At 38.5% G+C, this 113,196-nt stretch overlaps 2 protein-coding genes across 4 annotated transcripts; one reads left to right on the top strand and one right to left on the bottom strand.

The window, feature by feature from the left end:
- Nucleotides 1-6,358: 6,358 nt before the first annotated feature.
- LOC132328777 (vitamin D 25-hydroxylase) lies at nucleotides 6,359-11,928 on the top strand. 2 transcript variants are annotated; one of them, XM_059848925.1, is made up of 5 exons: nucleotides 6,359-6,635; nucleotides 8,238-8,379; nucleotides 8,668-9,300; nucleotides 10,327-10,656; nucleotides 11,263-11,928. In XM_059848925.1, the coding sequence occupies exons 1-5, from the start codon at nucleotides 6,375-6,377 to the stop codon at nucleotides 11,436-11,438; spliced, it is 1,542 nt and encodes a 513-aa protein (XP_059704908.1). In that variant the 5' UTR covers nucleotides 6,359-6,374; the 3' UTR covers nucleotides 11,439-11,928. The 2 variants fall into 2 exon arrangements, with proteins under 2 accessions (XP_059704908.1, XP_059704909.1); XM_059848926.1 differs by lacking the exon at nucleotides 6,359-6,635 and having other exon boundaries at nucleotides 8,241-8,379; nucleotides 9,104-9,300.
- Nucleotides 11,929-20,799: 8,871 nt separating this feature from the next.
- PDE3B (phosphodiesterase 3B) lies at nucleotides 20,800-103,274 on the bottom strand. 2 transcript variants are annotated; one of them, XM_059848922.1, is made up of 16 exons: nucleotides 102,034-103,274; nucleotides 39,051-39,101; nucleotides 38,167-38,430; nucleotides 35,568-35,713; nucleotides 33,033-33,139; nucleotides 32,655-32,865; nucleotides 32,034-32,107; nucleotides 31,423-31,526; nucleotides 30,551-30,685; nucleotides 28,919-29,030; nucleotides 28,082-28,195; nucleotides 26,269-26,468; nucleotides 24,725-24,928; nucleotides 24,328-24,489; nucleotides 22,776-23,025; nucleotides 20,800-22,435 (listed from the first exon to the last, which is right to left on the bottom strand). In XM_059848922.1, the coding sequence occupies exons 1-16, from the start codon at nucleotides 103,027-103,029 to the stop codon at nucleotides 22,209-22,211; spliced, it is 3,357 nt and encodes a 1,118-aa protein (XP_059704905.1). In that variant the 5' UTR covers nucleotides 103,030-103,274; the 3' UTR covers nucleotides 20,800-22,208. The 2 variants fall into 2 exon arrangements, with proteins under 2 accessions (XP_059704905.1, XP_059704907.1); XM_059848924.1 differs by having other exon boundaries at nucleotides 38,167-38,412; nucleotides 102,034-103,273.
- Between the last annotated feature and the right edge of the window lie 9,922 nt (nucleotides 103,275-113,196).

The following is a 113,196-nucleotide window of genomic DNA, read 5'->3' as shown; positions in this document are numbered from 1 at the left end:
TGTCATCTGGTCTCCCCAAACATATTTTCTTTTTGCGAATTTCTCTTGTGCATGAGATGGAGAAGAAGGGCAGTTGCCCAGTTAGTTTGGCTATTTTTGAAGCTGTAAAAAAAGAGACAGGATTTTCACAGGATGACGTTCTTCTGTTGCTTGATAAATCCAAAACTAGAGGTTAAAATGTTCATGGTAAATCTAGCAGAGAGGGGTACTTTGCAGCACTGCACTGAGAAAGTGAGACATTTACTGAAACAATCTATTCCAAGTGACTTGTTCTGCCTTTCTCAGTGCTTCAAAGCAGATTAAATAAAAAGCCACAGAATGATGGGAGATGTATGTATGTATGTATTTATTTATTTATTTATTTATTTATAGAAATCAGATTATCCAGTGCAACCCCCAGCTCCAAGTAAAAGGAATTTCATTTTCAAATAAATTTGTTTTAATTTGTAGATAATAAGAAAAAATCTGGGCTATTTTATAGTGACTTCCTCTACACTAAATGCAACTTCTTACAAAATTATACTCGTTGATATAATTTAACCAATACATTTAAAAGAGTGACCACTTTTTCTACTGTAAATATTGCCATTATATTGAGAAGCCACAGATACTGAAGTGAAGGTCTGAAATGGTAGCAGATGGGATGCTGGTAAACAAAATTACCACATTTATATATTATGGTGCACTTTTTGTTCAATACTAAAATGTAATTCCTCAAGAAAGATAAGACTGTGAGCTGCACAGGTAAAATTTTCATTTCCATGATTGGTTCATATCAGAGAAAAGTGGACCCCACAAAAATGAAAAGGGAGACAGTGATGATGCCATGATCCACAAACACAGTCAGCTCTGCAAGAGGGAGGTGAGTGTGATTCAGATCTCTGCTCTCTCTAAGTTTGTTCTTTATAACAACAAATGAAGATTTTTCAGTAAGGACAAGTTATGATAAAGCCAGCTGTAAAAATCACTGCTCTTTTCTTACAAGGAGAACCTGGGGAGTTGCTTCTCTGAGTTTTTGGTGGATGCCTGGCCTTTCTGATCCAGGATCCTGTCTTCTGAACAGCCAGCAAACACTGCTTCTTAAGAAGATTCTACAAGCCATGTGGGGCAAGGTGAGCAGAGCTAATGTTCTAACATCTCATTGTAACCCATTCTGCAGAAAATGAAATAAGCTAAGCCAGAGTTAATGGGGTTGTGCTGCTGTAAAAGCAAGCTGAGTGCCAGCAAGAGTGTCTTGTTTGAGGCCTTACTTTTTGCTGATAAGATCTAAACCAAAAAGATTTGGGCAAGTTGGAGAAAGTCCAGAAAAATGCCAGTAGGGGTTATCAGAGATCCCATATAAGGATTCAGGGAAACAAGCTCAAAGACCAGGGAAACATAACACAAGGAAAGACTATGGAGAAAGCTGATAACAAAATATAAATACTTGTCCTTAAACAATAACAATCTGCAATCTGTTACTCTATAATATATATATATATATATATATATAGTCTTGAAGGGCAACAAAGGAGACATTACACTTGAGAAAAGCTTTCTACAGCTGAGATTAATGACAGGCAAGAATAAGTTGCATTTCAGTTATGGCACTGAAACCTCTTTCAGTGGAGGATTTCATGGCATGTTACTCCAACATCTGTCAGGAGTGACATATATAGGTGAGATGCTCTGGGAAAGGAACATAATCCATTACATTTGTTCTCTTCATATCTTTCTCCTCCAATTTCTGTGACACCGTAATTTGAAAAGCTGGAGAATGGCTTAAACTCTGAAACCAGAACTGTAACTTTTGTAGGCATTTGGTTTTGCACAACTTCCATCCCTAATTGGTCAAATTATTTCCTCAATCCCACTCCCATAGTCTCTGAAAAACCATATTCAGATTTAGCATAAGCTCACATCAAGCTTATCCACATAAAAAATATTGTGCCAATCTATCTTGTGGTTTGGTTTGAATTTGGCCCCAAAAAAAAAGAGCTTCTTTTTTATAAAATTGCAGTACTTTCCTGAGAATCAGAACACTGATATAAATCCCAACACTAAAGCATTTCCTTTTTAATGGACATTAAATCTGGATTTAGGCTGCTTCAGTGCCTGCTTTTGAGAAAGTGGAACTGCTGTTGAGCTAATTAGTGAAAAATCTATGAATCACTCTGAAAGCAAATTTTCCTCCAAAATGCCTTAGAAAAGCTCCAAGACTGATTTATGAAAGACATTTAAACAGAAGATCAGGGTTGCATTGGTTTAATCTCCTTGAAATCTTCTTATCGCACAAAAACCCCAAAAGATTCTGTAGCTTCTGTGGCACTTTTCCTGGATATATTCAAAATCCAGTTTGGAATAATCCTTTAAACCAGACTGGGCCACACTGTCCTGCCCTGAGGCTTGCTTGGCCAGGCAGCAGGGGCAGAGCACAGGGACGTTTGCTGTGGCTTTGTCACCTTCTGTCCTCCCTTAGCACATCTCAGCCTCCGAGCAGCTTACTCCAGCCCTCTCCTGCCACCTGCAAACACGTTCCCTCCCTCTGACAACTGGCACAATCCCAGTTCTGTCCCAAGCTACACCTCCAGCAGGCTGACAAGGAGAGCCCCTCATGCTCAGCAGAGGCAGGGTCAGACTTGCAGCATCACCAGGGCAGCACTGAGAGGATGCACCACGGAGGAAAACCTCACCCCGAAAATGTTTCAAAGTCAGCACCTACTTGCACACCATTTTTTTGCATTCTGCATTTAAAATGAGAGTTGAAAAAGCAACCTCAGAACAGAAAACTAATCCTCTTAAACAACAGCATGGTTATAAAACCTGGATTTCATTGCTTGCACAAGTACTGTGATACTATCTTATATATTGTCAGAGCATGTCAGGGAAAATAATGTGAGAAACTGTTTCTCAAGCCCTCAAGTTAATCCTTGCTTGTTCTTTACAGAATGCTAGAAAAAAAAAGTGGAACTCCTCCTGTCATCATTTCATCCTTTGTCTTGCCAGTACTGAGGTCTGATGAAGCCACAGGGTAACTTAGAGTTTTCCTCAGTCCCTCCCAGAGCTATGCAGGAGTCCTGACATTGTTAAGTCCTACAGCACTGATTTTTCCTCTGCCTTCAGTGAAATTCGGGGCTGAAAAAGATCTCCCTCCTTTCAGTGCTGGTAAATAGCATGTGAAGGCAAAGGCTGTAACAACATAATATTTGCTCATCTGCTCTCAGCAGAGTTTCTCAGAACCCATAGTCATACGAGACCATCAATTAAAAAGATGAATTTCTAAATTTATGCATAGAATTGACCTAAGTATACTCTGAAAGAACCAGAAAATAAAACATGCCAAAGCTATTTCTCAAGTTAAGCCAGTCTCCAGCCTTCTGAGTCTGCTTGACAGACATGAAATGTTTAGGCAGAGCAGGACTGTGATGAAAGAAAAGGATGTGACTGAAGGAAAAGGTGGGGATTTTCTCAACAGCTAATCACCAAATTCACAAGGGAAAACATCAGGTGTGTTTTTCTGTTTGAGATAATCTGTAAAGCACCAGCATCATTACAGGCTTGGTTCAGGAGATAATTGTGACATGGAAGTTGATCATTCTCTGTGATGACATAGGTTAAAAAGAACTTTGTGAGTGTAACAGATAACATCTGCACATTAGTCTAAACTTGTCAGTGGACTTGTGAAATGAATTTTTTCATGACAAGCATGCCTGTGTCACATACATCTGTAAAGATCTCTCCCTTTTCCCCAGTCCACCACCAAAGGCAAGGAGCAAAATCTTTACACATCTGTCTATAAAGAAGTTGTTTTCCTGCACTTTATAAATCACTCGTGATTTCACTGAACAAGAGACATTACTGTAGGAATGGAAAACACTTTAACCTGATCAAGAGTTATCTTGGTTTCCAGCTACAATGTCAACTCTGAAGAATAAGAAAACCAGAGCCTGTTTCAAAGTTGCAGCTAAGTACAAGTTTGTGAGATTTTTAATGGAACTTGGAAAAAACTTAATTTTTCTCCCCAGAGTTATTGTCAAGATCCTAACATTGTTACTCAGAGAGCAGCCACACCTGGCAGTACATTTCTTCAAAAGTCAAAGCTATATATAAGTATGTGTAATCAAAGAATACAAAGCCAAATCATTGCTTTCTGATTTTCCTGAGAAGACAGGAACACAATCATTTCCTGTTACTCCAACTTCTGCTTACAGAATTTCCAGTGCAAAGTAATTGTAAAACTTGATGACTAGAATGTTTTAGAATTTAATAAAGATACATGCTTTAATGGGTTTCTTTACTCAGCCATCATTTTTATAATTGAAATAAAAAAACCTTTATTCATCCTGTAAGTTTTCTCATTTGATCATCCATGATTAAGATGAGTAAAACGTTCCCAAAGAAGCAATTCAGCATAAGCTGCCCACACACTTCTGAAGAAATGAATGAATGAAAAAAAAATTTAAAAATAAAAAGATCAATCAGAAACTGGCAAGGAATCCTGTGCTTGGACAGCAACTGGAGTCTTGCATCCCTAAACCTGCATCCTTAAGTGATTTCATCTGTCTACAAGGGTTTATTTATCACTTACTTTTGACAAGTTTCAGTCATCTTTGTCCATGCTGCTGCTTCTTACCTCCACTTAATCACATGTCTTTTAGAGGTTCTCAGACCTTGAATCTTGGTTGACTCACTATCTTTTAGCATTTGGCTTGACCAAAATGGATTTTATTTTTCTGCCATCACACTCTGTTACAGTGGTGAACATCACTGTCTCTTCTCCATCCCCACGGTTCAAATACTCTGGTAAGGTCAGGTTTGACTGTTCTCTCCTCTGCTTGAGGATAATTGTCAAATATTGTTGGCTTTCCCCCCACTACAAATCTATTCCTTCCTTTTTAGTCAAATATTTGGACTTTTCTTCTGTATCTTTTTTCCCTTCTTCTTGGGTCCTTCCTATACTATTTTTTCCCTTTTTCCCCCCTTAAAAATGCTTGCTGCCAAAACTGGTAATTACCTTTCTTTTCTTACATAGATGCAGTGGAAATCATGATCATCAAAAACTTTGGGTATTTGATACTTAAATAACAGAGCATTGAAGATAAGCTGCAAAAATAAATCAAAGCAATAGGTTTGAGCAATACCTCTTCCTATGTTTTCTCAGATACTTAAGCATGTGCACATCTTACTTAACCCCTTGGCAATTTTCTCTTCATTCTTCCTCTGATTGGAGCCAAGCTGAGGTCCTGAGTCTTGGGTGAGAATTCTTTAGGCACTGACATTGAAAATACTGGTATTTTCTGCAGATATGGCCCAAATAAATAAGACACCAGACAGTATCACACTTGAAGAAATAACTTGGAAGAAGAATGAAAAAAAAAAATCTCCAGCAGGGCTGAAGCCACTTTTTTATTATTACTTGTTCTGTATTCTGACAAACTTGGTAAGATTTTGAAACAGGATGCTGGCATTGACACAGGTTATTCATGAGCTCCATCAGCATAAATTCCTCCTCTGTTTAGATCTCATCAATGTTCTTAAAAATCTGTGTGCAGCTATTAAGATGAATTCAACAAGAAAGACAGCTCAAGTTAGAAGCATGTGACACAGAAATTGTAATGGGCCAGGAACGCTTCTGATATTCCTAAAACTGCTCGTAAAATAGTAGTAACAAAACCAGCGTGAATGGAAACAAATCTGGGTTTGTTTATGAAGCGTCTTGCCAAGAATGCCACATGGCACAGCAACACTGCTCTCTGACCTCTCCCTTACCGATCTTGTCCTCTTCTGCAGCTCAAGCCCTCGTTCCTGAGCCAGCATCCCACTAGGTAACAGCAACCTTTGCACATTAAATGTGTGATTCCCGTGCTGCTTGGTCACACGGGCCGGGGACATTCACACACCCTGCCGTGCTGCCGGCGAGGGCAGGGACCCTTTCCTGCTGCTGTCCGGCCGGGCCGTGGCCGGGTCAGGGATCCCGGGCCAGGCTGCGCAGCACGGGAATCCCGGGCATCGCACCCGGAGCTGCCGCAAATCCGCACGGTACACACCTGCCAGAGGGAATCCCTGCGGGCTTCACCGGCCCGAGGTGTCTCTGGGAAAAACATCTCCAAACCGTGCGTCTGAGATTCTACAGAGACGTGACAAGGAGCAGAGAACTGCCGGTGTCTCCCCGCAGCTGCCACGGTCGGCGTGCGGAGCGCGCAGCCAGCGCCGCGTTCCGACACCGCACAGACCCCGAGGGACCAACCCTGCCTTGTTCCAAAAAAAAAAAAAAAAAAAAAAGAAAAAAAGAAAAAAAAAGAAGCGCTCCTGACGCGGCGGGCGGAGCCTCCGCGGGCCAATGCTCGGCGACGGGACCGGGACGAGAGGAGGAAGCGGCGGCGGCGGCGGGGCCGATGCGGGTGGCGGCGGAGCCGGGGGCGCGCCCGGGAGCGGCGACAGCGACAGCCCCAGCGGGCAGCGGCACCTGGCTGCTGCCGCTGGCGGCGGTGCTGGCACTGCTGCTGGCGCTGGTGGTGCGGCAGCTGCTGAAGCAGCGGCGGCCGCCCGGCTTCCCGCCCGGCCCCGCGGGGTTGCCGCTGCTCGGCAACATCCCCGCGCTGGGCGCCGAGCAGCCGCACGTCTACCTGCGGCGGCAGAGCCAGATCCACGGGCAGGTACCGCCGCCCCGGGGCCCGCGGGAGCGGGGAGGGCCGGCCCGGGCACGGGGAAGCGGGGAGCTGCCCCGGCGCGGGGAACCCGGGAGCTGCCGCCCTGCCCTGCCCTCCCCTGCCCTGCCCGGCCCGGCCCGGCGGATGCGGCGGGCGGAGCGCCCCGCCGGGAGCGGGAGCGCAGGGCTCTGGCAGAACCGTGCCTCAAAGGACCTTCAGCGCGATTTTTGAGAGACTTACAGCCCTTCAGCCTAACTATTTAAAAACGAATCTTTTTCTTTTTCCTTTTTCCCCCCTTTTTTACTTTCTTCTATATCGGGCGTTTCTTTCCATCAGACAGCTTTAAGCGGCCAATCTCCTCTTGACGAGCTTAGAAAAACTGAACTCCCAACGAGATCTAACATGTATTTTGGTAATTAGAGGGGAAAAAAAAGGTAAATATTCTTCAAGCAAATTACTGGGACAAGTGGAATGGAAATAGGAAGGAAATGTGCTGTTGAATAAAGCAAGCTTTCTACTTGCCTGGAATGCTGTATGGAGTTTCAGTCACCTGCTCTCGGAAAGAATCCTGCAGAATTTGAGAGAAACAGCATATTAGGATTTGGGGGACTCGGAAAAATACAATCAAAGGGTGTTTTTTTTAAAAAATCATGTATGCTATAGGAATAAAGATCAATGTTAGACCAAAGTATACAAAACTCACAGATGGTTTGCAGAAATATACCAGGAGTGTCTTCCTGACACATAAAAAAGAAGAGCCATTATAACAGTGAAAGTATCTGAATAGACTCATAGAATCATTTAGGTTGGAAAAGGCCCCTAAGATCATCGAGTCCAACTGTTAACCCAGCATTGCCAAGTCTGCCCCTGAACCATGTCCCCAAATGCCACATCTACACAGCTTTTAAATGCCTCCAGGGATGACAACTCCACCACTTCCCTGGGCAGCCTGTTCCAGTGCCTGGCAACCCTTTGGGTGACAACCCAGTTGTCACAGAATGTATAATTAGGCTAACATAATTTCATATTGTGGAGGTCACCAGCTTTGACATGGAGAAAAATCTAAAGAGTTGTACTGGTAAAAACACAGAATGTATGGAAGGGGATCTAAGGATTCAATCTTAAGTTTAGGCTCAGTTTTAATTTTCAAAATGTAGATTCAGATTTGAAATTTTTTTATTCTCTATGTGCCTTCTGCAGGCTGTATTGTACCTTTCTCCAAAGCACCTTGTGCTAACCACTTGTGGAAAAGGAAGCTGGGCCTAGCTGGGCTCTGCTCTCAGTTGTTGGCTGTCACCTTGGCTCTCACTCCTCTCCAGGGACTACATGAAGGTGTCCCCAGTCCTTAGTTTGGAGGGCTGGTTTCTTTAGCAGAGCACAGGATGTAGTGTGGGCTAATTAATTTTATCTTTTAACAAAGCAAATGAGCTTACCACAGACTCTCCTGTGTAATGCCACAGCTGTCCCACCTCTGGCCACCTGTGTGCCAGGTTATCCAACTCTGCACTTCCCACTGACGTTTAGCATCGTTTCACTTTTTCATTCCCTGTTCCAGATTGGGTTGTAATGGCATTTGACACTTTTTAATGCTTTTTTTTCCCCCCAAAGATCTTCAGCCTTGACCTCGGGGGAATATCTGCCGTTGTGCTGAATGGCTACGATGCAGTGAAGGAGTGCCTTGTCCATCAAAGTGAAATTTTTGCAGACAGGCCTTCTCTTCCCTTGTTCAAGAAGCTGACAAACATGGGAGGTGAGTGCTAATGTCTTTTGTATAAAAATGTAATTTTTGTCCCATAGATGAACAAACCACGTGAAGCATCTGCTATACTCATTTTCTCTACTTGATGTCCTTTCATAAAACACTTGATGCTTCTTTAAAGATATTATTTGGAAAGGAATGTCACTCGTGGACTATGCTCCATAGCAAGACATCCAAAATAATTTGTCTCATTTTTTGTCTTGTTGAATAATTTTATAATCTTATGGGGGAAGAAAAATAAAGCATTGCATAAAATACTGTGTCAAAATATTTTTTCAGGCTTACTGAACAGTAAATATGGCAGAGGATGGACAGAACACCGCAAATTAGCTGTAAATTCCTTTCGAGTTTTTGGATATGGTCAAAAGTCCTTTGAACACAAAATTTCAGAAGAATCTCTGTTTTTTCTTGATGCCATTGATACATACAAAGGCAGGCCCTTTGACCTTAAGCACTTGATAACAAATGCTGTTTCAAACATTACTAACTTGATTATTTTTGGAGAACGTTTCACATACGAAGATACAGAATTTCAGCACATGATTGACATTTTTAGTGAAAACGTTGAATTAGCTGCTAGTGCTTCTGTATTTTTATATAATGCTTTTCCTTGGATTGGTATCTTGCCATTTGGGAAACACCAGCAGCTGTTCAAAAATGCAGCTGAAGTCTATGAGTTTCTTCATGAGCTTATTGAACGTGTCTCTGAAAATAGGAAGCCTCAGTCACCTCGACATTTCGTAGATGCATATTTAGATGAGATGGATTGCAATGGAAACGACCCAGAATCTACATATTCAAGAGAAAATTTAATTTTCTCCGTTGGAGAACTCATCATAGCTGGGACAGAAACCACAACAAATGTTTTAAGATGGGCAGTGTTATTTATGGCTCTTTATCCAAACATTCAAGGTAAGAATTTTGACATTTTGAGGAACTGATTCACTTTCCTATTGCAAATTTAAAATACTTTTTCAAAGTGGTGCATTGATCCATAATCACCACCAAAAAAAAGCTTTGTATATATTATTCTATTGTGTCATTTACTAAATATATTATGGACAGAGGTGGAAAGCTTGTTTTAAATGCAGATAGAGAGGATATCAAAAGTCAAGTGTCATGATAAAATTTTAACATATTATTTTGTGAAGACATTTTTATGAAAGCTTTGAAGCTTTTTTATGAAGTACTTTTAAGTATTTCTAATATATTTAGGTTTAGCATTGTGATGCATGATCTGTTGTTGGCAGATATACTAATCTATGTAGTTAATAAATAATAAGAAAGTGTAATTAAATATGAAAGTAATAAACTAAATTAAAAATGTACAGGTGTCAGCAAAAATGTAAATCAGGTTGTGGTAACAATTTAGGTAGAATTCTTTTTATCTTACATTCCCCAGTTCACAACAGATTTACATATGATAGACAGGAATACTTACACTTTGGGAAGAACAGAAATGCATTTAAAAATAAAAAGATGTGGTACAGTCATTGTGAAATAAGACAACAATAGATGTCTGAGTGTTAGCCCACACACCCTGAGGAGAAGTTTGGATTCCAGAAGTGAAGAGTCACATTCTGGTTTCACTGCCTCCACTTCAGTTTTCCTGCCAAACCCTTAGCAGTGCTTGGTACAGGTGGGGCTTCCAGGATTTGCAGGAAGAGAGGCCCAGATAACTTGGAAAGTTACTGCTGGTACTTAGACCAAGAAAAATCACTCTAATATCAATTTCACCATTGTTTCAGAATGGAGATAATAGCACTAACCACAGATAGGAATACAGAGTCTAAATTTAAAAGCTTGTAAACTACTGGTTTTTGTATAAGGTATATCATGTTTCAGTATCCTTTTATGTATGTATATACACAAACACTTCAGCTTAAATTAAAATGTAAAAGCTATTACAAAATAAACCTCAGCTTTTATTCCTAACAGGGCAAGTTCAGAAAGAAATTGATCTTGTCATTGGCCCAAACAAAATGCCCACCTTGGAAGAGAAGTGCAAGATGCCCTACACTGAGGCTGTTCTGCACGAGGTGCTGAGGTTCTGTAACATAGTCCCACTGGGGATTTTCCATGCGACTTCCAAAGACACTGTTGTGCGTGGCTACACCATTCCTGGAGGCACCACAGTCATCACCAACCTCTACTCTGTCCACTTTGATGAAAAATACTGGAGCAATCCAGAAGTGTTTTTTCCTGAGAGGTTTTTGGACAGTAGTGGGCAGTTTGTCAAGAAAGATGCGTTTATTCCTTTTTCCCTAGGTAAGAGCAATTCCTTCCACTGTTCCTTTTCACAAATCCAGGGATGTGTAAAGTGTAAGGGGTGGCAATAAATGGACAGAAGGATACCCTCAGTTCTGATTTAAAGATATCCAAAATAGTTAAATTTAAAGATATGCAATATAATGCACTCTGGAGATAACAAATTTTAGCATAACCTCTTTTATATAGACAAGCTCAGTTTTATATATAAACTAATAAAAATCCTCCTTACAAAGTTCTAATAATTGCCAGTAAATAATGACCGGCAGGAGATGTAATTAAGAAAATTGTAGGGGAAAAAGGCTAAAATTCACAATGTCATTTTTTAAAGCATTTTCCATCTAGATTGGCACTTCAAGACCAGATACAGTAAGTAACAAGTGTATCTAAATCAGTTTGACAGAATTGGTTTCAATGGCATTTGTGAGCAACAAATTCTCTAGAATCAGTTTCTTAGTGTAAATATCACCTATCCTTCTTACAGAATACTGCCACCAGGTTCACACATCACTCCTAGAACACAGAAATGACCATTCCTTTTCATCTTAAAGGCAAAATGTGACTGAAGATATCTTAAACCTTTTTGAAACCTTTTTTCCAATTCAGGAAGAAGACATTGCCTTGGAGAACAGCTGGCTCGAATGGAAATGTTTATTTTTTTCACCTCGTTGCTACAAAGATTTCACCTGCATTTCCCCCATGGAGTGATCCCAGAGCTGAAGCCCAGGCTGGGGATGACCCTGCAGCCACAGCCGTACCTGGTCTGCGCCGAAAGGCGCTGAAGGGCAGGGCTGGGCTGGCCAGGTGCAGCACAGTGCTCCAAGCTGCAGCTCAGGACCCACTTTGCTTTCAATTCCTAAACTTGTTCAAGCCAGAAAAACAAAAATTTAAAGGACTGATAGTTTTTTTTTAACTTGGTTTTCACAGGAAAAAAAAAAAAAAAAACGGAACCAAAGGTGTATAACACATCCTGATGTTTTCACTCCAAAAGACTGTGTTGACTCTAACTTCTGATACAGTTTTTAAATATTTCATTACTTAGCAAGCCATTTTACTTTGAGAGGGTATTTTCATAAGCATGGAGAATATGGATCAAAATGTTCATGCTTGAATTCATCCATGAAAATATCATTTACTTTATTCCAGCTAAGCCATTCTTTATAATTATCCATTAAATTTTCATAGCTAAAGGGACATTAAAAGGTATCTATTTAAATATCTGTAACCAATAAACTATATTTTCTATAAACTATATTTTCCAGCCCTGAAAAACAGATTGTGTCTTAAAGCATTTTATCCTTCTTTTTCCTTGCCCTATCATCCCAGTTGGTCACAAGTTTCTAGTGAATCAGATAACCATGATTCACTTTCAGGACTTTTTATGGCTTACTTCTCACTTAGCATCATACACAAAGTGTTTAGTTATTGCCATACTCCTGAGAATCACAGGGCTTTTTTTTTCCAGTACATTGCATTTCCAGACCCCTGTCCTCTACTGCCTCCCAATACAAAGTACAATGTAATGATTAATCTCTGCTTAAATAGTCTGGAAAAGCCAGTATTTGTGTTACCAGTATGTTTACTCATAGTATAGTTGCATGTGTCACATGCAACTATACTATGAGTAAAGAAAATAAACTGCTCACCCTTCTGAGCAGAGGAGAGACTTTCTGGGGAGGGCAAGTGCAATAGGATGGGGAGAAACAGATTTTAAATGAATTTTAAGCACAAATTTTAGGTGTAAGGGCTACACTTGACTTCTGCCAGCTTCATTTATTATTCTTGCCAGCTCTTGCCTTGTAGCTATTGGTAGATAAAGATTGGTGTCTGCAGACCTTGCAGGAGCAGCTGAAACTTCAAACACAGAATTTAGTCCCCTCTGTGTGGGGAGAGAGGGCCTCAGGACGGGGTTCAGAACAAAACAAGCAAGCAGCTATTGAAGGCCAGGGCTGAGTGTTTGACCTGGCTTTTTACACAGATAGTGCTGCAACCTGGAGCTGCAGAAAAGCTGAAAGGCAGGAATTGGTGTTTGCCTGCTGACCTGATGTTTTCAGCTCATGCTGAGGAGAAATGCTTCCTTTCTTTTGAAAGAGCAAAAGAGAAAAAGCAAAGAGAGCTAATGCCAGCCCACTCACATAACAGCCTGTTGACTTCAGGTGCAGCAGGTCCAGATTATTTTACCCACAGAGAACAGATCCAACACAAGTTCCTGTTCCTCTGAAGGGGCTGGGCAGGGTACTCCACTTCCTGAAAAAGTGCCTTTTATAGAGAAGATTTAAAACTCAGAAAAGAGAGGTAGGAGGCAAAGCTGATTGTTGTGCATTGGGCACACCATGAAAACTGAATAAACAGCTCCTAAGGCATTGGCAAGCAGTGGGGTCAGGAGTCATGATGAAGGTTTTTCTGGATGCCAGGTAGATGTTGTGTGCTTGTGGAATGCCTGAGGAGAAATTGTGGAATCCACTGAACTTGGGTGCCTTCAGCAGGAAACAGCCCTGAGGAGTTCAGCTCCAGTTTTGGACTCATGGCAATTCTTCCTGCTCCCAACCCTGTGCTCCCAGAGTTTGTTCAGTACCTAGTCCTGCTTCCTGGGTGGCAAAGGACTCCAGGCCATCCTTTGTTACAACATGGCTCAAATAATGCTAATTGAAGTGGGGGGAGGAGGATTAAAAACCATCAGGAACCAGTTCTTGCAGGGACCCATGCTCAAAATGCAGCTGACCAGTTCTAATTCCCTTTTGCTGAGGTATTTTGAGATCTAACTCCTGGCTAGTCTTTAATCCATTTAATGAGAACCACATTGATTATATGTCATTCTGGTTTCTAAATCAAAATGCCTCATAAAAGCCTCAGAATATCAATCCAAACTTTTACCATTATCTGCCAACTTATGGTCTCATTTAAGCAATCAAATACGTTTGACAAACTGTCTTTTCTCTAAATCTGTATCAGTATTAGTCATATTTACATGTTTCATTCTATATCAGCTTTTTTATTATTTTCCCTCTGACTTCAAATTATCCTAATGATCCAATTTAAGAATTTGAAATATTGACATAATAGTAGTTTTTTTCTAGTCCTCCAGAATTCCTCCACTGTATCAGCACTGATTACAGTAGCCAGCCAGACGTTCAGAATTTCCTGGTGGGATGTCCAGATAATTCCAGCTGAAATATCTAGGACAGATAGCAGCTGGCTGCTATTTAACATTGTTTTGGTTTAAAGGTTGATATATTAACCAGTGTATCTTCATAATACTGCTGCAAGAGCTGCAGTCAGAACAACCATCGTGTCTGAAATCCTCCTTTCCAAATCTCTGTCCTCACATTTAAGTTTTGGGGTTGTTTTTGGCCATGTCAGCATCCCTAAAAAAGGGAATACTGCAAGCATGTCATATATGACCCTGGAAAAATGCTGAAAAAATTCTCACTCACTGGCACTTAATTTCCTGAACTTCCAGCAGTTTCAGTGGTACTGATGAAGGCATCCTTAGTATGAACCTAATAAATGCAGGAAGGTTCATTAATTAATTCATTCAGAAATTAACTATACAAAGGAAGATTCCATAAAAGTTCGAGGAACATTACTGCTTCTCTGAAAGTAAGTAGTATAAACTTGCTGTGATTTATTTTTATATGTATCCAGAATGTGTTTAGCCTGAATTGAGCTTAAGGGTTTGTGCAAGCACTAGAGAGTAGATGAGGCAGATTATGTTGTCATTGAGAGAGCAAGTTCATGAGAAAAACAGCAAGCTCAGATAAAAACACAGTAAAAAATAGTGAAATCCCTTTGAGAAATGAGTGAAAATCAGACTGTGCAAATTTCATACTAATGCATTGGATATGAAAACATAAAGATTTGGGATAAAGAGGTGGGGGAGGGGGAAATCATAATGGGGAGGATGCCAGATCAGAATTTGTCTTTGAGAGAGATGGACTGATGAAAACACAAGATAACATGGCCAAGATCAGAGGATCAGTAAGAATTTGAGAAGAATTCAATATTTCCAGTATAAATTGCTCAGTGAAGGTACACATAGAAGGTTGGTATGTGTTTTCATACCAATAAGTTTTTTCCCAAGAGTTTTTTTGGCACTGGCCCTGATAATTCAAACCCTCTGTCTAATCAAGACTATATTAAACTACAGCTCTGGAAATCTTCTGCCTTCTTCTGTCCTTTCACAACAATGTAAATTGGGCATCAGCAGATTCTCCCTATTCTAGATTATCCTTTCAGGCATTTTTGAAGGCTGTCAACTCTGTCCATGTCATTAGAATGAGGCAGAACCCACACTCAGAGTGGTTATTCCTTAGGAAGACTGCCAGGCTTCAGGAGATGCTACATTTGTTACATTCTTCCCAATAAGTAACATCCCAAATAGATTAAACCCATTAAAATAATGGGAGCACATCAGGAATGTGCAATCTAATCCAATATCTTGCTATTACTGCAGCAGATGGCTGCTTGCCAAAAATGTTACATGTGATGTAGACTGGCCTGTAGCAATATTCCAGAAAACAGAATAAAGTTACTGAGTATTCTGCTGCTGTTTTCAAGCAGTGACTTCCTTTTCTACACTCATGTCAAAAAAAAAAAAAGGAAATATTTTTAATTTCCGTAAACTACGATTTATGAGAAGCATGAAAAAAATATTATGTACTAAAAATATTTTTGCATTACAGTTAATTTGTTCAGATGCTTACCCACATCAGGCCCACCAGCATCCAGACAACAGGATCCACCCATCCACACCTCATGGACATTTATACCTTCACCAAAACAAGGGGATGAAGGATGTCTCATTGCTCAGGTCCCTTACTCATGTGGGTAATACAGGTACAGCTTCATACCAGCAAGGAATTAAAGCTAGGGAACAGAATCACTATGGATCAAACATCTGAAAGAATTCCAGTTATTCTCAGGTAATCAAGTTTCCTTTCTCCACAGGCATGCTCGTTTAAGGAGTCAAAATGCCCCTTTGGTTCTCTTCAACTTACACAATAAGCTTAATAATAATAATAATAATAATAATAATAATAATAGTGCTGAACATGCACCACAGCAGAATAAGCCTATTTTTTCCAGGAAAAACATTGGTACTTACAACCCCTCTTTATCTGATATAGATTAGGAAGTTAATTTAATGTCTTTTCTTTTTTTGGAAGCATAAAAATTGCTTTATAAAGCCACTTAAGGGCATTTTCAGATCTTCTTCCATTTTATTTTGCATTCTGTAAAGACACACCATTTCTCTCTCAAGGAATGTGACAGTCTAAACTGGCACACTATGGAGAGAAATGCAACACAGCTTAATATTGCATTTACTTCACCACAAACTGTAGGTGTAATCTATGAAATGCTCAAGCTCTTTGTGCCATAATGAACTTCATGATTATATAAAGACAGTAAGAATAATTCATTGTTGATGGGAGTAAAATTTAGTGCTAAGAGCTAAAACTTGTCTAAAAATCCCTACTCACTGATACTAATTCTTTTGCTAAGTGTATGAATTACATCATCTTCTGAAGCATCCAACACCTCCCAATGTCTCAAGTATGCACTTTCTTAAGATCTAGAAAGGCCCACATAGCTTGAAAAATATTTAAAATACAAGTAGCTTTAGCAAACTAACTTAAGATAATCAGATTTTTAAAAAACTTTTTGGCTACTGCCTCTCCATTTATTCACCATCTGACAATTAGACAGATTCTTATCTCTGGCTAAGGTTCAAATCTCATCTATTTTTTCAGAAGGGTTTTAGCTCTCTCAACAAATAAAAAGACTCTTTCTGGTGGGAGATGAATTATGGGTGAAACACATTTAAAATAAAAAGCTTTTAATATTTACTGAAATAAAGGAGTTGATGCCTCCAGTTCTTGCTGTTTGAATGTTATTGTTTCTATAACTGTGCACATTTTCTTCTTGGTATTGAAAGTTTCCATATCAGACCACTACTCTAGTCCTGATGTTTAAAAAATAGCTTCAGAAAGGATCTCAGAAAATTCTGCAGGTCCCTCATCTGGTCCACTAACAGTTTTACTAAAAGCTGCTTTTCAGACTTTTTTTTTTTTTTTTCCCCAGAGACTTTCTTAATAGCCCAAGACAATCTATTTCAGTGAGTCAGAGCCCTCTCAATCCTTAGACAATCAGTCATGTTTGAGCCTTGCCACCTAAAGGTGTTACTTCTTGTCCTAAACACTATAAACACTGAAAGCATTATTCTGATTACTCTTTGAAACAGTCTCATAAGGTAACCTTAGAATATCTCACTAGAGTCTCATTTTCTCTAGACTAGGAAAAAAAATATTTTTAATTAATTTTATCTTTCTCCTTCTCTTCAGGCCACATCATCAGCCCCACTGGTCTGTACTATAATTCTGTAAATCTGTCTAAAGGGCAGGTGTTCTTCCTGGGGTGTGGCATCTGAAATTAGAAACAGTATTTTGGTAGTGACTTAGTTAGGATGCATTGAATTAAATGACTGCAAACCCATTCTCAAAGACAGAGGGCCTTACTTATCCCCTTGTTTTACTGAAAGCAAGCTTAGTTAATATGAGTCAGATAAACTGGCAGTACTACAGATTAATAAATTCTACTAGGATGAATGTCATGAATAAAGAAAGGGCATGCTAAGCCCATTTGAATGACTATTTATAGGAGCAAGTTTTCACATCTGACTGGCACAGGGGACAGGATCTGCACTCTGCTCCTCATGTGCAATAATTAATGTCAACCCCATCCTCAGTATTTTTGGTATGATACCTGCATTTTAGGCTAAGCATTACCTTTTGTTTTATATGCAATTAAAATGAAGACATTTTGATCTCACTCAAGGTGCAAAGGGTTCTGCTGATCCAGAGAGATGAGTCAGAAGTGACTCATCACCTGTTTTTTGGCAGGATGTTTAGAACATGGACAAATCACAAGGTGAATGGGAGGGATCATTTGAAACACCGTGGTCTCTCACCAGTACTTAAAGGCTGGTTTGGTTAAACATCACCTTTGGTTTTATTTTCCTTCTGAAACCTCACAGATAAACCAGCAGACAGAAGGTTTCACCTCACCAGAAGATTTTTACTCTATCAGATTCCACAGATGACAACATTCTGCCAGGGAGCACAGCCTGTGTAGCAGAACCTTCCACAGGCACCAGTAGCTACCTCCCGTGATCTCTTCAAGTCCAGAAATCAGAGGATGACTCATGGTGTACAGATTCCAAAAGAAACCTTCCTGTCAAACATTTCTGGTTGTGTTGTGCCCTTTTCAGAGGGTGTCTGAAGTGTCACACAGAACCAAGTAAGTGCAAATCACTTACACACCTAAAGCCAAGTGCTTATCCTGTAGCAGCTTGGTCCATCAGCTTTCTTTCCTTTAAAAATGTGTTATTCCTTCTCATTAAGCAGAGGACAAATAAACCAACTGCTTATAGCCCTTTTAAACTAAGATCAGATAGAGAGCAGTTAAAAATTGTGTTCTTTTGTCAGCTTCATTCCTGAGAATCCACAGTATAATTTTATAGTAAGTTAAAGACTTACTTCAGAAGATTTTGCAAAGTAATTCCTCATTGGAAAAGTGAAAGTAATTCATCACCTCATTTGCCTTAACATAGACATGACTGAAGCAGCACATTGTCCAGAGACACAATTCTGAAGAGAGCTGGAAGAAATAAAACAAAATAAATACTGCCTTGATCATACTTCTTGTACCTCATTTAATCAACATTTTATATTGGTTTTCGCTCATTTAATCTTTATTGGCCACTGAAGGATCAATTTCCTAAAACTTCTATCACAGCTGAAGTTGTGATGGCTGCATCATTATTTCCATTACCATTTTCATTTCATTTCTAAAAATCCAACTATTCTGACTTGATAAAGACATACTGTTTCTATAATATTTGAAACACAAACTGGCCTGAGACAATAAACAGTGTCTCTCTTCTGAGCATCTTTAGTAGATTTGTGTCTGTGCCATCCTTACCTCTTCTCTCTAGTTCTCATCACCCAAGCTAATTCCATCCTTTTAGTCCAAAACATCTCTCAGGCTGGGATTCCTGCTCTCACACTCACCAGTGCAGGGGACACAGTTCTGCACATCTCAAATGGTCTTTTGGACAAAAGGGGGAGTGCTGCCATGTGAATGTCAGTGCCACAGAGAATCACAGGATGGGTCAGGCTGGGAGGGACCACAGGAGTCATCTGGTCCAACCCCCCCTGCTCCAGCAGGGCCTCCCAGAGCACATGGCACAGGATTGTGTCCAGATGGTTCTGGAGTATCTCCAGTGAGGGGGACCCCACACCCTCTCTGGGCAGTAACACGCTCTGGATTACCTCAGACTCTGTCTGTGCTCTCAAAGGATCCAGAAGCCAAGATTCAACTGCATCTACACCAGGAGCAAGCACCAAAGCTACAACTTTGAGCTCTTGAATTCTGCTAACTCCTTTTTTTGATTCACCTGCCCCTGGTTGTGGTTAAAACTGGATTAAATACCAAGAAGTGGTTCTGTGCACAGAGCAAATGAAGTCTTACACAAACTTTTTTAGTCTGGACTTACCTTAAGCAACCCCAAACCATTCCTTTCATTTTGAACCTTACACTCACCATTTAACTTTGTCATGGAGGAAGAACTCACAGGAAGAGGTTCCAAGTTATTCATTCTGACTGGTTGAGCACCTCCTTCACATCCAGAGGACTCCAGGAAGCACAGAGAGAATTCTGTCCTTGTAGAAAACTTGGTAGGTCTAGTTCTGTGTGAATGGGTGCAAGTAATCCAACACATGTTGGAAAAAAAAGCAATGAGAAGATGGGAGACTCAAACCTGAGAATATTATACTTAAAAGTTGTATTTCTGCGTGGCATAAACTTCAGTGTAGGCTAGTTTGGTCCACCTCTTGGCGGGGGGGGAAGACAAATAACTAAGAGGTAGTGTTGCATTCGAAAGGGTTTTGAATATGTTCCTTTGTATGGATTTCAGCAGTACTCAGCATCCCCTGGCAGCTGTGAATGACTGAAGTGTGATCACAGATTTAAGAGTGACATGCCCTATATGGAGAGATGATATTTTGGACAACAGCTCAATCAACATTCAAAGGACCTTCCATTACCAATTTTGAAAGATTTAAAAAACCTTCAGTTACAGCCACATAAACTTCTTCAAACATCCCCTGAACCAGCCTTTGTTAATTTTTTCCCAGTCTTTTCCCTTTGCTCTTAAAGTAACAATTAGTCACATACTGTGCACACATTTAAAAAAAGGCACTTTAAAGCTGATTTAGAACACATTCATAATTAAATGTATCCTTGAAGCAATCTATTGTAAATATCTAATTGGAAATACATATTAGCATTACAGTTTATTAAACACTGAGGCTTGCTGCTTGTCACTGGATTTTAAAATTGCTTCAGTATTCCTAAAGAATTTAAGAGAAACCTGAGATAAGAAAGTTGCTGGCAAAGATGTCACCACATGTAAGTCCTGCCAATGCTCTAGTAAAACATAAAATCTTAATTTTTAACCTTATTATACTTTTGTTAATTTTTAAATAATGACATTTTAAGGGAAACTTAAAAATGGAAATTTGTAAAATAATAGAACAAAATAATTAGTATCATTTCTCAGACAAAGCAAAATGATATTAAACAATATTAAAATGATATTTGATGTACACAAACACAGTATTTAAACACAAAATGCTGAGAATACAGCATAATGAAAGAATCAGAATTTTTCTAGTCTTCACATGAACTGTAAGAATATATGACCAAAGAAATGTCAAATACCAGGTGTATGATCAGTAAGTGCCAGCTTCAATAGTGCAACATTTTATTAATGACAGAAATATCTGGTTTAACACTGCTCATGTTACAAAAAAACTGCAGTGACAGTGATAATGGCAGCAAGGGGGAATTTGGCACTGAAGATATAGCAAAAGCACATTTCAGTGGTCTTTTAAGTGCATCAACAAAAGGCTTATTAGTGAAAAGAGCAAAAAGAAAAAAAAGCCCAAACCTTTCAGTTATTTAAACTGGCCAATGAAACAGCAGAAGGAAAATCTGAGTAAAATAGTGTAATACAGTTCACACAAGGTTATCTTTTCTTTTTTTTTAAGTCAATTGATGCAAACACAAATATGCTGAGACACATTTAGAAATAGCACACGTGCATTTGGGTTTTATTCAGTTCAACTACACAGCATCTAAAGGTTCAGTACTAAAAGGAGCACTTTTAAAACCAGGCTTATACCTCTGGCTTGCTTACCTGTAGCCTAATTTTCAACTTGCTTGTTTGTTTGTTTACAAATTAGACCTACAATGGGAGTGTTTCTAAAAATACATTGGGGTGGAATGTGTAAGTTTGTTATTTTAAAACTCAGCAATCTAAAATGTGGTACAGTACAGTGATTTTTATCTTGTATCAGGCTTTACACAAAGTTTCCACCTTCTGGTTTCCATATGTGTACTTCAGGATGTACATCGAACTTGAAGGCAATAAAAGCTGTGTCTGTGATGGAAAAAATGTGTGGGGCAAATTAAAATAGCCATTTTGCAACAGTAGTTTATGTCTTTTAAAAAAAAAATCTTTAATCCTCCTAAAGCTTTACATACAAAGAATAAATGAGATACCATCTTATTTCCTTAAAATTTAATATGGGAAATGGGTGCAAGATAAAAATCTGTGATGTGGTTGACTTGTTTTCAAAGCGAACCTGAGTAAGGGCAGGAAATACAACATTACTTATGAGTAAAAGAATAAAATTCCTTCATAATTTAAGTAGCTGAACAGGTTTTTAATGTTCTACCACAAAACAGCAAGGCAACAGATGAGAATGGCCTTGTATTCAATGAATTATCATGAACATCCACTGCAAACCTGAATATTTTCTGCAAAAATAAAACATCAGATTATGCACAATAATAAAAAGCATCAGAAATAGATGCACCTGGATTTTCTTTCCTCTTTTTAAACCACAAATATCAGAATTCAGCACTTATGTCACAGTCCTTGAACAGTTGCTCTGAGATGACTACATGAAGCACACTACTGCACTAAGTAGACACCCCACAACAGGCTTGCACTGCAGCAGTAACATAGTTTTCATGTAGGCACAGACTTTTTTTCTCATTCATGTTCAAAAACAACATGAAAGAAGCAACTCAAGACAACATTAGGATTCATCCCGCGGTTCCTTGTTAGCGAAAAGTTCTTGCCACTTTGGTAATCAAAGTCACTGAATGTTTTTTTTTTTTAAAAACTGCAGGTACCTCAAGGAAAAGAAGAGTTCCATACTCAGCAAGGCAGCATTATATCAGGATATTTTATACCAACTAAGGCATAAAGAACTTTGCATCAGGGTATACAATACTCAATCTCTGAATAAAGTTCCGTATTCTGCGTGTGGCGAAAGTGCATAGGAGTGGGATTCCACCAGGGCAAAGAGAATCCTCTCACAGTATTAAGGCCTTTCGATTTTATGTGAGCTGTGTCATGAGCTGAAGTCAGCACAGTGGAAAGAACAGAGGCTGTCATCACACTGGGCACCACTGGAGCTCCCTTAGCACGTCTTCTCTTCTCCCAGCTGTCGTTCATCATCTTCATCAGCTTCCTCAATCACCTGAATGTCATCTGCTTGAGGTAAAGATGAGATTTCAGTCAGCAGTTTGGCTCCTTCTGTTTTGTTTTTCTCTTCCTCTTCGATCACTTTCTTCCATATTTTGTGATTTTCACTGAGGTGGTGTATTAGCTGGCAAAATATTCGTCTACCTTTTTTCCTTTGAGCTTCTGCAAAAGTATAAGCATATTGGATTGTTTGACATTCTGAGTAATTGCATTCTACACAAACAAAACCAATGGCACATTGCAAGCAAGATGTAAATTTCAGCAAGGCACATGGATGATTATTCTGAATATTTAAACAATGGCACTGCAAAAGATATCAAAAAGTCTCTGTTTTAAATTGCAAGTCTCCTGGTAGCAACAAATTTTTTGTTAAGAGAGGAAAATTTATGAAGCAGCATAAGAGCAAAATCGACAAGCTTTGTACTGCACAATTTCAGCTGTCACTGCTACGTCTGAAGCTACTGAAGGACAGCTAAGCACCAACTGGAACACAGAAACTTACTTAAAATAAGATCATCCTCCATTTCTTCATCATCACTCTCTAACTGTGCACCATCATCATCTTCAGTGCTTTCTGCATCCTCCTCTTCTTCATCAACCCACTGCCCTGGAAGCAACCCAGCTGCGTTGTAGGAATTACAAAGGGGGCCCACTATGTGAGTGATGAAAGATTCCTGCAGTTTTGCCAGCTGGGGGGAAGAACGATCCATGAAGGGGCTTATAGGTAATCCAAGACTTGCTTCCTCATCACCCTGAAAAAGAAATGAAAAAACTTATCAGAATTTCTCACGAAATTAACTTTAAATTCTTATTTAAAAAATTACTTTTAATGAACCGAGCAATCTCCAGCTTCCCCAGGAGGGGAAGCACATGGAAAGGCACCCATCTCTTCTCTCCAGTGAGCAGTGACAGGGCTCGAGGGAATGGCATGAAACTCTGTCAGGGGAGGTTTAGGCTGGATATCAGGAGAAGGTTCTTCACCCAGAGAGTGGCTGGGCACTGAACAGCTCCCCAGGGCTGTGCTCACAGCACCAGCCTGACAGAGCTCAAGAAGCTTTTGGACAATGCTCTGAGGCACATGAAGTGATTTTTGGGATGTCCTGTGAAGGGACAGAGGTTAGGCTTTGATGAGCCCTGTGGTCCCTTCCAACTCAGGATATTCTGTGGTTCCATGAACCACCACATGGCTTGTATGTTTTTCCTGGGGAGAATAACTGTACAGACTAAGTGAATGAAAATGTAATTAGGCCAGTTTAAGATAAAGACACATTATGGCTCAGACTTGCACAGTCCATAATCCTCTCTCCAGCTTTGCTTGTGTCTGGATGGAGAACTAGTTCTACTGGAGCTGCTGTTCCTCTGCCTTTACAGGATGGCTTCAGAGCAGGCAGAGACTCAACTTCAATTGCTGAGCTGATGAACAGAGAAAGTGGCAGAGTAATCAGCCATAGCAAGGCATGCTGGTAATGGCATCCCCTGCAAAGCCACAGGAGAATGAAATGAGCTGTAACATCCAAAGTAAAGTGGTTTGTTTTGCTGTTTTGTTGGGGATTTTCTTTCCCACCATTTTATAAATTGGAGAAGAAAAACATTTAGCAGCTGCTCATTGAAAAATCTGAGCTATAATTACTTATCTCAGCACTTCCATGGACATGAGAGCTTTAGAGCTGAACATACACTTTCAGTCTTGTGAATTTTGAACTTATTCTTTCACCTAGAAACACATCTGTGAACTCAGCTTATGAAAGTGGAAGAAGTTATTTTGATTTTTTAGCACCATCCTAAAGAAAGAAGCTCTCCCTGTCAAAAATCCCCTGATATCTGAAAAATGGAGAATACTGGCTGGGAGCTTGTTTTCTAACACAATTGTTAGAAACTAAAAGATCACATTAGCAAGCTACCTGTGAAAATAAATTTTGGGATTCAAAATGAGAAGATGGAAATACCTCACTTAAAGATTTAAAACAAAGAATAAAGCTTAATTTAGTTAAACTACTAAAGCTGATAAAACCTGCCCATCATTAAAAAGAGAAACTTGCTCTTTCCATACCCACCTGCTCATAAAATTCATTGACAATGCCTTCAGTCCACTTCAGATGCAGGTCTCTGATTTTGGCTGGGCCATTGATGTCAGCCAGTTTGATGCATATTTGACAGGCCAGCAGGCGATCGTTCTCATTGCTCCATTCTATGCCACTGCTGTTCATGTCATTGACCTGGGGCAGGCACAGACACCCAGTTCAAACTATTCAGCCATGGGTTTATTAGGCAACCTACAGACCATCTACAGCTGCTTTGTACAAAGGAAATACTCTACTTGCATTTTAATAGCTTAAACTTAAATAATATAAAACTTTCAATGCAAGTAATTAAAACTAACAATTACTGAGAAGCAGCGATAAAATCTGGATATCAAGACCAGGTCAGTGCAGACACTAAAGTGGAACAAACCTTGGCATTAAATTCTGCAAGGAAATCAAAATGCTTCTTGAGGTCTGTGGCAAGGATTGCTTCAATCACTAAGAAACGAAAGCGCTTGAACTCCACGTGATCAAGGTTCGATAAAAAGTTGTATTCTGGTCGTGATAAGAAAAGATTCCAGGCAGATGCAGCATGGTGATTTTCTAGGACTGATCTGTCATTGTAGAGAACAGCCTACAGGGAGAAAAAAACAAGGGAAGAATTGTAAATTACACAGGGAAGTTTTAAAGTTGTCACTAAATATTCTGGAGTTTCAGGGCTAGCCAGAAACAACACTAGGTAAAAATAATTTAAAAAAAAAAAAAAAAAAAGAGTTTTGTCATAGTTTTGGGGTTAAACTGACACAAAAATTACAGATGAGGGAAACCCCCCCCCCCCCAAACTTAACAATTAGCAATGTTCTTTTTTTCTTTAAAAGTCCTTAATGATGCCTTAGTGACAGCTACATTGAGACTGTAGGCACACATATAAAAACCATTTAAGACTTTGCACAGTGTATGTGTGGAGCAGCGTGTGTTTTATGTCACACAGTGATGTAAAAAAGAAAACAAGAAAAAAAAATAAATCTAAGTATTTGCTTTTAATTCCTCTTAATTGTATTGGAAAAGGAAAAACAACAAAAACCCCAACCCAACAAAAACAAAGAAATAAACAAAAAACCCATAACAAATAAAAAACCCAGTAGAAAAAACCTCCAAAATACATAAGAACTGTCATAATGGAAAATGGTGAAAATTATCATTAGTTTTCAAAGAGCTATGTTTAATTCTAATGCAGAAATTTTAAATGTAAATGAGCTTACTAAAATATAAAATCAGTAGCAGATTTTACTCACAGCTTCCATGTTTATAAAAAACACCCTATAAAATAATTAATTCAATATAGATTAAACAGAACCTGATAAAAACTTCATTTTGCCAATGCTTTTTTGCAATTTTTCAAAGAATGCTTGCATTTTTGAGACTTGGTGATGGATGTCTGTGTAGTTTGGTGCTGTTCCTCCTTGTATGCTGCTTTCAGCAGAAACACATAAGTGCCTACATCCTAAACTCCCTTTGTAATAAGGAGTTGTTGAAAACTGATTAGAAATCTCATTTTCAAAGTCTTAATCTCCTAACAACCTGTACCATTAGTTGTTGTTACTATTATTTAAGTTTCTTGTCTGTAGCTTACTCAGAGATGGAAGTAGCCATCATAGTTGATTAGGCAGACCTAGGGCCAGCTCTCTATGAAATAATCCTTTATCCTGCACTGGTTTGTGTGGTTATTTTCAATTTTGCAAACTGAAAGTTGTTTCTGCATTCATACACAACCAGTACATACAAAACACATCAGAATTTAACAGGAAAGAAAAATAAAAATATTACACAAGTATAGTGGACATTAATTTTCTTAAATCAGGCCTTAAATCCTTCAATCCTAAACAACTTACTTTAGAGATATAGAATAGAAAAAAATTCCTTATACTGATTTCAGACAGAAAGAAGTGATTTTCTGTGTGAAGAGGTTCCTACCTGAGGTGCATTTGTGGCCACCAGAAAAGCATTTGTCCGTCCAGGATGATCATAGTCGTGCATGGCAGCTGCTACATACAAAGCCATCAATTCCAAAGCAGGAATGTTTGATGCCAGGCAGCCATAACTGTCATCAGTAATAGGACAGCTTTTTGAAGAAGTGTAGCTGACTTGAACTGGGGCAATACCACTGGCTTCATCTAAAAAAATAATTCAAAGTACAAAACCAGAATATTTTTTAGAACAGTATTTCATTCATATTTGTAATACATTATCAATGTGTATAACAACCAGACACTGTTGCAAACACAGTATAGTTATCCTTGCTGTCATGAAACTGAATAATTGTTGAAGACTAATTTTCTTTTTTAAACTATTAAGGATAATTTTTATAGATTAACAATTTTGAAGAAAACTTGAAGTGCCATTGAGTTGCAAATTTGTAGCACTAACAGAGCATTCTGTTGTTGGTCTCCAACCTGAATTTGTCCAAGAAAAAATTAATCAGCACTTTCCTTAGTATTTCTATAATTTTCCCATTTCTTGAACTTGCAAACCTACAGGAAAACTTGGAGGAGGGCAGTGGAAACTACTGCAAAAGGAATTAACCCCATTAATTCAGAAATATTTGCATGATAAGAAGATTCACAGTTTTATTATCATCTTTCCCATGGACAAAGTCACAACTAAAAAACAAAAAGGAAAAGAAATAGCACTTATTTTATCAATGCATAATATCAAAGGAACTCCCTTGCCTTAATAGAATAAGCAAGGATTAAAAGCCTGAAAATATTTATACTGGAAGAGTTTCCAAGCAATGTGATTATAATTTCTTATTTTAATTTTTCTTTTTTTTGTAGAGGAGAATAAAATTATTGTTCTCACTTTTCTCCAGTTAAGTCTCCAGTCCCAACCCATTTAATACTTGGAGAAAGTAAAGGCAGTAGGGTGCAATCAATAGATAGGGACAAACTTGGATAAAAAGAGAAAATCCCAGCCTTTTAAAAGCCACATGACTTGTGTCTTGTCTTTTTCTACTACACATATAAAACAGAGTTCTTGGGGAATGCTTGATTTTCATTTTTCTGAAATACAAAACACTTAGCATCTAAGTCTATGTTTACAATCTCATTTTTATCCTTTACTTATAGGATACAATTAGGTAAAAAAATTACAAATTCTTAAATTTAAAAGTTTGTTCTATGAAGTCACAGACCACAAAAGCAAGCTTCACTGGAGGTACCCTCACCCAACATTTGAATTTGGAGATATTATTTCCTTTTCAGGGATGCTCTTATGCAGTTTTTTTTGGGCTGGTCACTTCAGAGTTTGAAAGTCTGCATGTGATACCTAACTGAAAATTCTAAAATATTAATTTTTATACTAAAGCCATTAAGGAGAACTTCAATTAAGTTAAATACTTTGGTATTTTTTCTTTGGTCAATTTAACTTTCCAATAAAGTAAAGAAATATTAGCCTAATGTATTTCAAATGCTAAAAATACCCTGACTGTGGCAGAATACAGAGGTTTCATTCAGCACAGAAAATTTATTAAGTGAACCAGTTTTCTTGGCTAACAAACTAACCATTACTCATCTACTAATTTTTCTAAAAGTCAATTGCATGATGTTTCTGAACGGTGTGTGCTTTGTGATTTTTTTTTTCCTACTGCCTTATATTAAAGTACAAAAAAAAAGAAATAGTGAGTCATAAGAATCACTCGATATTTTCTTCCAGAGCAATCTGGTTTACCTGCTGTAGGCTCATTCTAACATTCTTCAGCAAAACAAAAACAGCCTGTGTGAATACACACCTATGTCACTCTCCATGATGTGCTCGTTGCGGATTTGCTGGAATCCAGGAATGGGCCGTGTGGTCAGGTACCACACTGCATGGAGAACATCCGTGGCATGGATACGATTGTGATCTGAAAATCAGCAAGATACAGTTCAAAAACTGCTATCTGAAATGGCATCACATGGAATAATAAAAACAACAACGAAAAAGAAATGTACAAAATGTATTATAAGGGAGATTTTGGTTAAATCTAAAAGGAAACATTGAATTTAAAATGTTAGTGGTAGATAGATGTATCAGTGAACATTTTTAAGAAGGCAGTTAGATAAACAAACAGTGTCTATGTACACTTCATCCTACCTGGGCCTCAGGAAGGGATTAAATGGCCTTTTAAATCAATAATGGTGAGAAACAAGCGTGGCCTGCAATCTGATACCTACAAGCACCCGGGCTGGGCAAACATCTGTGGAGTGGGGAAGGGTGGCTTTTTGTTTTCCAACAAATTTTGCTGCCCTGCACAGCAAGGTGAATAACTACCATCCAAATTTGCTATTTTTTTTCATTTTATTAAGGACCTCACCCAAATTTCTGTTAAATCAGCAACTACTCTCCCATTGACTTCAGTGTGTTTGATTCAACCACTAATTCAAATTCCCTAAGATTACCTTCAAACTCCAAATTAACAAATTCAGTTTTAGACTCCACCCACTTTGTCCTGCAATTCTCTAGACCAGTTCTAATCTCTGTCAAGTGCATTCACCAAAAACACACTAAGAGGCCCAGAAATACAAACTCCCACACCAAAGGAGAGCCACTGATATCAAAATTCCCTGTGAAACCAGGGAGCACTTACAGGGAATATCCCGGTAGCCGTTTTCCAGCGCACAGAAGTAATTCATAAATTCTTGAGTGGGGATTTTGAAAATTTCAAACAAGCCAGTGTCTTGAAACAAGGTATATGTAACCTAAACAAAGATTAAGATGAATTTAAATCGGAGAGATTTAAATACTGTTGCATGTTCTGCTTTTTCAGCTTTAAAAATATTCTTGTTTTTAAAATTGTACTTGCCAACAGACATGGAAATCACTGAAATTCCACTAAAGAATTATTGGAATGCTATTGTCATAGAGATGTATTTAATACATTTTTACCAAAAAAATGTGGATTTTTATGATCCTCTCAATAAATAATAATAAAAGCTAATATTTCATTGCTGATAATTCCATGCACAACTGATTTCTAATAATATACCCCAACATTTTTCAGAAGGCTAAATAAGCCATGCTTTATTCCATTAGTGACCTAAAAAGAAGAAATTCTTATTCAGACTTATTATTCAAAACTTCAAATTATGTAATTATAACAGCAAACTCATTAATAATAAAACAAAACAAAGAGAAACAGACAACACCAGCCCCCCCAATACATTCAAAAATTGTGTTTGTTTTTGAGACTTTGGCAAAAAGAGCCTATTTCCTGCATTTATTATGATTTCTCTTGAGTGTTTTTAACAAAACTAGCTGGTAAATGAAGAAGTATTTCAAAAAGGTACTCAGAACTTCCATATATGTATACAGACCATATATCATTATTTACATGTAGAACTTAGTGTACGTCAAAGGCTAATTCCCCCCTCCACCCAAGGCTGCAAATACTTTTAAAAAGTTTAAAACAAGTCACTGCCACTCATTTTTATAACTTTTTTTTCCTAGACACAGGAGAGGAACAAGAAGTTCTGAAGTGTGGGAGGTGCTCAGAGGAACAGGAGCTGCAAAATTAGGGGACATCACTCCAGGGTGGAAAACTAAGATACTGGAAATAAAACTGTTTAGCGGTCAGATCAGAAGCTCCATGGTTGCTAAATCCACTCTAAATAAAGAGGCAGAAGCCTCCAGATGACCTTGATGAATGGGAGAAGCTGGGGAAGAGCAAACAGGATCTTATTCTTGCAGCTGCCAGCAGGATTGGCTTCAGCAAACATGAAAATGCACAGAAATAAATCAGAAAGAGATAAAAGGGATACTACGAGCAGAAAGCAGGATGGAAAAAAACCTCCATTGTTTATAGGATCAAGAGGAAAAAGGCTGCTGAAAAGATCACTTTTCTTCCCCCACAGGTGGGGCAGAAATATTTTACTGAAACAGAGAAAAAAGCAGTGGTTGCCAAACAGAGTAGTAATTCTGAAAGCAGGAGATAATTCTGCACAGGAAATGGCAGACTATGGCAAAACCTAGTCAGTGTGAGTCTAACCTATTTACATTGAGAATAAAATTCAGAAAATCTGGAGCATGTTCTCTAGAGATAAACCATTCTTTATGGTTTACAATGACATGGAGTACATGAGAAGTCATATTTCTGCTTTTGAAGATATTCACATAAATGTAATTTTAAGTATTCACATGAATGTTGACTGCAAAACTTCTTCATGGTTTAAATAAAGGACAGCTTTACCTACCCTCCCTCATATAATAAAGGACAACAAACCTGGCTGAGGATCCTTCCAGACTGATCTCCCATTTCTTTTACAAGGTCAAAAACTTGGAAATTCCAATTGCTCATCTTCTCCATTAGTGAATCATGGTCTAATAACATTGTTTCTAATGTAGAACTCTGTTCCACCTGTATGAGATTAAGATACTTTATCATCTCTAAAATAACAATGAAAACTAATTTATCAGTTGTGTTGGCAAAAAAAGCCTTGAAAAGGATAAATCATTAGGGAATTTATTGAATGGAGCTGCAACTATGGCTATGAGAAACTCATAAATCAATATCACAAATAGCACACTTAAAGGCTTGAGTTTTCCTCTTTTGGGCAGCAGATTCTGGGGCTGTCTGAGATGGTGTTATATTTTTCTTCTTATTTATTTTTAGACAAGATGAGTTAATAAAGAAAGCAAAAATATGCATGCGCTAAAACCAAAGATTTACTGAGCTTTAAGAATAGGTCAATTGGACCTATTTTAAAGTTATAAAAACACTTAACCCAAAATGTTAATAGCACTGTATTGGACATTCATTTGGGTGTCTCACTGCCACTGCTGCATCTTTCATGAAGTTCCAAAAGAAAATATTAGCCAGTGTTTGAGCACACTCTCTCAACATTAAATCTACACAAATCAATATTGATCAACAAAATCAATACAACCACAAGCTTTCCTGTCATTTGCTAGTGACATTTATGCAAGATAAACAATTGTTAAACGAAAATTTGAATTCCGACCATGCACCATAACCCTTTAGAAATTACTATTTTAGCAACATAAAGGCCTCTTCACAGCAAGTTAGAAATGCTAAAGAAATAGTGAATTGAGAAAAGTTATGGCAGGGGGGTTTTTTGGCAATTACATGCTTACAAGCAGTGTATTTTGTGTTTGATCGATCATTTCCTTCCTTTCATCTTTCCTCTTCTCTGTATGGTGGAAAGATTCTTTGGAGACATGAGCACTTGCAATTTCACCTTAAAGAAAACACACAGGGAAATAGTTTATCAGTAACTGATTTGTAAATTTTTAAACTGATTTTAACTGATTTTTTATGGATTTGTCACAGAAATATAAGTAATAGCTTGGTTCTAAACCATTTTATTTAGGAAATATGCAAAAAAGTCATCGAGGACAAAATTTATTAGACAAAACCTATCTGAAGGTTAAGAAAAGCTATAAGCATAACTTTTATTAAAAAAAAATGTGGTTAGTTTAGCTTAGTTAGTAAAGCACTTGTTTGATACATGGAGTACAGAGCTATAAAGGTATTAGTGGAAGCCTCTTTTAAAATCTTTATTATGAAGCAGGCAATATTTCATCTTATTTTGATTTTTCTAAAACACAAAACAAAGTAAAATGCATACATAGGCTAAAATAAAGGAAAAATTATGTAGAAATAGTAAAATTTTAATTTAACTGCTTGGGAAAAAAAAAAAAAGCAGCGAGTTGATATCAAGTATTTGTCTATTTTGAAATCCCACCTGATTTTCTGTCTCTGTATTCCACAAAGTCTGGTTCTGGTATTGGAACAGGCTTGAGTATCTGACGTCCACAGCTTACAGAATACATGAAAAATATTTACAACATTCAGTAACTTTCTTCTTTTGCTACTGCTGTCTTCTACTGAAAAATATCTGCAGATTACTTTTTTTAAGAAGGCTTGTAAAGGTTCCTTCAACAACTGACCTGAGTATTTTCTCCTAAATTTGGCACACATAGATTTAGTCTGTCCTTGGATAATAATCAACCATCACCTCCCCCAGACTTAGACCCCTGAATTATTAAAGTAGAGCTCATAACTAAGAAAGTCTTCAGAAACACAGAATCCAATTCCCAGGTAAGAAACCATCCTTTTCTAAAATTCCACAGAATATTGTTTCTCTACAATAACAGCTGCTGAGAAGGATGGGCCATGTCAAAGCAGTAACATACATCCAGCATTCTTTATTCTCCCCTGGATAACACAGTTACAGATTATTATGATATTTATGCCCTTTTTTAATCCTAGTAGGGGCACAGGTCTTGATTTTTTTGTTTTTATTTTAATTGCATTCTTTTCAACCCATACGAAGCGACTGAAATGATAACAGAGTTTACAGTACCTGCTACACATATAACCTACAGGTGTTTTAACTGGCTGCTGAAAATCTGGAGAGCTGGGTGTGTGTCCTGGGGGCTTGTGGATATTAATGCTTGGTTTTGTGAGGAAATCAGCAGTGTCAGGGAACTCCACAGGTGACCAGTTGCTGAATGCCCCGCCGGAGACAGATCCATGGCTCGGTGAGCCCACGGGACTCAGGCCAGGAGAAGCACCTTCCAAAACAAACATGACATGGGGTCCAGATGACAACAAAGTCATTGCTGTTTACAAAGAGAGGGTTTAAACAACCAGGGACATGCTTAAGTTATTTTGGTGCTTTGTTTATGTGAAAAACCCTGTGATGTGCCATGCTGTTTCTGTATAAACGGCATGATCCTACCTGCTCGTCTGGGAGCCATGTGGTGAGCCAAGGTCACAGAGGATGATCTTTGCTTTGGTATTGTCAGCAAGTTTGCACCAAAAGACCCATTTGAGTGAGATCCTTGGCTGAAAAGAAAACAGTAAGGATTGGTTTTTTGCTTTGTTTCTTATTTTCTCTTCCGCTTTTATTAAATAAAATTATTCTAAAACAGCTATACTGCCCTGTGACAGGTCCCCCACCATTAAGAACAATACCACAAAGCTGTCAAATTCAAAACCAGCTAGAAAATATATGTCAATTACATGAAATAAAAACTGCTGTGTACTGATTGAAAGCAACAAAAAACTTCACACATCTTAAAATGATGCAGTAAATATACTCAGATTGTGTGTGACAGGTTTTAGTTTCTAACATGCACTTTCCTTGAGCATTTGAAGCAGGCTATTTCCTAACAGATCTGAAGATTGATCACTTTGGAAATACAATTAAAACATTCCACAGCCACATAAATTTTGCATATACAATCAGGTGTTTTATTTATTATAAACTTAAAACTGAAGCTGTTTTTGACATCAAAGTGTGTTTGGCTTCACTGGCCAAGTCCTTAAACTCGATTGCTCAACCCTGCCATCTGCTGTTCCATACAGAAACTTCACTCCGTGATTTAAAATTTCATTTCCTTCAGGGAACAAAAATGTAATATGCAATTAAAAATAACTGCATGTGTTTACTTCAGAACGAAAATAGTTAATGTAAACTATTTTTCTTCAGGAGGGGAATATAGTATTTACCAAAATAGATTTAATCTTTCTTAAGCCGATGGCAAAAAAAGTCCAATACAGAAATAATACTTGATCTCCCACCACTAGTTTAAATACATGAATATGAAAAATGAGTGCCAGAATAAACATAGATTTATTTCTGTGTATCTCCAACTACTGGAAAAGGGTCCAGTGGAGGCCATAAGATAATGAGGGATCTGGAGCATCTCCCATATAAGGAGAGGCTGCAGGAGCTGAGCCTGGTTAGTTGAGAGAAGGCTGAGAGGGGATTTCATTAATGTATATAAATATCTCACAGGAGGGCTAAGAGGATGGTGCCAGACACTTCTCAGTGCTGCCCAACAAGAGGGGGATGAGCAATGGCCATAAACTAAAACATGAGAAGTTTCACCTCAACATGAGGAAGAACTTTACATTTTGAGCTTGTGTTTGAACAAGAAACCAAGCCAAAAATCTGTATACAAATAAAAGAGAAGAGCTGCTTTTGAATAGTAAGGAAAGTGAGGAAGCCCTCTGTAAACATACACTGAGACTGCAGCAGGAGGGCTGAGCCTCAAATTGAAACCCCATGGTTGCTAAGGTTAAAGGAATTTCTCTGGTCCCTGGTTATTTCCAGTGGATACAACTGGGGAGGTTCATCTGGACACCAGCAACCAGGTCAGCATGAAAATTCAATCTTTTAATGACCACTACTGCCACTATTGGAATCTTCAATTGTACTTCATACACAAACCACAATTAAGTTTAACAATGTAAAAACTTGAAGATCATCTTTTATTCAAGGGGGGAAAAACACTGAAAGGGACAAATTATTCAAGAGGTTCACTTGAATATTAAATATAATGCTGATAAGTAAATTCTTGGACATGTGTATATAAATTCCCATCTACTACTAAAAATTACCAGTTATCAGCATAATTCACATTTTCTTTTTTAAAAATACATGTTATACTTTCCTTATGACCTGTGTAAAACCCTTTAAAGGAAAAAAATAAACAAAAAACCAAACCAAGTAAAAAACCCAAATAAACAGCCAAACAAAAAAAACCAAACAAACAAAAAAACCAACCCAGAAAACAAGAAAAGCAAAACCACACACATTTTTACAGATTTCAGAAGCAAAGGCATACTCATTTATACATTTAAATAAAATTAAATGTGTGAATTTTGACTAATATACAACATTATACAAAAAGGAAAAAAACCCATTCATCTTAATCCTAATTCAGAATGTTATCTTAATTCTGGAAATAAAAGCTCTATTTGCAGCATATTTACTAACAAGCAGAGAAGAGATTACTACCTTAATGTATCTTACACCTTGTTTGATGACTGGAGGAATAATAAACATTATAATGCCCACAACAGCGGTCACCAACCACAAGAAAATTGTCTCACCTTTCTAATTCTGCATGGGTATATGGAAGCTGTCAAGTGATACAAATATTAAACAAAAAGAAGGAGGCAGAGACCAGTTAGAGACTAGTTAGAGACTACTTTGTTTTGCAATCATGTATGCTGGACTTTTTTTTTCATTTCCTACTGAAGCTTATATCAAGGCCTACTTACTATGACAGAGCACACTATTTAACCTCAGAACAATCTGGTTTCTACTTAAGATCAACCTGAGTTACACAGCATAGTACATCATTAACTTTTCCAGTTTATGCTGGCAGAATTTGGAGGCTAAATTCACAAGACTTTACATCCAGTACTTCTTCTGCCAAGTTCCAGCATTATTATTGCCCTGGAAATGCTGTTCAGTGCTTACCTGGGTGTGTTATATTCCTGATGGGATCTCTTGCTGATGCTACTCCTTTCCCATCTGGATGATGTTGATTCCATAGATGACAAGCCAGAAACTCCTGAGGATCGTCTCAGCTGTGGGGTTGGCAGGCTGCTCCTGCTACTTAATCCCTGTTGAGTAATTTGACCGTGGTTAAAATCCATGGAAGTAAAAGCAGATGTTAAAATTTTATTTATGGTTTGTAAGGGCTATTTATTGCTAATTTTTATAGCCAAACAGCTGATGTGGTACCTTACCACAGGTATGTTCTCTTACTCCAGGTGGGGTAAGCAAGGGCAGCGAGGCCAGGAGATAAGAGATGTGCACACTCAGGGGTTTGCCTAGACAACTTTTACTTGCCTTGCCTGTGAAATCTGTTAAAATCATGACTGCTAATAACAGCAGAAACCCACCCATCTGGAAAACATTCTACTGTCATACACTGGGAGATCTGGGGACAGTTCTAGGGACAGTCCTGATGGAAGTGGAAACAGTTTCTGTTGCAGAGTAGCCTTGCAATGTTTTTTGTCTCTTTTTTTTTTTTTTTTTTTCTGAATACTGGGCAGTTCACACTTCCAAGGAACCCAAGGGGAAGGGTTAGCATTAGCTAAGCAGTTATGACTAGCCCAAGATCTGAAGCCCAGTTACACTCTTTTCCCTGTTTTTAATTCCTTTCCTATAGAGGAGAACAGACAGCTCACCACTGAATCACGGACTGGTCTGTGTTGGAAGGGACCTTAAAGATCCTGAAGTTCCAACCCACCATGCCATGGACAGGGACACCTTTCCCTAGACCAGATTGCTGACAGCCCCACCCAGCCTGGCCTAATATCCAACCTAACCCTGCCCTCTTTCAGTTTGAAGCCACTCTCCCTGTCCTGTCACTGCATGCTTGTGAAAATTCTCTCTCCACCTTTCCTACAGGCTCCCTTCAGGTACTGGAAGACAACAATTAGGTCACCCCAAAGCCTTCTCTTCTCCAGGCTGAACAATCACAGTTCTCTCAAACATTCCTTGGAGGAGAGGTGCTTCAACCCTCTAATCAACTTGATGACCCCCCAATCAACTTGAAAATTGTAACTGAACACACTTTGGAAGCCACTCAGGGAAGAGAAATAAAGATGTGCATAATCCACAGCAAAAAAATATGGAGGAGACCTTTTATATTCCAAGTCAGGGAAAGAGAGAGTGGGAACCTTTCAAAATCATCCATTTTGAAGAAATACTTTCATAATATTTTCTTAGCTGTGTTTTAACCTGTAATTTTTCCTCATATATCTGTTTTTTAAAAGCAAAAGGAATCCTTCTCTTGCAGTAACATACATAGCCAAATATTTGGGCTTACTCTTAAAGATACCAAAGCCAAAGAATTATTGAATGATTGTGGCAAGCACTAGGCAAATTTCTATACAGAAAATCCCCAGAACTTGAAGGAAAAGTTCCTTTTTAGGAAGGAGAAAAAGAGAGCAGCTGCAAAAAACCATAAAATTTCAATCTCACATACTCTTTATAACTGGTCTCCAGAAATGAATATTTTTCATTTCACACTATTTTGACTAGCTACAAAGAAATTTTAAAAATCAAAATGAATGCCAATTCTTAGCAGCTTTTAAAGAAATCCACAAAGAAAAACATGCTGAATGACTGAGATCCCTGCCCAACTGATTTCTGCAGGTATCCATGTGACAATACAAGGAATTTCATACTGCAGTGGTTCTGCAGGATCTTCCACAGAGTAACCTGTAGACACTGAGATTTTTCCCCCAAAAATATGGTTCCCAGCAGATACTTCACAGGCTGAATCAGGCTCCAAAACACTAAGCCAACCAGATGATCAGTTTGGACCAAGTTTCCCCACTTCCTGGAAATGTAAACAACGACAGGGCATGTCCCAGAGCAGCCTCCACAACAAAGAGCCTCAAGCTGTCAATCCTGGGCTGGAAATATTAGCTCTGGTGCTCTGCAGCTGAGTTTCTATATCATAATTTTTTTTCCCACCACATTCTTTAGCATTTCATGTAGTAACTACACCCTTGCTTTCACTTATTAACCCTGAGTAATGGAGAAGTGACGGTAGATTTTACACTGGTCTCATAAAGTGATTTGCTGAAGAAAAGGAAGGGATACTTTTCATCTTACATAGCTGATTTGCTTCTGTGTGATGGCTGGCTGGCTGTCCACAAGAGTAAATTTCTCGGGGAAAAAAGGTCAATGAAAAAGCCACAGTGACAGTAATGGTTAGATAAAGAATGCAGAAGAATAGAGAACAGCCCTGTTTGTCCCATATCATGAGACTATAACACCTTCAGTTTATATTTGCTGTTATTCTGAGGAATGTTGTGGTCAGGGTGCAGACCAGTGCTTGTACTGTCTGCCCATCAGCCACTTGAATTTGCATTTTAGTACTTATCTCCATTCAATGTGTTTTCACAGCTGCTCCCTTTTGACTTTAAACATTGTCCCCAGGTACTCACTAGAGAACCTGCTGTGCATACAGGAGCATTCCCTCTAGAAAAATTTTCCTTTGTCTATTTTTTTTTTTTAATTGCAACACACACGTGAATGAAAATAAAAGCCATCAGACCTTGAGGAGCTTCCGGTCTTTTTCAGCAGGATCTTCTATTTCAGGACAGGGGAAGAAACCAGGGAAGGGGGTGAATGGGCTGGCCTTTGGCCTGCATGCTCCTGAGAAAGCACCAATGAGGCTGTGAATGCTTCGAAGGGAAGAGATGACATGTGGGGGGAGGCATGGGTCACTCAGGAGCTCCGCGAGCAGGTTCCGAGCCTCGTTCAGCACTGAGAGATCAGCTCCACTCCCACTGCCAGCACTCTGGAATAGATGGAAATGCTGCAAACTGTTAACATGCCAAAACATGGTATTCTTTGTTTAAAAGAATTTTTTTTTTTTTGCAAATTTAGCAAAAATAAATTTTTAAAAAATCCGTGCAACATAATTTCTTTTAAGGAAAATAGACATTCAGACAGCAATGTCTGCAGGTTTGTGTCACACACTAGAAAGTAATTCACAATTCAGCATTAGCTTCCAGCTTTCTTTTGTCTATTTGAAATTTGTTGGCAATTTTTAAATCTCTATTTTCATTACTTTGTCTCAGCATTAAGCTTACTATTCTTTCTCTTCCAACAATATCAACAAATTTTGGCAGTCAAACTGTTAGAGCCCCTTACAGAGGTACAATTTCCACAACCTCATAATTTTTATTAACCCTGATTCGACCGAAAGAAGTTATAAAAAATTTATCCAAACTAAAGTGATTTGTTTTAATTTTGCATAATTCTCTGAACAGGAACAAGAAGAGCTTACTACAGTATAAGAGACAGAGGGAAAAAATAGGCAAATCCAGCATCAACAGAAGAACTGAAATTTGGCAGTTTGAACTGTTTTGAAATCTGTACTCAATCACATTTCACAAAAAAAAAAAAAAAAAGACAAATTGATAATATACTGACCTGGTAATAGGGCTTGTACCATTGCTTCAAATCCCAATCCCAAAGTATCATCTGTAAAGATATAAAAAGAAGAAAATATTAATAAAAAGGTAATGTGTTAATGGTAATTAATGGTTAAAGGTAATTAATAAAACATGATGTGTTAATGTTGAGAAAAAACAGTGGCATAAATTTTGGTTGTGTGATGCAATGGGAAATGTTTCTTCCCTTGTTTTTTCATATGGAATTGGGGGCCATATCCTCAGTTAATGCTACCCAGCAAGAGCCCTAAAGAAGAGTTTAAAGAAATTACATGCAACAGATATCGTGATGACGGAATAATATGGCCTTATTTCAATTTTTTTTGATTGCTTATAAATCATTCAACCTAAACATTAAATTCGATGGTGATGCTGCTCTCCTGCTCCTATTCACTTCAACATACAAAAGCAAATCTAGCCTAAAACCTCCAAAATATTTTTTCTTTCAGAATCATTCAAACAGAAGCAATTTTTTGTAAATACAGTGAAGAAAGCATTACATTAAATCATGTACTTTTAAAGAGGGCAAAAATCTCTCCAAAGAGAGGTTAAAAATTGGTATTTTTAAAAAGATTGTCTTGCAGGAGGTTTTCTTAGGCTTTGCTTGAACATGGCTACAAAGCCCCATGCTCTGAACAATCTCACTAAACCCACCAAACCCACAAAAGAACGTCAGCAACATAATCTGAAGATGCTATCAGCTTCAAGTACGTCAACAGCACTCACTTAATTTGTCTTTTATACTGACAAAAAATGAAAACAACATACAAGAAATGAAATTCAGATGTCTGTTCTCTTTCAAAAGCTTTCAGTCTTCATGACTTCTCGACAGATTCTAATTATTCTTTGATAAATTAATCCATTTGCTAAATGTGTATTCACAAATTAAACATATCTTTTCACTCTTTTACATTGCTGCAGAGCACAAATAACATGCCAGTACCCCACTTGGTAATTAACATTTTGCAATCCTGGGAGCTCTTCTGCTTATTTTTATAGGCGAGAACTAGGTATGTTTCTGTTCCTCTGGCACTAACAGCACTTCCACGGAGAAAGCACAATGTTCCAGTCTGGTGCTTGGCCAGAGGAAGGTGCAGAAAGTGTCAAAAAAAACCCCACAGGTGGGGACGTGGCAGCAGTGCCCAGGCAAGGGAGGCACTTAAAGGCTCTTCTCCTCTTCAGCTGTCTTCACAGAGATGCCACTGAACTGTGTTTAAAGTTAATAGTTAAATAGTTATGACATCTGATTGCTAGGAAAACTGAAGAGATCTACCATGAAGCATGTGCTTGAACTGGGAGTAAGTTGTGCTCCATCAGAAAATCATACTGGGTAATACTGGGTAAAGCAAGCAGATCAAAATCAAGAATTAAGAATTTAGGTATTTGAGAGTTTGGGGGATTTTTTTAAGTGAGTAATCTAGCTACCATGTATTTTTCTTTTTTTTTTTTTTTAAACTGTCACTGACAAACAGTAAGATAATGACCAACATTCTGTGGCCATACCCATTTTGCCATGATGCTTTTGGTTTTGGCAACATCTCGTCAGGCTGAGTTGCTTCTTTTCATTTGTTTGTTTGTTTGAGTGGTTTTATTCAATTTTCTTCATCGCGAAGCGTCTCTTTCTAGATGGACGTTTCCTTGCTGTATTGAACATCAGTAAATCTTTTGGTTTCATTCTGTCCCCGCACACAGAGACTGCATTAATCTGCTTCATTAACTTTTGCCTCAATCAGCAGCAGAGATCAGCTGTCCACATGGGTTTTGTTAGTTGTATTAGTAACCTTTGATACTAATGGGCCACCGAGTTGCGTCAGCTCGCTCGTAATCGTGCAGCCTCCATTAGGGGACACAAAAGAGGTTTTCCTCTCAGAGTATTTTATTTTTCTTTTGAATACATGGTATGTTAGCTAATTTTATTTGTTTGCTACAAATGAGCTCACAATAATAATAAAAAAAGCCCCTAACTAACAAACAAAATACCTAACAATAAACATCTTGCTTACTCCAGAATTTTTCTGAACCAAACTGCAACTCCTTTATTCATCCTTTAAACAACATGTACTCATACACTGTTCACAGAAGCTATAATTTTTGGGGTCAATCTTTGTGACTAAAAAGGTTCAAAGCCTTCCTTTTGGTTTAAGCCCTGCTATAGTAAATAAATAGGTTCTAATGACCCACGCTCACCCAGTAAACACAAGGCAGAAAAATCTTCCAATCTACTTTCAATGCAAATAACTGTTTGATATTTTAAATGGTGGGGCATCATTTTATGCAGAGTTTTATTTAAATGAAAAATTTCACAGCTTGGATTCATCACTGAAAAATTTTCTTTTGTCATTTAAACCAGAAGACTTAAGCTTCTTCACTGACACCAATTTTACAGCAAAGAAACTGAAACAGATTTGAAATTAATACAACTTCAGTTTACATGTACTTTTCTATCAGATTTTTCTTTAATTCATTATATATCACCATTAACTTGAAGCCATATCTCCTGAGAGAAGACAAGGCAGAATATTAACACAGCCAGCAAGCTGCCACAGCCTGTCACATTTTCAGGGGTCATTCCACATGCTACACATCAAAGTAATTAAAATTAAACTGATGAGAAGTTGAGGTACCAAGTAGCCATCTCTGCTGCTAAACACGACTGGAAAAAAAATGCAGATCTCTATAAATAATGAATATTTTTCCATGGTAAATCCAACCGGGTACATCTCTGCACTAAGCAAATCCTCCCAGGATAGCAATGAAAGGGGGGTTACCTTTCCTTAGGTGCTTAGAAGGCACCACAAGATGGCACTCAAAATCCAGAAAGCCTCCCCCACAAAAACAATTTCTGGAGAAAGTAGCAGAAAGCAGCAGGATACTCCTTAACACACCTCCTGCAGAATTGCCAGGGTTTGAAAGACAAGGAGGGTGACGATTTTAAAGGCTAACAGCTGATAAATTCTATTTCTCCGTTTAAAGAAGAATTTTCTCCTTTGCACTAAGAAAATTTTATTCCTTCTCTCACTACCTACCAGACTTAGTTTAAGTAGCCTAACTCCTTGCATTGCAAGCTAAGTCTGGAAAACTAAACAAGCAGTATTTCTGGCATTATTTTTTCTTGAGAGCTTAGCAGTCAAAGTCTAATTTCATTACTTGCATCAACAAAAGTTAAAAAGTATTCCCAGAGTCACACTAATCTTACAAAGGAGTGAAAAGACACCCTTTATTTTGACCTACAGTGAGCAGACCAAGAGACCTTAAAATAGGTCTTAGGCAGAGCCTCAGCAATTTCTGATTTTGCAACCATGAGACTTGTTGCAGAAAGATCTGTACTCTGTAATACTAAGATTTTGTAATCCATTGCACATAACGTTCTTCCCTCACCTCCTCCATCAAGAAACACCTTATCTAGGATGGACTTGAGTCATAAAAGTTCCAAGCTGCAACTTAGACCTCTGCTTAGTAACTCACACACTTCAGCTTTGAGCTTCCACCGTCAGTGGCAACAGCACAGCAATTGCAGGCATGGGAGCCCCTCTGACAATCCAACTCCAGTGGGCTCTGATCCTGCAGATGAACTTCTCAAAGGTGGCAAATCTACAGCCATTCCCCCCAGAAATGGGGATAGGACATGCCCAGTCAGATTGGAAGAGAAGTTCTCACTGAACACTCTTTCCTGGCTTTGTAGAATTGCCTGACAAGCTGATCAGGGCTTTGAAGGACAGCTTCAATTGAAAATAGCTTCAAATAGAAAAAAAAAAAACTAACCAAAACAAAAACCCACACATACACCACACCTTGTAACAGTCAGGGTCTGTATTACTTTCAACTATAATAATTGAATCTATTTAGTCTCTGAAATAAATTTCAATGTGGTTAAAAGAAGACAAGCCAGCTTAGAGAACTCCTTTAGGTACAAGTGACTTTTCCCTATTTGGCCATCATCAGCCAGTGTAGGTCAAACTGAAACCTGTCACTCAAAACAGCCTAAGAGCCTCAAGAGAATGAATTTGCATCTCTGAAAATAAGTTTTTAAAGGCTAAAAATGTTCTTAAAGCTAAATAAATTCTCCCCAAAGTTGCTGTTCTGAACAATGAACACTGTATTCAGTACTATGGGTGCTCAGTCAGATCTCAGGAGATTTGAAATACCTGTCACTGAGTGGATATAAACAGTAAAAAAAAAAAAAAATAATTACAGAAGGCATCAGACCTATGTTTTCTCAAACAATAAAAACAGTATTTCCATGTGCTTCAGAAGAGATCCCATGCTAGTTGAACATAAGAGTATCAACCTAGCCATCACCAAAGCTAAAGGACAGCACTTTGGCAAAGCACACATCATTAGCAACATCAGAATCTTGTTAAAAAAATAACAAGGTAAGGGTAACAGAGGCCTTCCCTAAACCAGCTTCCAGCTCCAACAGCAGCAGCAAGGCAAGGCTGTTTTTCACAAAATAAAAGGCACTAAGTGCTCCTCTGAGAAGTTTATAGCCTAAGCAAACTAAAAACAGATGAGAAATGGGAGAAGACAATCAAGGCAAACCAGCAGGGCTTCAGGGGGTTTGTTTGGTTTTTAATTCCTGTTCCATAGGAAAGGTTATCTTTCCTGTGGCAGTGTACCCGTGGTTCCAGGGCCAGGAACAGATGTGTCTTTCAGAAGAGTTGATGCCATGGAGGGTGGAGGCTTTTTAGATCTTCTTTATACGAATACCACAACTCCATTTTGTCTAAAGATCTGTTTGAGGAGCATTTTCAACTTCCAAAGGCTTAGCATGATAAAACAGTAACGATTTTAATTTTGTCAAGCTATAAACGACTGAAATTACTATAAAAGTACACTAAGCATCTTTAAACCTTTTTAAAAAAATTAATCTTAAAATATATTTGACTAGACAACAGTGCAATGATGTTTTCTTAATAATTTAACTTATAAAATACAAAATCATATCAGCTTACTTACCCTAGGATTATTTGTTTGTGACAAGTTATATTAAGAGCAATACTAATGCTTATGCAGAGATTCAAAATACACAGCTACCAAAAAAAAAAATATTTCAGAGCTTTAGAAATCTAAAAATCAATTTTGAAAGCTGAATAAAACCAATACTATTCTCCTTTTCCCAAGCTGAAACGTGCACACTGTCTAAGGCCACACACAATGTTAAAACTTGTATCATTGCTGTATGGTTCCCTACACCTAAAATAGGATTTCATTTCACTGATGATACTTTTTAGGAGATTCAATGTGTGCTTTAATGTTTATAACAAAAAGAAAACTTGTCCTATTTGAGAACATCCATTCCATTCCATGTTCCAAAATTTTAACGGAGAAAAACGAGCACAAAATTGAGTTTCTACTTCTGACTGAGTCTTTCATTGATCAAATATAAAGGATTCCTAGTTGCCAGTAGCATCTGTTTGACACCATTAGGCATTAGCTCCGTAAATAAGTATTTCCATAGCAACCAAGCATAGAATTAACTAAACAATGAAACCAACACCACAGCAACTTGATTCAGAAATCAACTCTGCGAAAAATCACCTCATTCAAAAGCCAAATTCTACAACTAGATAAGAAATAAATTTATTGTAAAATATGAAAAAGGTTGTGTTACATACCCATTTCTTTTCATGACTGCCTTTCAAACAAGATTGATCCATTGCTTTTATTTCCAGATTAGTCTTTTGTAGCAGCTTACAATCAATTACCGTTTCTTATCCATGTAATTTAATAATGCAAAAAAAACCCCAGAGCACTGTACAATCTTGAAGTCTTAGGGGTCTTATTTATTATTAGAGGTCTTTTCCCTCTCTGTAGAAAAGGTAGATGTTGAAAAAAAGTATGTTAATAAGTAGTTAAATTTTATAAAGTATGAACTAAAGGTGATGCAACCAAAGAATGAGTCTCAAAGTAGAGGCAGCATCATTTAGATAACAAAGACAACGTTCTGTTGTGAAATCTTGCAGGCCAAAACAGCAGCCACTTGTGTAGATTGCTGTGATCAAGACAGAATACAGCCCTCAGTATCATACCCTGGGCATTTAGAATCATCATGGTATTTCTCCACTCCCTAAACCTTCCCATGAAAATAAACGGAAGAGGCAAAAAAAAAACCCTATGGTATTTTTGGAACCCTAATACTTATCACTTCCTGACTCTATACACAATTTATTTATCCAAGGGTGTAAAATGGCCAATGGGTTGTGAAGTCTGCAGATAGCCACAATCTTTGAACAGAAGCTGTGTGTGCTTTCATGGTTCTGAGGTTTGGACACATATCCTGACGGAAACAGTCACATCCCCTGTCCAACGACTCAGTTGTTGACTCTGCTGCACTCTTTTATGAAAGACATTACTTTTGCTTTTTTAAGAGCCCTAAAATCTTCCTTCAATGAAAAGAGATTCACTTCTTCTTAATTGCTTTAATTAACACTCTTCTCTACTAAGTAGTACCTGCAATATATTTGGCTGGACACGTAAGAACAACACAGGATCATGCAGGTGTCTCGCCACCACAATGTTTCCAGCAGACTCCAAGTATCCTGATCTCCCTTACAAATACAAATCTTTGAGGAGAGCTGCACCTAAGTAAGCTTTAATAAGTCACTTTAGAGTTTTCACAAGCTTAGTTACTATTTTCAGTAACTTTGCCCTCAGCACAGATACAAAAACAGAGCAAAAATGCTCCAGTGTATGCTAAAGTTTCAAAGAAGCCTTCAGCAAGCTCATTCTTACAGCTAATACTACTCCCTGCAAGCAGAATTTTATTTTTTTTCTGTTTGGCTGGGGTTTTGTTTCTTTTTTTACATGTTTGTTTCATTTGGTTGTTTTTAAAAAGACATGCTACTTCTGCTTTTGTACCCAGGAGTATCAGCAGGGCAGCATCTACTTTGTCTGCTGTAGAAAGTTGTCAGTTCCTGACAACTGTTGTTCTCTGTTTTATTTGATCTGATCTTCTTTTTTAGATATATTTTTTAAGATCTTTAAATGTTTCCAAAAGGTTCTAAAAGGTAGAAAGTAGAGGGTTTTTTTCTTATTATGTAGGTAATGAAAAAAAAAACTGTCTAAAACCACACTTAGATCATTTCCTGTTCCTTCTAGGTTTTGTCAGACTTGCACGTCAGAGTAAAGGCCAACCAGTAATTTATGACAACTGGGGGAGGGAGGGCAGAGGGGGGAAAAAAAGCCTGCTATGTGCAGATCCTTTAATTGCCCATTATAAGCATTTTCCTTTGGAGCATGTGGTTCTAATCACCATCAAAGGAAAGCAATAGTGCTAGGTGGATTACTGCTCTGCTCCGGTGCAGTTGCTTTGGTGTTCTGGCATTCTGCACCACTTTTACTGTCATCCAAAACCCAAAGCCCTTTTTTTTTTTTTTTTTTTTTTTTAAGTGGTGTTTATTTTGCAGAAAGCAAGATCTAGAAATTGCTCCCCAAACATCCTTTTCCCATTTACCTATTGGCATTATTTTACAATTATACACAGTAAAAGCCTTTACTGCTGTGTTGACACACTGTTAATGCATCATGTTGGAACAGACAGAGGGAACAACCTCTCATTTTATCTTCCTTCAATAGAAATATGTGCAAAAATCTTATGCTGAAATATTTCACTTCATGCAGATGTATTCTTAATGCAGTAACTAAAAACAGTTAGAGATGAACCAATTCTCCTTTTTATGACTTACATTTTTCAACCAATTGGTGTTTTTCCACCTATTACCCTGAAATACAGGTATGGATCTTGGATTTTTTCTTATGAAAAAAGAGAAACTATTCCATATGAACACAAGTGGGTTTTTCAGAAATGAGCTGAAAAGGGGGATACCGAATTTTTCACCCAGAGTTTTCTCACAAATTTTCTCTTTAAAATCTCACACATATGTATAAAACTACTTATATTTTCCTCTCTCCCCATTCCCTCTCTAAAACAAGAAGCATAAAATTAAACTGTACCAGTCTCTTAGTGAAAAATTACCATGAATCTGAGAATGCTTAGCATCAAATGAGTTAGACCAAATGATCATCTAGTTCAGCATCTTGTCATTAGCAAGGGCAGCCACCTCAAGATAAGGATATCTTTAAGTAAAACAGCAACAAAGCCCAAGAAGCTGTATGTTAGAACATATATTTCATGTATATTACAGAACTCAGTGGATTTTTCACCTTTGTCTTTCTCAGATCCAACATAATGTTCCAAGATCACACACAAAGGCATTTCAGAAGTTAAATGCAGATTTTGCAAAGTTCCCTTTCATTGTGGATCCGTTGCACAGTGAGGAAGCAAACAACCAGCAGCGCTTTCATGCAGTTCACCCACTGAACAATTTGTTTTTGCAAAAGCTCCGAGTTGTTCTCCAGCTGACTTCAGGCACAAGACAAATTTTTTCAGACTATGAGGCTGCATTTTCATATCCCTCAGGCTACTTCAGAGACACAACACCTTCAGCAGAAGAAACCTCTAAATCACTGAACACCGACACTTTTCATTCTATTCTGTTAATTGCCATCTTAGGGTTTGTTTTTTTTTTTTTGGCAAAATTGCCATAGGGTACAGGCTTTACACAAATGAGTGTTGTTTTCTTTCAATGACTTGAGGATGACCCAAAAAGAAATATTACAGGGATTAGAGTTAGAGAAGTAAGCTGAAAGAAGCTGGTCAAGGTGCCAAAGAAGATATTATGTCATAAAGGAAAGCAAATATTGCTGCAGTGCTTTGGTTGGAAGCTATACACTGGGGCTGTACTGACTCCATCCTCAGTTGCTGAAGCTAAAGACTTAAAAGCAATAATTTAAAGCCAGATGAGAATATAATTATGAGGCTGATTACAAGAGCAAATACGTTAGTGAAAGTTAAATCAGTATTAAGAAAATTTATCTTAATGGACAAGTTTCTGGTTGAAGTGCCAGGAAATACAAGATGATATCTCTTAGGGGGAGAAAAATATTGAAACTCTGAAGAATGTAATACAGATTGCTCTCAGTAAGAGAGGGGAATGCAAATTGCTGCATTCTACAGAAAGTGCCAATTTACTTTTCTCTAATGTATTCATGGTAAGTAGTACTTTAGTTGGCAGCTTCGTAAGCAGCTGAGAAAAGAATCAAATGACAGCAGATTTGAAAGAAAGCAGATTCCTTTTCCCCACATAGTAACACTGTGATACTGCTCTAAATGAAAAAAAACCCCAACAATGATGCCTTCCCACTTGTTCTAGCATTAAGTGATGACTAACTTAAACAAAATTACTTGGGAAGATCCACTTTGGGCCCAAAATGCAAGTTTTGCATGGATATTTGTTTATCTTGCATGTGCAAAGTGAACAAAGGAATTACCACCACCAGTATGGGAGGATCATCATTGCACCTTGCCTCATGATCAATTCATCAAAGAAATTATGCAGTCAGACAGCTCTGGCAGTGGCTGCCATTTACTAATATGGTGAAAGAGTTCTCTGTGAAAATACTGAGGGATGGATGGGTTCAGATTTCAGCTAAAAGAGGGAAAAAGAATCCCAACCAGCCTCAAACTCCACAAGTCATTGTGCAATATTGTGGGTTCAATAAGGTTTAGGAGCACATCCTTCTAAATGTGATCCCCTTTATGTAGGTGTAAACTGAATTTCACTTTCTGCTAATGTGGTAACTAAAGGTGCCTTCACAATCATCATTTCCTAAATCACATTTCTTTTTTTCGCTGCCTTTCCACATATTATGTTCCATTCTGCTGTTTCAACTATGACAGGACTCTCAGACACTTAAAGACACAACTGTGCAACCTACTAAACACAAAGGTGGTGGAAAATTGCATCCAAAAGCCCATTTCCATTCCAGTGTTTTTACTCTCTAAGCTACTTTGCTGCCCTATTTGTAGAGCACAAGTTACAGTTACCTACAGCATTCTTATTGCAAAAGTTTCTAAATACCATCGAATCAAAGCCTGACACAAAAAAAAAAAAAAAAAAAAGAAAAAAAATGGTGCTGACTTGTTCCCTAGTTTTGTTTCTATGTTTTCCCACAATTTTGATGAGTGAAATCCTAATCCAACCTCCCCCTGCACCAAAAGAAAATATTTCTTTTTAAAAAAATCAATCTTTGTTTCTATAATATATCTTACTTCGGATTTTGATGAGTAAAATCATTACCCAAACCTCCCACTCCCCTCCAAAAGAATAAACATCTTATAAATGCCCAGACTCAACAAAATCTCTTTTTTTCCCTTTCATTTTGGTAGCATGACTCAGATGGAGAAACTAATAGGAGAGAAAGAGGTCAAGATGGGTCAAGTGTCTTCCAGTGACTGTAAGATAATAAGGATAGCTTGCCAGTTTTTCCTATACAAGCAGAAAAGCATTGGAATCTTCTTCTGAACTGCAAGACAATTTTAGCAAAATCATCACAATAGTGAAAGTTACATAAACATCTACAGAGAACAACATTGGCAGTGAAAATATAATTTGCCATTTGGGACAAGTATAACTTACAATAAAGTTGCAGTGTAGCATGCCCAATAAATCCATCAAATTTTATAAATGCATGCAAAGGAACTTTTCCTTGGGGAACAACATTAATTTTTTAGTTTCTCAGCCTTTTTTTAACAGTGTTTAATGCGTTTGCTATGAAATCTCTTTCAGTCTGTGTTTTCAAAATAGTTACTAATAAGATGAACCTAAAAGAAAGAAGCTTACACTCATCTGTGACTAATTCTATGTTCTTATCAACAAATTCATCTCTCAACCAGCATCTCATAGAACTTGCATATGTTTTGATTTATTTTCTGTAAAGCAGAAAAGGGGAAATTACCAAGAATTTTTACCATAGAAAAACAATGGGATGCCAAGACTCCCAGCAATATCTGACTAGAAAAATACTGTCCCAGTGAGAAAAGCAGGAAAGCTTTGCAAAACTTATCAGACCATTTCAATTTGCCATTCCACAAAAAAATCCCCAAAACCTCATAATCTTTATTAAAAAGGCAAATATTTATTTAGCTTGGGGGTTTTTAATGGAAAGCTATGCACCTCATTATTTATAAACAAATGTTTTTTCCAATTCAGGAATTATAATTTTGCTCTCAAATTAATGCATAAAAGAAATATCATCTATAACATTTCATTACTAAATTTAAACTGATATGAAGCAATTAGAATTTTTTCTCTATTTGAGTGTTTTTAACATATGAGTTAACTTATGATGATGTCCAAAATAAGTATATTAATCAAATACTTTGCAAAGAAGATACAAATTAACGTTGGAGAATATCTGGACAAAACAAATAACCAGGTATTTAGTCATTCATGTAAGATAAGATTTTATTCTAGGAACCTTCAAAGGAATAAAATCTGTACATTGTGTTAAATTCAATCACATACTATGTCTTGTACCATAGGACCAGAAAATGACAGCTACACTATCAGCTTTTAAACTGATCCAGAAAAAAGTGAGGAAAACATCAGAAAAATTGGATAGAAATTGGGGGGATGAGATAGGGACAGAACCCTACAAAATTAATTTATAGCTACACCATGTAAATGTAATATTGACAAAAGTCAGTAGGATTTTCTACACTAATACCTTGCCAAACAAATCTACTGGACTTTCTGAAACAGACTGCACACACCAATAAAAGGGGATCAGCCAGTCAGTGTGCTTTGATTTAAAAACCAAACACAAGCAGAACACAATGAACAATTTTTATACGGTCTGCCTTTAATGATGCTGAAGAAATTACATTTATATGGGACGAAAGGAATGGCTTTCCTCAGGATGAGCGATTTGTTAACACATAAAAAATAAAGAATGAGAGTAGAATGTTCACAAAAAACAAACAAAAAAAAATTCCAATAGGTACTTCCTCAAAGATTCAAGCTGAGATCTATCCTAATCAGCCCACTCAAAACGAATTTAAAGAGCAATAGATGTCTAAAGTGTCAACATGGATTGACAACACAAAATTCCTGAGGATATTCAGAAACAGTGTTGTGAAAAAACAGCAACAGGCCTTAATATAGTGATTAAATAGAAATAAAACATTGCTGAAATTCTGCACTAACGAGTAAATTCTGAGAAAAAAAAAATTTTAAAATATTTATATAGAAAGCTGGGCTTCTATTACAGCAATAACAACCAGAAAAGAGATCTTGGAGTCAATTGCTTCAGCCCAATTCTCAAAGATGCTAAATGAAATATTAGAAAAGGAACATCAAACAATACAGACCAAACAACGTCACTGCATAGATCTGAGCAACACCCACAGTCCAAACTGCAGAGAGACAGAAGTACTGAAGAAATAAAAAAGGGCAGGCTAATGAGAGAAATCAAAGGGATGGAGCAGTTTCTGCTGTGAGGAGCTGCACAGGCTGTGAGGCTGGGATCCCTCGAGCGTGAGGAAAACAGGGATTATTACAGTGCTCTGTAGTCACCAGTGTCATGGAATGGTTGGTCTGTGCTGTTCACAGGCACTAGAATGGGGGCCATGTAATTAGACCATCTGGCAGCAGGTTTAAAACAAGCCTAAGGAGGTATTTCTCACACACTGCATAAATAAATTATCGCAGTAATTGCTGCTGGTTTTTACAGGAAAAAACAAAATGTAACCAAAGATGTTTAAAAACTTCACACAGACTCATCAATCCATGGCTACCCAGCACAGCCCAGATGCATCCTCTAGCTAAGGATGACAAAACATGGCAGAGAACCCCAGAAAGGAAAGAGCCACTTCTGAAAGAAATGCCACTACTGACTATTGCTAAAGATAAAAAGCCTGGGCTGAGTAGGCCAGTTTGAGATTATCTCCAATTAATGTAAAGAACTTAATTACAAAAATGGGCCCATCTTAGAAATCTTCCTAGTTGCATGAAACCATCCTGCTCTTTATATCCTCCTGTAAAGCTCACAGAACTGTTCAGGTTGGAAGGGACCTCTGGAGATGGTCCAGTCCAGACCTCCTACCAAGGCAGGGTGGCTGGAGCAGTGACACAGGAACACATTCAGGTGGGCTTGATTGGCTCCAGAGAGGGAGACTCCATGGCCTCCCTGGAACAGCTATTCCAGTGCTCTCCCCCCTCTCTGTAAAGTTCTTCATTTTGAGGTGCAACTACTTGTGTTTCAGTTTATGGCCATTGCTCCTTGTTCTGTCCCTGGGCACCACTAAAGAGTCTGGCACCATTCTCTTGACATCCCCCTCAGAGATATTTGGATGCATTGATGTGATCCCCTCTCAGTATTCCCTTCTACTGACTTAAACAGGCACAGCATTCTTCCTCCACTCTTGTAGTTTGGAATATTCTTCCCTTCTCCCTGCCCAATACACTGCTAAGGGCAGCAGCAGCCTCCTACTCCACCCAAAGAGTTCCACATGACCCAGTCATCCAGTTTAAAAGAAATATACTTTTATAAAACATATATTATCCATTTGATTTGTTTATATTATGGCTAAGATATTACTTCATCGATTGGCTCCTTTTGCAGAATAAGTGACATTAAATGATCTAGCCCTCCTCCAGTAATAACTAAGTTTGTGGCTTCTTCAAAACTTAAATGCAAAACAGATCAAGCTTGGGAAAGCCTAATTACATTCCTTTTCAGGCTGTCTAAATTTTTATATACGTATATGCATATACATCTGTATATGTACACATGTATATACACACAAAACTACAGAAAAGGGTATATAAAGTATCTAATCAAATTATAAAAGCACTTTAAAACATCTCATTGCACTATTATCACCTCTGTCATGCTAGAGCATCAGCAAACTAAGGAACACAAATGAAGAAACATTAAAACATTACCTTGCATAATGGTCAGAAAGTGCATGGGAAAAGTAAACTACAGAACTTTTGCTTTTCATGCAATGCATCTCATCTCTTTTATTTTTCATTACACATCAAAATGTGAACATCTGGCAGGCAAGTAAAAATAATCAGGAAGGTCCAATAGAGACAAAGAGGGGGAAGAGCAGCACTTGGAGCAGCAGAGATCTCAAGTAACAAAATGCAGCCCCAGATATTAAACACAACACTGAAGCAAGTGCAGACAGCAAGAGAATAGAGCTGAGAACTTGCTCACAATGATACTGAACTAATCCAAGACATTGATCAATCTGTTATCACACATCCAATTAGAATCCAATTTTGGAGATCAGAGGAAATTGCAAGTCTAATCCGAAGATGACAGGCACTGTCATAACTGTAACTCTAACTGCTGTAAAAGGCACAGGGTACACATCTCTGAACATCATCACTGAACAGCTTAAAAGAACCTAAATTCAGAAAAGATGTGTAAGAATTCTTGAGGAGATTAGCATTTTCCTTAAACTAGCTAGACACCTTTGGAAGCTGCATTTGAAATTTGAATGTGTTCTTTATAATTACATTTCTAAATGAGAAGAAGTTTAGTTCTTTCCTCATTCTTCATCCTCTAATAATTTTGCTATTACTGATTGGAAATAAATTAGATGAGCAGCAGCAAAAGGAGAAAAGGAGGGCAAAAGAGAAATAAGGAAAATACTATTGTGAGAACCTAAATTACTATTCCTCAACTCGCTATTTTCTTTCAGAAGGATTATTTAATATTTTAAAAGTAATTTACAGACTTCTCAGATTCTCATACAAAGATCTGCTATATCTTCACCAGTGCTTATTTTTAATATGATGATGGTGGCTGATGATCACATGATCCATAAGAAAGAAGAAAGAAATAAACAAACTGTATATAGAAAAAGTTCTATTTATGCTAATGAAATTGGAAAGAAAAATCACAAAAATCACTGACATATAACATTATACACCATAGATACCATTAAATAAAGATATTTTGCAGACAAAAGGTTAAAACTAGGCTGCCATAAACTCAGAAAAGTAAAAACAGATGGACAAAACATTATCTGAAATACATGGAAACACAGAATTATTTATTCTATGCTATCTTTTTTCCTTTACATTTTTTTTAATCCTTTCTTTTCAATCTGCCTTTTTGTGCTGCCTAACTTTTTGTATTTGCTTCTGCCAAGGACAGTCAGCTGGCCAATAAGGGCAATTAGATCAGCAAGACATCACATAATTGCCATGCATATTGCCAGGGATTTTGACCCAAATATCATTCAGGAGGAAGTTAATGGGAAAAACAAAACAAAACAAAACAAACAACCAAAAAGCTCTCAAATTTTGAGGAAGACAGACTTCATAAAAAAGAAACAAAAAATAAACAAACAAACAAAAACCCCTAAACCAAATTCACCTGAAAATTACCCACTTCATTTGCTGCTTCTTCTTTTTTTTTTTTTTTTTTTTTTTTTGGTTCTTGTTTTCATAGTTTTACAATAAAACCCCATTAGAGTTTGCCCTTATTTCAACCCCTTCTCGCCATCAGGTCATTAAGACCCTCAATCTTTCCAGGCCCACATGGGCAGTGATACTTTCTTGGTCAGAGAAGACAGTTATCATGGCATCACAGAACACCCTAAATTGGAAGGACCCACAAGGATTAAAGTCCAGCTGTGGCCCTGCACAGGACACCCCAGGAGTCACACCCTGTGCCTGAGAGCATTGTCCAAAAGCTTCTTGAGCTCTGTCAGGCTGGTGCTGTGCGCTGTTCCAGTGCCCAGCCACCCTCTGGGTGAAATCCAAACCTTTTCCAGATATCCAGCCTAAATGTCCCCTGGCAGAGCTTCATGTCATTCCCTGGGTCCTGTCACTGGTCACCCCAGAGGAGAGGTCAGTGCCTGCTCCTGCACTTGCCCTCGTGACGAAGCTGCAGATTTCAACAAGGTCTGCCCTGTTTCCTCTTCTCTGTTACACAGCTATCAGCCAGAAATGCTCATTAAAGACCCATTACTAATTCCAGGTTAAATTGGACAGGGAGGACACCCTTCTTCCTTTGGAGCTCTGTGCTGGCAGTTGCCTCTGCTCCCTTGTGCTTCAATTATGCCATTGATTGCTGAAAGTATCTTTTAACACTGAGGAAAAGCAGCCACGGCAGCTTTAACAGCAGATGACAAAGCAGGATACACAAACAGTGATGAAATATTAAGCCCAGAGGGACTAATTTTATTCTTTAATGACCTAAAACAGAGCAGAACATAGTAATTTCTGCACCCATCCCATAAGTACCAACTGGTTTGCTCTAGAACCTATTTTTAATGGTAATGTCTGGCTCTTATCTCAGAAGTTAATTTTAGTTGAAAGAGAGAATGTGTGAATGAACGCTTTAAATATTTACTCTAGATTATGTCATATGCAGCATTATGGCACTAAATCACCTCACCTCTCCAGATTACATGGGAGCACAGAAAAATCATCCTCCAAAAATTAATGTGATTTTAAAAACTAATTCTGTGTTGAACAATTACAGCAAGAGGGAGTTTATATCTCTCTTCAGATTCCGACCTCCTACAGTATCTTTTGCATGCCCAAGGAGGAGTCCTATGACAAGTTCAGCAGAGCAGTTTGATCACTGTTACACTTCAGCTTTTCCTCTCAGGAGTAAAACAAACAAATCTTGCATTTCAAGACCATCACAAGTACTGGGGGGCTGAGGGATCAACATCTACCATAACCACAAAAATGAAACTATTGAAATGCTTTAAAAACTAAGAAGCAATTTATAAAAAGCATCATGATAAAGACAGACAGACTTTGGTTCTGTGGGCAGTTTGCAATCAGAACTGCTCCCAAGTGCTCCACAGTCAGGCAGTAAAGCACAGATTTAACAGCAGTCCATGCACAAAGGCAGACTGGACCAATATCACAGATCAAAAGCTCTGACACAGCTCAACTTAAAGAGAATTGCTTCCTCAAGGAAGAAGCAAGCACTATTTTCTCCAAGATAAATTTGGTTAGAGACCAATTCTTTCTCAGAAAGTACTTCCCTCACATTTATAGCAGGTCCTAACTGAGCCTGAAGAAGATTTAGAAACCTTTCCAACTTGCCACCAGAGCATGAAAGTTTAGGATTTCACTGGAGGAAATTATTGGTGTTTCCCAAAAAAATCCTTTCATTCCTGGGGATGAGTTCAGATCAAATATCACATTTCTCAAACACAAGCCTAATTGCAAAGGTCTACTCAGAGACATCCAACTCTGAAGCAGCCTCCATAATAAATGTGGTTCTAAGGCATGGTTAAGTGTAAATGAGAATCTTTGAGGCACAAACTAAAAAAGACCAGAAGCAATTTGTTTTAACAGATGTTACAGAATGGGAACAAAAGACTAATCAAACAGCAAAAGGAGTAAGTTGCTCAAAGATAAAATTGGTGTGTAGTTTTAAGAAACGGTGATTCTAGGATTACATTTTTAGGATTAGCATGGTTTATGGCAGTGAGAAGACACCTAGAAAGGCAAGGTTTGTGTGACTGCCCATGGGTCCTGACAGGGGAAGAATTTTTGCAGTCTCCAAAGCAGTAGTATGTGTACACCTATGGAATGGAATTTAACTATGGATGAAGAAGCACGATAACAGAATTCTTAACTAGAAAGAAGCTGCACAAGTCTCATACTACTCTTTAGAAGGAGTTTTCTAGGATTCTGGCTATTAAAATTCTACCTGTGAGCATGAACTCCAGAAGAAAAATGTTACAAAAATGTCTAAAACACTTGAGTAGACCACTGAAGTCTTCCCATTGTATGCTATTCCATTTCTTCTGCTACAGCCCTTAAAAGTGCTCTTACTCTCATTATATAAAGGATATCTCCTCTTTCTGACATAACTTTTTTTTTCACCACCTTCTTTCACCTAGACAGCATCACCAATGGTCTTTAAATATAATTTAACATTTTCATGCTGCTTATATTGTAGTGCCTGCACTGTCCTATGATTCTTTTTAAAAAACAGAGACCACTGTAAAACGTGCTATTTAGATACTTCCAAAGAAATTTAGCAGGGGGTGGAAATCCCACTTTGAAAAATCATCTCATCAGGTTTGCTCTCACAGAATAGCTTGAAAAAAAGTAGCAATGCCCTAATTTATGGGTGCTTCTCTCACAAGCCATCTGCCTCAAGGAAAACAGCTGCCAGTGATGCAAGCTGGGAAAGTGGCCAACCTGGCTCACGTGCAACTACATACCCCATAGAGCAATTAATAAGTCACAAAACAGTGCCCAATTCTGCAAGAATTTCTGAATCTTGGGGCTCAAAACAGGGTTGAGAGAGCATGAGACAGCCTGAAGGAACTCTCAGCATTCAACTCCACTGTATGGATGCTCCAGCACCACCTGATCTTGCCTTCCTAGTGGGTTTCTTCAAAAAAATGAACCCAGATGCCAATATTTAAATTGCAGGAAATATCTTAAATAATTGCTTAAGCCCCAAGACTCGCATAATGCTACTTTTCATTCAAAAAGCACAGGGTACTTATTCATGAAAAATGAGTCAATAATGATTTAGACAAGTGACATTATTTTACCCTACTCATGTGAGCAAATTAGAACATTATTTCTATTGTCTTCTTCCAAATATCACCATCTGAGTTTTGTATAATTTGTTTTTTAAAAGAATTAATAATTTAAAATTTAATAAAGAACTCCTCTCCAGACACGAACTGAAATGCAGCCAGGGTTATTTTTTGGCAGGTAGAAAGCAGGATTCAAGCTGAGCACATCTGAGTAAGTTTTGACAGTTGTGTCACTTCAAATTAATTTTTCAATGCTCTTTTGTTCACAGCAAGTTTCACTAATTGTAAAAATATAAGAAAATTAAGGTCTACACATGTTTCAGTCTCTTGGGCCTTCATCAGGAAGAAGTCAGGCTATGTTAGAGCTAAAAAGATTAGTCTACACTTTCTGTTTTGTCAGATTAACTGGAGGAGCTGTGTATTATGAGACTGTCTCCAGGTTTATTAAAAAGAACACAGACTGATCTATATGCAAAATATAAAAATCAAACCAGAAACGTGATTAAACATGTAAATACACCTTGTTTGGTAGCAGTTCCCTGTTTTGTTTCCTCACACAGGAGGGATACTTTTTTGTCAAAATATTGTTACAGTACCACTGTTTGGCCACCATCATTACAAAAGGAGATAGGCTAAAATGAAGAATACAACAATACCTCTGTTACAAGCCCTATGCCAACATTACTTCCCCAAATAAAAGTATAAAGTATTTTAGTTTCAAATGTAGACAAACTGAGAGGATGCCTGAATCAGCCACCTCTCTTACTTTCTCTCTCCCCCCTGCAAAACATGTTAAATTAATCATAAAACATAGCAAATTGTTCACACTTGTGCAAAAATAAAAAATTATCCATCATATTCAATTAAATAGCACATTAGAAATTCATAAGGTCAAAATCAAGTTGGCAAATTTTAACTCCAAAATTGTAAGCATCTTCTAAGAGGTACATAACAGTCAGATGCTTCCTCAACCAAGCTACTTGGCTCAACAAGACACTTTTAGAGTAGACAGGGAGCAGCTGGAGGAAGACAGAACCTTAAAGAACTTCACCTCTTTAGAAACCCCAGGATAACAACAACAGGGAAACTCCTGCTTGATTACTTGACACCTGCAATGTAGTTAAAGATTCACTGAAAGGAACTCTGTTCCTTGTAGTTTGAGCAAATCTCTTGGAAAGGTTTCACTTCAAGGGAGAAAATCAAGAATCAAAAATTCAAGACTGATGTCTCAAAATTCATGTAATGAAATACTGCATGGAAAAAGAGCAAAAGGGGACAGTCAAAAACAAAAGAGCAAAATATTGAAATGAAATTAAGACTGCCATGCATTCACAATGTTTGTGAGGTCTTTATTCCACAGCAATCTCTATCTAGTAGAGCACAGACAGGATCTTGCCATGAAATAATTAATACCTGCAACCCCAAAACTGAAAGGAACTGGTTTATCAGTCAAATATCTACCCCTTCATCAGGTTCTTTAAATGATGCAACATGTCCAAAAACTAGCAAGCAAAAGGGGACAGATGTACAGGTAAGAACAGCACAGACACTGTCCTGCCTGCCAGGCAGAATCACATGAGCTTCACTTCCTTTGGGAACTGAGCTAAAATACATATTATACCCCCAATACTATTTCCTGAATAAACATACCTCTTACTCCAAAGGAATTGTTCTTTCTGCTCTACTAACTTCTAAAAAAGGAAATATAATAGCTCAAATCTATCTGTTGCACAAAACTAGAATGACAGAATTGTGAAGGGCATGAAAAAATGCAAGGCAACTTCCCCAGAACATTGAAGGGATGCAAAGGAGCTGTGTCTCTCTCCTGCCACTGTACAGTCTCTCTATTCCCACATCACACAGAAATGCTGGGGCCATGGGGTTGCCCCTCAGACTCAGAGAAGGTCAATATTTATCTCTGACCTCAGCCCTGGCACAGTTTTGCTTCTTGCACCACCCTAAATTTAGCTTTCTAAGCCTCGATACAAAGTGCACTGTCAATACTCACAAATGCCTTTGACACCTTTAAGGAGTGAAACAAAACCAATCAAAACCCTTACAAAAATATTTAGATAGATAATAACTCCACAAACTTTTATGACACAGCATTTACCCAACTAATAACTGGCTTTAGAAAAAAAGGCTTCCTATTACCTCACTATTTATGCAGAGAGGATAAAGCTGACAGGACAGAAATGCCTATTTGGGGCCTGCCATTTACTTAATAAAGTCATGGCATGAGGTACAAGCCAAGGATTGACCACTGCTGAAAACCAGGAGCCATCTGTCACACACCAACATCCTGCAAGTGCTCCAAGGGCCTTACGAGCATCTCTAGTCAGCCACACCAGGGCACAGTTGTGAAATTTTCCATTCCCCTTCACAATACTCCTGATTTTATGGGAAGTTTAAACCCATAAATAATCATTTTGCAGAGTGAGTAAAGAAAAGAAAATGCATCTTTATGCAATATAAATGTGGTTTGTGTAATCTGTAAAAAGAGTTAAGATTTCAGTTTTTGTAATGCAGCCCTTTTGAGCATGGATCAAGTTTAACTTGAAAAGTGAAACAAATGTTACATGATTCCCACATAACAATAAGGCTAAAATATATAACATGGCCAAAGAATTGTTTCCTTAATTTTTTTATCCATAACAATACCAAACAATTCTTTTTTTTTTCCTTTACTCCCCCTCCTCTGCCATAAGCTCTTGTGTGTTTAAAGTTAAAACAACGACAAAGATATTTGCAGGAAAATCAAAGTGCTACAAACCAAGGAAGGTCAAAAGTGTGAGGTCAGAACTGAACTTTACTCTACAATGACACCTTTTACACCTCACTATCACATTTCAACACACAGGTGGTTGAATATATTTTACCAGTTCCTTTTTCAGTGTAATACCTGATAGCTTTTAAAAACCTACAGATCTCCAGGGTCCTCTTCAACCTCAACCACTGTGATGGGCCCACAGCAAGTCTAGAGTCCCAAATGAGAACAATCAGATTTCTAACATTTCAAGAAAATTCTAATATTTTTTCCTATTATCATATCACTTTGTGAAAGAAAATGTAAAAATTTGCTTGTATGCCCATATCTAGACACACTCAATAACTTTAGAATTGGGATATAAGTTGATTTCTTAATTATACTCAAACTGGAGCTTTTTGCCTTGTTTGCTTTTCTATACTAGTTATTACTTTTTGAAACAAAAAATGAGAGTATATTAATATTCACTGTCAAAACACAAACCAAATACAATCACTAGATATTTCCAGGGGTATGAAAGTAAACAGAAAATTCCTCCAGGTTGATTTCTGCATCATCAATTTCCTAGTTTTAGTTTAAAATTCTAATACCTCCTGCCACCACCCCTCTTCCTTTGTGACATTGATCAAAAATAAGAGGGATTTTAAAAACTACTTGATGGCTTATAGTTATTAGATCTACATGGTTTTCTCATCCTTGAGTGAAACTTTCTGGAAGCAGGCTAATAAATGTCTTTCCCAAAAAAGCTCCTGAAAAACTTTCCTATTTCAAAACAGAGCTTCTGATAATACCACAGATAACACCATGCTGGTCATAATTTTATACACAACTACCGTGAATTCAAACAGTGTCATTTGAAACTTTGAAAGGTCTAAGGATGCAGCTTTTTTTCAAGTGGCCATTCTGAAAAACTACATCAGACACCATAAATCAAATAACTCAAGAGGCTTAATGGTCTCTCTGGGCTCCCCAGCAGGGTGCTGGGGCACTGGGCAGAAGATGCTGAAGCAGCTCAGGTAACAGCCCTGCTGCAGCAGAGAGGACTAAACTCATTTAAAACCTTTTAGCACAGCTCTGTCATTCCAGACACACGTCATCATGGCCATTAGGGAATTTCAGAGTGCTTCAAGTTGCCCAAATCCACAGGGTGCCATAGTCTTGTGCTGAGCTGTGGCATAAAAGGCCCTGAATTTGAAAGCAGCAAGCCCCAGACCAACACAACCTGTGCAGATGTTTCAGGGGGTATGACAACATGAGGACAACATGCTTGGGTTATTGAGCACCTGATAACCAAGGGCTGATGATCTCATTTCTCAAGCATGTGTTCAGTGATTCCTCTTTATGGCATCACTGCAGGCTGTTTATGTACAATGACTGTCAAACACAAAATATGTGCTCAGTGAAACTACAGGATTGGTCAGTAATTACAGAAAAAGTTTATGCACTCCATCAGGCTGGCACATTGCATACAGAAGAAAAAATTTTTAAAAGGAGACTATTTTGTCTGGAAGATACTTTCTATGACGTACCACCCACTATGTCCCTTGACTGTAGTGGTTTTTGTGGGATTAATATAAATTTATGGTCATCTTGATTTGCTAATTTTTTTTTTTTTTTTTAAGACAACCTGTGCTGCCTTCCCCTGAAGAGCTTAAATTCCCAAAATATCTTCCTTAAAATCCAGGATTAAACTGAGAAAGTGCAAAAAGAATCACATAAGCACCATCCTTTCTGGAACTTTAAGACAGGCTTTTTTTTTTTTTTTCCACTCAGAGACAACTTGTGAGTTGCATTTTATAATATTATGATAGCAAAGGCTACTTAAGTGGACAGATTGACAGATAAGAGAAAACAAAAATATTTTTCATTTGAGAAGACACCAGTCTGCACTTGGACAATAGCAAAAGCCTCTGCCAAGCAGAAACAAGTTTAGAGGTCAAAACCTAGTGCCAGTATTGCTATCCTGAACAATAATCACTGTATCCAAAGAATGCCTTTGCTGCTGTATTGATATTTCTTCTGTGATGAAGGAAAAATGCAGACTGAACCTCACAGGATTGCCAGATGTCCTGTATAATTAAGTTGTGTTCTAGTGGCCAAATCTATAGCCTTATGAAAAGCCTTTATGGTATGGCTTTTCCTGCATTTCTGAAGTAACTGTTGTTTTTCCAAGCACACAAGAACCAAGGCATCCAGAAGACGTGCTTATTATGCAGATAAATTGTACTTTCCATGCACAGTTAATCTACATATGCACACTTTAGTTCTCTGACATAGTCCAAGATTTTAGCATCTAAACTCTGGCAACCCTAAGACATTGCCAAATTTCTACAGACAAAGAAAGAGTCTGTTTCAGCTCCAGATGTGATTGTGACTAAGGAGCTACTTCTGACCCCCCTCCTCTCTCCCACTGACCTTGGCAAAATACTTGTAAAATGGGACTATTTATATTCATGAGCTGCCCTCTCAGAACTGGTTCATCACTGCATCCTCAGTCTGTACACAAAACAATTACTGGGGGCAAAAGATGCAAATTTGACTTTTCTGATATTATTAACACACAAATGTTGAACCAAATTGCTACGGGCTGGTAGGAAAGGAAAAGAAGTCAAACTGCTGAGAAATCAGAATCTTACATAGTGAGCAGACACAAACTTCCATTCTGAAGTGCAGAGTTTGCACTGATGTAGGCAGGAAAAGCTGTGAGATGGTTTCTCACAGTTTTAAAATTTAAGAGGACAGTGGAGTAAATGACAGAAATTGTCTGCCACAGAAGAGACATCTTTTCAACTAGATATTCATTGGACTTCATTGGTTTAAACTAAATCTTCAGAATATATGTCAAATTATGAAATCTTAAAAAAAATATACATATCTCAAGAGACTTTTATCATCTCTGTAAAACTGTCAGTTGCCTGTGACACTGTGAAACTATTGGATAGAAATTGTTAACTCAACCTTTAATCAAAACAAAGAGAAATGCTGAGATTCCTCACATTAATGCTGTAATAAATTCAATCAACCTATTTAACTTTCTTATATATGCTGTGCAAGCAGTAGTCCAATTTTTTTTGGAGTATTGTAAAGAAAGTGCAAATTAAACACTTAGAAGTTATGAATAAAGTAATAAAAGCTCTAAAATTAAAATCAACTTTTGAAGCAACAGGATGAATCCCAAACCCTCAATATATATCCCTCTTAACTCTAGGAAATGTGAGTTACTAGGTTTCTCAAATGGTAGAAGCAGAGTAACAGAGCCTGACTCAAGATTGCTGCAGTTTCACATGGAGGTGACTGCCCCAGCTCTCTGGGACATTTTCCTAAGCATTAGGGCCCCTCAGACACAACCATTAGACAATGAGAGTAGCTGGAGCTGCTGCTTTACAAATGCTCCAGCAGAAGCATCTTAGTCTTTTTAAAAACCAAAATACTTCAAGTGATCACCCCTCAGAGAGAATACACAGGGAATGTCTAACTGCACTGGAAATAAAAGCAAATCCACGGGCAATTACTGCAGAACAGCTGATGTACCATAAACCAGCCAAGCCATGGCAACACACCCACCCACACAGCTACATGATCATGGGATAAAAGGTTAACTTAGACCATTTTAGAGTAAGGAAACAATTTAGTATTTCTTTCTATTCCACACTTTCAGTGTGATCTCATATGTTCCTTACTGTAAACCTTCCAGGCTGTGATGCAGATTAATTTTCTAATCTGTTTTTTATGATGATGTTTAAAACAACATCTTCTCCAAGACAGATGAAAGCATTATGATAAATACTTTAAAGACAAATTCAGAAAGACAATTGACATAGACTGTTTAGCAGCATAACAATGCTGTATGAGGCAAAGATTCTTTGTCATTCAGTTCTTACAAGCACAAAATGACCCTCTGTCATCATATTTTCAACTCTGAAACAAAACAAGGCATAGTTCTAAAGTCTCATCAACTATAGAATTTATTGCTTGTCTCTAATTACCAACACTGACTATTTTCACTGAACACATCCAGGTTGTACCTGGAAAAAAGGATAGCTAGAAAAGGAAAGGTTTTATGACAATCCTTTGCAATGGAAAACATTTCAGGGCTGTTAGTTTGGTAACATTTCAGGCAGAGCTGCAAAGCATAAATGCATGTTTCTCACTCAAATGCATCACCAGCTTTACTGCACTTAAAACTCCAATATTTGAATTGAAATATATAAAAATCCCCTATAAAGTATAATCTAGATTGCATAAAACACATGTATATATATATATATGTATATTCAATTAAATTTTATAGTATATAAGCAGCACTCACATTGCTCTAGACACTAAAAATATTACAGTTAGCATTTTAGAACCACAGTACCACTGCCACATGCTGCTGTGTTATTAACAAAGATTTTGATTCATGACTGGCAGAACTGGTTCTATTGCAGCAGAACAACTGATGAGCTGTCACATTCCTTTTGGGTGATGTGTTCGAGCAGCTCGTCATCACTCACTCCAGCAACCGGAAAGCGTTTGTCAAAACTCCACCGAGACAAGGTAACTCTGGAGCTCTCAGTCACACAAGGTAGCCTCGAGTTTGATGCAATGGGTATGTTTGGGAAACATCGTGCTAATGTCTGCGTCTAAACAGGAAAAGAAACAAACAGTCCCCCTGTCAAAACACAAAGACTAGCTCTAAGGGACTTGCAGATGGGCAAATGAGGTAGAAATTTTGTCTGCCAGCAAGGATTATAGCAAGTGTGAGTTGTCACACTCGAAAAACAACAGAGCAGGCCCACAGAAAGAACAGAGTGCTCTGCTCTGCTGTTCAGGGTACAGCCCCAAAATTGCTGACTACAGTTGAAAACTGCTCAAACATTTTTCTTTTCACTTCCTCTGCTTTTGGTGTAGTGCCTCCCATGATAACACCTGAATATTCACACACATTCTTACAAAATCACACATTCTGTAGCAAAATGCTTGCAAAATATTGCAGTACTTTATTGATCAGTACCTCTGATTAAAAAAAAAATTAAATGATCTTGCTAAATTTGGATGCCTAACTGAATGTTCAGTTTCTTTCACCATAACTTAGACTTCAGCCACTCAAAGTAGGATTGATGGACTTCAGTCACAGCTGATGGTTCCTGTTACTGCAAAACAGATCCACATTCACAAAACACAAAGCTAACAAATAACAAAACTGAAACACACACAGGCAGTCAGGAACCACTTGGGAACAACAAGATTTTAGTGAAATGCCAAGGATCTCACACACACAAAGAAATTTTGGCAACAAAATCAGAATAAAATTCAGTTCTCCAGTGTAATGTTTAACTGTCTCAAGCCTAAGTACATCACTTTTTTTTTTCTGATCTCCAACTCAATTCTTTATACTTACTTGTGGTCACAGAACTGGGAACTACATCGAGAAAACAAAACAAAACAAATCCCTCATTGCTCACTGTGATGTACAAATGTCAGGATCTGGAGGGAAAAGGGGGACAGAAGAGGTGTGTGGAATTATATATTTAGAAGTGGCAAAATCATAGGCACTTTTATTTGCAGCATTATTTAATTTTTTATATCTTTCAGAAACACAGCCCATTTTAACTTTCTAGTTGCTACTTCCTAGTTGCTCTCAAGGCACACCAAAACTCCCAAGTACCACCATTTGTCAGCACACTGATGGAGTGACAAGCCAACAGATCCAAGCCATTGGAGCAGGGAATGGCAGAAGTCAGGTTAGGGTTTCTTTTCCTGGTGACTATTAGATAGCACCAAGAGCCTTTCTCAGGAGCTCCTGCTGCAGAGGGAGATGGTGTCATCCAGGTTCCTGATGTTCCTCAAGAGGCTCAAATTTCAGCATGTTCTCTCAAATACAAGATTTACAGCCTCATCCATTCAGCATTAATCCAGACCCACCCCATCCCTCCTTATTCCAGTTTCATTCTTCAGCAATCTCCAGCTATGTTTACTCACCAAAACCTCCTTGTCTAGCATGTCAATCTCATTACTCCAGACATAAAATTATCCCACTCTCATTCAAGCTCAAACTTCCATTTGAGCCTCCTCTCCTTCAGTCCCAAGTTCTTCCCCTCTGCTTGCCAAAACGTTGGACTTATTTTCTTCTCCACACCCACATCCCATTCTTATCCCTACTGCAATCAAATCAGGCAAGACAAGGCAAGGGAGAGACAAAGCACAGAGGAAACTGTTCTCCTGTTCAGTTCTGGGGCACAGCCCAAGCTCAGAGAAGAAACTCCAGGCCAAGTCCACTTCAGATCAGATCATACACATTGTGATTAAGTCCCCAGGTACTCTGTTATAAAGATGAAAGAAAATGGAGCATGTGCAAAAAAAAAAAAACCATTTTTAAAAATACAGCTACTCTGAGAGCAGAACTTCAGAAAGACAACACCCCACACTTCCTTGCCATAAAGGCCATTTCTATTCAACTTCCAGTCTTGTCCTGGAACAGAGGACTTTGAGACAATATTCAAACCACAATGAAGGAAAAAGTAAGAAATAAAAAGGTAAGTTTAGTCTATGTGCCAATTTAGTAGCTTTCAGTTGGGAAAAGGGAGGCAAAGACAAATTAGATTATAATTTAAAAATCAATTTACTAATCAATTTTGGCTAGACAGGCTTAACAGAAGCTTGACTTCCCTTCAGAATCCTTTATCTAACCTAACAAATATGATCTCCTATGTGGAGAGCTAAAAAAGAAACCATACAAACATTAACTCAAATACATCTATGTTCAGGCCAGGCTTCACATTTTCATGATCCATGGCATTATGTAAAAATGAGCTTTACATGCTTGTATTTTGAATTGCTCAAGAGGGACTCCATGCATTCATACTAAAAAATACATAAAGTAAAAGCAACTTGTGGACCTACTGTATATCCTGTAATTCTTGCTGTCACACACCAGCTGCTCCTGTCTTTGGCATTCCAATCAAACCACATTCTTCCAGCTCCTCAAATTCCTGATAACTGGTAATTCAGGTGACAAAGTGGAGGGAGCACAATCTTTTAGAAATCCAAGCAGACTGTAGTAGATCTTTACCATCTACAAACTTGCAGTTCCTTAAAAAAATTCTCACAAGCTGGTTTGATGTAAGACTCACAAAGTAGCAGTGTTGATTCCTCCCCAAAACATCTTTCTCTGAAATGAGTCATTTCACATTTGTTATGATTTCTACCAATTTGCTGCTATGAAAGTCGTAATTATTGGCCAACAATTCTTTAGAGCTTTCTTGGAAACTTTCATTAAATGACTTGCATTGGCCAACTTGCAGTCAGCAGGGACCTAATCAAATTTAAGTAAAAAGCTGAACATGACATTCAGCAGTTTGGGTGGTTTTTCCTCAAGTGTCTTGAGAACCTTGGGCGTGCATTATCTGGTCTTGAGAGTTTGCTGCTCTCCTGCTAGCAAATGTATTTTGCAACACTTAAATTTGACTTAAAGCCTCTGAAACTTTGCCTGTAAACTTCCAGCATAGGCATTTTCTCCAGATTCTCCTACAAATAATTTCCTCAAAAACAGTATTTTCTTTATCTGCTGTGGCCTCATCTTGTATGGATGGTTCCTTCTGTTTCTGAGAGCCTGCTAGTTCTATAGGCATTCTAGGAGGCTTCAAGCTCCTAAAGTATTTGTACAAATACTATTAATTTTTTAGTATATTTTCTACAAGCTGATAGATTATTTTTATCTGCTTTGAATATTACATTTATTCTCTTTTAAATACAATTATTTTAAGAATACTTACTTTTCCTATGAGCCCTTTTTAGCATCCTCTTTAATCATGGCATTTTTCTTTTTATCTTTGCATCTTGTTCTGATAAATGGCATGCATTTGCCTCAAGCTTCTAGTGTGATGTCTTGGAACAGTCTTGATCATGCCTGCAGGGATTCTACTTCATTTACTTTCCCCTTTTATTTTAAAAGTTTTTCTGAGCCCAGGTTTAACAGATATTTTGCCTTCCACTGCTCCAACATGAATTCTGAATGATCATTGACACTGCCATCACTATTATAGAAATGTTCTCTGATTGCTATTTTGAAGGAGAGCCTAAATATCTTCCTCAGGATGAAGTTAACACTTGCGTTTCCTTTTCCGGTTGGCTGCTCCAATAAACAATCCTTGATGTTATCTAAACATTTCATCCCAGCACCCTGCCTTCATGCAAAATCTGCACAGTCTATGTAAAGATATACTTAACTTATGTAGTTTTAGAATTTTTAAGTTACCACAAAATGCAAGACCTCAGAGGGGAGAAAAATCTTCAATTAAAACTAATATTGATATTATCTCCAACTCATTCAACCTCCAACAATTTATAATTATCTGGATTCTTCAGATTTGTGAGATTTTCACTATTCCTAATTCAACGTGAAAGCCAACTTGTAAAAAACGGCCACAGTGTTCTTTATTTTGTTCAGACTCAAACTATGCTAGTGTGTTATTTCTACCCATAATATCACTCTTAATTTCTAACTTTCTAAATAAAGCCTGGTGTAAGAGACTATCCAACTTTTTCAATCCTGTAACATAAATCTAGTGTACCACTGATGCAGTGAGGAATTGTTACAGACCTTAGAAGCATATTTTTGTGTTACAGAATGTTTAGTAACGATCTCTTAGTGGTCCAATCCATCAAACAGCTGCTTCAACCCTGATAATAATAAAAGATATTAACAAGCATCCAAAAATCCAAGCCTCAGAAGAGATGTAGCCTCCTCTGCAGAGGAGGTATCCTCCTCTGATGGAGGAGAATGACATCTAGCCAGGACCTTTGTTTGTGTGCCAAGGTTTTGGTAGCAGGGGGCCACTGGGGTGGTTTCTGTGAAAAGCTGCATGTGTGCAGTTTATTCATTCTACATTACAAAATCTGTAGTGAAGGACAAGAATGGCCTCACTTCTTTCTCCAGTTTAAGAGGTGTAAATTTCCAATAGTTCTATATGGAACATTTAAAGGAAGGCCCAGATTTTTGCTGCTCAGAAAAATATTCTTCAAAGCTCATTCTATCATGACCTCCTTCAGCCACGTTAAGAATCCAAAATCAACAAAATTTTCACACCAGGATAGGGATAAGAGAACTAAATTAAAAATATCCACAAGACATTTAATTTTTGAAGAATTCAGTCATTGACACTGAAGGCAACTAATACTGCAGTGAGAGGGCATTGCAACACAGAGTTAAAGCATATTAACATTTTCCTCCAAAATTCACGAGATTTAATCAAGATGCTGAGGTAAACACCAAAGCAACTAGAAGTTTGTGCTGTGTTATCAGCAGCATTCAGGTTCCAATGATATTTAAAGGCACAATGTGACTTTTACACAAAGTTGCTCTGACTGCTGTGCTACAGAATGAGAAAATGTTAAAGGCATCTTAAATGCCTCCTTCAGAACACTAAACATTAATTCTGCTCCCACCACCTTCTGAAACACAGATTTAATATGTGCTGATAAGTTTACACTAACACAATGAGGTAACAGACTGTTCCAGGTTCCTGGTTATAGCAATAAGGGTCTGGTTTTTTGCAAGTTTAATCCCATGAACAGAAAGATGGGAATTGTAATGAAATGTGGCCTATTTCTACAATGACAGGAGAGTTATGAGCAGTCATCAAAGGTGCTGAGATGTTTCCAGTTCATTCATAAAGCTAGCAAGGAGCATGCTAGAAAACTAGAGAACTATAAACTAAAAAGTTCAGGCAGCACTACCTCAGTAGCCACTGAGTGGCTGGAGTTCAACATTGACTCAATACTTAAATATTTGCTCAGCTCCTTTCCCAGGATTCACAGCCTGAGAAGAATTATGTGCTACTGCAAACATGCCCTCAGCAGTACCTGCACTAGTTAGCTGTGTCTACACAAAACTTCACACCAACAGGTACAGTCTTCCAGGATTATTCTGCTTGAAAGGAGCCTCAAGGGGTCACAGAGTCGCAGTGTGTCAACAGCAGATGTTTTCTATGAAAGAATAAACATTATCCTGTATCCCCATCTCACCTTGGAGCAGTTGCCAATTTTATTTCCCTTGTGATAAGTTCCATTTCAAGCCTCATTTCTCTCAGGGTTAGAACTCCAAATGTTAATGAGCAGTTAAGCTTTTACACCAGGGATGGAATTCCCTTTGCAACTGCTGTCACCCAAAGTAGGATGACAACCAAGTAGGATGTCATCCCAAGTTCCCATTCAGGAACAAATGATGTACACCACATAAGACAACCAATAATTTTTGGCCAAGATGAACAGAGGCAAAGCTACCAAGAGCAGAGAGAGAATAACTAATATTTCAGAAAATAAACTGCAAATCCACTCTAGAAATACCATGTAAAACAGCTGGATCCAAAAAAGAACACAGCAAAAGGAAATCACAAAATAAAGCCTACATGTCCAGATTGCCCCCCAAAACTGCACAATGCATTAACCTACTGAGCTGAAAGTAATTCTTTCAGTCATACCTAGCTTAGGTACAAACCTTTCCCTGTTTTTGGCAGCCATATGTTAACTATTCCTCACAGAAGTGTTTATTCTGGGCTACAGAGACAAAAATCATCTTCAGCACTTATTTACAAATATATTTGATTTGTAACTTTATAAATGCATGCTATTAGCCAACTTTTCTGTTAATGGCCTAACACATGCTAACCAAACCCAAGGTGTATCTGTTGAAGTCTCCTAACCTTTCAAGATGTTTCTGAAGACAAAAGCTGCCCAACTTTATATCTGGAATAAAAGCAAAAGTCATATGAAATTTAGGAAGAGGACATTTAGAGGATCAAAGATCAAATATCTGTTTTCCTAATCTTTGTATCAACAAAAATAAAATCTCACTGATAGCCAATTATCAGTGGGAGATTATTTAAGTTCCAGCATCTCATACTAACATACACATCTTGACAAATTTTTATATTTCCTTATTTGAAAAATCCAGCAAATAAGTCATAAAAAAGTTATAAAGAGTCAGTATGTGTATTCTTGCAAATCTAGGGACAAATAATTCTCAGTTTGTCTATTATAAATCTACAGAGAGCAGGTTGTGGATCAGAGCCCAGTTACAAACTAACACAACATACAGGATGGTAACTAAGAAACCTGAGACCAGAATGGTTGTTATAGGTTGTACTGTAATTAAGAAATATAATAAAAGCCTGTTGCTTTGTCTCAATATAAAATAATTATGGTTAAGTCACAAGGGTTCTTAAAAATTTTATTTTACTATTTTATACCCTTAATTCAAGAAGAGGTTACAGTAACTGCCTGAACTCTGTAATAAATTAAAGAGCTTCATTTAAAAAAAAATTATAGAATTTAAATTTATTTTGTACAGTATCCCAGAGCAGCATTTTGAAATTGGTCTAAGATCACAAGTCATAAAAAATGAACAAGGAAACAGTTTCCTTTTCTGTCTCTAGAACTGTGTTTTGGGATCTGCTGTGACTGCTTTTTGAACTCAGTGACAATGAAAGAATAACTTTTGGAATAATACATTTCTTCACAAAATCTTTAAAAATTTCTTCTCTGTGAACTATAGCAGAACAAATACTTGCAAAAACCCAAACTGTATGTCCAAGGTGCACCCATTTCTCTGGAATTATGTAAAGACAGTTGAGGTAAATCCAAGTGATCTCACAACACCAAATCAACATCATTCCCCTGCAAAAAGAACCAATGTAATAGCATGGTATCTTAGCACAGTGGGTGGATTTTTTTGCTTTTCTTTTGTCTCCAGAGTTTTTTGACAGGAACATCTGCTATCATTGGGCAGAATTTTGAATTGCATTAACCTGTGACAAAAAAAAATCCAAATCCTAATCCTAATCCAACCTTCAGGAAACAGAAAACCTGTGTATTACTGCAATATATTCGGAATATAAAAATCTCATGAAGTTTGCAGTGCCAAGAGGGTTTCTGAAGCATCTTAAAATAATTTTTAAATCAATCATTTATTATCATTGGAAGATGCCCTGCACATGGCTACAGTGAACTCATGATTGTGGCAAATTCTGCCCAAGGAACTGATCAGCAGAAAGTTAAACACGTTAGAGTACTTTTTTACAGCACAAGAACCAGGTGCCCTTAGCATGGGCTAGGAACAAGCCAGTCCAAACCAGAAAGAGACAGTTCTTCCCCAACAAGTAGGAAGTAACCTGCTTTATCAAAGGATGCAAGGAGTTCAAATGTGTTCAAGAGAAAACAGGAGAAGGAGGAAAAGTCCAGAGATTATAAAGGAGACTGTACAGCACTCACAACTAAAGAACGAATCCACATCAGAAAGTCCCCCAAGGTGAAAACAGGTGGAAGTTGGGAGAGTGTGGGAAGGTGGTATGGGAGAAAAGAAAGAAGAGTATCATATGTGATCATATTTTTATCCTTCCATTGGCTTTTGATTACAGCTACTTTCTTTTCCCCCATGACCTTTAATGCACTTAATTGCACATTAGCCCTTGTGATGGACGGGAAGATGATAAGCAGCAACTTGTGATTCTAGTTTTTATTGATTTTTCCCCTTGGTGTGCTGCTTCTAGAGACATTGCAGCAGCAGGCAGATGCATTGGACAGACAGAAAAAGTTCTAACACCCTTTGGCCCCAAAAGTCTTTAATGTGACATCTTCAAGCCAAGGAGGCAGAAGATATTTAACTGTTATGAACAGATGTTAAACTTGACCTTAGACAAAGATAAGAGATTAGAGACAGAATATTAAGATAAATGAACTCTTAATCTGAACTATTTTTATGTTTTAATACTACTAAAACTCAGAAGTAACTTCACCATTTGTTTAAGAGCAGTTTACTGAATTAAATGTCATTTCCTAAGTCTGCCACTCCTATTGAAAGCTGAAAAAATATCTTGTAGTAAGAATGTGGTTAAAGGGAGTGGAGAAGCTACCCTGTGAGGAGAGGCTGGGGGAGCTGGATTCATCCAAGCTGGAGAAGCAATGGATTTTTAGCTTTGGAGGCAAAAGTCCTGCTAGTGTCTAAGAGGAGGCCATCACAACAACAAAGCCAGGCTGTACTCTGTGGTGCAGAGTGTGAAGATGTGAGGCAATGCTGAAACAAGGAGTTCAGTCCAGAGGCAAGGAAAAAATATCTCATTATGAGGGCACACAAGCAGGGAGACAAGGTGAAGCAGAATGCCCAGAGAAGCCACGGAGGTCCTCAAGGCAAGAGTGGATAGCACAATATAACAGCCCAGGATACATAAAAGGTGGATGGGGACTTCAAGATTGGCAAGACCACCACCACATCCACACTGGAACTGGACCTTATTTAGCTTGACCTTTTCACCTTTATGCTTCCTAATATCCTCCTATGTCCCACAGGCACTTTTTTTTTTGTTGTTTTAATCTGCTTTAAGTTTATTTGGAGCACTTGCTCTTGGCTTTTATTTCGTTCTGAAAGTTGCTGCTTCCATTCTTCAACCTGAAGAGGAGATTCTATGCCTGCTGTTTTTCTCCCTGCCCTATTATGCCATTCAGTACTGCTACCACAAAAGCTTCACTTTTTGGCCGACCATGACAGCAGTCCCACTACTTTAATAAAAAGATTTTCATACAAAGAGGTTTTGCTACAGGTAATTTCTATTCATTGTGGGTGTGCTGCAAGTATATTCAAGTACAAATAAAAATTCACAAAGGTATTTTAGCCAGCTCCACTCCAACTCTATTTGACACAAAGGCATGCAGTAAAATATTCCAAGAGTATCATTCCAGTTTTTCCAAACGTATAGACTCTGGCCAAAAATCTCTAAGTAAATATCTTTCACTTAAACTGGAAATTGTAAGCCTGCTTTTGCTTTTAACAGTTCTATTTCCAACCTTGAGATCAGGTATGTGAAAGCTTCACGCTATGACACACGCTTCTTTTAAATTCTCATTCTAACTGTTCTGCAGAAAAAAAGCAAAGCAGCTGCCCCTTTAAAGCAAGAGCAAAGAGAATATATACCCCCTCCTTATCATCCCCTGCAAACGAGATACTGTGGCATATGCAACAGAAGATACAACTGCTAATCAAAATAAAATATATTTAAAAAAAAAATAAAAAAAGAGCAAGGCATTGCAAACAGTACGTATGCTTATTTAAAGCAGTAATCTCTTTGGTCTAATCTAGTTACATACTTTCGTCTTTTCTAAGAGTCTGCCCACAGCAGATAAACACACAAACCTTCTTGTGCTGCACCAACTGACGTCAGCAGTCGCTTAGGAACCGCGTTTGGTGCAAAAGTGGTAGTACCGAAACTATGTTTACAATTGAAAAAGAATGAAGTATGCAGGGCTCACCAGAGCCTTGGGAAAAGAGACACAAATTTATAAATGTAAACTACAAAAGGGCTTCTTGAAAAATTCACTGGGCTTTCAGAGATATTTTATCTGCTTAAGCACCTTTTGGTGAATACCTAGAGGAATAGATTTATTTTTTATATATGCAATGGCAAAATTTTCACCCTGCCCAGAAAAAAAAAAAAAAAAAAGTAGTTGTCAGTTTTGTCAGTTTGGAATGTAAGCTTTGAACTTCTTTCACTTCTGTATAATCTGTAAATGAAAATTCAAACCCAGTAACAACTTTATTGGGTAACTGTTTACAGGGACAAAGCCCTGTTGTTCCCACAGTTAGAAAACAAAAGATGCCACAAAACAACCTGCACCAATAGAAATAATCATCCCACCACTATTTTCTAAGTAGTCAGCTGTTTAGGAAGTCTAGTATTTAGGAACTTAGAGGTATTATATTTTAAATAACTCAGTAGAAAAACTGTTTAGAAGACCCTGAAGAATAAACCACATAAAACTACACAGATGCAAAGCTGTTTGAGACAACTTCCCAAATAACCTGAATTTACAATGACAAAATTTTAATTTTGAAAAAATGTGTGTGAAAACTCTATGCACAGGCTTACTTATTAGTTCAGTGTAATTGACAAGTAAAGCTCAAATTCTAAATAGCCTGATACCTTCCATTCTATAAAGTTTATAACCACTTCTAGAAATCTATTGAATGAGAAAAAAAAATTGCAAAAGGTTTTAAAAATGGCATTTGAAGTGCTAGATACAAGTATTATACTTCTAGTAAGCACTCTCAGCTCCAGTTTATGGAAATGAAGCAGTTTTCTCATCAGAGCTGGCCCTAATAGGAATGCACTGTAATGTTAGACATCATAACAGAGGGAGTCTGTATCCTGTGTGCTCACATTCCTCCTGCTGGCTCTGAGAAAACATGAAGGAAGAAGCTAAAACTCAAGTGGCCAAAAAAAGGACACTGCAGAGAAGAACACGGAATAATTTGAGTCAATATTACAAAACCCAGAATGCTTATTTTCGTATTCTTTTGACAGATATCCATTATGAAACCCCACATTCAAAAGTCCCTCTCAACCCCTGAGCTGTAATTATTTACTCAGACCTGAGAGCTGGCGTGTGCATTTATCAGTTTTTTGCTGCACACATCTCCAATCAAAAAACAAAATTAAAAAAACAACCAAAAAAACCCCAAACAAACAAACAAACAAAAACTGCACAGAAAGAGAACAGTCTGCCTAATATAAGCATTACCATAAATTTAGGAAGGTAACTGGAATATATGTTATGTCAAATGGAGGTGATCAAAATCAGGAATAACCCCCCTTCACTTCACCAAAAATCCCCACCATCCATGTGCAAAGTGGAAAAACTACAGAAAAGACAGTAAACAGGGGTAAACCTCTCTTTTAAAATACCTAGTTCCTGACATGCAAAGAATTTTACCAATTCTCTAAAACCAGAACAAGCAAAAGGAGCAAGTAAAACCAACTTAATCTGAAGCAGATAATGACTGATTTTATTCATCTCAGTATTTTTGGTCTTCTATCAGGAGTGGGAGAAAGCTCTGATTCCAGTTTAGGGGTGATTCCAATGTGCCCCTAAAGAATATTGTCTCTGGATAAAGCTCAGAGGTAATTTGGGCCAAGAGTAGCTATATGATCCCAAACAAACATTTCAACACCACCCAAAGGTCTAAGTAGTTTATCTGGAAATGAAGCAGAGTTATCTGAAGAAAAAAAATGGCTCTGCTAAACTCTGCAATGTCTTAGTTATTGATTGAGATAGAGTTCTGAAATCGCCTCAGCTTGATTTCTGATTTATATGCCTGTACCTGGGCTCTAAGTCAACTTCTCCAGAATTCTGAATTTACTTCCCATCACAGCTCTCATCATGACACCCTTGGAAAACAAAGCATCACTTTTCTGCTGCTGTATCTGGAACCAATCAAGGTGCTGAAGGGAACAACTTGCTGTTCAAATTGAGAATTTTGAGGGGCTAGAGCACAGTTCAACTCTGCTTCCATGGACAGCAGCAGCAGGAGACTCTCTTCTCCCAGGTCCCACTGCTGGCAAACCTCCCAAACAAAGACTTTCAGAATCCACCTGAATCATCTTTTCAATATGACTTGGGATAGGAAGGAAAGAGCAAGAAACAAATGTCCAGTTGTTACCAAAAACCAACTGTGCCTGTGCACTAAGCACACACTACACAGAATTCTAGTTGGAATTATGCTCCCACAATGACAGCTTTGTGACCCACAAAGAGGTAAGACTTACTGGGGGAATTATTTTGTTGTTCTAATAACTGGTCTGGGAAGTGGCCAAGTTTTAAGTAAGTATCTTTTCCTTTCTTCAGCCTCTCCTTTGCAATTTTAGCTAATTAATTTTAAAACAAACAAAAACATCACCTCACTGCCTAAACAGATGACACATGCCTATGAGCAATGCAATAAACTATAAACATAAAAACCCTCTTATCTGCAAGCAAAATGTGAACTTGGAGATACAATGAGAAACATTCTTCACCAACACAAGTTCCATTTCTTAGAGGGGGCAAAAGTAATCCTGAGCATCAGAAAAGACTGAAGAAAACGAGTGGTAAGCAATGTTAATAAATCTTCAAGCTTTCTGGTCATTTAGTGAAAAGAAATTCTATGAAAACTCATATTTTGCTTGAAATGCAAGCTTTGCTTCATCCTTTTATCTGCTGTCCATTTTACTACTCAGGGCTCCACAAGAATAGACTGATCTTTTATTTCTGGATAGATACAACACAAAATAAAATACCAGTGACACAACTTTCTTTTCCATCCCAGCAGCAGCAGTGAATCAGGCCTCATGCCAGATCAAAACTTGTTCAAGCTCATTCTCCAAAGAATGGCCATTGCCATTCCTATCTAGTAGCCTACCACACTGGAAAAGAAGTTGTAGACTCTGCAACAAATGCACAGAGCACCAAAAAAAAAAACAAAACAAAAAAACCAAAACCAAAAACCCAGCCAATAAATAAGTCAGTATTTCATTTATATTGGTGCTGTCATTGCTAGACAGCTCATTTCCATAACTGGTAAAGACTGAAGAGCAACAAATGAAGTCCTTATAACATCTCAGGAAAAACACTGTCATGTCTCACTACATAGAAGAGCATCTTCCCAAAATTTGAATAAACTTCTCAACAAGGAGTATCAGGACAATAAATACACTTTTTCAGTAAAAGGGTAAGTGCCTCTGTAAGGAGCACAAATAAAAAAATAAAATAATAAAATAAAAAAATAAAAAATCCTTAGACATTTTCTCTTATGACTGGATTATCTGGCAGCTTGAAGTTGGATGTTTATCCTCTGTTAAATTTCACTGAAATAAGCAAGGATTTCAGAGGTACCAAGGATGAATACTTCAGGCTGACAAGGCTGAGGCCTTTCAGCCTGGAGAAGAGCAGGCTGCATGGAGACTTCACAGCAACCTTCCAGTATCTGAAAGGGGCCTACAGGAAAACCAGGGAGGGACTCCATCAGGCACCATAGTGACAGGACAGGGAAAAATTGGCTTCAAACTGAGAGAGAGCAGGTTTAGATTAGATATTTGGAAGAAATTCTTTACTAGGAGGGTGATGAAGCAGTGGAACAGAAAAGCTGGAAGTGTACAAGGCCACACTGGATGGGGCCCTGAAGAACCTGGTCCAGTGGAAGGTGTCCCTGCCCATGGCAGGGGGTGGTGGAAACAAAACATTAAGGTCCCTTCCAACACAAACCATTCTATGATTTTGGGAGTGATTGCATGACAGAAAGGTTTTGAATGTATCTGAACTTGGTAAAGAATTTTTGTTCCCTTACCACAGATGTCTGTTTTCCAGGTTGTCTCTGAAGTGGCTGTTCTGACCTTCTTTTTGGACATACTTCTCTTGGGTAATTTATTTGGGATATAACCCTCTATTTAATGAAGGCATTAATGTAAATATAGACAAGTTTATATATCAACAGTATGTGTGCATGCATTTATAGAACCATAGAATTTTTAAGATTGGGAAAGAACTTAAGGATCATCAAGTCCAGCTAGGTTTAGCACTACCACCACATTCAGCATTAAACCATGTCCTCAAGTACCCTAACCACATGCTTTTTGAACACTTCCAGGGATGATGACTACACTGCTCTCCTGTTCCATTGCTTTACAACCCTCTCCATGACAATTTTTTCCCTAATATCCAATCTAAACATCTTCTGGGGCAACGTGAGGCCATCTCCTCTCATCTTATTGCTGGCTGCCTGGAAAAAAGAGGTGGACCCCCAGCTGGCTACCATCTCTTTTTAGGGAGATGTAGGGAGTGATCAGGCCTCTCCTGATCCTCCTTTTCTCCAGGCTGAACACCCCCAGATCCCTCAGCTGCTCCTCACAGGACCTGTGCTCCAGACCCTTCCCCAGCTCTGTTCTCTGGACTCACTCCAGCCCCTCAATGTCCTTCCTGAACAGAGAGGTCCAGAACTGGGCACAGCACTTGAGGTGTGGCCTCACCAGTGTCCAGTGCAGGGGACAATCCCTGCCCTGCTCCTGCTGGCCACACTGTTGTTGATACAAGCCAGGATGCCCTTGGCCTTCTTGGCCACCTGGGCACTGCTGGCTCATGTCCAGCTGCTGTCAACCTGCACTTCCAGGTCCTTTTCTGACAGACAGACACTTTTCCAGCCCCTCTTCCCCCAGCCTGTAGTACTGCAGAGGGGATTGTTGTGAACTGACAGGACAATGTCTTGCATTAGAATTTAACAGGAAAATAAAATAGGAAACAGGAAATTATTTTGTCAAGACTTTTTGTCCTGTATCATAAACTTTAGGGATATATTTATGCTTTAGCTTCTTGAAAGGGACATGATTTCAAGAATCAGTGCAAGTTCAGAACTAAAGCTCCAATCATGAAAGATGTTGAGAGGAAACTCAACTTGAGAGTTCACAGAAACAAGCTGGTTAGACTAGAAAAAGCTACTTATAAAAGAAATGCTGAATCAAACAGCTCAATTAATTTCTCCTCAATGAAAAAAATCTATATTGGTACTTGGAAACACTGATGTAGAAACTTCAAATTTACTAACACCATAAGACTGAGTCACATTACCATGTTTAAACAATGTTGACTCCCATTTTCACACTGAAACCATTTTAATTAATTGCCTCAGGCCACAGAAAATGAGCTACTACTTGGCAAACTAGAAAATGCAGCTTCCCAGTGTGTATAAATGGTTATTAAAAATTATTACAACTGCTTAAACAAAGACATTCTGTACAGATCACATCAGTTATCAAACTAGTAAGAATACAAAGCAGTAGGTTTAAATGTCAAAATGTAAAAGCTGGTATTTGATTTCAATAATTTTGGGTTATATTTTTGACATTGGCAATTTTAATAATATAAAGCTTGTGTAGTTCTTCTGAAGTTACAAGACTTCAGTGTGAATATACAGAGAACTTTATAGTATTTATTCATCAAAATGGTTCAGTCATTAAATAAACAAATCTGAAAATGGGGTAGGGAAGGCAGGTATCTTCTGTGAATGCTGGACATTCTAATTTTATTTTTTTTTTCCTTTTATAAAATTTTTAAATTTTGGGGCAAAAGGAGGTTTTTTAAATTCAAAGTAAATGTTCTAACAATCATTACCAAGTAACCAGCACAGCAGAATGCAGCAATTCTTCAGACAAATAGAACCAATAAAGCTACACAAAGAACTTACAAGAAGCTGTAGAATGAATGGCATTAATTATCACGTCAATATTCCTAATTTTCATATTGGAAATTTGAAATATTTTGAAAACTTAGTTTAAATTTTCTGATAAAATATTGTCTTCTGAAAGTACTGTCTTATTTTGTCAATATGAGAATCCTTTACAAGTGTTCCAAGAAAAGAGACTAATACTATACTCTCTTTTACATAATGAAACCTAAAAAATACAAATCTATGATAGCTTTTTTTAGCATTTTAACAAAGCAACAAAAATCTGTAAGGTTATCATGAATCAAGATATATATTAAATACCAAAGCAAACACTTCAGAGATTCTGAAGTTGCTTCTGTTTGGTGCATGTTTCTGACCAATAGATAAAAAGGTGACCTTTCCTGTTCCTCGGCTCACACAGGGCTGTAACCAAGCTAATTAATTAATTAAAATCTGCACACAGGACGTTTGCATTGAGAACCAAGCCTGTAATACATAAGAAAGACAGATTTTTGACTGGAGGCTGCCAGACAGTGAGGTTTAAAAAATAAAGCAGGGAAATCAGATTAGAATTGCCTGGTCTGGCCTGGGGCTTTATCCCTGATGGCACTGAGCATTTACAGGAAACATTGGCTAAATTCACAGAGCATTCAACTTTTGACAGTTTGTCAGCCACAACAAGGAGATCTGGCAAAATATTTAAAGTCTTGTGGGCAACTTTTCCAAATATTTAATTTATCAGAAAGATTAATGGCAGAATGGAATTCAGCACAAAATATCCACCCATGCCCACCCAATTTCCTGAGCAGATTTCACAGTATGCTATACTATTAGCAGCATTGCATACACCTGGTTTAGGGCCATACAAAGAGGAGTCACTGTGCCCCTTTTCTTGAGATATTATAGGATCATTTATAGCTCTTTACAGTCATTATAGTGAATGACTGCTAAGAGCCACACTCTTCAAAGTGCTTGCCAAACTGCCTCAGTCAATGAATAATTCTCAACTATTTCTTGCAAAATATTTCTAATCATGTTTTCAGTTGAAAAGTCTTTCTTCTATTTCAGCTCCTCGGTGTATTTCTGCCAACAAGCCATACTTACTGAAGACCTTACACAGCACATCCCTGGCAGAGTTCAAGGCCAGGTTGGATGGGGCTCTGAGTACCCTGGTCTAGTGGAAGGTGTCCCTGCCCATGGCAGGGGGGATAGAAAGAGATGATCTTCCATTCCATTCCATTCCATTCCATTCCATTCCATTCCATTCCATTCCATTCCACTCCACTCCACTCCACAATGGTCTGATATTCTGGGGATTCTGGTGACAGAGGACCCTGCACATCCTTCATACTTCACACCACACTGGCTAGAACACATTACCATGTACAATCACTACCAAATAGATAAAGCCCTAAAAATTGCTTATTGGACATTATAAAATTAAAGTGTTCTAACTCCATCTTCTGGCTAGGAATAATTGATATGGAAAATCAAAAATGATAGAGTGAATTCAGCTTGACATTAGGCTTTACTTACAAACTTCAGGCTTCTAAAGTTTCCTCTTTATGTGATTAAAGCTTTCTCTCTAGTTTACTTCTCACTTCCCTCTCAGTTCTCCCAGGTTTGAGTTTGGTCCTTGTCTTCAAGGTAATGTAATGTAACGTATGTAATCAACATTTTTGTTAATGTTTTGGTTTAAAAAAAGTCTATTTAATCACAAGCAAATTTCCTCCTTATCTTCCTGAACATGATTTTAAAAGATAATAATAATAATTAGGTGATAAGTAACGGTCCTTGTGATAGGAAAGCATCATTAGTTGCACAATGCAAGATTTAACATTTCAGATTTCATAAAGGAATAGAGCTGACAATTCCGAACAGCAGGGCCAAAGATGTTTTCACACAATTCTCTCTTTGATCACAAACCTTGAGACAGTAGAAGAAAACACAAAAAGTTCACAAAAGAAACAGATACCTAAAGCCATTTCTATCTATTCCTCAGCAGCTGAATTTGTTCAAAAGCTGAAATGAGACACATGGTGTTCCTGCTTCTATCTCCACTCCCAATCCCTTCTGCAAAAAAAATTGTCCTGGTGACTTAATGCATCTTACACTGGTGATTCTACTGAAGGGGTGACAGACACAATACATAAGCAGATAACTACAAAATTAACATACCACAGACTAGGAGTTGTTATAAAAGCAGTAAGCTACGCACAATTGGATTGCTCAGTTCCACATTATAGAAGATTGCAAAGTGGATGGAAAAGGAACTCAGAGGAACAAAGTCATAGGACCTATCTGTCCCAGGAAATTCAGCCTGAGCTTGAAATATTAATGAGAAACTGAAATTTTTATCATATTTTCCTATTCCTTGTTGTCACATATGCAAATTTTTGGCAATGTGAAAATCAAGAGCCAAGGAGGATTACTGCAATGAGCTGGATAGAAGCTTCCTGACTGTAGCAACTTACTTATCTGGAACTTAAGGTACCCACAAAATTCAGAAAAATCATCACATAGAAGCATCAGAGGGACAGACACTTGCTGACTCAGTATGAGAGGATTTCCACTTCTGCACTCCCAGGTAATAGCTTTTCTTTACTATCACATTACACATTCAGTCCTGTAGATGGAAGCATGATGAATTGATGAGAGTCCAAGACTCAGAAGGTGACTCACAGAAGTGTTGTTACAGTTTCATAAAGTTTTTGTTTGATTTTGCTCCAAGAATTATGAAGAATTTTCACATAAACAGAGCAGTATTAAAGCACTGTTTTAAAAGAGTGCCAAATATTCTGGTGTTTGGAAGAGCCTAATTCACATGTGCCCTTTACCAGTTCACTCTGTACTGGCATATCAATGCAGTATGACTCTGTCTGTGACCACACGATCTCAAATTGTTCTTCAAACAAACCCTCTGCTCCATTTCTGTACAAGTCTCACCTAGATATCTAAATTGCACCTTTCCATTCAAAGCCTTTGTGAAAACTTTGTGTAAAACATTATATGTTGCAAGCATGGCACCACATTTGCCTGCAACTGCTTCATTTTAACTACCTGTTTGCCATATTTCAGCCACCCAATGCCGAAGTGTTCTGTTCCTTTACATCAAAAAGACAATGCAGAATATATGGCTCACTCAGGACATGGAAAAAAAAATATAGAGGCTTCTGGGCATGAGGGGATGCTCTTTTGACTGATTTATTGGGAAGTACTAAACACATCCATTCTTTACACGGCAGTGCCATTAGTTCTCTTAAATCAGCACAACTTGGCAGGGCCACAATAAAGCTGCAGCCCTGCCCTCCCTCTGCTGCTCATTCCCACCCCTGGGTGACTCCCCCCTTCTGCAGCAAAAGCCTTTACACAGACACGTGGCAAGGAGCTACAAAAAAGAACTGATTACTTTTAACACGGATTAGTTCCTCAATTTAGTTCACTGTGTAGTCTCATGAATGCTTGTGTCAGCACAATGGGGGATGGTGCCAAGGCAGGAATGAGCAGACAGGGCTGGGAAGGACCACTCCTCTCAGTGTTAGTGCCAGAAAGCATTCAGGGGACTGGAATATTTGAGTAGAGGTGTTCAGATTAGAAACTTTATGTCCAAATGTCAATATAAAAAAAAAAAATCACTTTTTGTGACTATATAAAAACTAATTTAAATCGGACATAGTTCTTAGCATCAAAAAATTATGCTCTGACCTCAGAACTCATACTTTTAATCAAGACTTGCACTGCAATTGTACCTCCCAGCCAACAAAACCTGCTGCTGCACCACACATTTTACTTGGTTCTGCTGCTGGTATTATGAAAATAAAACCACCTAAAGAAAAACCCACCACTATGTGAAGGAACAATGAGGAAGACTGGGGGAAAAATAGAATATAGCAGAGACAAATACAAGAGGTCAGCATTCCAATTTCTAAAAAGTAAATAAATAAAGGAGGGTGGGAAGAAAGGAAGGAGGTACTGAAAAGTTACTGATAGCATTAAATCACTTGATTTTAAAAGTCATTGAAGTCTTAGCCTCCAGTGGGCATCTTAACAAAAACATTCTCTCTAAATAGGTACAATGTACAGAGGATAACACTTTAAGTCACAAATGCTTATAAAATTACTATCCCAGAAGGAAAATGTAGTGGAATATGAAGACTGAGGAAAATCATCTGTAACTGTAATCTAGAGCAATGAGAAGGTGAAACGAGCTCTCTGCTCCACAGGATTTTAGCAAACTGTTACAATCTATTGATTTGTAAGGACTCAAATTCTGTGTGGACACCAAACACTTTGGGACAAAGCCTAACACTAAAGAAACTGGGAACAAGTTAGTTACTTGGACACAGCAAATAAATAAACTATGAAAATCACAAAATAGTAAAGGAAAACTTGTGACATGCCAGGAAAATTTAGAGATGGCTATGGCATGCCTCTCTGTTATTCTCCCCAGCTTTCATCCTCTGAAAATCCAAAACAAACAAAGAAGCCCAATGACAGGTTTACCACAGGCTGAAGTTGTGATGTTCTAGGGTGGAGATGGAGAGAAACTTCCTATTCATAAGAAAGAGGAAGATTTTATTATCAAGAGAAAGGGGCTGGAGAACAGAAATATATCTACATAATTTCCTCTGTTGATCTAAAGGATTATATGGAAATAAAAAAAACATTCCCAGCAAAGATAGTTTGAAAATAAAAAGACCTGGAAGAAAGTTATTCAAATTAGACGATGGGAATAATAATAATAATTTCTAAAAAAGCTGCCCATTTAAAGGATTCTAATTGTCATTGAGGAATATGATAAGGATACAAAACAAAGAAAACACCCCCTTGTGCTGCTCAGAAAAGCATGCAAACATTCCTGATGCACAAAACTTTCCATGCAAGGTAGTCTGACAGCTGGTCATTTCAGCTTCACACACTTAAAAAAAAAAAAAAAGATTGTCAGTAACTTCCTTCATGTTTTCAGTGGAATTTTCTACAAAACAGTTCATAAGGGCTGCAAAAACATTTTGCTGACTTGTAAAAATCTCAGTCAGAAGGAGATGATAGAGACCTCAATCCCTTTTCTTTCATAGCACCCACGTATTTGACTGGTTCTGTTACAGAATAAACATTATGAGACAAGGTGACTTGTCATGACACTGACAGATACAAACCAAATGTTTCCCCAGGAATTGGACAAAACATCACTGATTTTGCAGAAAAACATGCAGTCCCTTACTGTAATGCCTGAAAGATGCAATAGCCAAGTAGCATCCAGTTCCATCTGTTATTACAGACTTGTCTTTTGAAACATGCATGTATACCAAACAGTCTGGCTGAGAATCCACAAAACAACAACTGAGTATTGTCAGCTCATAAAAGCACTTTGAAAATAGCTAACAAAGTGCCAGAATGAAGATCAAATACAGAGAATTAAATAATATTAAAAGTTATGCAGAAACATAAGTATGTGATCATGTAACTCTCATTTCCTTCATCAAAGGAAAACTGACAAGGCTTACAGGGCTAAAATACTAAACAAGGATAAAACAAACTATCCAGTATGCCTCATGTACTGCATAACTTGCAGGAATTACCCTAAAAAATTGGCAGAATTACAGGACATAATCAATCCCAACACGGACCTGATGACACCATAGCCTGTATTTTACTGTCCAGAACTGAAGGGGCAACGAAAACGAAGGACAAAATTCAAATTTGTGATTTCCACATCTTGCTTTGTTAACATTTAGACTAGCTCTTTACTGATCACCCAGATTTAAGTCCCATTACCCACTGACTTCAACAGTAAAACTTCATGTCTTGCAGCTGAGCCAACACAAACCCACACCAAATACAGCCCTCCCCAAGCCATGGCCACATGCAATGTCTTAGAGAGGCTGGGCAAGGCAGCCAAATGACTCTGAAATACCAGCAAAACCTGGTGCTCTTCCTTTTTAATGGCCAATAAACCCCTGCTGTCTTAGCCACCTCCACACTATTTTTTTTTTTTTTAGTTTAAGTAAAATACAAGTGGAGAGAAGCCTGCACCAAGGTCCCGGGCCACACAGACAGTGATCACCATTTGGAATGCAAGCCCAGTGACCAGCTAACCATAAATGACACTGGCCTGCAGTCCAGAAATGCTCCTAAGAATATGGGCTGCCAGACTCCTACAGCCAAGGCAATTTATCATCAGTGTGCAGAAATGAGGGTACTCAGTCTTTCTAAGCCTTGTAGGCAAGGGTTTGGGGGGGAAGGGGAGGGGAAAGTAGGGTTTGAAATTGGGAAGGTTGGGTGATTTGTTTGGTTGTCTTTTTCCCTTGATGCTTTTAATAAGAATTAAAATATTTGAAAACCCAAGTATTCAAGCATTTAAATTATATTGACTTTTTAAGCACAGCACAAACTGAGGAACATGTGCATTTTGTATTAACCCTGATGTTTTAACAACTCTGGCCTTCAGCTATGTACTGTAATTCTAGTTTGTTAAACCCTAACTTTATTTATGTGTTTGCCTATGTAACAAATCCTGGGAAAAAAAATAAAAAACCCAAACATTACAGCTTTAATCTGTAGTTCACTGTGTGATTTTTCCCTAAAAAACCCAGCCATAGATAGCCATGAGACAATACCCATACTAACAAAATACATCAATATTAAGCCAGTTAGTGTAAATTTGTTTACAGTTTTTAAGTGAAATACAGAAGATATGATGATTTTCTGAGATAAAACACACTGCTTTCAACACTAACTGGTTTAGTGGCTAGGTAACTACTGGAAATAACTGAATTTTAATCAACAAAGAAAAAAAGAATTGAGAAAAAAATTCCCTTGCTTTAGAGGTTAAGCCTCAGGTAACATTAATTTTGAAAACTATATTTTAATATGTAGCACACAAAAAATCTTCAGATTAATTGCTGGAATAGGTGGAGATATCCAAAACGTTGGTGAAATTTAATTTTGGCAACTAGGAAAGCTCATTTTCATACAGATCACAAAAATGTGATTGTACATTTTTGAGAACCAAGCGCAGCTCCAACTCCCTTCACAGAAAGCAGCACGGAAAGTTTAAATAAATTGCATTTTTTTCCTAAGCAGCGCTTCACAAATTCTCTCGAGCGCCGTGGCCGCAGTCACAAGCAGAGGGCTTGAGATGGAGCCAGTCTTTCCCTTTGTAACAGGCGAGTTCAGCTTGCAACACTATCAAAAATAAAAGAACTGTAAGCTAATTGCTGGCAAGTATGACGCAAGCGGTTTCCTAGGTAACAGCCCAAGTTGCTGAAGTGCCTGATCCAGCATTTCCTCATCTGTTTGCACTCACACCAGCAGTCTGACAATGTAGTCACTGCATCCTGTTTCACTCAGCAGCCAGAGAAACGCTCTGCTTAACCCTTCACTGACAGCTTCCCACTTAGCCCTGCTCAAATTCACTTTTTACAGCCAGGCTTTGCACGGGGGTTTGTGTTTTCTCACAACTTGGCGGCAGCTGCCTTTTCTACTTTTAATTGGGAAGGAAAAGATGAGAAAAAAATTAAATTTAAATTTATTTTTTTTTAAAAGCATCTTTTAATTTGTAATTTCTATTTGCCCTACTGAAAGTTTCAGCCACAAATTAAATTTAAAAATATTAGTCGCCCGCAGACTTTACATAAAACAATGAGTTACGTGTATTTCTGATCTTAACTTTACAGCTACAGAATCTTCCTGATTTTATACTATACTTAAAGTAAATTAAATATAAATATCAAAGTTATCTATCAAACTGCTTCTCATCTAATTCAAATAGGTGCAGACTCATTTCTAAGTAGCTGTAGGCTCATTCGTAAGTAGCAAACATATTTTAAAAAGGTATCAAAAAACAGTATAGACACCAAGGAATAAAACAAAAATCACGTTTTGATCTAAAAAAAATGTAGAAAGGACAGATCTCATCAGTGTGCAGGGAAACTGCAGATCCTGGAGAAAAAAAATTATTAAAAAAAAAACAAATGCTGGCTTTTCTGGCAATATATTGAACACACAAAAAAATAGATTATTTTACAGTTTACTTCTTATATGTGAATTTGAATCTGGTCATTTCAGGACATGAATAAACATGAAACAAACTATTTTCAGCACAGAGCTTTTCTGTGCTGACATCAGTGCTTATCCGGTGTAAAACACGACTGTTTTTCTGTACTATGGGAATAGCTGTGGGCCACAAAGAAAGCAGAAAGGTGAGATAAAAGTAATTATTTGTTGTTGCTGTTGTTAAAAATTCTGGGCAATTCTTCACCATGGAAAAACGCTCATGAAATTTAAGATGAAAAAGGCTCCCCCCCCTTCACAGAGTGATCTCCTGAGTGCACTTTCAAATGGGAAACCCCCTCGAGCATTCTGAAATGGATGACAGCCAGCCAGAACAACCTGTCACAGCGGCTTCCTGACCACCAAAGAGAACTGGGTACTGAAAATGTGAAGGTGCAGGCAGGAGGCAGTGGCAGGGACTTTTCAGAATTCCTTTCCCCAAAGCTTACTCACTCAGGGGCCAGTCTGCATCACGCCAGAACTGCTCTGCAAGAAAACATCCTGATTTTCCACTAACTGGCACTCTCATTCTTTCTAATACACCGTGTTTCTCCTTTTTCTTGGGAAGCCTTCCTGCTCAAATCTAGCATCATACTGGAACAATATTCCAAAGCATAAAATAACAAGTTTTATGCTAAAAAGCCCAAATAAAGCTCCTGAGAGCAGTTTTGCATGGTCACCTGTACTTCTGTAAAGAAAGAAGAAACCAAAAAGTTAACACCACAGGATCAATGCTCTGGCTTAGTCAGCAATCAACTATTTGCTAGCATCTCAGTGGTGTATTTCTCAAAATACAGATGTTTCCATCAGTAGGCTTTGCTACTCTATTAATACAGATTTTTGTCTGCATCACTTCTTAGCTTCTCTCCATTCACCTGCATTCCTCTTATGTTATTCCTGTGTGCTACAGTACCCATCTAGTTTGCAGGAAGGCAGAAGAAAAACAGAAATAAATGTTTTCTTCACCCATAGATAATTTTTCTCAACTGAATGGAAAGGCAGCTCAGGAACAAAACAAAAGAAGTAGTCTGGTATGTGGTTGTGGAAATTCCAGAATGAGATCAAGCAGTTTCAGGGATGAGGAGCAGAAAACCAGGGATGGCACAATGCATGTTGAGGAACCCTAATGTCCCTATAGGGGAGGGAAGCAAACCAGCACAGGCTAGCAGGATACAGAAGATCCCCACCCTGACTGTATTCAGCAGTGGATTAGGGAGCCCTGAGGAAAGTGATGAGCCACATGATGGCTCTAGCTTATGGGACTCAAGGTTCAGACAATTTCTCCAAAACTAAAACATAAAATGGTTGCCAAGGATATCTTTGATAAAATGAGGTTTTAGGTGAGTGGATTAGAACCAGGTGGAAGAACACCCACATAGAAGTTCTGTCAGAGGGCACTAAAAGATATTTATATACCAATATGAACAAAAGCCTCTGCAAGGGTTGGAAATCTATCCAAATACTACTGATTTAGCACTTTTACAATCCTCAGAATTGTTGTCTGCCTTGTAACAATCCACTGACTATGGAATCCACCATCACAGTGTTGTTTTCTCCAGCTCTGTCTCCTGCTACACTCTGGGTGGGACACAAGAAAGAAAACACAGCTCTGGTCACCAAGCTAGGTGACATCCCAAATGATGCTCATGACAAGAGCAAGGCAGGGAACTAGCTGTCCTCTTTAAATCTGCTTTTTTCTTGGCTTACCCATCTTACTGAAATCTGCAGGGGTACCACTGCAGAACATCTCAGAGAGTGAATCAGAGCTGATGGGAAGAACAAGACAGACCTGGAACACAGCTGGGAATCTAACAGATATGCTGAATCAAAGTATTACTCAGATATTGGAGATAAAGTTCAAAATTTCTTTTAAAAGAAAGAAAAATTCTGTGAAAATCCACTAAAATGTGCAAACCTAAGCGAGGTAAATAAAGCTCAAGGTATCAGGACAAAAAGTATTCCTCTGCTCCTGCTGATTCTGTTACAGCCCGAGCTGTAATCAGAATGAAACAACCCAACCAAATTCAATCAAACAACCCAACCAAATTCATTGTCAGTACTGTACAGATCAGGCAAAGCTTTCCTGTAGCTCTCAAACACTGCAGGAAAGTACAATGACAAATACAAATCCTCTGAGTCTTTATCTCCATTTTTAACGGTGAAGTGAAGGGAAGAAGATGCTCAGCATTTATTTTTTGAGGCATAGCTCATTCCATACTATCATTAGTCAGCCAGCTCCTCTTGCTACAATTGCAGCCCTTGAGCCAATACTACTCCTGTTTCTCCATCCTCACTTGCTTACAATAGGAGAGAGCAAGGCAAAACATAAACAAGATGTCTAAAGAGACATCTTGTTTTAAAAAAAAAAAAAATCACCCAAAACCACCAAACCCCAAACCAACCTAGAAATCCTTTGTCCCCACCATCCAGGAAATAAACAAACAGGGGATTGTTTTGAGTTTTGAAACTACTGAAGACGTGCAGATACTCTTTGGGCAGCAAAGAATAAACTCCCAGCCACCAAAGCCCACATCTTAAGAGCTCAGATGTGACAAATAAATTTGCAGGTGCACTCACAGAGAAGGAAGCAGATCAGGGAGTGCCCTGCATCTAACCTGCAGAATTAAAAAAGCAAAATGAACAAAGAACTTCACAATAAAATACAGTATCATGGTAAAAGAGAAGGTATGTATGACTGTAAAAAATAAATGTATGCAGCATCTTCAATGTAGCTGAATTGTGTATAACTTTTCCACAATGGCCAGTTACAAGTAACAGATTCTAGAAACATTTTAATTCTGTAACTACAAATAAATATTTAATTCCTCTGTGTTAAAAGTTATAACTTACAAAATGTTCTATAGTTTTTTAAACAATAATTTGATTGCTAGGTTTCTAAACAGTAAAGTATTTTTTGTGTCAGAACATTTTCATATCTCTGCTGAAACAGACACCTGTAATTTTGGACCAAATTATGGTACTGATGTTACAACAAAGAAAGAACACACTGGTAGGAAGAGGTGTTCAAATTATCATAAATGAAGAAAAGGTAAAAACAAGGACAAAGAAAGAAAAATTATATCTCCAAAAAAGACAAGCAAATAAGCAATTTACTTTTGAACATTAATCTCCTGGAAAATTATTTCCTTGTACTTTCAAGGCCCAAATAATTAAGAATAAAAATGTGGCTTCTGAAGGCACACCAAACCTATCCATTACCAGACAGGTGAAAGAAACATAGCTCTAGGAGTGTATTCAAGACTGTTAACACTTGTTAAAGTTATAAATTACATTAAGCTCTGTGAATTTTTAAACAAGTAAGGACTATAATCTCAATCCTTAAACACTGCAAAACACATGTTCTTTTCCACTTGAAAGCTTAAGTGCTCTGCTGACTCTAGGGAGCTTCCTACTAGAACAAGTGTTCAGGCAAGCATGGAAGACTCACAAATCTTTAGAAAGGAGATTTTAACAGCAACTACTCTCATAAAAGACAAATTACATAGGACTAAATGTACCTTTAGAGGTCCATTATTGAAGCTGTACTGACTTTTGCAGATACCTGAAATGGCATCTCTTTATTAGACGAAACACAGTTTAAATATTTTCTAATGTTGTGAGACACCTTCCCAAAAAAACAGATCAATTTCATGTTTACAGGTGTAATATCAGTTTCTAACTTGATTTGTCCTGAAATGTTATGCCCAATAATGAGTTATGTAAATTCTACACATAAGCACCGAGTTTTACTCAGTTTTAATAAGACTGTTTGAAGCTTAGGGTCTCTTACCTAGTTTTGAGTTTTGCTCTTCATAAAAAATTCTTATCCATCACACATAGGATAAAGTACTGGGTTTTTTTCATCAGACCATTCTGCAGATGTCTCTGACAGTCACTGCCTCAGAGGATTTGAAAACACAGACCACACTTAAAGCAATAGCCAGCATTGCATCTGCCTCTGCTCATCTACTCCCATTTTCTTATTTTCATCTTGACATCATAGAAGATCACTTGCAAGCTTATTATTTTCAAACTTCTTTGAAATTCTCTGGCATATAATGAACAGGCTGCCAGTTATGAAAAATAAATGAAGCAACAGCAATGACAAAAAAAAAAAAGACTGGCCATTGACACAAAAGCTGTTCCAAACTCTTCCTTCTCAATCCAACTTGTTCAAGCACTCCAAATAGAAAGAAAAATTAGACTTTCTGTATTATGAGGGCATGGAAATATTCTGCTGTGCTGAATAAAAAACAGCAATAAATGCTGATAAAAATTCTAATTAATGCTTTCTACAACTGCCTAAAAAGAAGCTAAGAGATGCTTATAATCAAAATACTTTCAACTGTGCTTTGCCATAACAGCAAAATGCTGTCATTTACATCATGGCAATAACTCATTTTGACTTCAGACAGACATATATTACAGTTCTTTAACCATTAGAAAGATCCTAAGTAGCATTTCACAGATTTTTTACTATTTAAACAAAAAGAAAAAAAAAAAACTAGATGATGACTAAACATCTGTGTGAATAATCTATGGAAATTCTCTCACTGCAAGGTTTGTTTGAAATCTCCTTTGTGAGCATTTTCCAGTGATCCCCAAAAGGATACTCTGCTGCCCCAAAAATGCAGTTAGCTGAAACAAGGAGGATGCACGCAGGGTGGACAAGACAATCCTGTCTGTGTTTTTTAGTTAAGACAGGAAATATACTGCTCTATTCTATACTAACATGTTAGGAATAATCATGTCATCATTAATGATTTCTTTACATCTGTGTCTCAGTGCCCTTTTGTATGGACAACCTCAGTGGAAACAGTAAAATCTGGATCAATATTCATCTTTCCCTGAGCAAAATAAAGTCTGCTTCTTGCAGATCCGACTGGCCAAGAGGAAAGCTGTGCTAGCGTGCCTTTGCTCCTTCCAGCCTCAGCCAACTCCTTCAGGGCACTCGCTGCCAGAGCAGATGGTGTTTCACAGGCACAGCAGGATCTAAACTTTTTCAGCCTGCTAATCACACCTTCAGGTTTCAACACAAACTTCCCTCCCTTTCTACTCACACATCTGCTTGTATCTGCAGAAACGCAGTTTAAATAAACTGAAATTCAATTTCATACTATGTAATGAGGGAGGGAGAATTTGTAGTAAATTATGGAATTGCAAGAGCAGCTATGCAAGAGCCTGTGAGTGAATTTACACATTACACGGTCTAGGTGGCAAATCAAATGAAATGAATGATTATTATGAATCAACATAATAATCACTTAAGAGCTCTCTCAAAACACATTCCTTTTTTTGTTGTTTTTTTTTTTTCCAAGTCAGCATCATTGAACAACACGTGACACTGGGTTTTATTAACTACTAACGACATCCTATGAATACAGAGATCTAGGAGAAAGCTCACAAAAAGTCAGCTCAGCTGAGAGGTACAAGCCAAGCTGAAAGGCCATCCCTGCCTGTAAAGCACACGGTGTGAGGTTCCTTGGCCACCCCACAGCTCTCACACGGGAGATAATGAGGTATCCCAGAGCCACGTTTGAGCAGTCATCACATATAGAAAAACAGGAGGTGTATCCACAACTTCTGTGAAAGGATGGAAACTCTTCTGGACAGCCAGAAGGTACTAGAAAAAAACTCCTTTAAAAACCCTGGGTTTCTTAAATTAGTAACTTTAGAGTACTCAGAAATTTAGAATTCTTTTAAAAGAATCTACGAGGGAGAAAGAAAAAAATTATATTCTTGAAGAGGCAAACAGGCATCACACAATAATATTTAGGAGGAAAAAAATAAATATGTTGTGGTTGAACATGCAATATCAACTGACTCTATGAAAAATAAAAAGACCTAAATGGAAACACAAGCCTTTAGTTTTAAGTCACAGTAGAAAAAAAGTCATGCAGACATTAAGGCTAGTAAAAGAATGTCTTTTTTACCCTTTAATTTAGCTCCTATCTTGTTAAAGGGCATTAATTAATCAAAAACAAATGAAGCATGACCAGTAATGAAGGTTAAAGAGACACGCTAATACCATAGTGCCTATGCAGGGAGTCATAATGAAGCTGTTATTTCAATAAAAATGATGAAATTTCCCTCTGGTAACTCTAGCTTTTACCCACTTTTAGAAAAGTTCATTCTATATTCTGAGCTTTGGTGACAAAAGCATCCTGACAGTAGATATTAACAGGCAGGTGTGACACAGACTTGCTGTATCACCACTCCTCAGAGGTACAGTTCCTCTGGGGTGGGGGAGCAGCACTGGCTGCTTTGGGCATAATGAGTGAACTCACCTCAAATTAAACACCATTCCTATTTCTGTGACCATCAGCAGCATGGATACAGCTAAACCAACAGACTTGTCATGATAATTCACACCTGGGATTTTCCTCATAAAAGAGGGAAGACCTCTCAAAACCAAATCCAAAGCACTTAAATACAGCCTCATATGGTACCCTTTCTACAGTATCTTGAATAACTTAAAAATAGCAAATTATAGAGGGAAAATATCATTTTCATATTCAATAAAACAAACTTTTATTTATCAAATGAACAACAAATGGAACATCTGCTGCATACATGCCTTAGAGTATGCAGCACTAATAACTTAGTGAAGGGATTTGGGTTTGCATAAAGGGACATTAAGGTGGGCAATTCCATACTAGGTAACAAAACTTGTCAACATTACCATTTGATCTGACATGGAATTGGAAACATGCCAGGTTTTTTTCACACACCCCTGTACAAACTGGAGTGAACACTGGTGGTCATGAATGATCTGCATAACAGCACTGCTTTTCATAAATATTGAACTATCAAACAAATAGGGGGATATAAAGAACTGCTGGGTTATCTGTGTCCTGGTCTGGCCCTCTCCCAGTAAATTTGCAGTTGTTTCAATGGAATGTGCTACATACAAAAGCTCTGTGTGAAAAAGTGAGGATGGCCCAACACATCAAAACTTACTCCTCACCAGCTGCCTGTATTGATATCTATGATGTCCTTCTCCAGCTGAACGATCCATTTTCAAACACAAAACTGCTCTGGAAGCTGACATTTTGTTTCAGCAGTCATTCCTTGTTATGGCCCTTCCAGTTCCTAGAACAGTTTGTTTTGCCACACTCATCAATAAGGCCATTCACTTCTCTGGTCTTCCTTAAGCACAGAGTTCCCTGACCTATTTCTTTCACAAATATCGGTAACACTTCCTTTCCCCAAATATCATCATCTGCCAGTTTACTTGTTACCCTGTGAACTCTCATTTATTAACATCCATGGCTCCTGTCTGTTTTGAAGGCTCTAGCACAATTTTATTGCCACTAGCTTCTTAAAGTTATTGATCCTTTTTCTGCTTCAGTAACTCAGACACTGCACAGTTTGCCCTGACCAATCCAAGCTCTAGCTGTAACCTTAAATTTTCATTTCTGCTATTGAGTTGCAGGAAAGTCCCTTTTTTTTTTTCTTCACCGTTAAAATTTATTCTGTAGTGTCATTGCATCTTGTAAAGCATTGTTTTCAGCCACTGGAAAGGACATGCTGAAATTCAACATTTCCTTTCACTCTCTTTTATTCTCATCTTCAACTATTCTTTCAGCTTGTTCTCCACATAGTTTTATCCTGGAAAATCAGTGAGATTCCAGCAAAATATTCTATGTCTGTAGCCTTCTGTGGTCTGTCCTCTCTTTTCTCATTTGGCAGACACAAGTTTTGCATCTGTTTTCCTCCAGAACTTTTTGCATCAACAATAGAACAGTACATCCCCCCATTTTCCCTGCCTGTGATCCCCAATCTTTGCACAAAAGTACAAGATTTACTCTTTCCCATCTTCAGCAACTGGTATAATCTAATAGTGGTATTTGGCTTTGTTCAGTGATTTCTTTTGAGGGTGGTAAGGCTGCACGAAGTCTTCATTTTAAAGTATCAGAAAAGCAAAACAGGAATAAAAAAGCTTTTTTTAGAAATATAAGTTTCCAACCAAATGTCACATAGGGCCCAGGCTGTGACAGACTCCCCACCCCACCTGCATCATTCTGGTGCTCATTTGTGACATGAGACTGTCACAGGGATTCTGAGAGCTCAGCTCACACTGCAGACCTGCCTGCCCATTCCATAGAGTTTCTTCACTTCCCACTCATGTTCTTTTCATAAAATTTATTGGGATTTGATCCTGTAAGGCCAATATACTACAATCAGTTCCATTGCTCAAGTTCAATTACTAGAATAGTCAGGCATATACATGCACAGACATACATAGTGTCAAAATATCAGTTTTTCTCAGGAAAATATACCAAATTTCTTGCCATTCTCTTCCCTTTCATATTTAACCTCCCAGAATACACTGTTCACAAACCCCAGCATGGAAGCTGCCCCTCTTTTTCATCTAGAGACTCTTCTGAGCACCTTTTGTTTCTCATCTCTACAAGTTTCTTTTCTAAATTTAAAACATCTTCCTGGTCCAAGCTGAATATTAGTACCTTATGCAATTTATTCTTCTATTTTTCTTCAACACAGTCAATCATACAGTTGTTGGAACTGTCTCTCACAGCTTCTTTCATTTCTTCCCTGCTGGTGCTCTGTAACATGCTTCCCTCACCTTCCAACAAATTTCTGCAGCATTTCCACAGCAGTGGTCTTTGATCTCCTTCCTTTCTCCACTTATATTTTCTTTCCAGGAAAACACACCTGAAGCAACAGTCAAACTCCTTTGCTACACAGCTCAGAGACACTCTTGCCTGCTTTTATTTATGCAGAATATAAACTGCCACCAAGTCTTGGATATCTAAAAGCCAGCTTAACCTAAACTTAGCTAACAGAACTCTTAAGTACACTCAGTCTTCCTAAAACCTTTCTTTGTCATTCTCAGTGGTCCCAGGTGAAATTGTGCCAGAGGATAACATCTCAAACTCTGACCTCTCTACCAGCAAACCATGATTCAATCAGCCATTCTTTGTGGTATAATACTACAGAGAGAGAGGGAAAGAGAGAGAGAAAGAGAGAGAGAGAGAAAGAGAGAGAGAGAGAAAGAGAGAGAGAGAGAAAGAGAGAGAGAGAGAAAGAGAGAGAGAGAGAAAGAGAGAGAGAAAGAGAGAGAGAGAGAGAAAGAGAGAGAGAGAGAACTTTGACCAACTTTTACTTCTCATTTCACATATCATCTGGCTCAATATATTTTGCCAACGTCAGAGAGAACCAGACAGAAACAACAGAATCCTACTCATTCATAATATGGTTGCAGAAACAGTTTTCCAGGTCTGTTTCTTTCACCATGCAAGCCTTCTCTTTGCATATTCCTCACACTCGGCTGCATCCCATTGGAATTGATTCCATCCACAGCTCAACACACACTGCTACCTTGATTTTTTTCCCTGTAAGATAAACCCCAGGAACAGGAAGATTTGGTAAACAACAGAAACACATCTGGCCATGCAGGTACAGCTGTGGTAACAGTCATTGGAATCATGAGGGAGAAACTTCAAACAGCAAAGAGCTGGTTTGTCAAACACACAGCAAGGAGAATTGTATTTTGTTACTGGCTGCACTCAACAGGTAAAGGTTCACCTGTTTCTGGGTTGCAAACAGCATCTGAGTGTAACAGATACTAAAAATCTGTTTCAGTATCAGATTATAAAATACACATTAACAGACAGCTTCTGCACTGGGAAGTTTATGCCCTGAAAACTTAAGGACAAAGTGTAATTTGTTTCACAAATAGGTAACAGACGCAGATGTAAATTTCATGAGCAAATAAGGAACTGCATTAATTTCAAGCTACACAAATATTTCAGACTCCTGAAATCAAGTCCTGATGTTCCTAAGGTAATACATCAAAGGTATGAGATAGCTTGGACCAGAAACTGGGGAGAGGTGGTGGTCAATCCAACCCTAACCACAAGACAATTCTTCCTGTAATTAACAGAGTGCAACATGAAAGCAGTCTTTGTCCATGAAATATTCCAGCTTTCCTATGTGTTTGAACCCAGTCAGATAACCAGAAAAAGTGTGTGTCAGCTCTGTTTGCAGACTTTTTTGGACACGTATCATGTGTATTTAAATAGGAAGGCCTATTCTTTACTCAAGGAAAAATATGAATATTCTTTCTGGATTCTGAGAAGTTCCTATGTAAGATTTCCTGCATATAGGTGTTTGTTCTCATATACACGTCCACTACCAAGTTAAAGAAAAAAAAAAATCTTACTACCATATTTTTCAGGACATAGTGTTTACAAGATCTGCAATCTTGACAAGCACCTTTTAGATTCCCTGATTTGGCTTTCAGAAAAAAAAAAAAAAAAAAAAAAAAAAAAAAAAAAAAAAGTAAAATTAAGTGCTAAATGTGCAACAGTCAATAAAGATAAACCCTTTGATATCAGTAGCAATAAGTGGAGCTAACAGATTACCACCCAATTAATACATGCAGTCAAAATATGACCTACACAAAGTTTGAAATACCAATCAATACTGCAGTCTTACTGCAATTCTTCTCTGGGTCCAGGATGAATATTGAAGTAAGAATATAAACAGCCTGTTTACTGCTAAAATCATATCAACTTCTATTGCCAGAAGTGTTAATGTAGTAGAATTCAGAAAAGGCATTGCCTTTGCAAAATTTTTAGCTGTAATTTGAGTCATATTGTTTCCCACAACATGCATTTATATATTTTGATATTGGCATTTAAGTATACTTACACAAAAACATAAAGACATAATCTGTTCAAGTTTCTTTCCTCCCACCTCAAACTATATTGCTAGACATATATACTGCAGAAGAGACACACACAGCACGAATTGAGACACTTTGATTGCTAAAGTAGATATAGATACTCACATAAATAGTAAGAATAATCTAATTTTATCAACTTTTCAGCCTTATAGTTACTGCACCTGTTGAAGTCCAGAAAACAATACCTAAGTATTTGTCATGAGGATTACTCAAATTTGCAGGCTTTTACAGGATCATGCTTACAGGGCTTCTTTCCACCTGTACCCCAGAAAAAAATGATCATTCCATCCAATTTCTGCGTGCATGTGCTGCTGGTTGTACATTCCCTATGTGTTAGTATTTCATCCTGTTCCCACCCCTCCATGCACACAGACCCCTTGGAATTATTGGCTTAAAAAATAAAAGAAAAAAACCCAATCAAATAAATATCATTATCATCTTCTTGTATACTTTAGTAGATAAAGAGCAAATATAACTTCAAATCAACATGTTACTGAAAATTCAAGGTCAATACTAACATTCTCCAGTTTTATCAAATAATAACTAAAATCTACACAAAATGAGATTTTTTTTTTTTTAAACAATAAGAACAATCAGCCACTGGACTAATCTCCCTAGAGAAGTAATGGATTCCCCAACATTAGACAAGTTTAAGATTTAGCAGGACAGGGTGCTGGGCCAACTTGTCTAGACAGTGATTTTGCCAAGAAAGGTATGACCAGATGATCCTTGGACTACTCTACTGACCTGCTATTCTATACTTGACATAAACTTCTTCTACATATAAGAGGTTTGTGACACAAAATACATGTAATAGAATCACAATAATAACTTATCTCTCATTCATTAAAGTATTTCTGTCATGGTGGACTAGCAGCATCTTCCTAACAATGTTCATTCAACTCCGTGAAATATTAATATTGGAAAAAAACCACTGTACTGCTTTATAAAGACTTGCAAAATGTGTAATCAGCCCTTAAAGAAAAGCCACACGATAGATGCTCTCTGAAAAGCATGAAGTATACACATTCCTTTGGTTTCAAGGAAGCAATATAAAAACCTTGTACTGTTTATTCAAATAAAGTCACACATTACGGTTTACTTCTCCCTACCCTTGCACAAACAATTGATGTTTTATCAGCTCTGCAACGTCTGATCTCTCTCCAAGTCAGACAGGAGATCAGAGGATTTAACCTGTGTTATCCTTGTAAAATTGCATATAAAATACAACAGAGAGTATGCATCTGTGATTCTCATTTAAACTGTGCTTAACAAAGCACAAATATTTATTGTGAAGCATAATAGATTATTAGGAAAATGAAGAACTTCATATCTCTTTGTTGTTCACATCTAGTGATAACAAAGATATCAAATTCTGGAAGTCTACCAAAAAGTTACATTTTATTATGAACACGTATGATTTAAGCATTGCCAATAAATTCTATGTATTTAGTTATAGCTGACATTTATGATGTTACTTGAAGAATAATGAATGCTCTAACTTGAAGTATGCACATGCCTTTAAGAAGTGAGCCGAACGTCAAAGGAAGCTTTTAGTAACTTGCATATGAACAAATATCTTCTATCATCTAGAAAGGTTAATGAAATCACATTTTCTGAGATTTCTGTGCTACAGACAAATGTGACAGCAAAAGAGAGCATTTACTATCCAGAAGGGAACAGAGAAAGTAAATTATTATATGATAGTCCCTACATATCTTAACTGCTAGTAAAATATTTTAATGTTTCTTTCATTGTATGCATTAGATAGTCTGCAACGTACTGAATGAGTTATTTCTGAAGACTGTCACAGCATACTTGCATTTTAACCTTTTATGCAGAAACAATTACTGTATTAATGACTGTAAACAATTACTGTATTAATTCTGTTGGGCAAACTCGGGGGGGAATGCTCGAAAACTACTCCACCGTTTCAGATTCACTTCGTATTTCATCAGACCTAATTCACAGTCAATCATAAGACCTGCATTATAGAACAAATGTCAAGGAAAAACTAGAAAATTTTATTTGGCACCGATGAGTTTCAGCCACGACAGTAACAGACGGGGGATTCTGCAGCAACAATCACTTCGCAGAAACTGCTCACTTGCGCGTTTATTAAATGCACTCCCCTCATTCTCCCTCCTACAACGGGCTGATAATCCACTTGCAGCAGCCTCGGGCCAGTTCCAACACAACTCGATGTTCCTGCAGTTGACGTGCAAGTGCCCAAATAAAAACAAACTCCCCCACACGCACGGGGGTTTACGCTACAAAAAACAAGACTCATTGAAAAGTTTTCCGGGAGGTAGAAACCAACAGAGTTCCATTCAAGAAAACTGAGCGTTTCGGGCATCCCTCCAGCCCCTACTGAACAGCTCTCTCTTCAGTAAAAAGAAGTTTCTTAAAACCCATCAACCCAAAACTAACGTTAACTTAGGTGGAGCGAGGAGCAGGGGAGAGAGAGAGAGGAACCAACGACAGTAATCTGCAGGGCAGAAGGACAGCTGCCACTCAAACAACGCCAACACTCGATAAATAATATCCCTCAAAACCTGATATTTCTTTAGCACTTGGTAATGGTTTTGTCGATAGAAAGCGGGAAGAACCAGAAGTGCCGGGCAGCTTAGAAAGCTGCGGTTTCTTTCTCTCGGAAAGACTGCCAGACGGTGGGGGGCTTCGGAAAAAAAAAACCAAAATAACACGGTAACTGAAAGCTGAAGCTGACTGGCTTGAGGTTTTGCTCTAATCAATAAGAACGGCTGTTTAATAATTGAGATTGCATAAAAAAAGCGAGCGAGCCTTCTGTCCTACAGCAAATACATTATTATGATTTAGCACCCACGCAGAAATAAAGGGTTATATCGATTCTGCAGAACCGAGCTGAGAAACCCGCTAAGGGACTAGCATTCTCCTCCATTCCTCTAGCAGGAGTTTGTTAGTGAGCAGACATCCAGCACAGACACACACAGCAGTCAGGAAAAGCTATGGAGTGGCGCTCATTCCTCCGAAAGTTTCTCCTTCAAGTTTCGGAGAAACCTACCTGCTCTCTGGAAATGCAAGGCAACGAGGGTCTCCTAAACATTTTGCAGCTGCCGTAGTAGCTGACCGAAGTTTCCCCTAGGGACACGCAGCTAGATCTCCTCCTGGGTCTTATCACAGGCACTTTTTCCTCCACGCTGGGGAGCCGTGGGTGGCGGTGATGCTGGTGGTGCGCGCCTCGGCTCTGCGCCGAGAAGATGCCGTGCTCCCCGCCACAGAGTGCCAGGAGGCAGCCTGCCACCCCGACCGTGCCGGCCAGCAGCGGGCCGAGCGCTGGGGGCAGCGCCTGGAGGCTGCTGAGCGACACCAGCCACACCAGGCTGCAGAACACCAAGACGAGGAGGCTCCGGCGCAACTTCAGGGAGCTCTGCGGCAGGGTCAGCGCTGCCACCGAGACCAGCACCGTCAGGAGCCTTCCTAGGAACATCTGCGGCTCCTCTTCGTGCCCCTCCGCGGGCAGCAGCCACTGCAGCGCCACGAAGTCCCCCGAGTAGCAGCACAGGGGCAGCGCCAGCAGCCACCAGCGGGTCGTGCCGCCGCCGTGCTCCCCGCGCCGGCCGCCGACCAGGTAGCAGGTGAGGAAGAAGAAGGCACAGGCGATGCTGAAGAGGGGGCTGAGGAAGCGGGTCAGGCACAGCAAGGCGTGCAGCGGCCGCGGGCTCCGCCAGCTGCTCCCGTCCTGCTGCTCCCGGGCGCTGCCCCGGCCGGGAAAGGCCAGGAGCGAGAGGGCAGCGGCAGTCAGGACGCCCAGGGCGAGCCGAGCCCGGGAGGAGGAGGCGGTAGGAAAGAGCAGCAAGGAGAGGAAGCTCTTCGGGGGGTCCTGCCGCAGCGGGGTCGCGCAGCTCTTCACGTATCCGTTCCGCAGGCTCTCCGCGCTGCCGGGCAGCGCCGCGGGGGCGGCCGCCCCGCCGCCGTCCGGCTGCGGGCAGTGCTGCGGGGCTCGGCCGGCCCCGGGGGGGGAGGCGGCCGCCGCCGCAGCTTCTCGCTCTTCCCTCATGGTGGTCGGGGACGCGGCAGGGGGAGGACGGCGGAGAGGCGCGGGTCGCGCTAGCGGCGTCCCGGCCGCGCCTCCCGCATCCCCTCAAGAGAAGGGAGCCGGGCTGAGGCGCCGCTCGTCCCCCGCGGGCAGCGGCGTCCGCGGCATGGTGGGTGAGGACGGGAAAAAGAGAGAAAAGGTAAAAGTCTGGCTCGCCCGCTCGCGTTCCTCAAACGGCTCCGGCGGCGGGCACTCGCTGCCGCCTCCCAGCGCCCAGCGGCGGCAGCGGCCGCGGCGGAGCCAGCGGGGGTGGGAGTGAGGCGGAGAACAGCCCCCCCTCGCCCGCCCCCTTGCCTCCCCTCCCTGCCGCCCGCCTCCCCGCCCGCCTACCCTCCTCCCCTGGGCCCCAGGAGCCGCACTTCCCGCGATCTTTTTTAAAATATAAATCTGTATGTGTGTACCCAGCTGCCCCCCTTGTGGGGCTAGGGCCGGCCCCCGCCCGGCGCCGCAACCGCAGCGAGGGACGATGAGGAAGCGATGGAGGGGCAGGAACGCTGAACTGGCGCGACTTTCTGCTTTATCTTGTCATCTAGCTTCGAGGTGCCGCGGAAAAGTTGTTCGTACGGGCTATAAAGCACACGCAGAGTATCGAAGTGTTTTCCCTCGGAGGAGGAGCATCACTTTTTCCTTTTTATTACCTTTTTTTTTTTTTTCTTTTTAACACCCGAGAAATACGGATTAGAGTAATTATCTACTTTTTTTTTCCCGCCCTTGTCAACTAAGTTACAGACTACGACCAGGTTTATTTGCACAGCAAATACCTTTGGAATGGATCAAAATAATAATTTTGGAAGGGATCATTGGAAGTGTTTAGACTGCTGTAAGGGAAAACAGGCAGCTAATGGGATTTTGAGTAATGCCTTTGCTCATTTATTCTGCTTGTTTCTTTCTGGAAAAGTAACTGCTGAGCACTTCTAAATTTATTACAATTGTGTATGTTTACCTTGTTACTTAGAACAAAGGTCCTTTGAGCCATGTTTCCACATAATATTGTATTGCTTTACTTAAACTGGTTCAGAAATTAGTTCGGCTAAGTCAGTGGTTGCACTTTTTGCTTTTTTAATTGGAATAAGGAACTCTTGAAATTTCATTTGGTGCCATTGCTTGTAATTCCCTCCTTTTGAGCCCCCGTGTAGCAGCTGGTTTGTGGAAGCTGTGGGGTGGCAGGAAGTGCTGCCTGTGCAGGACACAGGCCTGAAATCTGGCCATGAACAGAAATCACAAAGTGTGATTCCTGACAGAAAATGCAGTATACAATGGCAAATAGAGTAACTCCTGTACATGGGAGGGAAATAAGTAATGAATTATTTTTTAAAAGGCAGATCAATCTAGTGGAATTTTAAAACTATAGCACATCTTCCTCTGTTAAAAACACCTCTTCACTCTTTTTTCCAAAAAAAAAAAGAAAAAAAATTTCTCTCCTGACTCAGTACACTTAACAAAGATTCTGTGCTATCATATTGGTTCTAAAAAGTTTTTGAAAGAGGAAAATGTGTAGTTCCTTTGGGATTATATTCTTACATTTTCTTGTATTCATATGTTAGTGATATCAATTGGACCACAATCAAGTACACTTGTAAATGCTTTTAAGGCTGAGAAATACCTTGTTTTTATGCATATTCATTATTTTTTTATCCCCTTGAATTCAGCTATAAATAAATGCATTCCTGAAATAATTCACTGGTGTAATCTTCATTTAAACACCTTTGGGTATATTTGCAGCAGTGGAGACTGGGAAGTGCCTAAGGAAGACTACAGAGACAGGACCTCACATGATCCCTAAATACCATGGATGCAACCATCTGTGTACTCAGCACTTTCTGAATCAGAAGTGGTGTCTTATTCTTGATAGTTCTTAGTAGGTTTTTAATCCACAAATTTGCCCAGTCTTTTTTTTTTTTTTTTTTAAAGTCCACATAGGCTTTTAACATCTGCAGAGTAGTACAAGAAAAGGTCCCTACTCAATGCAACTTGACTACACAAATGTGAAATATGGTTGTTTTTTAAAGTTTCCTACCTGTCTTAATTGATATTCTTCTCATTTTGGTAGAAACAATGAACAGTTGCTCTCTACTCACCTTGTCTCTTCAATTCATAATTTTATATCTTTCCTCAGTCTTGCATTTATTTTCTAAGCTGAAGAGTTTGGGCATTTTTTTTTTCCAGATTCTTTTCATGTTATTGGTTTTTTTGTTTGTTTTGGTTTTTTTTTTTGAGCACCACTATATGCTTTTGGAGCAGAGAAGACCAGGAGTTATACCCAGTATTCAAGACAGAAGCACAGTCCAAATAATGCTTTCTTCCTTGTAATTCCCATCTCTCATTTGTTTTGCTTTGCTGGGGAAGTGATACAGCAGATAAACTGAGCATTGTTGAAAGCAGTTCTGTTGAACATTGAACACTGTTTTCACAGTGTTAAGTATATAGATCCCAGGCTCTGTGTTCTGATTGTTAACATCTACATCCACGAGATAATTGTATAGGTAAGATTAGGGTTTTTTCTGTGTTTACATTACAGTTATCTACAGTAAATTTCACCTGCCTATGAAGTCAGCGCTGTGAGGCTGTAAGCACATTCTCTCAGTCAGTAACTTGGTATCAACAGTATACTTTACCACCTTCCCATCTTTTTTCAAATCATTTATCATTATATAATTAGCTTTAATTTCAGTGATATGTGTGCTGAAGAAATGTATACATTCCAAAATGTAATGGGAATATAGTTGGTTTTAATAATGTCTCTGTTGCCTAACAACACTCTTCCTACCACATTACAGGACCCTGTCTTGAGGAGTTTCCAATCTAATAAAGAATTTCAGTATAAACTTGGTTTGAGTACTTTAGTGTCTGTTGTAAATTAGAATAGCATTAACTAAATTGCTCCTTGTAACATAATAATTTTTAGAATAAGGAAATAACTTTCTTATTAGCTATTTCTTAAACAAATACAGAAAAACATATTGTTTTATTAAAATTGACAACATTTATGTCAGGGGAATGTAATTTTTTTCATCATCCTCCAGTTTCAGTGCCAAAACAAGATGGGTGGCTCAGTGACTTGAGTCAGGTTGGCCGTCTCTGACTATCTAATAACAATAAATACTAATATAATTAAAAGTTCTTTTTAAATGGTGATAAATAAGATTTTCCAAGTTAAGTCTGTTTCATCAATGGCCTCCCTGTCTTTATGCTGAGGCAGCTTTCTTGTTCCTGCTTTTCTTATTTTCTCTTTTTCCTCCTGAGCAGAGGGAATGAGCCAATGTCTGGGTGAAAGTTTGGCTGCCAGAAAGGGCCAAGCCACTACAATAACCATGTATACTCAGATCTGGAGGTCTGATCAGGAAAATAATATTAAATCTTGGATTTTCATTGCAAAGACTGACCCTGCTGCCATCACCGTGTTTTAATAGAGAATTTTCATTTGTTTGGTCAAACTCAAAACCACACCTAATTTTAAAGTGGAATTCTTCATGGATGAGAGGATGAAAACATGGTGTTTATACCCACAGCATACTGGCAGTAGAACAGAACAACTCATAACTGATTTGGCAGTAGAAACTTACTTTTTCTTCATTAAATCTATACTAGCAAAATTCATAAACTGGTGGTATCTATCTCTACAGTGGAAAATATTTACTGACTTTATTGACAATTTAATATATGTTGTCAAGTTGTGTTTGTTAGTTTCTGTTGATCCTGAGACATGTGAAGATCCTTTTGCTTCCTAAACTTGCAAACACTTAAAATCAGATTTTGGGAAGATGGGTGTATATTACTTTGTAACTCACTTCAGAAAAGCATAATGATTAATATTTCGGATAGAAATTATAATATTTAACATAAGAATATAAACCAAAAGCAGTCATAAAACAGTTAATTTAAATTCTCCTAATTCAGGGGATAACTATTTTTATAGCATTGTTTGAAGGTTTAGTTAGGTTTTTTTCTGGCTAAGGAAATTGCAAGTATTTATTTATCCAGCTACCTCCACATCATCCAGTGTCATTATTCCCAGTGATCCCTACAGTGATAAGTGGTCAATGACCCTCACATGGGATGAACTACAGGAGTCTTGCAGACCTGCCTCTTATTCATCACAGTGGTAGAACAACTGCAACAGCACAGTTGCATTCTGCTAAAAGCTCACATTTTCCCCAACAGGTTATTGTGCAGGCAGAATCTTAAAAACCGACCATATCTTTTCTCTGCCTAAAAAGAGAAATGTTTGTTTTTTCCTTAATTTGGTGAAAGAAAAAAATAAAAATGAAACTCCCTGGAAAGGCTAAGCCTACCAACTGGTAGTGCCTCTGTGTGAATGTCCCCATTTACACACTCAAACTTGCGCCAAGAGACCTTAAACTAAATTTCAAATGTAGTTTGGAAGGTGGTGTCAACTGCTAATTATCTTCCTCCTTGTTTTCTGTACGGGTTTGGTATCACTTCAGATTATTGCCAATAATAAAATTGATGTGTAAAACTTGAAGGAGTAGTTTTTTAAATTGTAAAGCTGATTTGTAGTCTTTGTCCTATTAGATATGTTATGTCCTATTAGATATGTCCTATTAGATATTCCTATTAGGAATGGGTAATCCATCAATATTAGCATTTCTCAGTAAACAGCAACGTACTCCTTCATCCAGTGAAGGACCTTTATCTTCATAAAGCATAGAATATCAAGCAAATAACACAGAGAGGTGTAGGAAAGCTGAAATTTATTCAAGTAGACTATTGTAACAATTGAAAACTAGGGGGTGAGAAATCTACATGGGGACTACCTTACACCTAAAAAAGGGTCAATTTCTTACAACCAGAACTCTAAAAAAACTTGATCTTCTAAATGAAAACATTGCTGGGAACCTATGACTAAGCGACGGCTAACAAACAGAATTTTCACTAAAACCCGGGGTGGGGGATGTCACAGTGCCCGGGCTGAGCACTGTTCGCACTCACACATCCCCTTCCATTGCCGTGCCAGCTGCGAGGCGAGCTGGAGCTGGGCGCCTCAGAGCTGAGGGGAGAAGTGCAGCCTCCTCCTCTTCCAAAGGCCCCCTTTTGCCACTCTCTTCTGCCTGGGCCTCTGCAGAGAGCGGTGGTGCAGGCACAGCCGCATCAGGGCACGGTTGTGCCTCAGCAGCTGCAGCAGCTCCTGGCAGCAGCCGCGTCCCTGCCTGCAGCACAGCCCTGCGGAGACGGAGGGGCTCTGGCACTTCTGCAAGACACAGAACGGGGAGAGTGTGGGGCTGAGCCCTCTTGGGACACCCCTGCAGACACTCTGGCCTGGCTGGGCTTTCCCGAGCTGAGGCTGCAGGAATACGGGCCCTGGCCAGCTCAGCCTGGTGTCCCTGGGGCTCAGCCCCTGGCCCTGATTCCTCACCCAGGGCCTGAAATCCCCCTGTGCCTTGGGCTGAGTGCTGCCCAAGAGGTCCAGGACCCTTGGGATCTGACCAGCTTCTCTCCTCCATGAGGCTCTCATACCTTGCCTGACCTCAGCTTGACGCAAGGCTTTGTTTCCTCCTCACCCACCCCACCTGCCTGACACCCCTCCCTCACCTCTACGCAGCATCTCCAGAGGCTTCTGCCAAGGCAGCACCTGAGGACAACGTCCATCAGCAGCAGCTCCAGGACTAAGTCTAACAAAGAAACTGCTGCCATGACCCACCAGGGGGTCATCTCAGGGCCCACAGTCTCTGGCTCCATGTCCTTGGGAAGCTGGCCAAGGTGCCCATGTCCCCCTCAGGACAGGTGGAAGGGCTGAGGGACTGGGCCAGAATCAGTAGCACGTAGGCTCTCAGAAGCCACTGGGAGCCGTGGCCAGCCATGGTGCTGCTGCAGGTTGAGCTGCCACCTCAGCACACACTCTGGCCATCTCTCTGCAGCAACTTCTGCCTGCGCTCTGGGCACAGTGACAGGCTGGGGACAGTTCCCAGCCACCATGCTGGCCCCAGAGGCTGTGTTGTCACAGAATGGCAGAATCAATTGGCTTGGGAGAGCCCTGAGCAATCATTGAATCCCCAGCATGGCAGCTCCAGCAGAGCCCTGAGTGCCATGCCCACTCTTTCCTTGAACTCCTCCCGGAAAGGGAAAAACACGACTGCTTCATGCAGCCCATTCCAATATATTTTGTCCCTCTTTGGGCAAAAGTCCTTCCTAATGTCCAACCCAAGCGTTCCTTGGCACAGCTTTAAATCCTTGTTGGCATTTGCTCTCATGTCCTTCCCTTCTCTGAGAAGGCTGGCACTGCCTTGTCAGTAAGTTGCCTTTAGGCAGGAGAAGAGGCTTTGCTCATGAGTGCTGCTCAACTTTTTAGCCATGCCAAGGGGCTGCTTTTTCTTTGATGTCCCTGTGATCTTGGGAGCTGGAGCACAGTGCGGGCCTGGAGACAGCAATGGTGCTCAGTGAAGGGGGCCCTGCTTGAGGCTGCCCAGCAATGGCAGGGATGTGCTCCAGGCCTTGGATGGCAGCACCAGCTGGAGCAAATGCCCCTGGCACAGTAGGGAGTTGGAGCCTCACACAGAGTCCTGCAGGAAGGATGGAGAGGCCTGGAACTGCAGGGGATTCTTGTGGTAGAAGGGAAGGACCCAGCCCTTGTTCCTGTTGAACCTCCTGCCTGTCCTGGAACTGGTTGATACTTAAAGCACCATATGATAGAGTACCTGCACCTGTGTAATAGTGGCTAGTGATAGTATGACCTCCATATACCGACAAATATCTTAATTTTCTATTTTGTAATTTCTAAATTAAAATTTGTCTATATTTAAAATACTAACTTATTTTTGCATTGTCTGTTCTCTGTTCTAGTGTAGAATAACTAGAAAGAACTGACAACATAACAATGACTCTTTTCACTTAAGGCTGTAATCCTGGCATCCTATTGAGCCTATTGGTTTTGACCCACACATCCAGAACCTGTCTAAATCTTACCACATCCATTTTAATATTTCTCAGTTTTAATCATTACCTTCTGTTTTTACTGCCCTATTTTATTTATTTTTTTGCCAATGCCCTATAATCTTGGTATGCACAGAGATTTTGTTTTCCCCTCAAAGCACCTTTTTCTCCTACTCTTCAGACACATGAAATACAGAAATTTTATTATTGCTTTCTAATGTAGTGCTGCCATTCCTATCAGTTTCTCACTGTGTGCACAACTTTTCCATCTGTTTACTAACTTTCAACATAGTTGCCCAGCTCTTCACTTCATAAAATATTTTTGTGCTTTCCTTTGAATCAGCACAGAAATATTAGGTAAATTCTAGAAAGTCCTCTTTAAAAGTTTCTCTTCAAGCACTTCATACTGCTGAGCATCAAATTAATAACAATCAGATCTGATTGTTATTGCATGTAAACCTGCCCTGACTGTTGTCCTTGCCTTTTTATTCATGGGGAAAGAAATTATCAGTTTGGTACCTAATTTGGAAACTTTCACAGAGTAATACTCCAGGAAATTATGAGACACAACAGTGCTTTCTAGAGCCTCCTTTTTAGCTTTCTCATCCTAATCTGGGATCATTTGTATAGAAAGTCTTGTGTATCGTTAAAGAATCAGTAAATTGATGTTCAGGGAATAGTATTCTACTACCTGACTACTGGTGAGATGCAGAGCATAGGAAAGAAGAGGTGGGAAGAGAGGACTTACTTTGTGTGCAAGTTCTGAGTTAAGTTACTGCTTTTGCTGCTTTTTGTTTCATTCATATCCATTAGGAATTTGATGGCCAAATACCACGTTTTGAATTGGCTTTCTTTGAATACTAGGTTTTGAGAAATTAATTTTTCGATTAATTTAATGACAGTTAGGATTACATAGGCAGTAATTGTGTCTGCCTCGACATTTTTATCAGTTGTGCATCAATTCTTGAATAAACAGAGAAATGGCATTACAACATAAGCAGTTAGCAAAAAAAAACCAAAAAACAAAACCAAACCAAACCAAAACAAACCCAAGCAAACAACAAACTAAAGAAACATTTTGCCTCCAGAAAACCCATGCAAGTGTGGCTCACTTAGGGAAGTCAAAAGTTTTGACCAAAGTTCAATGCTGGGAGAAACACCAGCATTGTGCCTTATCTTTCTAAGTTCTTTCTAAGTGGCAGTCACTGTGGTTACTCTATAGAAACATGTGCTGCAGCCAGCAACTGGAGCTGTCTGGATCATCTCCTGGTTTTCCATGTGCTGCATGCTCTCTCTTAAATGCAGCCTGTATCAGCTGCTAAGGTGTTTGTTCATCTCCAGTGCTGAAGACTGAGAGAGAGCTGTGGTGCTTTGTAGGCCACCAAAGATAATGGGAACAAGCTCCTGAAGGAGATGGCAAAATGCAGTTATTGGAGGAATTCAAAATATATTGGTGAAAGAGGCTTCTTGTACAAGTGTACTCACTAAGCATGGTGCCAGTATTCTTGCAATCAGTTGTTGTTAGTCTATCATGTCTAAGGGTGGCAAAGACAGATTCAGTTGCATTCCACATCAAGCAAAGCACTCACTTTCCAAGTAAGTTACAACAACGTGATCTTCATCATGTGGCAGCTGAGACCGAGTTACTAAAAATTACATCTTCTGGTTGCATTACTCAAAAAACAGGCCCACGGGAAAGAAGACTGGAAAAGAGTAATAAAAAGTGAGTTGTTCCTTGTATGATAAGGTGTCTTTAATGGTTGTTGTGCGTGTCAGTTTAAAAAGCATGGGCAATGCACTGGAAAGATGGGGTTGCTGTGGAAGGCCATTGTTAGATGAGATTTCCATTTCTAGTGAAGGAAAATATCCATGAGATGATCTTTGACAAACTAGTGGTGAATAGCAGAAATATTGTATCAAGTTAATTAAACAAGAACTCTCTTTAGAAACTGCAAGGACAAAAATCTTTCCTATGTCCATATTTTTATTTTTATGAGAAGAAGCAACAGCGTGTTGGCTTTTGGTACTAAATCCAGATGCTTCCACTATTTTATTTGTTAAATCTAAGGGATCATTCTCCTCATCTGAACAAACTGGGACTCTTTGGAAATGAACCAACATGTGCAACCCCAGATAAGAACGTAATGATGTGCACCCCTGCAGCTGAAATATGTTTCAGTCATAGCCAGGCTCTCACTTTGAGGGTTAAAACATCAAAAATTATTTTTAATGTTTTACAAACAGTTTACATCTGTTGATGCTGATGTGATTTCGGCAGTTAGGTCATGTATAATCTACATGTCCCTTCAAATAAAATGAATTGTCTAACACTTCATATTGAATAAATGGAAAATTTTCATGGGATTGCATAACTTTTAAAAACAACATTTTTATGCTATATATAAAGAATAAATGAAAAAAAAATTGAGAAGTTGTTCAGAGAGTACACATTTAAATAAACTTCTATGTCTTTGGCAGTTGTTTTTTCCAAGGCACCATGAATTTGAATGTTCACATCCTAGCAAAAATAAAGATAATGGGCTATCACATTCAACAAATAGCTGTCAAAGTTCTGATTTTAAGATACTTGAGAACTGTGTAATTATATATGGTACTAATTTTTTTTACATAAGCTTATTTAGAGAATAGTGGTATAGTTTGGGGGGGGTTAATAATAAAAATGTAGGAATTCACCAAACATTACCAGATTTCACTTTTTCACCCAATTATTCAAGTACAGCTTGTCACCCTATATTATAAGTGAAATTGGAGGTTAATAATAAAACAGAAGGTGACTTTCTTCATATGTAGCATTTCTATAAAAAGTTTATTTTATGCTGAATCGTGTTTTATTATGAAATCTGCACTTTCAATGAAATAGCATTAAACTTAAAAATACATTCTAATATTTCAATGTCAATTCAGTCCTTAACTTGCTAATTGAAATTTCTGTCTTGAATTGAAATAGAGGCATTTTATGGACTCTGCTTATTAATAGAGTTAAAGATTAAATCTAACTAGGGAGCTGGTTTGATTTTCCAGAGAAGTCTGACTTAATGCATGAGCATCAGATGCATAAATATATTCTGAGAAAGATCAAAATCAGTCTGAATCAGATCATTTATTGGGAGGGAGGGGGGAGAAAAAAATGAGCTGAGTCTTTCAGTGAGCTTCCCTCATTTCCAGATCTTTCAGATACCCATTTTATTGACCTTAAATCAGGAAGACAGGTCCTTGTTA

The sequence above is a fragment of the Haemorhous mexicanus genome, chromosome 6 (genome assembly GCF_027477595.1).
Source record: "Haemorhous mexicanus isolate bHaeMex1 chromosome 6, bHaeMex1.pri, whole genome shotgun sequence".
In the NCBI taxonomy this organism is placed as follows: Eukaryota; Metazoa; Chordata; class Aves; order Passeriformes; family Fringillidae; genus Haemorhous; species Haemorhous mexicanus.
This window is presented reverse-complemented; position numbering and strand designations above follow the sequence as displayed.

Coding starts and splice junctions, on each gene's coding strand:
- LOC132328777 (XM_059848925.1), top strand. CDS start 6,375: ATGCGGGTGGCGGCGGAGCCGGGGGCGCGCCCGGGAGCGGCGACAGCG. Junction 8,380..8,667: donor GAAGCTGACAAACATGGGAG/GTGAGTGCTAAT, acceptor ATATTTTTTCAG/GCTTACTGAACAGTAAATAT. Junction 10,657..11,262: donor GTTTATTCCTTTTTCCCTAG/GTAAGAGCAATT, acceptor TTTCCAATTCAG/GAAGAAGACATTGCCTTGGA.
- PDE3B (XM_059848922.1), bottom strand. CDS start 103,029: ATGAGGGAAGAGCGAGAAGCTGCGGCGGCGGCCGCCTCCCCCCCCGGG. Junction 35,714..38,166: donor AAGACCGGAAGCTCCTCAAG/GTCTGATGGCTT, acceptor ATTACTCAACAG/GGATTAAGTAGCAGGAGCAG. Junction 24,929..26,268: donor TGGCCACAAATGCACCTCAG/GTAGGAACCTCT, acceptor TTCTCCCTGTAG/GCTGTTCTCTACAATGACAG.